This window comes from Oncorhynchus tshawytscha, linkage group LG25, assembly GCF_018296145.1.
Source record: "Oncorhynchus tshawytscha isolate Ot180627B linkage group LG25, Otsh_v2.0, whole genome shotgun sequence".
NCBI lineage: Eukaryota > Metazoa > Chordata > Actinopteri > Salmoniformes > Salmonidae > Oncorhynchus > Oncorhynchus tshawytscha.
In genome coordinates this window covers 39,550,073-39,691,300 of record NC_056453.1, presented here as the reverse complement: position 1 = coordinate 39,691,300, position 141,228 = coordinate 39,550,073, and the positions used below count along the sequence as shown (strand labels likewise).

The following is a 141,228-nucleotide window of genomic DNA, read 5'->3' as shown; positions in this document are numbered from 1 at the left end:
CACCTTCACTATGGTGAATCACTAAAACAATACAGAAACCCAGAAAACCTGAGTCTCCACCTTCACTATGGTGAATCACTAAAACAATACAGAAACCCAGAAAACCTGAGTCTACACCTTCACTATGGTGAATCACTAAAACAATACAGAAACCCAGAAAACCTGAGTCTACACCTTCACTATGGTGAATCACTAAAACAATACAGAAACCCAGAAAACCTGAGTCTCCACCTTCACTATGGTGAATCACTAAAACAATACAGAAACCCAGAAAACCTGAGTCTCCACCTTCACTATGGTGAATCACTAAAACAATACAGAAACCCAGAAAACCTGAGTCTCCACCTTCACTATGGTGAATCACTAAAACAATACAGAAACCCAGAAAACCTGAGTCTCCACCTTCACTATGGTGAATCACTAAAACAATACAGAAATACACCACAGAAGAAGAAGGAACAGCAGGTCAGAAATCAGATCAATGTAACTGAAGAATCCATAGACTCTAATCACTTCTGGGAAAATTGGAAAACACTAAACAAACACGAAGAATTAGAGATGGAGATGTATGGGTAAATCACTTCTCCAATCTGTTTGGCTCTTTAACAATGAACAAACAGCAAAAACATACACATGATCAAATACAAACCTTAGTCTTTAATAGTTGATTCTACCAGAACCCACTGGATTCTCCAATTACATTGAATGAACTACAGAACAACATACAAACCCTCCAACCCTAAAAGGCCCGTGGGGTTGATGGTATCCTAAATTAAATGATCAAATATACAGACCACAAATTACAATTGGCTGTACTTAAACTCTTTAACATCATCCTCAGCTCTGGCATATTCCCAATATTTGGAACCAAGGACTGATCACCCCAATCCACAAAAGTGGAGACAAATTTGACCCCAACAACTACCGTGGGATATGTGTCAACAGCAACCTTGGGGAAATCCCCTGTATTATCATTAACAGCAGACTCGTACATTTCCTCAACGAAAACAATGTACTGAGCAAATGTCAAATTGGCTTTTTATCAAATTACCTTACGAAAGACAACTATTCAACCTGCACACCCTAATTGACAAACAAACAAACCAAAACAAAGGCAAAGTCCTCCCATGCTTTGTTGATTTAAAAAAAAAGCCTTCATTGACTCATTTTGGCATGAGGGTCTGCTATACAAAATGATGTGGGGAAAAACATAGAACATTAAGATATCCATGTACACAACAAGTGTACGGTTAAAATTGGCAAACAAAAAGACTTCCTTCCACAGGTCCGTGGGTTGAGACAGGGATGCAGCTAAAGCCCCACGCTCTTCAACATATAAAGGAATTGGCGAGGGCACTAGAACAGTCTGCAGCACCCGGCCTCACCCTACTAGAATCTGAAGTCAAATGTCTGTTTGCTAATGCTTCTGTCCCCAACCAAGGAGGGTCTACCACAGCACCTATATCTTCTGCACAGATTCTGTCAGACCTGGGCCCTGACAGTAAATTTCAGTAAGACCAAAATAATGGTGTTCCAAAAAAGGTCCAGTCTCCAGGACTACAAATACAAATTCCATCTAGACACCGTTGCCCTAGAGCACACAAAAAACGACATACCTTGGCCTAAACATCAGCGCCACAGTTAACTTCCACAAAGCTGTGAACGATCTGAGAGACAAGGCAAGAAGGGCATTCTATGTCATCAAAAGGAACATCAAATTTGACATACCAATTAGGATCTGGTTAATACTTGAATCAGATATAGAACCCATTGCCCTTCATGAGGTCTGGGGTCCGCTCACCAACCAAGAATTCACAAAAATGGGATAAACACCAAATTGAGACTCTGCATGCAGAATTCTGCAAAATATATCCTCTGTGTACAATGTAAAACACAAAATAATGAATGCAGAGCAGAATTAGGCCAATACCCACTAATTATCAACATCCTGAAAAGAGATGTTAAATTCTACAACCACCTAAAAGGAAGTGATTCCCCAACCTTCCATAACAAAACCATCACCTACAGAGAGATGAACCTGGAGAAGAGTTCCCTACGCAAGCTGGTCCTGGGGCTCTGTTCACAAACACACCCCAAAGAACCCCTGGACAGCAACACAATTAGACTCAACCAAACAATGAGAAAACAAAAAGATAATTACACACATTAAAAATAAACTCCCATATCTACTGGGTGAAATACCACAGTATGCCACCACAGCAGCAAGATTTGTGACCTGTTGCCACAAGAAAAAGGTCAACCAGTGAAGAACAAACACCATTGTAAATACAACCCATATTTATGTTTATTTATCTTCCCTTTTGTACTTTAACTATTTGCACATCATTACAACACTGTATATATACATTATGACATTTGAAATGTCTTTATTCTTTTGGAACTTTTGTGAGTGTAATGTTTACTGTTAATCTTTATTGTTTATTTCACTTTTGTTTATTATCTACTTCCCTTGCTTTGGCAATGTTAACACATGTTTTCCATGCCAATAAAGTCCTTAAATTGAAATTGACTAGAGTGTGAGAGAGAACAGGACAGAGAGAGAGAGAGCGAGAGCCTAGGGGGAGAGAAAGAGAGAACAGGACAGAGAGCGAGAGCCTAGGGGGAGAGAAAGAGAGAACAGGACAGAGAGAGCGAGAGCCTAGGGGGAGAGAAAGAGAGAACAGGACAGAGAGCGAGAGCCTAGGGGGAGAGAAAGAGAGAACAGGACAGAGAGCGAGAGCCTAGGGGAGAGAAAGAGAGAACAGGACAGAGAGCGAGAGCCTAGGGGAGAGAAAGAGAGAGAGAGAACAGGACAGGGAGAGAGAGAGAGAGCCTAGGGGAGAGAAAGAGAGAACAGAGAGGACAGAGACTAGGGAGAGAAAGAGAGAGCGGACAGAGAGAGCCTAGGGGAGAGAAAGAGAGAACAGGACAGAGAGAGAGAGAGCGAGAGACTAGGGGGAGAAAGAGAGAACAGAGAGAACAGGACAGAGACTAGAGAAAGAGAGCGGAGAGACTAGGGGGGGAGAGAAAGAGAGAACAGGACAGAGAGAGAGAGAGCGAGAGACTAGGGGAGAGAAAGAGAGAACAGGACAGAGAGAGAGAGAGCGAGAGACTAGGGGGAGAGAAAGAGAGAACAGGACAGAGAGAGAGAGCGAGAGACTAGGGGGAGAGAAAGAGAGAACAGGACAGAGAGAGAGAGCGAGAGACTAGATGGAGAGAAAGAGAGAACAGGACAGAGAGAGAGAGCGAGAGACTAGATGGAGAGAAAGAGTACACAAGACGAGGTTCAGACATCGTTGTAAATGTCTAAATTGGATAAGACTGTTAGACTGGTAAACGGTAAATAAGGTAATAAAGTTTGTGGGCTGAGAGTTAAGGAGAAGGCAGATATCTTTCATCTACATACTTGATGAAAGCTGGAGGCATGTCTCTCTTCATTATGTGGTCTTCTGTGGTCTGGACAGTGTCTTTCCCCACCTAGAAACAGGAAAACAGGAAGAGCACATTAACTGACATAAACACCCTGTAGGGCCAGGTTCCTGGACACAAACGTGTCCTACTCAGACTAAGTCATCACTTTTAAATTAGCTAATGGAGATTCTCCATTGAGCATTTGGGTCTGAGAAACCGGCACATTGAAATATTCATTTTAAATTATTTTATTTAACCTTTAAAGGATGATAAACTATTGCCTCGGCACGCAGGTCCCTGGAGGGGGGAACCTCGGCACGCAGGTCCCTGGAGGAGGGAACCTCGGCACGCAGGTCCCTGGTGGAGGGAACCTCGGCACGCAGGTCCCTGGAGGAGGGAACCTCGGCACGCAGGTCCCTGGAGGAGGGAACCTCGACACGCAGGTCCCTGGAGGAGGGAACCTCGACACGCAGGTCCCTGGAGGATAGGAACCTCGACACGCAGGTCCCTGGAGGAGGGAACCTCGACACACAGGTCACTGGAGGAGGGAACCTCGACACACAAACACGTGTAAAAGAGCTGGTCTCTTACACACTCACATTTACCATGACTCATATCCCCCAGTGTGACCTCAGCGATCAGAAACATCCTTCACCACATGAAGCTGTGAGAAAACTAAAACGATACAGACTTCTCATTCATATCAACAGAAATGTCAATGACACAGCAACAGCTGTAGTGTAGATCACTGAAGCACACCGCTTCTAGACTTTCCTAACGGCAATGTTCATCATGTGGAACCCAGGGAGGGAACACGTCCAGGTCTGTCTCTGTGTCAGTCTCTCCCCGGGCCAACAGACATTTGAGCTCCGAGACTGACTGGGAGGGAGGCTAGTTAATGTCTGATTCATATGGAGCTTGTTGGCTGACTGATCACTGACCCAACCCCTGTTATACACCTCTTCACTCTTATACACACAGTTTTTTCACAGCTCTTCACCCACATGATTATATTCAACTAGTGTGAACATGCCCACAACTACACAAGCACACGACTCCGACTTGATCAGCTTCTTCTGCCGTGTATAAAATAAAAGGATGTACAAATTATATTTAAGGCATTTTTGTATTTTTTTAATAAGAGTAAAAAATATATATTTTTAAGATAGTCAAACTTTCAAAAATGTATAATTACAGTTGAGTTCTCTCATAAGGCCACCTCACCACTAATGCCAGCCAGCCTATTGGAGGGCTATGACTAAGAACTTTTGAAGCTAGTTGTTAGGAATATGCCATTAGTGGGGGAGGTTAAAGTTCAAGGATAACCAACTGTTCCACCAGCTCATTACAGTCCTCCATTCCAGAGAGCTGACGTCATGTAGTCAGAGTGGGGCTGAACCAGATCCCCCTGACCTCATTACTGTCTTCTCATTGGTCCAGTGTGAAAGTAGGAGTAGAGCGTCCACCTACACCGTTCGTAAATTCAACACAAAGAGGTGGAAGTAGAACTAAAAGTGGAGTGAGGCTGAAAGACTGGGCCACAGCCAGGACATGAAGTTGAAAGAGAAAACAAACTTCCTAACCCTATGAGTTATTGGGAATGTAGAGAGTACTGTCGAGGTGTCAGCTCAAGGATGACTCTAAACTGCAATGGCACAGGCAATCCAGAAAGCTGTCGTACTACAGAAAAACAGGTCCTCCCACATTTCATTGGTCCAGTGGGAGTCAGTGAGCGTTTGTAAATTAAACAAAAAAGGTTGATGCCAGGCTAAAAGTGGAGCAACTGCCAGCTCTCTCGGAGTGAGGTGGGAGTGAACATGTGCCAACCTGGCATTCCTGCCTTGAGCTAACATGTGCCAACCTGGCATTCCTGCCTTGAGAGGCTCTGAACAAAAGCCATAATTAACTGTCCAGCATTCCAGGGTAGTTAGAGAGCCGTTCAACTAAAGGGGAGCAGGAGAGAGTTCTTTCAGATGTAGGACACACACTGAGTGGACTTCAACTAAAGGGGCAGAAAGACAGGAAACTGGAAATCTACCCCCCCACACACACACACACACACACACACACTTTTGAAAATCACCAACTAGAGAATTATTTTTGGGGGTGACAATTGAGACATGGATTGTGTATGTGTGCCATTCAGAGGGTGAACGGGCAAGACTAAATATTGAAGTGCCATTTGAACGGGGTATGGTAGTAGGTGCCATTTGAACGGGGTATGGTAGTAGGTGCCATTTGAACGGGGTATGGTAGTAGGTGCCATTTGAACGGGGTATGGTAGTAGGTGCCATTTGAACGGGGTATGGTAGTAGGTGCCATTTGAACGGGGTATGGTAGTAGGTGCCATTTGAACGGGGTATGGTAGTAGGTGCCTTTGAACGGGGTATGGTAGCAGGTGCCAGGTGCACCTGGTTTGTGTCAAGAACTGCCAAGCTGCTGGGTTTTTCATGCTCAACAGTTTCCTGTGTATCAAGAATGCTAAACAGTTTCCCACATAAATCAAGAATAGTCCACCAGCCAAAGGACATCCAGCCAACTAGACAGAACTGTTGGAAGCATTGGAGTCAACATGGGCCAGCATCCCTGTGGAACACTTGACACCTTGTAGAGTCCATGCACCGATATTAGGAAGGTGTTCTTAATATTGGGTATACTCAGTGTATATAGTTCATCTCTGAATCTCAAATGATTTAGACCAGTGGTTCCCAAAATTTTTATTGTCCCATACCCCTTCAAACATTCAACCTCCAGCTGCTACCCCCTCTAGCACCAGGGTCTGCACACTCTCAAATGTTGTTTTTTGCCATTATTGTAAGCCTGTCACACACACAATACATTTATTAAACCTAAGAATGAGTGTGAGTTGTCATAACCCGGCTCGTGGGAAGTGACAAAGAGCTCTTATAGCAGCAGGGCACAAATAATAATCAATCATGTTGCTCTTTATTTTACTTATGGCTGCAGTATTGAGTAGCTTGGATGAAAGGTGCCCATATCAAACGGCCTGCTCCTCAGTCATAGTTGATCATATTTGCATATTATTATTAGTATTGGATAGAAAACACTGACGTTTCTAAAACTGTTTGAATGATGTCTGAGTATAACAGAACTCATATTGGCAGGCGAAAACCTGATTTGAAATCAAAACAGGAAGTCAGAAATCTGAGCTTGTCCAGAGATTCACCAGAGTCCCCAATGAAATCCCCTTGAGATATGAATGATGTTGCACTGCCTAGGGGTTCCACTAGATGTCAACCATCAATAGAAATTATAATGAGGCTTCTATGTTGTTGTGGGAGTGAATGAGAGCAGAATATAGCAGATGTCCATCAAGCAGCCATTTTGTGAAGGCGCTTTTTCCTCATAGTTGTCACTTGCGTTCCATAAAGTTTCCGTAAAGCGGTTGCATTAAGGTATATCTATAATTCCATGTGTATAACTTGTATTATCATCTACATTTATGATGAGTATTTATGTTGAAACGATGTGGCTATGCAAAAATCACTTGGATGTTTTTGGAACTAGTGAATCTAAATAGCCAATGTAAACTCAGGTTTTTTGATAATAATATGAACTTTATCAAACAAAACATGCATGTATTGTGTAACATGGAGTCCTATGAGTGTCATCTGATGAAGATAAAATTAGTCACTAACCTTGAATTATCTTTATTTCTGTTTTTTCTGAATGCTATATTTTGATGGAAAATGGCTGTGCTTATTGTGGTTTGGTGGAGACCTAAAATAAATCGTTTGTAGTGCTTTCGCTGAAAAACCTATTTGAAATCGGACACTTTGGTGGGATTAACAACGAGAATAGCTTTAAAATGATATGAAACACATGTATGTTTTAGGAATTGTAATTATGAGATTTCTGTTTGAATTTGGCGCCCTCTATTTTCACTGGTAGTTGTCATATCGATCCCGGTATCGGGATTGCAGCCATAACAGGTTATTAACCATCTTACACATAAAATGTTATTTGTTCATCGAAAATTGTGAATAAATGACCACAGGTTAATGAGAAGGGTGTGCTTGAAAGAATGCACATAACTCTGCAATGTTGTGTTGTATTGGAGAGAGTCTCAGTCTTAAATCATTTTCCACACACAGTCTGTGCCTGTATTTTGTTTTCATGCTAGTGAGGGCCGAGAATCCACTCTCACAAAGGTACGTGGTTGCAAAGGGCATCAGTGTCTTAACAGCACGATTTGCCAAGGCAGGATACTCTGAGCGCAGCCCAATCCAGAAATCTGACAGTGGCTTCTGATTAAATTCAATTTTCACAGAATGGGTCAATATTTTGCCACTTGATAATCAGCGCACTTCTGTATGTTGTAAAAGCATTACATGGCCATTGCCCATATTATTGCATAGTGCAGAAAATACGAGAGTTCAGGGGCCTTGCTTTAACAAAGTTAACCATTTTCCCTGTAGTATCCAAACATCTATCAAGGTGTCAGGCATTCCCTTGGCAGCAAGAGCCTCTCGGTACCCAAGTGGCGTCGAGAGGAATTGCTTGCACGCGCGTTACCACCCCACTGTCTCCCTGTCATGGCTTTTGCACCATCAGTACAGATACTTCGACTCAAGTATGACAAATCGGATACTTTATCCACCACTGAATATTTGCTATAAAAAATTCCCATATCATGCAGCCCTACCTGTCCCTGTACGGTTGTTGTAATGACGGACCTGTTGAGGAAATGAGCTCAGTGTATTTTGCTAATCTCTCGTATCCAATCACTGTTTTCTTAAGACATTTCCTTACAGTGATATCCTGTTCAGGGTGAGGGCAAGTTCAGACAAGATGGCTTCTATGGACACAGTATAGACTTCTGAAAGAATAGGAAGGGGATCGTTGCCTGAATACACCAGACTTAGGAAATACACAGTAGCTGAAAAGAAGTCTTTGAAAAGACCGAAACAAAAAGTATGTTGTTTTCTCTGAGAATAGTGTTCACTTTCAGGCACAGTAGTAGGGGGGGGGGTTTCACAAAGCAAAAATGAGGGTAAAAGTGAATCTTATTATTCCTAATTTCCCACCTCCCTCTCTTCATGTAGACCAACAACAGCCCTGATTCCAACAACTCTGTACAAATAGAATGCATCATTCCAGCTGAAGGGCGTGGCGGCTGTATTCTGACCTCCAACCCCAAACTGACTGATTAGGCAACACACAGGCATGCAAGGCCGAAGCACGTCTATTGTGTTAATAGAACTTTACTAAAAGGACAAGAAGAGCACAGGTGGATAGGTAATGGATGGGTAATGGATGGGTAATGGATGGGTAATTCTTCATTTCAAAAATAGATGATTCTGTCTGCACACTGAAAAAAATGTATATTCAGACTAGGTAATTGTTAATGTCAACTTGTTTATCCATTCGCTGGCTCAGACGGTCATTGTGTCAGTATGCTGTCACATACCACACAGCCTGATGTCAAGCTGGCCCTCCAGCCAGACAGGGTCTGGGGTGGAAACGTTGACACTCCTATTTCCAGCTGCCAACAGAACAGCACAGACTAGTGCAGCGTTGTGAAGAAGGATAAAGTGGCCCGGACCAACAGAACAGATAAGGCATTGTTGACATGCACCCAGGGACTCTCAAAGCCTGAGGACTGGGACACAGAGAGAGACAGCCTGGCTTTCAAATGTGGAGCTAGTTCTTTCTATGGTTACATTGTATTAGACCTAAGTGTCCTCAACGCCATCCAACAACCGTCTGCTCTGAACGTGTTATGGAACGGAAGTATGTGCCCATAACTCTGTAATAGAAAAGTAGTATCCAAATGTGTTCCTGTTCACAGGCAGCATAGCATGCGTGAAGCTAAGAGATATTTAGCATTGCAATGACTTTTGATGAAATTGTCGAGCAAATTTTACACATGGGACACTTGAAGTCAATCTTAAATGAATCATTGATGCACCATAGTGAACGTCTGTCAGGAGCTCTACAGGGACAGTCCCGTTAATTCTCTTAAATATTGCAGACAAGTTACAGTGCCTTGCGAAAGTATTCGGCCCCCTTGAACTTTGCGACCTTTTGCCACATTTCAGGCTTCAAACATAAAGATATAAAACTATTTTTTTGTGAAGAATCAACAACAAGTGGGACACAATCATGAAGTGGAACGACATTTATTGGATATTTCAAACTTTAACAAATCAAAAATTTGTTAAAAAATTATTCAGCCCCCTTAAGTTAATACTTTGTAGCGCCACCTTTTGCTGCAATTACAGCTGTAAGTCGCTTGGGGTATGTCTATCAGTTTTGCACATTGAGAGACTGAAATTTGTTCCCATTCCTCCTTGCAAAACAGCTCGAGCTCAGTGAGGTTGGATGGAGAGCATTTGTGAACAGCAGTTTTCAGTTCTTTCCACAGATTCTCGATTGGATTCAGGTCTGGACTTTGACTTGGCCATTCTAACACCTGGATATGTTTATTTTTGAACCATTCCATTGTAGATTTTGCTTTATGTTTTGGATCATTGTCTTGTTGGAAGACAAATCTCCGTCCCAGTCTCAGGTCTTTTGCAGAATCCATCAGGTTTTCTTCCAGAATGGTCCTGTATTTGGCTCCATCCATCTTCCCATCAATTTTAACCATCTTCCCTGTCCCTGCTGAAGAAAAGCAGGCCCAAACCATGATGCTGCCACCACCATGTTTGACAGTGGGGATGATGTGTTCAGGGTGATGAGCTGTGTTGCTTTTACGCCAAACATAACGTTTTGCATTGTTGCCAAAAAGTTCAATTTTGGTTTCATCTGACCAGAGCACCTTCTTCCACATGTTTGGTGTGTTTCCCAGGTGGCTTGTGGCAAAGTTTAAACGACACTTTTTATGGATATCTTTAAGAAATGGCTTTCTTCTTGCCACTCTTACATAAAGTCCAGATTTGTGCAATATACGACTGATTGTTGTCCTATGGACAGTCTCTCCCACCTCAGCTGTAGATCTCTGCAGTTCATCCAGAGTGATCATGGGCCTCTTGGCTGCATCTCTGATCAGTCTTCTCCTTGTATGAGCTGAAAGTTTAGAGGGACGGCCAGGTCTTGGTAGATTTGCAGTGGTCTGATACTCCTTCCATTTCAATATTATCGCTTGCACAGTGCTCCTTGGGATGTTTAAAGCTTGGGAAATCTTTTTGTATCAAAATCCGGCTTTAAACTTCTTCACAACAGTATCTCGGACCTGCCTGGTGTGTTCCTTGTTCTTCATGATGCTCTCTGCGCTTTTAACGGACCTCGGAGACTATCACAGTGCAGGTGCATTTATACGGAGACTTGATTACACACAGGTGGATTGTATTTATCATCATTAGTCATTTAGGTCAACATTGGATCATTCAGAGATCCTCACTGAACTTCTAGAGAGAGTTTGCTGCACTGAAAGTAAAGGGGCTGAATAATTTTGCACGCCCAATTTTTCAGTATTTGATTTGTAATTTTTTTTTGAAATATCCAATAAATGTCGTTCCACTTCATGATTGTGTCCCACTTGTTGATTTTTCACAAAAAAATACAGTTTTATATCTTTATGTTTGAAGCCTGAAATGTGGCAAAAGGTCGCAAAGTTCAAGGGGGCCGAATACTTTCGCAAGGCACTGTATATTCACATGATTTAGCTTACTCATCATTCATAATTAATTAATCATTAACATTTGCTTCATTCATTCATACCAATCCTGATTTATGCATGTGACAGACCAATACCTCACACGGCTTCTTCTCTCTAAGCTGAGACACTGAAACAGATATATTTCGTTCTCAAAACAAGGGTCTGGGCGTACTGCCAAATTGCAGATACTGACAGTGAAGATTATTTCAGTCACATGCATGAAATTGTTTTTTAGAAAAGCACAAACATAACATTTTCCATCACAAAGTCTTGTCAGATCTTACCAAATCTGCAGACCTCTCCAGAGTACACAGAAGACAGTTATGGCTAAACCCTCAAACACAGCCTCACCGTGTAGTTGTGTTACGAGGTGGTAAACAGGACTAGATCAGGTGGTATCAAATGGCATCAGAGGAGTAATAATAAGTGATGGTCAGCTAGCTAGCTGAGTATACATAGATTAGGGGTGTGAAAGCTAAGAAAAATCCCATGCGTGTTCTTTTTACCCCACTAAAATGTATTTGTGGGCTATAGCCTAACTAGACGACAGGCTATAAAGGCCTGGAGAAATCTCTAATGTAAATAAAACCAGAGAGGAAGAGGTGAATTAGCGAGGCATGCAGGACTGATTACCACGACATATGTGCACCACATTTTTTTCTGCCTTCTCTCTCCCTCCCTCCCTCGTGCTGGCTCGCCTGGGGGCGTATGCATTACGTCGATTCTATTGCAAAACGTCTCTTAAAACGGAAGGAAATGGGGAGGGATCTATCTGAGTCTTGAGAGTAATCTTTTGACACAGCTTTAGAGCTTCACCATACACCACAACTAAATGTGCCAAATGGCACCCTATTCCCTACATAGTACACTACTTTTGGCCAGCGTCTTATGGGCCCTGATCAAAAGTAGTGCACTATATAGGGAATAGGGTGCCATTTGAGACATGCGTACACCACATAACTGAGGTGACTCGATGGAACACAAATATTCGGGTGGTTTCTTGACATCTGACTACACACCAGTCTCCTGGCTGTTGTGGTCTAGGGCCATCAGATGTATCGCTGCTGAGGACCGAGGGAGAGAGGGAGTGCTCATCACCACCCAGCAGAGTTTTAGTTAAGTTAGTATCTCTTTCCCTCCCTCGGTCCCTCCGTCCAGTGTACTAACGGCTGCTGGAGCATTGGACTGCTGCTGCTGGCTGTGGTGGATTCAGATCCATAGCCATTATCCTCCCATTATCCTTCCTGACTTGGCTAACTGCACTTTATCACTCACTGCACCCCCCCCCTCCTTTCCTCTCCCTGCCTCCCCCTCTCCCTGTCTCCTTTCCTCTCCCTGCCTACCCCTCCCCCTTGCCTCCCCCTCTCCCTGCCTCCCCCTCCTTGCCTCCCCCTCTCCCTGCCTCCCCCTCTCCTTCCTTTCCTCCCCCTCCCCTCTCCTTTCCTCTCCCTGCCTACCCCTTCTCCCTCCTTTCCTCTCCCTGCCTCCCCCCCCTCTTCTCCCTCCTTTCCTCTCCCTGCCTCCCCCTTCTCCCTCCTTTCTCTCCCTGCCCCCCCTCTCCCTCTTCCCCCTCTCCCCTCCTCCCCTCTCCCTGCCTCCCCCCTCTTCTCCCTCCTTTCCTCTCCCTGCCTCCCCCCCTCCCTCTCTCCCCCTGTCTCCTTTCCTCTCCCTGCCTCCCCCTGCCTCCCCCCTCTCCCCCCGTCTCCTTTCCTCTCCCTGCCTCCCCCTGCCTCCCCCTCTCTCCTTTCCTCTCCCTGCCTCCCCCCCCTCTGCCTCCCCCCCCTTCTCTCCTTTCCTCCCCCTGCCTCCCCCTTCTCCCTCCTTTCCTCTCCCCTGCCTCCCCCTCTCCCCCTCCCCCTGTCTCCTTTCCTCTCCCTGCCCCCCCTGCCTCCCCCCCTCCCTCTCCCCCCGTCTCCCCCTCCCTGCCTCCCCCTTTTCCTCTCCCTGCCTACCCCCTCCCCCTCCCCCCTCCCTGCCTCCCCCTCCTTTCCTCTCCCTGCCTACCCCCTCCTTTCCTCTCCCTGCCTACCCCCTCCTTGGACAAATGACAGGAAACTGGAGAAGCAGATAACAGGACACAGTTTATTTTGGAAGGCCTTAAACCACTTGACTTGGACATATTTATCCCCCCATAATCACACATTACTGAAGTAGATTGGAATTAATTGATGTAGTAAGAAAATAAAACAATTTATTGAGACCAGTTAGACTTGATATTGATGCAATTGTCTTTTTTCTCTCCAAAAATAGTGAAGGGAGGAGGAACTTTTTTCTGACTACATACATGTGTTAAACTGAGGTTTCTTGTGAAATTACAATATTGTCAAATGTCGTTAACAAAACAAGTTGACTATGAACTTCCCCTTGTGTGGTTGTTTTTTCCTCATTTATTTAACTAGGCAGTTAAGAACACTTTCTTATTTTACAATGACGGCCTGCCCCTCGGCCAAACCCTCCCCTAACCCAGATGACGCTGGCCAAAATGTGCGGCACCCCTACGGTTGTGATACAGACTGGGATCGAACCATGGTCTGTAGTGACACCTCTAGCACTGAGATGCAGTGCCTTAGACCACTGTGCCACTCGAGAGCCAATGTGTTTCATGTCTTTCATTATCACTTGACTTGAGTATTGGTACCTAAAAACATGATCTGCTAGCCGCTTACGTGTCGGCCTGAAATAAAGATGGAGGGGAAAGAGAGAAGCTGATCTGAGTAATAATATAGTCTTCGTGTCTTTCCTAAAAAAAGAGCCAAGTAGGAGCTTGCATCCTTCCATTTACACAGGACTCAATGAGATTAACTTCCCAGTCTATGCCAAGGCCCTACGTCTGCAGTTGACCTGCTTTCACCCCATTTTAAAGACCAGAAAAAGTGCAGAAATGATAATGTACAGTAGGCCTCATTTGATAAGCTCTCTTTTAGTCATTTCAGAACTATGCCTGTTGAATAGTATGCCTGACTGAATAACGCTTGTTATAGTGGAAGCCAAGGGCTAAGGGATGGATTCCAGCCATCAAGGCTGATTTCTTCTAGATAAACATCAAGGCTGGTCCCTTTTCAATCTAATTAGACTGGCATTGAATAGATGAAACCAACCAGAGACATCAAACTGACACCATAGAGATTATATATAGTCCGATTTACAGTCCGTCAGCGGAATAAACCATAGACACTAATGGCTGATAACGTCTGTTCTCTGGCTGAGTTAATGCTGAGGGGACAATCTTGGCCCATGACGAAGACCAACCTTTCAATCTCCATGTATCTGGGCATAATGGGATTTCCATCCTTTCTTTTTTAAACAATCATTAAAAGACGCAAGGCCCCAGCAGCACTCAGACAGATCCAGGAAGCCAAAACGGCTGAAAACACGTTCCCTGGCTATCCCAGAAAAATCGACAACAACCTACAGCAGATAATTGTAAACACAATTCAACAATCAAGGAGAAATTCAAGTAGCCTAATCCAATAATTGCCTGTTTTTTGCAGTTTAGTAAGGATTGCATGGTGGGATGTGAATGGTAGATTTAATTGTAAACTCTGAGATGTAGCCTAGCCATTAGCCAGGGGTCTACAAGTCTGTGCAATGTGTGGTTTTGTGGGTAGCCGAGACAATAAAGAGAATGGCTTTCTTTAGTATAGCCTCTCCCTGGGAATGTCTGAGGTAGAGTCATTGGTTTCATTGAGTGGCCTAGGCCACATGAGTTATAGCACCCTGTCTGAAAGAGGCTGAGACCCAGCCCTTGGTTTGGTTGCAGACCTGGGTTCAACTACTATTTAAAATATTTTACTGTGCTTGATCGAGCTTGCCTGACTTAAATGTCCCAACAGAGTAGTCCAAAAACTATAAACCCTTGCCCATCTGGCACTCCAACCAGGCTAGAGCAAACGCTGAAAGTATTTGAAAGATATCAAATAGTATTTGAACCCAGGTCTGCTTCATTGGATGGCTCTAGAAGAGCACTAATTCAGTAGACAGAACAGGCTTTACGATCTATACGCCTCCAACTCCGATACAACAAGAGGCCTTTTTTTAATCTTTTTTTCTACCACAAAGTGCACTGCAAACACACACACACACACACTCACACAACACGATGCCGGAGCATTTCAATAACATAACAGTAACAGTGTTGATACCGTTTCCAGGGAAACAGGAAATTATTACAGTGTGAGTTCCGCCTTCATCGTCGTGCCACAGTTGGAAATATGTGATCACTGTTCAGATGGCACAGCTGGGGAATTGATTTTCTCTGATTTCACCCCCCCCCCCCCACCAAGGAGAAGGCTAACGTGAATATGATCACTCGCCTAGTCCGCCTGCTCGTACTAACCACAGAGAAGTCCGATGATGATCTCTAGATGACATCAATTCGACAAAAACTAGCTTTACTACTTACATTACAACCATGAAAGGACTGACCAAAAACGGAAGTGTTGGTCAGAACTACTGAAACCAATTCAATAATAGTAATAATAATAATAATAATAATAGCTTTTTACATAGCATTTCTCAGCACCTGCTAGAACATCTGCTAAACTTGTGTACACAACCAATAAACTTGAATAAAACTGTGTAAACATGCATTCCAGTGTCCGTTCAGAGTTTATAGAGCATCAGACGAGGACATATTGCCGTGTAAGAAAGAGCCACTTCCTGTTTGATTGCTTAGTCACTTTTAAAAACTGTAAAAACGTCTGGTCCCTTCACAGCGCTTCTTAATAACAATGACTTTATCAGGAAGCCTTTCTACAAGCAAACAGACCTGTTATCACAACTCACCGAGGACAGGTGAACAGTGTACCACAGGGTAAAGGCCAATCAGAACCACACATGTTTTCAGCAATTATTAAAAATCGAGATTCTGACGGGGACCAACAAAGTCACGAGAAAACGGATGAAGAGCAGTTAGACTATACTGCTGTTTGTTGTACTGATATTTTCTCCCTATTGTAAATCTTCCACCAAATATATAACAATAAATGACTCCCAGTAAAAGAAAGGAATGGTTACAGAAGTAACTCTGGCTTGTTTAGCCCATGGGCCTACACCAGATGGACACACAGCCCGGCCAGCCAACCAGGCCAGACAGCCCGGCCATCCGGGCCAACCCGGCCAGGCGGGCCAACCCAGCTAGCCAGGCCAGGCAGCCCAGCCAGCCAGGCCAGACAGCCCAGCTAGCCAGGCCAGACAGCCCAGCCCGCCAGGCCAGACAGCCCAGCTAGCCAGGCCAGACAGCCCAGCTAGCCCAGGCCAGACAGCCCAGCTAGCCAGGCCAGACAGCCCAGCTAGCCAGGCCAGACAGCCCAGCCAGCCAGGCCAGACAGCCCAGCTAGCCGGGCCAGACAGCCCAGCTAGCCGGGCCAGACAGCCCAGCTAGCCGGGCCAGACAGCCCAGCTAGCCAGGCCAGACAGCCCAGCTAGCCAGGCCAGACAGCCCAGCTAGCCAGGCCAGACAGCCCAGCTAGCCAGGCCAGACAGCCCAGCTAGCCAGGCCAGACAGCCCAGCTAGCCAGGCCAGACAGCCCAGCTAGCCAGGCCAGACAGCCCAGCTAGCCAGGCCAGGGCCAACCAGTACAGAACAATGCTGCTACAATGAGTATACATTAACTGTGAGGAGAGGATCAGAAAAGCCCGTTCAATTGTCCTAATCTATCCTCCAGACAGCTGCCAGGGACTCCTAGCTTTTTCTGGTTGTGAAGCACTCTACTATAACACATTGTATTGAATAGTGAAGTGGCAGTGTCCCTGCATGGCCTGGAACATCAACATCTTGTATTGAATAGTGAAGTGGCAGTGTCCCTGCATGGCCTGGAACATCAACACCTTGTATTGAATAGTGAAGTGGCAGTGTCCCTGCATGGCCTGGAACATCAACACCTTGTATTGAATAGTGAAGTGGCAGTGTCCCTGCATGGCCTGGAACATCAACACCTTGTATTGAATAGTGAAGTGGCAGTGTCCCTGCATGGCCTGGAACATCATTCTTATCTGAGCTGTTAGGAAGATGTTTTTATTTTAGTCATTTCCCTTTTTTGTAAACCACAAGTTCTGCAAAGGCACCGATAAAGACACATTTTTTTTGCTTATTCACTTAGGAAATAATCATCTCAGCTATGATCTTAGTAAATAAGAAAGGAAATGACATTGGTAGTTTGTTCATTGGTAGTGTAGTGTGGTCACGTCATGTTTAGACTACAGACGAAAACACTAATACTTCAGAAAATTGATATTAGGGAAGAAATTGCTTTTGGATTCTGTAGAAAATGGCAGATTAGTACAAGTACATGCCTAGACTGTAGACCTATGTGGCTGGTTGCCATGGGGTTCAGTCAGTCATCTCCTTTATGAAGAGGTTTTGCGGAGCACCACTGTGGTTTTCACTACCTTTGATTTACACTCTACTCTAACCAGGCCACCTTTCAGATGGCTCCAGAAGGGGTTTACTTCATTCAAGTCAAAAACGGTCATAATGAAGACTTCATTTATACTAAATGATAAAGAGTATGCCGTTTCTGTATCCGACCGCAGGCCTACTATCCGACCGCAGGCCTACTATCCGACCGCAGGCCTACTATCCGACCGCAGGCCTACTATCCGACCGCAGGCCTACTATCCGACCGCAGGCCTACTATCCGACCGCAGGCCTACTATCCGACCGCAGGCCTACTATCCGACCGCAGGCCTACTATCCGACCGCAGGCCTACTATCCGACTGTAGGCTAGGTTGCCATGGAGTTGTCAGTCATCCCCTTTATGTAGAGGAGCACAACACACACAGATTTTTTTTAACTAGGCAAGTCAAATTCTTATTTACAATGACGGCCTAGGAACAGTGGGTTAACTGCCTTGTTCAGGGGCAGAACGACAGATTTTTACCTTGTCAGCTCGGTTACTGGCCCAAAGCTCTAACCACTAGGCTACCTGCCGCCCCTTACTGCAGGCTATACAACAAAGATTGTATTGAACTGCATAGGCTACATGGACTATATTCAGAAAATATAAATGATCTGTCTGTCATTAGCCGACAGATCAGGATTTCATGGTCAGGTCGACACCTGTTGTATTCGGCATTTCATGGTCAGGTCGACACCTGTTGTATTCGGCATTTCATGGTCAGGTCGACACCTGTTGTATTCGGCATTTCATGGTCAGGTCGACACCTGTTGTATTCGGCATTTCATGGTCAGGTCGACACCTGTTGTATTCGGCATTTCATGGTCAGGTCGACACCTGTTGTATTCGGCATTTCATGGTCAGGTCGACACCTGTTGTATTCGGCATTTCATGGTCAGGTCGACACCTGTTGTATTCGGCATTTCATGGTCAGGTCGACACCTGTTGTATTCAGCGCATGAGACAAATAACATCTGATTTGATGTCATGCTTAATACAACGTCATACAATGGAGTTGTCCTTATCAGTCCTGATCAACTCACGTCTTCCATAAATTCTCAATAAAAAGCTTGTGGAGGAAACATGTGGATCCACACAATTGTATGTTGGCATTTTTTACTTCACCTTTATTTAACCAGGTAGGCCAGTTGAGAACACCTTTATTTAACCAGGTAGGCCAGTTGAGAACACCTTTATTTAACCAGGTAGGCTAGTTGAGAACACCTTTATTTAACCAGGTAGGCCAGTTGAGAACACCTTTATTTAACCAGGTACACCTTTATTTAACCAGGTAGGCCAGTTGAGAACACCTTTATTTATCCAGGTAGGCCAGTTGAGAACACCTTTATTTATCCAGGTAGGCTAGTTGAAAACACCTTTATTTATCCAGGTAGGCTAGTTGAAAACACCTTTATTTAACCAGGTAGGCTAGTTGAAAACACCTTTATTTATCCAGGTAGGCTAGTTGAGAACACCTTTATTTAACCAGGTAGGCTAGTTGAGAACACCTTTATTTAACCAGGTAGGCTAGTTGAGAACACCTTTATTTAACCAGGTAGGCTAGTTGAGAACACCTTTATTTAACCAGGTAGGCTAGTTGAGAACACCTTTATTTAACCAGGTAGGCTAGTTGAGAACACCTTTATTTAACCAGGTAGGCTAGTTGAGAACACCTTTTTTTAACCAGGTAGGCCAGTTGAGAACAGCTTTATTTAACCAGGTAGGCTAGTTGAGAACAGCTTTATTTAACCAGGTAGGCCAGTTGAGAACAAGTTCTCATTTACAACTGTGACCTGGCCAAGATAAAGCAAAGCAGTGCGACACAAACACAGAGTTACACCTGGAGTAAAACAAACATACAGTCAATAACACAAAAGAAAAAAGTCAGTACACAGTGTGTGCAAATGAGGTAAGATTAGGGAGGTAAGGCAATAAATAGGCCGTAGTGGCAAAATAATTACAATTTAGCAATTAAACACTGTAGTGATAGATGTGCAGATGAGGAATGTGCAAGTAGAGATACTGGGGTCCAAAGGAACAAAAAATAACACTATGGGGATGAGATAGTTGGGTAGGCTATTTACAGATGGGCTGTGTACAGGTGCAATGATCTGTAAGCTGCTCTGACAGCTGATGCTTAAAGTTAGTGAGGGAGATACAAGTCTCCAACTTCAGTGATTTTTGCAGTTCGTTCCAGTCATTGGCAGCAGAGAACTAGAAGGAAAGGCAGCCAAAGCAAGTGTTGGCTTTGGGGATGACCAGTGCAATAAACCTGCTGGAGCGCGTGCTACAGGTGGGTGCTGCTATAGTGACCAGTGAGCTGAGATAAGGCGGGGCTTTAACTAGCAGAGACTTACAGATGACCTGGAGCCAGTGGGTTTGGTGACGAATATGAAGCGAGGGCCAGCCAGCGAGAGCATACAGGTTGTAGTGGTGGGTAGTATATGGGGCTTTGGTGACAAAACAGATGGCACTGTGATAGACTGCATCCAATTTGCTGAGTAGAGTATTGGAGGCTATTTTATAAATGACATCAAGGATCGGTAGTCAGTTTTACGAGGGTGTTTGGCAGCATGAGTGAAGGATGTTTTGTTGAGAAATAGGAAGCCAATTCTAGATTTAAGAGTTTAGTATAACCAGACACCTAGGTATTTGTAATTGTCCATATTCTAAGTCAGAACCGTCCAGAACCGGCATTAACGAAAACGGCTATAGTGATCATGAATTGCTAAAGGACACTTGATGGTGAATATATAAGTCTCGTTTCAATTGTTAGTTAGATACAAAGTATATTTGTTTGAAATACTCCGGCATGAGAATATTGTAGGCCTATACGTCGAGATATGGCAGTCAACCCTCGGCTCCAGGGGGTAGGGCATATTTTCAAGGGGAAAAGGGCGTCACTGCCCTGGCCCGAGTGGAAAACTTCAACAAAACTTGATACATTGTAGTTACATCGCTCGCGTTCTAAAAGCAGAATGTTTCCAGCCGATAGAGCAGGGAAAATGACAGTAACCGCAGCGGTAACTTCTGAGATAAAATGACAAGGACTCGTGGCGGGCTGGCACAATGTAGCCACTACACAGACGGCGTGCGACAGGTAACCTACCCGAAGTCAGGGATATTCGGTTGGGACGTTTCACTTACCCGAACCAGGTTGCTGACAGCTGCCTGCACCGCAGCCACGGGAGCCGTGAGATCCGGGATAGCTTTCCCGTCCACCTCACCTTCTTCGTGCATTATCACCAGATGGGATATCTGCTGAGCCACCGGCTCTAGGATACTTTCTATCGTCTTTGTGTGAAAAACCGGCATGATGAAAACTTGAGTCCGCTCTCCTATCCAAGAGGAAAAAAAGTCTGGTCCCGTTTGGCTGTGTCAAAAGTTCCCTCTCTTGTTTGTGCCCCTGTAAAGTCTAAGGTTAATCCAACACTTTCCTAGCCCAGCACAGTTTCGCTCTCTGGGAACACTAACTACTCCCCTTGCAACCATCAATGTGAGAATCCCCAACCGCAGCTCTCGAAGAGTGAGCAACCTACCCGACAAATGCTATGTCCGCCACCTGACCAATAAGAGAAATGGCACATATGTTACCGCAAATGCGATTGGCACAAGCGGATGTCACTCTTTCCCGATAGGCTCCGCCTGTTCCACATAGTCGAGTTTGCTAGAGATGTGAGTTCTCCCCAAATTACGTAAACATTCTCATGCCCTAAAAAGGGAAATACGACTCTGTTGAGAGGAGCGAATTCCAACCAGCAAGGACAGACGGTGTAAATTGTAGTGACGCATCACGTTTGACAAGATGTTGGCAGAATGGACTGAAATATAGCCGAGTTGCTTTTGGATATAGGCTATACCTCTGTCCATCTTATTTATTACGGTAGGATAAACAATGATAGAATAGAATAGAATGGGGAAATGTTTTTGGCTTGGAAGAAATCATTTCAAAATGGATAGAATCCACAGATATTGATTTAATAAATATTCCATTTGTACTACAGTTATGATACAACATATTACAGACTACAGCGCTCAAGTAATTATTCAAAGTATACCGGACCAGAAGCCTTCAACTAAATTTAATATTTATGGGTAACATGTTTGTTTGAAGACTGAAACTGGTGTGATTTTACGAGCCTAAGTTCAAGAGTTCAAGACTTATGGAGTCTACCCACTGCCAGCCCAGTGGCAATTGACCTCACTATACATCCACCTATTCACAGTCGATCCTGTGAGTATTTATAGGGTCTGTATCCAGTGACCTCACTATACATCCACCTATTCACAGTCGATCCTGTGAGTATTTATAGGGTCTGTATCTAGTGGCAACACTATACATCCACCTATTCACAGTCGATCCTGTGAGTATTTAAAGCTCTGTATTTCGTGGCATCGAGATCAGCCTCAGACATATTTATCATGTCGTTTTCACTTTCATACTTTAGTAGGGCAACACATTCCTAGACTGGAGAAAAATGATTTGATTAAAACACAGTGTAACATAAATAAAGCATGGGCACATTTGTGTTACTAACTCTGGTCAAAACTATTTACTCTAGTTCTGGTCTACTTGTGTGTAGCATAACACATTTCTCAAATTCCATCTCCTCCCTTTACAACCTGAAATAACAATACTGCAGTATAAAAAAAAAAAAACATACAACCAAACCCGTGAAGGAATTCCCTCAGATTCCCAGGGGGCTGCAAGGCAGCATCCTACTTCCTAAAAAGGAAGTGTCTTAAAAAGAAAGAATCAAGGAAGTTGTTCTGTTTCAGACCTCATGTAAACATTCTATCTTGCAGTGTTTTATCGTCTATAAGCAAAGATAATTAAATCAAAGATCCTGAAATATACAAGATTTAAATCTCGAATTTAAACCTTATTTCAGAAGTTTTAATATAATCATCTTTGATATTTAATGAATCTCTCATTTAGGCTAGGATGTCTGACATGTCTGTGAAATGCAGAGTCAGAATTCAGTAGTTAGTTCCATGTAGGGTAAAATACATGGAGTTGAAGAGTACACTGCGTCCCTCGAACACTGCACTAACATCATATAATCACTACTCACTACAGGATTACTGCCATATAGCTGAATGCAGCCATTTCAGTTCCTCTCCAGGATTACTGCCATATAGCTGAATGCAGCCATTTCAGTTCCTCTCCAGGATTACTGACATATAGCTGAATGCAGCCATTTCAGTTCCTCTCCAGGATTACTGACATATAGCTGAATGCAGCCATTTCAGTTCCTCTCCAGGATTACTGCCATTTAGCTGAATGCAGCCATTTCAGTTCCTCTCCAGGATTACTGCCATGTAGCTGAATGCAGCCATTTCAGTTCCTCTCCAGGATTACTGCCATGTAGCTGAATGCAGCCATTTCAGTTCCTCTCCAGGATTACTGCCATTTAGCTGAATGCAGCCATTTCAGTTCCTCTCCAGGATTACTGCCATGTAGCTGAATGCAGCCATTTCAGTTCCTCTCCAGGATTACTGCCATGTAGCTGAATGCAGCCATTTCAGTTCCTCTCCAGGATCACTGCTATATAGCTGAATGCAGCCATTTCAGTTATTCTCCGGGATTACTGCTATGTAGCTGAATGCAGCCATTTCAGTTCTTCTCCGGGATTACTGCCATATAGCTGAATGCAGCCATTTCAGTTCCTCTCCAGGATCACTGCTATATAGCTGAATGCAGCCATTTCAGTTCCTCTCCAGGATTACTGCTATGTAGCTGAATGCAGCCATTTCAGTTCTTCTCCGGGATTACTGCTATGTAGCTGAATGTAGCCATTTCAGTTCCTCTCCAGGATTACTGCTATGTAGCTGAATGCAGCCATTTCAGTTCTTCTCCGGGATTACTGCCATATAGCTGAATGCAGCCATTTCAGTTCCTCTCCAGGATCACTGCTATATAGCATCATGTAGCGTGCAAGCAACTGCAAATCACCATTATTTTGCAGTATCTTTCCATGATACCACTCTTACTTAGATGGATCCATAATAATGTGATCATCCAAAAGGCCCATAGAGAATGGATACGCTATAGAATAGGCCTAGATGACAGTACACCAGGAGGCCCATCTCTCTCTAGGAAGGCATGCCTGCAGGTAAGATAACCAACAGAGAAGAAGAGTCCGTTCTAGATATAGAAATCAAAGGAAAGCAGCAGGCCACCCCAAGGTCCTGTGGGACTATAGGGAATAGGTTACAATTTGAGACATAACCTTCCTTCTTACTCTCTCTCTCTCTATACCTCTCTCTCTCTCTATACCTCTCTCTCTCTATACCTCTCTCTCTCTATACCTCTCTCTCTCTATACCTCTCTCTCTCTCTCTATACCCCTCTCTCTCTCTATATTCCCCCTCTCTCTCTCTATACCCCTCTCTCTCTCTCTCTCTATACCCCTCTCTCTCTCTCTCTATACTATCTCTCTCTCTCTATACCCCTCTATCTCTCTCTATACCTCTCTCTCTCTCTATACCCTCTCTCTCTCTCTCTCTATACCTCTCTCTCTCCTCTATACCTCTCTCTATACCTCTCTCTCTATACCTCCTCTCTCTCTCTCTATACCTCTCTCTCTCTCTATACCCCTCTCTCTCTCTATACCTCTCTCTATACTCTCTCTCTCTCTATACCTCTCTCTCTCTATACCTCTCTCTCTCTATACCTCTCTCTCTCTCTCTATCCTCTCTCTCGCTCTATACCTCTCTCTATACCTCTCTCTCTCTCTATACCTCTCTCTATACCTCTCTCTCGCTCTATACCTCTCTATACCTCTCTCTCTCTATACCTCTCTCTCTCTCTATACCTCTCTCTCTCTATATATCTCTCTCTATACCTCTCTCTCTCTATATCTCTCTCTATACCTCTCTCTCTCTCTCTATACCTCTCTCTCTCTCTATACCTCTCTCTCGCTCTTTACCTCTCTCTCTCTATACCTCTCTCTCTCTATACCTCTCTCGCTCTATACCTCTCTCTCGCTCTATACCTCTCTCTCTCTATATCTCTCTCTCTATACCTCTCTCTCGCTCTATACCTCTCTCTCTCTCTATATCTCTCTCTATACCTCTCTCGCTCTATACCTCTCTCTCTCTATACCTCTCTCTCTCTCTATACCTCTCTCTCGCTCTATACCTCTCTCTCTCTCTATACCTCTCTCTCGCTCTATACCTCTCTCTCTATACCTCTCTCTCTCTATACCTCTCTCTCGCTCTATACCTCTCTCTCTCTCTATACCTCTCTCTCTCTATACCTCTCTCTCTCTATACCTCTCTCTCGCTCTATACCTCTCTCTCTCTATACCTCTCTCTCTCTATACCTCTCTCTCCTCTATACCTCTCTCTCTCTCTATACCTCTCTCTCTCTCTATACCTCTCTCTCTCTATACCTCTCTCTCTATACCTCTCTCTCTCTCTATACCTCTCTCTCTCTCTATACCTCTCTCTCGCTCTATACCTCTCTCTCTCTCTATACCTCTCTCTCTCTCTATACCTCTCTCTCTCTCTCTCTCTCTATACCTCTCTCTCTCTATACCTCTCTCTCTCTATACCTCTCTCTCTATACCTCTCTCTCTATACCTCTCTCTCTATACCTCTCTCTCTCTATACCTCTCTCTCTCTATACCTCTCTCTCGCTCTATACCTCTCTCTCGCTCTATACCTCTCTCTCTCTCTATACCTCTCTCTCTCTCTATACCTCTCTCTCGCTCTATACCTCTCTCTCTCTATACCTCTCTCTCTCTCTATACCTCTCTCTCTCTCTATACCTCTCTCTATACCTCTCTCTCGCTCTCTACCTCTCTCTCGCTCTCTACCTCTCTCTCGCTCTCTTACTCACTACAGCTGATAGAAGAACGGAAAGACACTGTCTGTCCACACAGACCTGATACAGCACTGTTGATAGGGTTGTATTTAGTTCCTACTCAAACATGTCTGGTGGCATGAGTAAGTGTTAAGTGTTTGCACATTTCATTGTTATATCTATGGTGAAGTAAACAGATGCATACTGTGCTCCCATGATGCCGTGCTGTCGTTTGCTGTATCAGGAATTGTCCTGATATTGCTGAAAGCATTCTTTAGAATGCAGTGTTTAATTGCTATATTGTAATTACTTCGCCACTATGGCCTATTTATTACCTTACCTCCCTTATCTTACCTCATTTGCAAACACTGTATACAGACTTTTTCTATTGTGTTATTGACTGTATGTTTGTTTATTCCAGGTGTAACTCTGTTGTTGTTGTTGGTCACACTGATTTTGCTTTATCTTGGCCAGGTCACAGTTGTAAATGAGAACTTGTTCTCAACTGGTCAACCTGGATAAATAAAAGGTGAAATAAAAATAAATAAATAAAAGATGCTTTGAGAAAAGGCTCTTTTGAAGCCTCAACACTACTCTGTCTGTACAAAGGCCTTGCAATGCCATGGATAGCTAACACCTGACACCACCTGGTGGTGAAATGTACTAAATACAATAGGTTGAAATAATTGAGGAAATTCGACACTCACTATCATGCACCAATTAGAACCTGTACTACATTATTATACCGGGAAATTATTACGGGAGGACTTTCAAAATGTTGTTTTGTATCAAATGTAAATCTTACAAGCTTCTTAAGTTAAACCGTTGTGTCGTTTTAACTCAGCTAGCCACCCCATCTTCACTAAACTCTATCACCTTTGTATACTTGGTACTGTACAGAGGTAGCATGATATATATCTCTGTAGGTATCACTGCATGTCTTGGATTTGGTCAATGTTTGTTACTCATTCCGTCTCAAGTTCTCTGGTGAAACCCGGAACCGGATGATGTAACCGTGGGGACCTCAGCTCTGAGTATGTAATTCCTGCCATGGCTGATGCGTTTTCCACACCCCTCCTTTCCCACACTTTCCCCTCGATAACATATTCCCAAAGCTAGCTGTTAAAACAAAAATAACACGATGGGTCAGGGACAGCTGCCGTGGTGCTGCTAGCTTCCTGTGAGGAGGGCTTCCACTGATCCCTACACTGCTCGTCAAGTTCTCCAGCACACACACACACACACACACACAGAGCAGTGAGTGTCAAGTCCCACAACAGTTGTCATGACTTCCCTACCAGGCTGAAGAAAAGGTAAGCCCCCTCTTCTCCCCACTCTAACTCACCACTCAGACCTTTAAATGATCTGGAGAGACAAAGTGGGAGAGACAGAGATCATTGTGCATAGTAAGTATTAGAATATAGTCATGGACTAGGTATGAAATAAATATGTAAAAGAGTTTTCGCTAAATAACCCAAAATAATAGTAAAGCTAATGTAATTCATTGTGTGAAAAACCGTGACAAATTAAAATAAAGATTCTGTGTTACAAGCAGATAATATTTCTTGCCAATAGAGATGGGATTAGTCTTTCAACAGCTGCAATGCAACACTAACATGTCTCCTTTTATGGGTTGAATGGAATGAGTTGGAAAACTCAGGTTCACTACTATAGGCCTCTCATCAGGCACTAATAACACTGAAGAATTCCAAAAACATAGGCTAAATGTTTTGCCATTAACTGACTAACCTCGCCACAGGCTAATAGCTACCACATACAGTAGAAGCATTGGTTCACCAGAAAGAGAGCCGGCTGGTGGACAAGACTGTCAACTGACTGACACCTACAAAACCACACGAATCGTCTGTTATTAACAAGACCTGTAATTGGAGATATGAAGCATTCCTTTCATCCAGGTGACAAATTTAAGGCAAAACTCTAGCCTTAATTACGTTTAAATGGCCATCGGGTAAAAGATCTCAAACCTTGTGGTTCAAGGTTAACCACCGGTCCATTCAGATTCCAGATTCATGACTAGGTCGAGGCTCCTGCGTGGTGAGGATCGTGTGTGGGTGTTGTGGGTGGATTAAGGTGGTGTATGTTATTAGGTAGTATGGTAACCACAGTACAAGCAGTCACTGGTGAGTCACTGGAAGGAGATCTTCCCCACATTTGCTACAGTAGACGTTCAAGGTTAGAAGTTGGAACTGTTTTGTAATAACATTAGATTTGTGAGTAATATAAAAGTTATTTATTGTTGCCCCTTTTTGAAAAAGACAGAAGTACAAAAATATGTTAACATTTCAGTAGTTAAAATACTTATATTCCTATATGTACAATTATACAACATGATATAGTGTCTATAACAGACCCTGAGGAGGTCATTTCTGTGGGTACATAGACCCTGAGGAGGTCATTTCTGTGGGTACATAGACCCTGAGGAGGTCATTTCTGTGGGTACATAGACCCTGAGGAGGTCATTTCTGTGGGTACATAGACCCCGAGGAGGTCATTTCTGTGGGTACATAGACCCCGAGGAGGTCATTTCTGTGGGTACATAGACCCTGAGGAGGTCATTTCTGGAGGTACATAGACCTGTCATTTCTGTGGGTACATAGACCCTGAGGAGGTCATTTCTGTGGGTACATAGACCCTGAGGAGGTCATTTCTGTGAACACCCCTAGACCCTGAGGAGGTCATTTCTGTGGGTACATAGACCCTGAGGAGGTCATTTCTGTGGGTACATAGACCCTGAGGAGGTCATTTCTGTGGGTACATAGACCCTGAGGAGGTCATTTCTGTGGGTACATAGACCCTGAGGAGGTCATTTCTGTGGGTACATAGACCCTGAGGAGGTCATTTCTGTGGGTACATAGACCCTGAGGAGGTCATTTCTGTGGGTACATAGACCCTGAGGAGGTCATTTCTGTGGGTACATAGACCCTGAGGAGGTCATTTCTGTGGGTACATAGACCCTGAGGAGGTCATTTCTGTGGGTACATAGACCCCGAGGAGGTAATTTCTGTTTCGGGTACATAGACCCTGAGGAGGTAATTTCTGTGGGTACATAGACCCTGAGGAGGTCATTTCTGTGGGTACATAGACCCTGAGGAGGTCATTTCTGTGGGTACATAGACCCTGAGGAGGTCATTTCTGTGGGTACATAGACCCTGAGGAGGTCATTTCTGTGGGTACATAGACCCTGAGGAGGTCATTTCTGTGGGTACATAGACCCTGAGGAGGTCATTTCTGTGGGTACATAGACCCTGAGGAGGTCATTTCTGTGGGTACATAGACCCTGAGGCGATGGAGGATAAGCCTGTTTTTTCTTCTATCCACTTGTTGTAGTTGGTCACTGCTGTGTACACGCCTGGTCGTAAGGTTCTAGAACACCCCTCGCCCCAACTGACGATTCCAAAAAGGAACATTCGATTATCCACCTCGCACACCATGGGTCCTCCGGAATCACCCTGGGAAAGAAAGACAAATACTGTATAATATATGGAGAGACATATTTTTTTTTTTATTGTTTTTGCTCTGTAGCCAAGGATTTGAAGTGGTACAATGACTATGAGTGTCAGCTTTAATTTGAGTTTATTTTCATTTTTCGAAATTACAGCACTTTTTGTACATAGTTCCCCCACTTTAGGTAACCAAAGGTATTAGGACTAATTTACTTATATGTGTAGTAAAGTAGTCAAAAGTTAAGGATTTTGTCTCATATTCCTAGTATCAATGGCTGCAAGTGTGTGACTCTACAAATGTGTTGGATGCATTTGCAGTTTGTTTTGGTTGTGTTTCAGATTATTTTGTGCCCAATAGAAATTAAATGGTAAATAATGTATTGTGTCATTTTGGAGTCACTTTTTAGAATATGCTTCTAAAGACTTCTACGTTAATGTGAATGCTATGCTACAATGGTTACGGATAATCATTAATCCATCGTGAAGGATAATGAGTGAGAAAGTTACAAAGGCACAAATATCATACCCCCAAGACATGCTAACCTCTCACCATTACAATAACAGGGGAGGTTAGCATTTTATATCATACCCCCAAGACATGCTAACCTCTCACCATTACAATAACAGGGGAGGTTAGCATTTTATATCATACCCCCAAGACATGCTAACCTCTCACCATTACCAATAACAAGGGAGGTTAGCATATTATATCATACCCCAAAGACATGCTAACCTCAGCATTACAATAACAGTGGAGGTTAGCATTTTATATCATACCCCCAGGACATGCTAACCTCTCACCATTACCAATAACAGGGGAGGTTAGCATTTTATATCATACCCCCAGGACATGCTAACCTCTCACCATTACCAATAACAGGGGAGGTTAGCATATTATATCATACCCCCAGGACATGCTAACCTCTCACCATTACAATAACAGGGGAGGTTAGCATATTATATCATACCCCCAGGACATGCTAACCTCTCACCATTACAATAACAGGGGAGGTTAGCATATTATATCATACCCCCAGGACATGCTAACCTCTCACCATTACAATAACAGGGGAGGTTAGCATATTATATCATACCCCCAGGACATGCTAACCTCTCACCATTACAATAACAGGGGAGGGTTTGCATTTTAGGGGGTTATGATATCTATGATAACTTTCTCACTCATCATTATTCACAAGTAATTCATCATATTTTTTTTAGGTACAGTAATACCGTACTCTAAATACAGAATATTTCTCATGGAGAAAGAATATCCTTATTATATTGTTCTTAAATGTCGTTCTGTTTTTACTTTGAATGAAAAATTTTTTCCCCCAAATATATATGAACTGCTGAGGAGAAATTGTAATGTCATGTCACTTCTGCATATCATACCTTGCACGCATCTTGACTCCAGTCCGGTCTCCCAGCACAGAACATGTTTTCTGTGACCAGGTTTCCGTAGTACGCCTTATCTGAGCAGACGTCATGGGCCAAAATGTTTACCGTTGCCTCCCTCAGGTACTGTGAATTGTACCATAAACCTTAATGAAGAAAGGGACATAACGTAAGAAAGGTACTCAACAGGTAAATAACAATCTGTTAGGTAGGGCATGAAAACAAGTCCATTTATCATGGGAAATGGAAATGGATCATATCAAGTGATTGATACATTTAAAATAAGAGGTCTAGGATAGTATTGAAAAAGTGTCTCAGACTCAGAGCTCTGTATTTCATTATAATGAATATTATATGGACCTGATCCTAGCTCAGCACTCCTACTCAGGGGTGGCAGGTAGCTGAGCGCTCAGAGAAGACAGGCCAACAACCGGAGAAACCAGGTTTGCTGGTTAAAATCCCAGCTCAGAAAAATCTGGTGCGTAGTATCATCTTATATATGCTTATGCTTCTACACCTGCATTGCTTGCCGTTTGGGGTTTTAGGCTGGGTTTCTGTACAGCACTTTGAGATATCAGCTGATGTACGAAGGGCTATATAAATACATTTGATTTGATTTAAATGTGATATACCATTGCCTTCTATTGTGCCCTTGAGCAAGGCACTTAACCACCTATAATTACTCCAGGGGGGCGGTGCAATGTGCCCGACCCATTGCTTCCAGCACTTCAGGGGGTGTATGTGTGTCTCAGAGGGTTGTGAGCACATTTCTATTCTCTGTAAGTTAATGGACAAATAAGGCACATCTCGTCTTCTCACATGCGCGTGTCTTCTCACATGCGCGTGTCTTCTCACATGCGCGTGTCTTCTCACATGCGCGTGTCTTCTCACATGCGCGTGTCTTCTCACATGCGCGTGTCTTCTCACATGCGCGTGTCTTCTCACATGCGCGTGTCTTCTCACATGCGCGTGTCTTCTCACATGCGCGTGTCTTCTCACATGCGCGTGTCTTCTCACATGCGCGTGTCTTCTCACATGCGCGTGTCTTCTCCTGCTCTGAGATGCTTTATGAACACGGGCCCTGGTATGTTGTAGATGATCCTCCTTACCCTCCTTCTGTCTTCCGTAGCCAGCTATCTCACAGGAGGATCCCGCGCCGAGGGCCTGGCGTGCCGGGGGCAGGCAGACCGTCCTCACAGAGCTGCTCTCCACTGCACACTGACCATCTACAGCCTTTAACTTCAGTAGAGCTGTATGAGGAAAACACATCAACCACTCTGCGTTGTTATCATGACACTCTCAAATACTATGACACGTATACTGAAGTTTCAAACTTCACATTCACAGAATGTAGAATACAGACTCAACAAATCAATACCACAGTGAGATTGGAATTCATTCGCCTATTACCAGATCTGTTTGTGCCGTCTGTACCAACTCTTCTGGTCATTGTCTGTACCAACTCTTCTGGTCATTGGCGTGAGAGGATTTGGCACAGACAGCGCAAACAGATGGGACATAAAAGCAGTGTTTCATTCGTACCGATGTCATTGTTGAAGTTGCCTTCGCTGTTTTCGAACTCTGCGTGCACGATGACCTCTTCCACCTGAAAGGTCTGTTCTTTGGTGTCGTCAGTCTCATTGATGGCACTCTTCCCCAGGGTGACGAAGAGGCTGCAGGCTTTAGTTTGAGAGCTGTGTGTGGAAACCCAAACATTTGTTTTTACACTGCTGCTTCTCGCTGTTTTTTATCTACGCATAGTCACTTTACCCCTTCCTACATATAGTGATTTACCTCGACGAACCTGTACCCCCGCACTTTGGTGTTGAATGTATTGGCTGGTGCAATCACATATCCCCTTTAATGGATTAACTATTTACTGCACTGGGATAAATCAGGGTTTCTCGGTAGTCTTAAACAAATCTACTTTGAAACAAAATGGCAGACAGTCCTCACCGAGCTGCTCTCCACTGCACACTGACCATCTACACCTCACACACATGGTTATGGGCTTAAAAAAGAAGACATCTTTACCACAAAGATTTTTTATTCTTTTTTACCTTTATTTAACTAGGCAAGCCAGTTAAGAACAAATTCTTATTTTCAATGACGGCCTAGGAACAGTGGGTTAACTGCCTGTTCAGGGGCAGAACGACAGATTTGTCGGCAGACCTTGTCAGCTCGGGGATTTGAACTTGCAACCTTCCGGTTACTAGTCCAACGCTCTAACCACTAGGCTACCCTGCCGCCCCGATGTAGAGATGTAGAGATATAGAGTTGAAATGTATTAATGTTGAGTTTGTATCCTAATATTAAACTTTATATACACACATCCCAGAAGACTGAAATATAACAAAACAGTTGGACATAGAAACACCCGATTTTCGGCGTAAAATATAAATGGGCCACCCGAGTATTCATAGGCGCTGCACCACCATGGTCTGAGGCGCTGCACTGCAGTGTCACAAGAGATCCTGGTTCGAGTCCAGGCTCTGTCACAGCACACCGCCACCGGGAGACCCATGGGGCAGGACACAATTGGCCCTAGTGTCGTCCGGGTTAGGGGAGGGTTTGGCCGGCAGGGATGTTCTTGTCCCATCGCACTCTAGTGACTTCTGTGGTGGGCTGGGAGCAGTGCGCGCTGACACGGCCCCCAGTATGGTGTTTCCTCCGACACATTGGTGCGGCTGGCTTCCGGGTTAAGCGGGCATTGTGTCAAGAAGCAGTGCTGCTTGGTTGGGTCGTGTTCGACCTTTGCCTCTCCCGAGTCCGAACGACAGTTGCGTCAATGAGACAAGACAAACTACCAATTGGATACCACGAAAAAGGGGTAAAAAGTCAAACATTTACAAGTAATTATGTTAATTAATTATGTTAATTAGTTATGAAACATATGCATAACATTCCACCCATAAGGCCACCAGGTCATTTAACTCCAGGAAACTGGCGCTAAAGTACGATCTTATATTATTTTATCAGCCAGAAACAACATCTGACGAGGGGCCCGGGTCCTATCATAAAGGACACTGGTACTGTTACCATTCACTGGCTTGTTACCATTGAGAAATGTCAGCGCTGCCTCTTACAGTACCTGTCAGGGAAGCAATGGGCAGCAGACAGAACCCAGCAGGGAGAGATCAGACTTCCCCCACAGCGGAACACGTTCTCTTTAGACTGACGGCTCCTCCAGAATATGGCAGCCATCCACGGGTGGGATTCCACAGCGGCAACTGTCCCTCCTACGATCTTCATCTGCTTCCTGGTACGCTGGCCACACGTGGACTCTGTCAGACTGGACGCTGTGACAGGGGAACCAAACCAATTGCAATGAAAACAAGACTGAAAGAGCATTGGGAAAATGTTAAGTTGCTTTAATGTATATTCTTTCATGTATATTTCATGTATATTCATATTGCTATATGAATTGAACAGAATGAGCATGGAAGAAGGATAGTTACATATTATATTTAGAATTATATTAATTTTGTACGGTAGCAAGACCAAGCAAATTGATCTCACCTGTGTCTGGTACAGTGGGCTCAGTGGGCTCAGTGGGCTCAGTGGGCTCAGTGGGCTCAGTGGGCAGATCATCAAGTGGACCTGCAAGATGTTGTGAAGTTGATACCACTATACATTACAGCCCAAAATAACGTTGTAATACCATGGTGATAGTATGGATACATGTCAATCAAAACCTTCAAGTGATGAAACAATCAAAACAACCGTTAATGGGAGAGAGAGAGAATGAAAAGAAGGTAAATGTACCTGTCTCCACAGGTACGCCACAGCGAGGGATATCACAGTATTCCTGTACCTGCTCCACACCCTTCATTACATAACACCACGGACGACGTCTGTACTCCAGATTCCTGAAGTTAAAAAAACATGGATTTCCTCATAACGCGCTGCACATTTGCATTTACGACTAACTGTTGAGGGAAACATCTGAACAGTCCAATCTCAAATGGCACCCTATTCCCTATATTGTGACCTGGTCAAAAGTAGTGCCCTACAGTATATAGGGGGCCCTGGTCAAAAGTAGTGCCCTACAGTATATAGGAGGCCCTGGTCAAAAGTAGTGCCCTACAGTATATAGGGGGCCCTGGTCAAAAGTAGTGCCCTACAGTATATAGGGGGCCCTGGTCAAAAATAGTGCCCTACAGTATATAGGGGGCCCTGGTCAAAAGTAGTGCCCTACAGTATATAGGAGGCCCTGGTCAAAAGTAGTGCCCTACAGTATATAGGGGGCCCTGGTCAAAAGTAGTGCCCTACAGTATATAGGGGGCCCTGGTCAAAAGTAGTGCCCTACAGTATATAGGGGCCCTGGTCAAAAGTAGTGCCCTACAGTATATAGGGGCCCTGGTCAAAAGTAGTGCCCTACAGTATATAGGGGGCCCTGGTCAAAAGTAGTGCCCTACAGTATATAGGGGGCCCTGGTCAAAAGTAGTGCCCTACAGTATATAGGGGCCCTGGTCAAAAGTAGTGCACTACAGTATATAGGGGGCCCTGGTCAAAAGTAGCGCACTATAGAGGGGGCCCTGGTCAAAAGTAGTGCACTATAGAGGGGGCCCTGGTCAAAAGTAGTGCACTATATAGGGATTAGGGTGCCATTTGAGAGTGGGATAAAGGCCTCTACCTGCAGTAGTTGTGCCTCCCGGAGTAGACGTCAGACACCATCAGGCGTTTTCTGGTGTCCAGGTCCCACCCCACACACCTGCGCCCACTCTCTGACTGAGACACTTTGCCTCTGTAGTACATCCCAGTTCCCGTGTAGCAGGCGGCTGCTGTATCTGAGGGAAAATACAAAATAATGAATCATATTGATCGATTGACTGATTGATTATGTTGTCCTTCGTTGTCCTTCATGAGGAAATTATTTCCACAGCTCAACAAGTTAGATATGCACACACACACACACACACACACACACACACACACACACACACACACAAAATAATGAATCACACATTGATTATGTTGTCACACACACACACACACACACACACACACACACACACACACACACACACACACACACACACACACACACACACACACACACACACACACACACACACACACACACACACACACTCTGTGTGTGTGTGTGTGTGTGTTAGAGCGTCCAGTCGTTTGTATGTGGAGAGCACAGCTGTACTCCCACCAGCAGATAGATGGATCCAGTGAATGGTCCAATACACACACACACACGTCACATAGAATCTTAACAAGAAAAGGTTTCTTCCCCCCCATCAATTCAAAGTGTCAGAGGTACAGTAATTGTTAAGTGTCTAAATGTAAAAGAGTGTTTCTTACCTAACTCACAGTGTTTACCACCGTAACCAACTGTGCATAAGCAGAACATGTGTTCTCCGGACAGGGCAGGGACAGAGGTGCCACCATGACGACAGAGGCCACCTAGAAACAGTAACAGGTGAATACATTTAAATAAATAAAAACTATTAAAAGAGTGAGAAGCTCTGTGTACACGTGGTAAAGATATATTTGATTGTTGTATATTTGGTTGACGTAGAGCTGGATTGAGCTCGATGTACCTGATCTTTTTCGGTAGGGGAAATTAGAAATCTGTCTTTTCTGTCTCAGCAAGCCCTGTGAAGAACAGAAATCCGTTATGAAAAAGCATTGTGGTACGATACAGCATTGTCTCTACACGGATGCAGTATTGTTATGGACATCAGACAAATACATGGTTATGTTCAGTGGTGTAAAGTACTTTAGTAAAATACTTGAAAGTACTACTTAAGTCTGTTTTTTGTTTCTTCCGTACTTTACTATTTATATTTTTTTGACAACTTTTACTTTACTAAATTCCTAAAGTGAAATAATGTATTTTTTACTCCATGCATTTCCCCTGACACCCAAAAGTACTTGTTACATTTTGAATGCTTAGCAGGACAGGAAAATGGTCCAATTCACACACGTATCAAGGTAATATCCCTGGTCATCCCTACTGCCTCTGATCTGACAGACTCACTAAACACACATGCTTCCTTTGTAAATTATGTCTGAGTGTTGGCGTGTGCCCCTGGCTATCGCTACATTTAAAAAAAAAGAAAATGGTGCCGTCTCGTTTCCAGACGGATTATATAAGGATTTTTAAATTATTTATTTATACTTTTACTTTTGATACTTAAGTATATTTAAAACCAAATACTTTTAGACTTTTACTCAAGTAGTATTTTACTGGGTGACTTTCAGTTTTACTTTAGTCATTTTCTATTAAAATATCTTTACTTTTACTCCAGTATGACGATTGGATACCTTTTCCACCACTGACCATGTTTTACATTCCTCTGACAAATACAGGAATCATTCCTGTAACTTTGATTAATGAATCTTAAAATACTAATAGACATGGCAAAACAAATGTGCTGCAATGTAAAACACAACTACAGTTTTTTAACTCCTTACCGTCTCACTCTGTGACACCCCTGCCAGGGTGGCTGTCAAAAACAGCAGCAAAATAATCCTTCCCATCTCTCTCTCTCTGTTGGGTAAAGTATCTGTTGTACTTCTTGCACAAAGAGTTTGGAGAAATCGTGTGGTTCAGGACTTGCAGTGTTTCTCAGTAGTACTCCTCGGATCTCATGGAAGGGCAAAATGTTTCTCTGCTGCTTATATAGAGTGAGGAACAGATGTGATTGGTTAGAAAGAAGCTCGTTGACAGGTTGGGCATGTCTAAACCGTGTGAAGAAACACCGTGGGATTATCACAGGAAGACACAATCCTTATTGATGATTCATGTTTGATTCTACAGAATGAGCAGCACTCGACAACTGTCAGGAAACATGCCAAAACACATGTTGATGATTACGAACAGATGTAAATCAGTTCACTGAATACTGTTATGCACTATGGACTGAATATCTGAAGACCATATTAAGTAGAATAAAAACAGATGTAAATCAGTTCACTGAATACTGTTATGCACTATGGACTGAATATCTGCAGACCATATTAAGTAGAATAAAAACAGATGTAAATCAGTTCACTGAATACTGTTATGCACTATGGACTGAATATCTAAGACCATATTAAGTAGAATAATGACATATCCCTTTATCAGTCTGTTTTTCTTCAGGTTCCTTTCGAAAAAAAACCAAACCTCTGTTTGGTTTTCCCAACCGGTGACTGTAGAACTAGTCACACCAGTGAAACCATGACAACCACCTAACCGATACCAGTTTGGCAACTGGCAGTTTGGCAATGGCCACAGCCGAAATGATGTTGAGCATTTCTTTTATTCCACTCCACGACATCAAAGAAAATTCTGTTTGGATCCAGGCTGGCTAACCTCAAACAAAATAAGTTTTTTAGAATATGTAAACTGGTGGAACGAAGGCATTCAAACACAGGAAATTAAACTCTTTAGTGTTGTTTATGAGGTTGCTGCATGATTGTAAACATATTTCCATAGGCCACAAAATGTCAAAACAATCCACTCCAACATCTAAAAGGAGTAATTTTTTTAAAATGTATCATATTGAAAGAGTTATTCAGCCCAACTTTATCATTTGTTGCAGATGTGATCTGCAAGATCACTGCATATCTTGCATACTGTCACAGTTTTCCTCCTCTTCGTCTGAAGAAGAGAGGCGAGAAGGATCAGAGGACCAATATGCGTCGTGGTAAGTGTCCATGGTTTTAATAGGAAACATCAAACAGCCCTGTCTGGTGCTAGAAACAATCACCCACAAAATACCCAAAGAATATGGCTGCCTAAATATGGTTCCCAATCAGAGACAACGATGAACACCTGCCTCTGACTGAGAACCAATCCAGGCAACCATAGACTTACCTAGACACCTAAAAGAACACAACCCCATAAATCTACAAAAAACCCTAGACAAGACAAAACACATAAATCACCCATGTCACACCCTGGCCTAACCAAAATAAAGAAAACAAAGATAACTAAGGCCAGGGCGTGGCACGTACCTATTCAAATTTTCTGGAATGATGGGTAACATACACTGAGTGTACAAAACATTGGACCTGACACCTGATATTTCTATGACATAGACTGACCAGGTGAATCCAGGTGAAAACTATGATCCTTTGTTGATGTTACCTGTTAAATCACCTACAATCGGTGTAAATAGAAGGGTGGAGACAGGTTAAAGGAGGATTTTTAAGCCTTGAGATAATTGAGACATGGAATGTGTATTTGTGCCATTCAGAGGGTGATTTAAGTGCCTTTGATCGTGGTACGGTAGTAGGTGCCAGGTGCAACGGTTTGAGTGTGTCAAGAACTGCAACGCTGCTGGGTTTTTAATGCTCAAACATGTCCCTTGTGTATCAAGAATTATCCACCACCCAAAGGACATCCAGCCAACTTGAGAAATTAAAGCCAGCAGTCTGCACTTTAACCTGGTAGTAAGTTAAAGCCAGCAGTCTGCACTTTAACCTGGTAGTAAGTTAAAGCCGGCAGTCTGCACTTTAACCTGGTAGTAAGTTAAAGCTGGCAGTCTGCACTTTAACCTGGTAGTAAGTTAAAGCCAGCAGTCTGCACATTAACCTGGTAGTAAGTTAAAGCCAGCAGTCTGCACTTTAACCTGGTAGTAAGTTAAAGCCGGCAGTCTGCACTTTAACCTGGTAGTAAGTTAAAGCCAGCAGTCTGCACATTAACCTGGTAGTAAGTTAAAGCCAGCAGTCTGCACTTTAACCTGGTAGTAAGTTAAAGCCGGCAGTCTGCACTTTAACCTGGTAGTAAGTTAAAGCCAGCAGTCTGCACTTTAACCTGGTAGTTAAAGTTAAAAAGCCAGCAGTCTGCACTTTAACCTGGTAGTAAGTTAAAGCCAGCAGTCTGCACTTTAACCTGGTAGTAAGTTAAAGCCAGCAGTCTGCACTTTAACCTGGTAGTAAGTTAAAGCCGGCAGTCTGCACTTTAACCTGGTAGTAAGTTAAAGCCAGCAGTCTGCACTTTAACCTGGTAGTAAGTTAAAGCCAGCAGTCTGCACTTTAACCTGGTAGTAAGTTAAAGCCAGCAGTCTGCACTTTAACCTGGTAGTAAGTTAAAGCTGGCAGTCTGCATATTAACCTGGTAGTAAGTTAAAGCCGGCAGTCTGCACTTTAACCTGGTAGTAAGTTAAAGCTGGCAGTCTGCACATTAACCTGGTAGTAAGTTAAAGCCAGCAATCTGCACTTTAACCTGGTAGTAAGTTAAAGCCAGCAGTCTGCACTTTAACCTGGTAGTAAGTTAAAGCCAGCAGTCTGCACTTTAACCTGGTAGTAAGTTAAAGATGGCAGTCTGCACATTAACCTGGTAGTAAGTTAAAGCCAGCAGTCTGCACTTTAATCTCCTAGTATAATTTCAAATCCAAAGTGATGGAGTATAGAGCCAAAACAACAAAACACAAAGTGGGTAAAACAGTATGTTAACATTATTAAAGTGACCAGGGTTCAATGACTCGATGTCCATAGGGCAGCAGTCTCCAAGGTGCAGGGTAGAATACCAGCAGGTAGCCAGCTAGAACAGTGACTAAGTTCAGGGCTGGGTACTGGGTGGAGGCCGACTAGTGATGATTGTTTAACAGTCTGATAGCCTGGAGATAGAAGCTGTTTATCAATCTCTCTGTCCCATGATGCACCTGTACTGTCTCCACCTTCTAGGTGGAAGCAGTGAACAGGCAGCTGCTCGGATGGCTGAGGTCCTTCATGATTTTCTGGGCCTTCCTGTGACACCAGGTGCTGTAGATGTCCTGGAGAGCAGGCAGTGTGCCCCCGGTGATGCGTTGGGTTGACCGCACCACCCATGGTAGAGACCTGCTAATGCAGGCGGTGCATTTCTTGTACCACCCTTATGGGAAAAACCACATGAATTTCAAATGTGAACAATAGATCTCGTGTGATCTAATTTGATCAAATGTGAAATGACTGTGACAACATGGGGATGCAAAGTTTCAACTACACATGAAACTACACGTGACAAGATTTGAGCATGTCACGTTCTGACCTTAGTTCTTTTATTTATGTCTTTGTTTTAGTATGGTCAGGGCCTGAGTTGGGTGGGTAGTCTATGTTCCGTTTTCTATGTTGTGTTTGCGTTTGGCCTGGTATGGTTCTCAATCAAAGGCAGGTGTTGTTAGTTGTCTCTGATTGAGAATCATACTTAGGTAGTCTTTTCCTACTTGTGTCTCGTGGGTGTTTATTTTCTGTGTTTTATTTCACCGTTCAGGACTGTTCGTTTGTCATTTATTTGTTTTTGTTTCAGTGTTCACTATTCATATTACAAATCAAGATGAACACTTACCACGCTGCGCTTTGGTCCTCTCCTTCATACGACGACCGTTACAGAAACACCCACCACAACCGGACCAAGCAGCGTGGTACCCAGGAGCAGCGGGTTCAAGACTCCTGGACTTGGGAGGAGATCTTGGATGGCGAGAGACCAGAGGGTACAGCCGGGAGAATATCGCCGCCCCAAGTCAGAGCTGGAGGCAGCGAAAGCCGAGAGGCGGCGTTATGAGGAGGCAGCACGGCAGCGCGGCTTGAAGCCCGAGAGACAGCCCCAAAAATGTATTGGGGGGGCACACGGGGAGTGTGGCTAAGTCAGGTAGGAGACCTGAGCCAACTCCCCAAGCTTACCGTGGAGAGAGAGGGACCGGGCAGGCACCGTGTTATGCCATGAGGCGCACGGTGTCCCCGGTGCGCAGGCATAGCCCGGTGCGATACATAGCAGCGCCTCGTATCGGCCGGGCTACAGTGGGCATCGAGCCAGGTGCCATGAAGACGGGTCAGCGCATCTGGTCTCCAGTGCATCTCCTCGGGCCGGGGTATATGGCACCAGCCTTACGCATGGTGTCCCCGGTTCGCCAGCACAGCCCAGTGCGGGCTATTCCACCTCGCCGCACTGGACTGGCTACGGGGAGCATTCAACCAGGTAAGGTTGGGCAGGCTCGGTGCTCGAAAGCTCCAGTGCGCCTTCACGGTCCAGTCTATCCGGTGCCACCTCCACGCACCAGCCCTCCGGTGGCAGCCCCCCGCACCAGGCTGTCTCTCCGTCTCCTTCCTACAGGTGCTCCCGCCTGCTCAGCGGTGCCAGAGTCTCCCGTCTGTCCTGAGCTGCCAGAGTCTCCCGTCTGTCCTGAGCTGCCAGAGTCTCCCGTCTGTCCTGAGCTGCCAGAGTCTCCCGTCTGTCCTGAGCTGCCAGAGTCTCCCGTCTGTCCTGAGCTGCCAGAGTCTCCCGTCTGTCCTGAGCTGCCAGAGTCTCCCGTCTGTCCTGAGCAGCCAGAGTCTCCCGTCTGTCCTGAGCTGCCAGAGTCTCCCGTCTGTCCTGAGCTGCCAGAGTCTCCCGTCTGTCCTGAGCTGCCAGAGTCTCCCGTCTGTCCTGAGCTGCCAGAGTCTCCCGTCTGTCCTGAGCTGCCAGAGTCTCCCGTCTGTCCTGAGCTGCCAGAGTCTCCCGTCTGTCCTGAGCTGCCAGAGTCTCCCGTCTGTCCTGAGCTGCCAGAGTCTCCCGTCTGTCCTGAGCTGCCAGAGTCTCCCGTCTGTCCTGAGCTGCCAGAGTCTCCCGTCTGTCCTGAGCTGCCAGAGTCTCCCGTCTGTCCTGAGCTGCCAGAGTCTCCCGTCTGTCCTGAGCTGCCAGAGTCTCCCGTCTGTCCTGAGCTGCCAGAGTCTCCCGTCTGTCCTGAGCTGCCAGAGTCTCCCATCTGTCCTGAGCTGCCAGAGTCGCCCGTCTGTCCTGAGCTGCCAGAGTCGCCCGTCTGTCCTGAGCTGCCAGAGTCGCCCGTCTGTCCTGAGCTGCCAGAGCAGTCAGCCAGCCAGGAGCTGCCAGAGCCGTCAGCCAGCCAGGAGCTGCCAGAGCCGTCAGCCAGCCAGGAGCTGCCAGAGCCGTCAGTCAGCCAGGAGCTGCCAGAGCCGTCAGTCAGCCAGGAGCTGCCAGAGCCGTCAGTCAGCCAGGAGCTGCCAGAGCCGTCAGTCAGCCAGGAGCTGCCAGAGCCATCCATCAGCCAGGAACTGCCAGAGGTGTCCATCACTCCAGAGCTGCCAGAGTCTCCTGCCTGTCTGGTGCTGCCACAATCTCCGGTCCATTCGTGACCCGTGGCTTGGGTCCCCTGTCTGAGGTCAGCGGCGAGGGTCGCCGCGTTAAAGAGGCTACGGAGGCGGGTAAAGAGGTGGAGAAGGACTATGGTGGAATGGGGTCCACGTCCCGCGCCAGAGCCGCCACCGCGGACAGACACCCACCCAGACCCGCCCCTATAGGTTTAGGTTTTGCGGCCGGAGTCCGCACCTTTGAGGGGGGTACTGTCACATTCTGACCTTAGTTCTTTTATTTATGTCTTTGTTTTAGTATGGTCAGGGCGTGAGTTGGGTGGGTAGTCTATGTTCCGCTTTCTATGTTGTTTGCCTTTGGCCTGGTATGGTTCTCAATCAAAGGCAGGTGTTGTTAGTTGTCTCTGATTGAGAATCATACTTAGGTAGTCTTTTCCTACTTGTGTTTCGTGGGTGTTTATTTTCTGTTCTGTGTTTTATTTCACCGTTCAGGACTGTTCGTTTGTCGTTTTATTGTTTTTTGTTTCAGTGTTCACTATTCGTATTACAAATCAAGATGAACATTTACCACGCTGCGCTTTGGTCCTTTCCTTCATACGACGACCGTTACAGAGCACATGAAAACACAGGTCTTAAATGTAATTTAGAATATTTTACTTTGAACATTACTTCAATTTAAACAGTCATGGTCCCCTGTAGGCTTCGTATAGTTCCCGGTTTGGTCCAGGGACATTATTAGAATGATGTGTCTTGGTCCCCTGGAGATTTTTCTCTTGTTGTGGTAAGAATAAGGTACATCTACAAATAGTTACTGTATTTTTACAGCTCAACTTAGATGTTAAAGGATGATATACAGCAGTAAATTGATTATTTGGGATTCAACCTCCCTTGTGTTTACGGACATATTCAATCAATCCCTATACCAGTCTGCTGTTCCCACATGCTTCAAGAGGGCCACCATTGTTCCTGTTCCCAAGAAAGCTAAGGTAACTGAGCTAAACGACTACCGCCCCGTAGCACTCACATCCGTCATCATGAAGTGCTTTGAGAGACTAGTCAAGGACCATATCACCTCCACCCTACCTGACACCCTAGACCCACTCCAATTTGCTTACCGCCCAAATAGGTCCACATACGATGCAATCTCAACCACACTGCACACTGCCCTAACCCATCTGGACAAGAGGAATACCTATGTGAGAATGCTGTTCATCGACTACAGCTCGGCATTCAACACCATAGTACCCTCCAAGCTCGTCATCAAGCTCGAAACCCTGGGTCTCGACCCCGCCCTGTGCAACTGGGTACTGGACTTCCTGACGGGCCGCCCCCAGGTGGTGAGGGTAGGCAACAACATCTCCTCCCCGCTGATCCTCAACACTGGGGCCCCACAAGGGTGCGTTCTGAGCCCTCTCCTGTACTCCCTGTTCACCCACGACTGCGTGGCCACGCACGCCTCCAACTCAATCATCAAGTTTGCGGACGACACAACAGTGGTAGGCTTGATTACCAACAACGACGAGACGGCCTACAGGGAGGAGGTGAGGGCCCTCAGAGTGTGGTGTCAGGAAAATAACCTCACACTCAACGTCAACAAAACTAAGGAGATGATTGTGGACTTCAGAAAACAGCAGAGGGAACACCCCCCTATCCACATCGATGGAACAGTAGTGGAGAGGGTAGCAAGTTTTAAGTTCCTCGGCATACACATCACAGACAAACTAAATTGGTCCACTCACACAGACAGCATCGTGAAGAAGGCGCAGCAGCGCCTCTTCAACCTCAGGAGGCTGAAGAAATTCGGCTTGTCACCAAAAGCACACACAAACTTCTACAGATGCACAATCGAGAGCATCCTGGCGGGCTGTATCACCGCCTGGTACGGCAACTGCTCCGCCCTCAACCGTAAGGCTCTCCAGAGGGTAGTGAGGTCTGCACAACGCATCACCGGGGGCAAACTACCTGGCCTCCAGGACACCTACACCACCCGATGTTACAGGAAGGCCATAAAGATCATCAAGGACATCAACCACCCGAGCCACTGCCTGTTCACCCCGCTATCATCCAGAAGGCGAGGTCAGTACAGGTGCATCAAAGCTGGGACCGAGAGACTGAAAAACAGCTTCTATCTCAAGGCCATCAGACTGTTAAACAGCCACCACTAACATTGAGTGGCTGCTGCCAACACACTGACACTGACACTGACTCAACTCCAGCCACTTTAATAATGGGAATTGATGGGAAATGATGTAAATATATCACTAGCCACTTTAAACAATGCTACCTTATATAATGTTTACATACCCTACATTATTCATCTCATATGCATACGTATATACTGTACTCTATATCATCGACTGCATCCTTATGTAATACATGTATCACTAGCCACTTTAACTATGCCACTTTGTTTACATACTCATCTCATATGTATATACTGTACTCGATATCAGCTACTGTATCTTGCCTATGCTGCTCTGTACCATCACTCATTCATATATCCTTATGTACATATTCTTTATCCCCTTACACTGTGTATAAGACAGTAGTTTTGGAATTGTTAGTTAGATTACTTGTTGGTTATTACTGCATTGTCGGAACTAGAAGCACAAGCATTTCACTACACTCGCATTAACATCTGCTAACCATGTGTATGTGACAAATAAAATTTGATTTGATTTTGATTTGAGATTTGAACTCACTGTCACGATCGTCATAATGAATAGACCAAGGCGCAGCGTGTATAGAGTTCCACATATTTTAATAAATCAAAACTCACCAAACAAAACAAACCAGCACAACCGAAACGTGCCGTTCTGTGCTACTCACAGGAAGCTACACAAACACAAGATCCCACAAACACAATGGGGAAATGGCTGCCTAAATATGATCCCCCAATTAGAGACAACGATAAACAGCTGCCTCTGATTGGGAACCATACCAGGCCAACATAGAAAAATTAAACACCTAGATAACCCACCCTAGTCATTGTCATGCCCCAACCACCATAGAGAATAAGCAGCTCTCTATGGTCAGGGCGTGACACTCACAACCTCTTGGTTGCTAAGCTACCTGAAGTTTTCTCTGCACCACCAGGTCTGTGGCCATACGTGAAATTGGCAAGAATATATTTCTGCACTTTTCCTAAAGATGCAGTAAAGATAAAGTAAATATATTTAATAACTTGAAGGTGTTATCTCTATAAAATGACAGTATGCTGCTCTATTCTGATTTCAACTACTGTAAAATCTTGTACTGTGACCACAAATGGGACTCAGCCTTAAACGGGAGCTAGACCACCAGATCTGTGAGCATAAAAGAGATATGGCCACAGATTTATTGTCAAGAATATATTTCTGCACTTTGTTAAAAGCTGCCCAGAATCAAGTAAATAATTGTCCAATTATCACCACCAATATAAACTACCATTGCTCAAGGACACTTGACATAGAGTATAACATACATTCTTTGAACCTCTTGGTGGGGGAGGGGGTGAATCCATTTTCATGCAGTGCCACCAGGTTCATACTAATTGCTTGGACCATATTAACACACTCTCATATAATAAGGGTTTGGTTAGAGTACATGCCAGTGTTGTTCCCTGCGGTACACAAAGGTCAAAGGGTACACTTCAAGGGTACACATATGAACTCACGCGGTACAATTTGGTACCTTGTAGCTATAATGGGAACTTTTTCTACCAAATATTTTGAATATAAGGTGCGATCATCACTGCACTTTGATAGGTGGGGGCAATGTACTGGTGAGGCTCATTTGCATATTATGGGGCGTTGTCAAATCCTTGCTTCAGGGCCTGAGCTACAGGCAGTTAGATTTGTGCATGTCATTTTAGGCAAAACATTTTAAAAAGGGAGCCGATCCCTTAAATGACATTTTCCTAGTTGTCTTGAGTACTTTCTTATGTCATTCTCACTAGCACGAAAAGTTTTGATAGGGGACAGAATGTGGTTGGACCATCAAATAATTGGCATGTACAATACTCTTACAGAATTTCTATGTGGGTGAAGATATTGGAAATGTAATCAAAGCCTATTAGATGAAAACTTGTTTTTAATCAGGACAGAAGACTTTACAACAGACTTTTCCCAACATAGCATAGGTACAGCAGATCCCCCTTATTGTATGGGACACTTTTAAATATGCCTTTAGAGGCCATGTGTAACGGATGTGAAACGGCTAGCTTAGTTAGCGGTGGTGCGCGCTAAATAGCGTTTCAATCAGTGACGTCACTTGCTCTGAGACCTGGAAGTAGTAGTTCAGTACTCATCTTTAAAACAAAAGTAATTTAGGTCATACTAAGAAAGGAAATAGAGGGACTGACAGTACAGAAAGAAATAATCTTCATTATAGAAATACTACCAAAAAGAACGACTGAAACTTGTTACAGATGATGGAGTTACCCATGATTCACCAAACAATACTTTGAAAGAGGAAGCAAAGTACTTTAAGCATATAGTTTTCGTTTTAGTTTCTTCCATCTCCACTAACCAGAATGTATTGTAAGGACTTTTTGTTCTATTAACAATGTAAAGAAAGACTCATGTGAAGACCAAATTACAGAAGAAGAAGTGCTTGATGCAATTAAAGCCTTTAAGTCCAGGAAAACTCCAACTAGAAGGTCTGATTTCACTATTACTGAAATAGGACCCAGGTGGTAATTATAAAGATCCAGTCCACTTAAAACTTTGAAGGCTCCTTACACTTCAGTGTTCTGACTCTACCAAAATGCATAGCGCATAGAATTAAAAAGGTATTGTCGGATATTATTCATCCTAATCAGACAGATAAAGGTCACAATAACTTTCTGGCAAAATGTTTCCAGTAACCTACAGGACACTTGCTACCACTAGCAATCTTGCCCGTGAACTACTATGCTTTCACTGACTCTTCTGTTGACAACATGCATATCACTTGCTGATTGGCAGCATACTGTAACAGAGGCGGCCTATCAGAAGATTGCAGGCGTGGCTTATTCGAGGCATGGCTTTCAGCTGGGTCTTTTTGGTCTCTCGAAAAGGGAATGTCATCCCAGTTAATGTGGTCTGTTCATAAATCTTCTACTTCTTTACTGTCAGTTATGCAGCCTTGATTAAGTCTGACGAAAGTACATGTGATATCAAAGGACAATATTTCAATGAAAGGTAGTCACCATGTCATTGTAATACTCAATTCCCGCCCCCCAAAAAAATCTAAATCAAATTTATTTATATAGCCCTTCGTACATCAGCTGATATCTCAAAGTGCTGTACAGAAACCCAGCCTAAAACCCCAAACAGCATGCAATGCAGGTGTAGAAGCACGGTGGCTTCTACACCTACCACACTATCAGGGCAGTGAGTGCGATGGATCAGCTACAGTAAGTTACTGTCAATTTAATAACAACCCACTTCTAACTAGGTGACAGTAAGTTAATGAGCAAACCAGCTGTCATTAAGCTACTGGAAAACATACAGTAACCTCGAAACACTGCAGCTCTTGATTGTCACAAAAGATTGCAGAACTGACAATGTCAAAAACAGGTGCTCAACCTTCATCAACATAACAATAAAACCTACTTAAACTGGTATAACATTTCCACTGAGGGTTGAAACAAATATAACATATTTTAGACCATGCCCCCAAATATACTAATAAACCCCTACCACATTACCACCACATACATTTCAAAGTACAGTAACGATTGCACCTAATGCTGCATTCGTAACCAAGTGGGAATTGGGAATTGATCACATACGTCTGGAAAAAAACGATGCGAACAGCCCTCCAACTGGTAATTACTAGTGGGAAACGTGTCTATCATCCATGAGCTCCGATTTCTCCCACATGCTGACCTCTGACCTCTGACTATTCTCTCATCGTTGATTTATGTGAATTATTTCATCAATTTTAGTTTTTTTCTGTATAGGTCTCTAATGTTGTTGGGGCATATTATTCCGTTTTAATGGTACTCCTCAATCACTATGATAAATATAAGTGTTTCATGAGTGTATTTTTAACAAAGCTGAGATTTACTTTGAAGTCCAAATTGTAGGAATGCAGGTGATGCCAGTAACTGACACAGATATGGCATAGCAGGAAGATCATAGTGCTGTGAACCAAGAGGTTGTGAGTTCAAATTGCAGTTAATTAATAATCAAATATTTAAGTTGAAATCTGTATATTAAAAGAGTTGTGTGTGTGTACCAACTCATTTTTGTTTGCAAGGAATCACCTGTGGAATGAAATGTGAACATTTGAATCCACATGTGAAAGGTTATGTAATCACATGAAAATCCACATGTGACGTGTTACAAAAACACATGATTTGTGGAAATATCATGTGAAATCATGTTTTTTTCTATAAAGGCAGAAGGGGATACAGCCCGACAGCTCTCGATGGTGCAGTTCGTGAGGGTCCTTGATCGAGCCACTTATATCACTTCATGATGACAGAAGTAAGTGTTACTACACATTTCCCTGTCGCTTGATCAAAATGAGAAAAAAAAAATCAGGAATCTTGACACATAGACTCCAATCGATCGTGCCAATGTTGCAGAGTCCTTACCACGGGTGCTTCCTGTTTACGTTTCTGTCTATAGGTGGGGAGGAGCAGAACGGAGGAGTCGTCTGATTTTCCAAAGGGAGGGTGGGGGAAGGCCTTGTAGCCATCCTGGAAGGGATATTAACAATGATCAAGAGTGTTCGATGTGTGTGTAGCACATGAGATGTGTAGACATAATTTTGGTAGCGTCTTCTTATTAAGATTTCCTTTATTATAGTATCTTTATTAAGGTCCAGTGTAGTTCCTTGAGGGCCGTTACAGCGTCGGCTTAGGGGTGAATATACTCAGCAGTGACAATGACGCAAGAATATTCTCCCGGGAAGGAAATGCGGTCGCCATTTGATGATGAGGTATTCCAGATCGGGAGAACAAAAGGAACTTTAGTTCCTGTACTTCATCACAATCACACCATGAGTTGTTATCTTCGCCTATCTTTTTCCTGGAGAGTAGTTTTTTTCCCGATGGACGGAGAACCATGCTGGCTAAATGGACGGGGACAGTATATCCGGAGAGAGCCATGATTCCTTGAAACAGAGTATGTAACAGTTCCTGATGTCTCTCTAGAAGGAGATCCTCGCCCTGAGCTTGTCTACTTTATGCCCAGGGACTGAGCATTAGTGAATAGTGTACTCGGAAGTGGTGGACGGTATGCACACCGTCTGAGTCTGACCACTTCTTCTTCCTCTTCTCCTGCGTCTGCGTTTATGGTACTGCAAAGTTGGCTAAGAGCTAGAAAAAGGGTGACCGTGTCTGTCGGCGCCATAACCCGATGCACTACGGTTCTACTTAATCAAACTCCCTGGTTGGCTTTTCAAATCAAATCCAATCAAATTGCATTTGTCACATGCGCCGAATACAACAGGTGTAGGTAGACCTTTCAGAGAAATGCTTTCTTACAAGCCCTTAACCAACAGTGCAGTTTTAAGAAAAATAAGTGTTCAGAAATAGATTAGTAAAACATTTTTCATAAAAGTTACAAATAATTAAACAGCAGCAGTTAAATAACAATAGCGGGGCTATATACAGGGGGACTGGTACAAAGTCAATGTGGAGGCTATATACAGGGGGTACCGGTACAGAGTCAATGTGGAGGCTATATACAGGGGGACTGGTACAAAGTCAATGTGGAGGCTATATACAGGGGGACTGGTACAAAGTCAATGTGGAGGCTATATACAGGGGGACTGGTACAAAGTCAATGTGGAGGCTATATACAGGGGGACTGGTACAAAGTCAATGTGGAGGCTATATACAGGGGACTGGTACAGAGTCAATGTGGAGGCTATATACAGGGGGTATCGGTACAGAGTCAATGTGGAGGCTATATACAGGGGGACTGGTACTAAGTCAATGTGGAGGCTATATACAGGGGTACCGGTACAAAGTCAATGTGGAGGCTATATACAGGGGACTGGTACAAAGTCAATGTGGAGGCTATATACAGGGGGACTGGTACAAAGTCAATGTGGAGGCTATATACAGGGGGACTGGTACTAAGTCAATGTGGAGGCTATATACAGGGGGACTGGTACAAAGTCAATGTGGAGGCTATATACAGGGGGACTGGTACTAAGTCAATGTGGAGGCTATATACAGGGGGACTGGTACAGAGTCAATGTGGAGGCTATATACAGGGGGTACCGGTACAAAGTCAATGTGGAGGCTATATACAGGGGGACTGGTACAAAGTCAATGTGGAGGCTATATACAGGGGGTACCGGTACAGAGTCAATGTGGAGGCTATATACAGGGGGTACGGTACAGAGTCAATGTGGAGGCTATATACAGGGGGACTGGTACTAAGTCAATGTGGAGGCTATATACAGGGGGACTGGTACAAAGTCAATGTGGAGGCTATATACAGGGGGACTGGTACTAAGTCAATGTGGAGGCTATATACAGGGGGACTGGTACAAAGTCAATGTGGAGGCTATATACAGGGGGACTGGTACTAAGTCAATGTGGAGGCTATATACAGGGGGTACCGGTACAGAGTCAATGTGGAGGCTATATACAGGGGGACTGGTACAAAGTCAATGTGGAGGCTATATACAGGGGGACTGGTACAAAGTCAATGTGGAGGCTATATACAGGGGGTACAGGTACAGAGTCAATGTGGAGGCTATATACAGGGGGACTGGTACAAAGTCAATGTGGAGGCTATATACAGGGGGTACCGGTACAGAGTCAATGTGGAGGATATATACAGGGGGACTGGTACAAAGTCAATGTGGAGGCTATATACAGGGGGACTGGTACAAAGTCAATGTGGAGGCTATATACAGGGGGACTGGTACAAAGTCAATGTGGAGGCTATATACAGGGGGACTGGTACAAAGTCAATGTGGAGGCTATATACAGGGGACTGGTACAGAGTCAATGTGGAGGCTATATACAGGGTATTACGGTACAGAGTCAATGTGGAGGCTATATACAGGGGGACTGGTACAAAGTCAATGTGGAGGCTATATACAGGGGGTACAGGTACAGAGTCAATGTGGAGGCTATATACAGGGGGTACCGGTACAGAGTCAATGTGGAGGCTATATACAGGGGGACTGGTACTAAGTCAATGTGGAGGCTATATACAGGGGGTACCGGTACAGAGTCAATGTACAGGGACACCGGTTAGTCAAGGTAATTGGGGTAATATATACATGTAGGTAGAGTTAAAGTGACTATGCATAGATAACAGAATTTGTGGAGAATTTGTGGTTCTCCGTCCATCGGGCGAACAGGAAAAAAACTACTCTCCAGGAAATTTAACATAATTTGTGTTCAAATACCCATACTAACATACTTTATACTACATACTATATACTATTAGTTCATTTTAGTATACTGCATTTTAGTCCTTTAAGAGCCAGAGTGTGCTGTAAATTCAGAGGTTGTCAGATTGTCCGTTTCGGCTCCTAACAACTGCAGTCAAGCACCCAAACTAAAGTTGGCTAGCTTGCTAGCTACTTCCAGACACACATGAGACCATTCTGACCATTTTACTCGCCCTAGCAAAGCCGATTAGGCAATGTTCATGTTATCCAGATCGTTGATGACTGTAACTGTGCTGCTGGCAACAATTTAATTACGTTTTTTTGCCGATTACTGACACCGGCCATATTCAACCGGGTTGAGCGCTCGTAAATACATTATTCTCCGTTCTGGTACTTAGACGAGAGTGCTCTGAAACCGGAGATAATTTATGAAAACAACCGAATGTCCATTGAGAACGCACGCGGACTATACCAGTTATCTAAGATAAGAATGACAGGAATAATCAAGTCAATAAACATTGGGTAGTTAGGAATGGGGATGGCAACGCAAATAGTCTAGCTAGCTTTTGGAGAAGGAGGCGAGGATAGCGTGCACAGGTACTAGGATAGGACAGGGTTGATTTAGGCTGTTGTGCCTCTGCTTCATAATAACATGGTTACCATAATTCACTGAATAGAGGGGCACCAGCACCGTGTTACAACTGTACCAGTGTAACACTGAGAGGCACTGTTGTAATTCTAATGACCAACGGATAATGACGAGGCATCAAAAAACGGAGGCTACTGCATCATATTAAATATGATTGTATTTTGAAGTATCAGTCCATCAAAATGTATTGCTAAATATTTATTCTACATTGTGCACTTTTATAGGGAAAGGTAAATACATTTGAAAAATAAAATAAATAAAAAATAAACTAGATATTTCATAAATTATAATATTCATGGCTGGACATTGATGGACATTTCTAACTATTGTCTTGTTTTATAATTAAGATGGTGATGATAAGTATTATTATTAGGCCTAGTACATGTTGTTACAGTCACAGGTTGCAAATAGCAAGTTTTAGTTGAACTGATTCATCAGGTGTTCAGGTAAATAGTCAAGGAATTGCATCAGTGAAATCCCATTAAGACGTAAATTAAACAAATATGTACATTTGGATCCCGGAAGTCGCCTTGCCTGAATCCTGTTCAGCTCAAATCCTTCTGACTGTGCGTCGCAAGTGTAGCTGGAGAAGGAAGTGGCAGATGAGTGAGATTATCCACGACTACGCAAGAGCAACCTACCGGTGGTTACCGTACACTGGCGATTCAGACGGAGCGAACAGGTTGGTGGCTAGTAGAAAATGGGCAACGTTGACTCCAAACTCAACTTCAGAAAAGCTGTGATACAACTGACAACCAAAACACAGGTTTGTTGAAATAATAACTCTCTTTTGGGTAGGCTAATGCAGAGTTTAAATATTTATGAACACTTCTGTTTTTCAAGATACAAATAGCAATTCCAATGCGCCAGATGGTAGCCTTGTATTTGACACATGGATGAGAGGGTGGATAAATATGGAAAGGGCTACCATCTGTCTAAAAACACGGTTTACTGGTTTGTCTAAATGTAAACTTTTAATTCAAATATAGGCATAAGATATATATATATATAATTGGCTATGTGAACTGACAATTAGATTAATTGTAGGGTACTGTTATAAATACTGCAAATTTGTGTTCTAGAATTGTAGACTCATAACTTGGCAACAATGTTTCTATTTTGTAATCGAATGTTGCATTGCAATCGTACTTCTGTAGTTCCAATATAAACCCCACCAAGAGGCTGAGGTGGATCTGATGCAGAGCTACAATGAGATGCAGGTCTGAATACAGTTCATTCAGTGCCTGCTGTTGTGGCTGGCACTTGAATTGATCAGTTGCACAGTTTACCCGACAATTCAGCTGTTGGAAAATACACACAAAAAACAGGGTAGTCGAGATAACATTACAAGCTACATTTCTGATGTTGTGGTTGTTGAATGAATCATAACATTCAGACAATGTGGCTGATTTTAATGTGGGCTGAAATACATTAAAGTTAGGCAAATAAGCATCAGTCTAAACTGCAGTGTATAGGTTATATTTACTCTGTCATCAAGGACGTTCTGGAAAGATCTTAGAACAACTGGTATTATAATAGAATATGCAAATCAAGAGCAAATCAAGAACATGTGAAGTAGCTGAATATATTGTCTGACAAACATGTGTTCCATCATATGTCTACTTCTTTGGCTGGTTTCCCGGACACCCACTCACTCACCCACCCACTCACGCATCCACCCATCCACCCATCCACCCACCCACCCACCCATCCACCCATCCACCCACCCATCCACCCATCCACCCATCCATCCATCCATCCTGGACTAAAAGGCAATAAAGAATTTCCATCAAAAGTTATTAAGTATTATGTATACGGGGAACCGGCCCCTGACATTTCTTTCTGTCTATATTTAACTGTTTTCCTCCTGTAGGCTACAGCCAAGCAGGTCTCTCTCTCCTCCTGTAGGCTACAGCCAAGCAGCTCTCTCCTCCTGTAGGCTACAGCCAAGCAGGTCTCTGTCCTTCTGTAGGCTACAGCCAAGCAGGTCTCTGTCCTTCTGTAGGCTACAGCCAAGCAGGTCTCTGTCCTTCTGTAGGCTACAGCCAAGCAGGTCTCTGTCCTTCTGTAGGCTACAGCCAAGCAGGTCTCTGTCCTCCTGTAGGCTACAGCCAAGCAGGTCTCTGTCCTTCTGTAGGCTACAGCCAAGCAGGTCCTGTCCTTCTGTAGGCTACAGCCAAGCAGGTCTCTGTCCTTCTGTAGGCTACAGCCAAGCAGGTCTCTGTCCTTCTGTAGGCTACAGCCAAGCAGGTCTCTGTCCTCCTGTAGGCTACAGCCAAGCCAGGGTCTCTGTCCTTCTGTAGGCTACAGCCAAGCAGGTCTCTGTCCTTCTGTAGGCTACAGCCAAGCAGGTCTCTGTCCTTCTGTAGGCTACAGCCAAGCAGGTCTCTGTCCTTCTGTAGGCTACAGCCAAGCAGGTCTCTGTCCTTCTGTAGGCTACAGCCAAGCAGGTCTCTGTCCTTCTGTAGGCTACAGCCAAGCAGGTCTCTGTCCTTCTGTAGGCTACAGCCAAGCAGGTCTCTGTCCTTCTGTAGGCTACAGCCAAGCCAGGTCTCTGTCCTTCTGTAGGCTACAGCCAACAGCAGGTCTCTCCTCCTGTAGGCTCCCAAGCAGGTTCTCTGTCCTGTAGGCTACAGCCAAGCAGCTCTGTCCTTCTGTAGGCTACAGCCAAGCAGGTCTCTGTCCTTCTGTAGGCTACAGCCAAGCAGGTCTCTGTCCTTCTGTAGGCTACAGCCAAGCAGGTCTCTGTCCTTCTGTAGGCTACAGCCAAGCAGGTCTCTGTCCTTCTGTAGGCTACAGCCAAGCAGGTCTCTGTCCTTCTGTAGGCTACAGCCAAGCAGGTCTCTGTCCTTCTGTAGGCTACAGCCAAGCAGGTCTCTGTCCTTCTGTAGGCTACAGCCAAGCAGGTCTCTGTCCTTCTGTAGGCTACAGCCAAGCAGGTCTCTGTCCTTCTGTAGGCTACAGCCAAGCAGGTCTCTGTCCTTCTGTAGGCTACAGCCAAGCAGGTCTCTGTCCTTCTGTAGGCTACAGCCAAGCAGGTCTCTGTCCTTCTGTAGGCTACAGCCAAGCAGGTCTCTGTCCTTCTGTAGGCTACAGCTCTCTGTCCTTCTGTAGGCTACAGCCAAGCAGGTCTCTGTCCTTCTGTAGGCTACAGCCAAGCAGGTCTCTGTCCTCCTGTAGGCTACAGCCAAGCAGGTCTCTGTCCTTCTGTAGGCTACAGCCAAGCAGGTCTCTGTCCTCCTGTAGGCTACAGCCAAGCAGGTCTCTGTCCTCCTGCCAGGCTCTGTCCTTCTGTAGGCAGCCAAGCAGGTCTCTGTCCTCCTGTAGGCTACAGCCAAGCAGGTCTCTGTCCTCCTGTAGGCTACAGCCAAGCAGGTCTCTGTCCTCCTGTAGGCTACAGCCAAGCAGGTCTCTGTCCTCCTGTAGGCTACAGCCAAGCAGGTCTCTGTCCTCCTGTAGGCTACAGCCAAGCAGGTCTCTGTCCTCCTGTAGGCTACAGCCAAGCAGGTCTCTGTCCTCCTGTAGGCTACAGCTCAAGCCAAGCAGGTCTCTGTCCTCCTGTAGGCTACAGCCAAGCAGGTCTCTGTCCTCCTGTAGGCTACAGCCAAGCAGGTCTCTGTCCTCCTGTAGGCTACAGCCAAGCAGGTCTCTGTCCTCCTGTAGGCTACAGCCAAGCAGGTCTCTGTCCTCCTGTAGGCTACAGCCAAGCAGCTCTCTGTCCTCCTGTAGGCTACAGCCAAGCTGGTCTCTGTCCTCCTGTAGGCTACAGCCAAGCTGGTCTCTGTCCTCCTGTAGGCTACAGCCAAGCTGGTCTCTTTCCTCCTGTAGGCTACAGCCAAGCAGGTCTCTGTCCTCCTGTAGGCTACAGCCAAGCAGGTCTCTGTCCTCCTGTAGGCTACAGCCAAGCAGCTCTCTGTCCTCCTGTAGGCTACAGCCAAGCAGCTCTCTGTCCTCCTGTAGGCTACAGCCAAGCAGCTCTCTCCTCCTGTAGGCTACAGCCAAGCAGCTCTCTCCTCATGTAGGCTACAGCCAAGCAGCTCTCTCCTCATGTAGGCTACAGCCAAGCAGCTCTCTCCTCATGTAGGCTACAGCCAAGCAGGTCTCTGTTCTTCTGTAGGCTACAGCCAAGCAGCTCTCTCTCCTGTAGGCTACAGCCAAGCAGCTCTCTCTCCTGTAGGCGGATGTACCTGATCCCTGTCTGTCTGTTCATCTCCCCCAGCCTGTGGAGGCTACGGACCATGCCTTCTGGGACCAGTTCTGGGCGGATACTGCCACTACCGTCCAGGATGTGTTTGCTCTGGTGCCGGCAGCGGAGATACGAGCTGTCAGAGAAGAATCTCCCTCCAATCTGGCAACCCTCTGTTACAAGGTAATCTAGGCTGTGTGTGTGTGTGTGTGTGTGGATGTGTTTAACTATACTTGTGGGGACCAGAAGATCGCACAAGAATACTAAACAAACACAAATTTGACCAACTGGGGACATTGTTTTAGTCCCCACAAGGTCAAATGCTGTTTCTAGGGGGTTTAGGGTTAAGGTTAGACTTAGTGTGAGAATTAGGAGCCAGGGTTAGGAGCCAGGGTTAGTTTTATTGTTAGGGTTATTGTTAAGGGTAGAATTAGTGTTAGGGCTAGAATTAGGTTTAGGGTTAGGAGCCAGGGTTAGTTTTAGGGTTAGGAGCCTAGGGTGAGGTTTAGGGTTAAGGTTAGAATTAGTGTTTGGGTTAGAATTTTGTTTTGGATTAGGAGCTAGTATAGATTTATGGGTTAGGGAAAATAGGATTTTGAATTTTGTGTGTGTGTGTCCCTTAACACTCACACCCATATACGGGTTGAAAATGGCAGATTTTGGACATTGACAAGCGCCTAAATATAAACGCAGTGTCTGTACAGTAACATGCTATACATGACGTCAGAGCTCAGTGTCTGTTCAGTAACATGCTATACATGACGTCAGAGCTCAGTGTCTGTTCAGTAACATGACGTCAGAGCTCAGTGTCTGTTCAGTAACATGCTATACATGACGTCAGAGCTCAGTGTCTGTTCAGTAACATGCTATACATGACGTCAGAGCTCAGTGTCTGTTCAGTAACATGCTATACATGACGTCAGAGCTCAGTGTCTGTTCAGTAACATGCTATACATGACGTCAGAGCTCAGGGTCTGTACAGTAACATGCTATACATGACGTCAGAGCTCAGTGTCTGTTCAGTAACATGCTATACATGACGTCAGAGCTCAGTGTCTGTTCAGTAACATGCTATACATGACGTCAGAGCTCAGTGTCTGTTCAGTAACATGCTATACATGACGTCAGAGCTCAGTGTCTGTTCAGTAACATGCTATACATGACGCTCAGAGCTCAGGGTCTGTACAGTAACATGCTATACATGACGTCAGAGCTCAGTGTCTGTTCAGTAACATGCTATACATGACGTCAGAGCTCAGTGTCTGTTCAGTAACATGCTATACATGACGTCAGAGCTCAGTGTCTGTTCAGTAACATGCTATACATGACGTCAGAGCTCAGTGTCTGTTCAGTAACATGCTATACATGACGTCAGAGCTCAGTGTCTGTTCAGTAACATGCTATACATGACGTCAGAGCTCAGTGTCTGTTCAGTAACATGCTATACATGACGTCAGAGCTCAGTGTCTGTACAGTAACATGCTATACATGACGTCAGAGCTCAGTGTCTGTTCAGTAACATGCTATACATGACGTCAGAGCTCAGTGTCTGTACAGTAACATGACGTCAGAGCTCAGTGTCTGTTCAGTAACATGCTATACATGACGTCAGAGCTCAGTGTCTGTTCAGTAACATGCTATACATGACGTCAGAGCTCAGTGTCTGTTCAGTAACATGCTATACATGACGTCAGAGCTCAGTGTCTGTTCAGTAACATGCTATAAATGACGTCAGAGCTCAGTGTCTGTTCAGTAACATGCTATACATGACGTCAGAGCTCAGGGTCAGTACAGTAACATGTATACATGACGTCAGAGCTCAGTGTCTGTTCAGTAACATGCTATACATGACGTCAGAGCTCAGTGTCTGTTCAGTAACATGCTAAATGACGTCAGAGCTCAGTGTCTGTTCAGTAACATGCTATACATGACGTCAGAGCTCAGTGTCTGTTCAGTAACATGCTATACATGACGTCAGAGCTCAGTGTCTGTTCAGTAACATGCTATACATGACGTCAGAGCTCAGTGTCTGTTCAGTAACATGCTATACATGATGTCAGAGCTCAGTGTCTGTTCAGTAACATGCTATACATGACGTCAGAGCTCAGTGTCTGTTCAGTAACATGCTATACATGACGTCAGAGCTCAGTGTCTGTTCAGTAACATGCTATACATGACGTCAGAGCTCAGTGTCTGTACAGTAACATGCTATACATGACGTCAGAGCTCAGTGTCTGTTCAGTAACATGCTATACATGACGTCAGAGCTCAGTGTCTGTACAGTAACATGACGTCAAGCTCAGTGTCTGTTCAGTAACATGCTATACATGACGTCAGAGCTCAGTGTCTGTTCAGTAACATGCTATACATGACGTCAGAGCTCAGTGTCTGTTCAGTAACATGCTATACATGACGTGAGCTCAGTGTCTGTTCAGTAACATGCTATACATGACGTCAGAGCTCAGTGTCTGTACAGTAACATGCTATACATGACGTCAGAGCTCAGTGTCTGTTCAGTAACATGCTAACATGACGTCAGAGCTTAGTGGCTGTTCAGTAACATGCTATACATGACGCAGAGCTCAGTGTCTGTACAGTAACATGCTATACATGACGTCAGAGCTCAGTGTCTGTTCAGTAACATGCTATACATGACGTCAGAGCTCAGTGTCTGTACAGTAACATGCTATACATGACCAGCTCAGTGTCTGTACAGTAACATGAAGAGCTCAGTGTCTGTTCAGTAACATGCTAGAAATGACTTAGTAACAGAGCTCAGTGTCTGTACAGTAACATGCTATACATGACGTCAGAGCTCAGTGTCTGTTCAGTAACATGCTATACATGACGTCAGAGCTCAGTGTCTGTTCAGTAACATGCTATACATGACGTCAGAGCTCAGTGGCTGTTCAGTAACATGACGTCAGAGCTCAGTGTCTGTACAGTAACATGCTATACATGACGTCAGAGCTCAGTGTCTGTTCAGTAACATGCTATACATGACGTCAGAGCTCAGTGGCTGTTCAGTAACATGCTATACATGACGTCAGAGCTCAGGCTCTCCGCTTCACAGCTCTGAATGGGTTTTGACTGACAGACATTCTGAACTTCAGCACCTTGTGCGACAAGTTGACCCATCCCTCCCTCTAATTGGACAACTCTTGCACCTTTTTGGTTGTCTGAGTGAGGGAAATATGGTAAATTTAAGAGGATTTGATTAGATCTTAATGTATTTTGAAAGATGAGACGTTAAAGATTCTAAGAAATATCGCTTTGATGTCATACAAGCAAGCAAAAACGCCAAACGTGCACTTCACATTTCTATGTCATAAAACTCATGTGATGTACAGAGTCAACATTTATGATGTCTGTGTTTTGATGTACAGTTACATGATGACATGGTGTTATACCCTGGGTTGTCCTGAACAGAATGAGCCAATGTTTGTCCACAGACCATGCATCTGAATGCACAAATGACTCCATTCTTTGCGGACCTAAAGTACGATCTGCTTCTCTGAATTCTCTACTGAAAGCCTAACACTGTAAGATCGTATTTTATCATTTAACAAGCCATGTTGTAATGGAACAAGCTTTCAGATGATGCCCACCTGACCCAGATTGTGATTTATAAAGGACCGTTTTTGGATTGTGTAAACAACAGCGGGGATGCAGGGTTGTGTTCCTAACTTAACAGCTACAAGTGTGTTCGCTCTAGTTCCTCAACAGCACAGCTCGGCGAGCTCAAAAAAAGCACCTTATAGTTGAAGACTCTTTTTATGAGTCATAAAAGTGCATTGAAATGACTTAGGAACTGTGGACACTTTGGAGAAGTGTGTGTGTGGCCACTTGGAAACACCAGTTAGTCCTCACCTTTAGTCTAATACTTATCCCCATAATCTTTCCCTTTTGATTGTTACCATGGTTATACATATGTGGTCCATATTTCTTCTGTAAGAAACCTTTCAGAGTGGGGCAGTGGTCTGAGGCATTGCATCGCAGTGCTAGCTGTGCCACTAGAGATCCTGGTTCAAGTCCAGATTCTGTCGCAGCCGGCCGCGACCGGGATACCCATTGGCCAGCGCACAATTGGCCCAGCGTCGTCCGGGTTAGAGGTGGGGTTTGGCCGGCAGGGATGTTCTTGTCCCATCGTGCACTAGCAACTCCTGTGGGGGACCGGGCGCAATGCATGCTGACACCATTGCCAGGTGTACGGTGCTTCCTCCGACACATTGGTGCGGTTGGCTTCCAGGGGGAAGTGAGTGTTGTATCACAAAGCAGTGTGGCTTGGCTGGGTTGTGTTTCGGAGGACGCACGGCTCTCGACCTTTGTCTCTCCCGAGTCTGTATGGGAGTTACAGCGATGGGACAAGACTGAAACTACCAATTCAATACCACACAATTGGGGAGAAAATTAATTTACTTTAAGTAAAAAAAAAAAAACATTCAATGTAGCCTTAACCCTATAGGCTACTTCCCAGGAGAAGTAAGGGGTTAACCTTTTTTTTGTCTACCTTGGATACAGTTGAGAAAGTAGCACAATGCAAGTAGTACAGTAACATTACAGTGGACATATTCTGAGTGTGTTTGTGGTGCTGTAACAGGGGTATTCTGAGTGTGTTTTGTGGTGCTGTAACAGGCGTATTCTGAGTGTGTTTTGTGGTGCTGTAACAGGCGTATTCTGAGTGTGTTTTGTGGTGCTGTAACAGGCGTATTCTGAGTGTGTTTAGTGGTGCTGTAACAGGTGTATTCTGAGTGTGTTTAGTGGTGCTGTAACAGGCGTGTGTTTAGTGGTGCTGTAACAGGCGTGTGTTTAGGGGTGCTGTAACAGGCGTATTCTGAGTGTGTTTAGTGGTGCTGTAACAGGTCAGGTGTTCCATCTGGGTTTGCTTCTAATATGTATCTTGTAGGTTTTCAATAGAAAGAGGGACTGGTGTGTGTGTGTGTGTGTGTGTGTGTGTGTTTGAGCCTTTTCTGTATTTAAACAGAGTCCATTGGTTACCTTGGATACAGTTGGTGTGAAAGGAATGCTAGTGTTTGTTATTCACAGTTCAGTTGAATGTAAAGGCTTTATTACTGCAGCAGATGGACTGAACTATTGTTGAATGTTCTGCCTGTGTCGCGCCTCAAGGGTCCACTGTATAAGACCTCAAATGGAAACACTTGTATAAAAGCAGGAAATGAAGCGGTTTGTGTGTTGTGTTGTGCTAACTATACATGTTAATGTGTCCATTCCAGGCAGTGGAGAAGCTTGTCCAGGGGGCTGACTCTGGTTGTCCCTCGGAGAAGGAGAGACAGATCGTCCTCAACTGCATCCGTCTGCTCACACGTATCCTACCGTATATCTTTGAGGACGCAGACTGGAGAGGCTTCTTCTGGTCCACCGTGCCTGGTGCCGGGAGAGCTGGGGTAAGTGTACTGTTCTCCTCATCTTGGCTGAGGTTAAACTGAACAGAACGGTGCCCTTCCAATAGAGAGAAGAAACGCTGTGCAGACGTGTTGTGTGCTACCCGAGCCCATTGGACTTTTGAGCCCTGTGCAGACGTGTTCTGTGCTACCCGAGCCCATTGGACATTTGAGCCCTGTGAAGACGTGTTCTGTGCTACCCGAGCCCATTGGACATTTGAGCCCTGTGAAGACGTGTTCTGTGCTACCCGAGCCCATTGGACATTTGAGCCCTGTGCAGACGTGTTCTGTGCTACCCGAGCCCATTGGACATTTGAGCCCTGTGCAGACGTGTTCTGTGCTACCCGAGCCCATTGAACATTTGAGCCCTGTGCAGACGTGTTCTGTGCTACCCGAGCCCATTGGACATTTGAGCCCTGTGCAGACGTGTTCTGTGCTACCCGAGCCCATTGGACATTTGAGCCCTGTGCAGACGTGTTCTGTGTTACCCGAGCCCATTGGACATTTGAGCCCTGTGAAGACGTGTTCTGTGCTACCCGAGCCCATTGGACATTTGAGCCCTGTGCAGACGTGTTCTGTGCTACCCGAGCCCATTGGACATTTGAGCCCTGTGCAGATGTGATTTCATCTTGTATGCAATTTGTGTATCGGTTTATCAGAGGTCATATTAATTATTATTAGTTTGTTTGAGACTCACTTTTCGGTTCCCTTCATTTTCGTCTCCCCTTGTCAAATTAAGGGGGATGCACACTGCCAAGGATGCTAGTCTCTGTCTCCACTTGCTAGCCTCTTTCTCGAGCTCTCTGTCAGCTTGAGTTGAAAAGATTGCCTGTTATGCAATCCATTAAATTAACTCAGTCTCTCAGAATCAGTGTGTGTTGTCTTCTCCCTATGAACTTACATCAGCATGCCTGCTATGTCTCTACAGAGAGAGCGAGAGAGAGAGAGACGTGATTGGTTCAGACTAGTGAGTTCATGACTGCTTCACCATAGTCCTTACCCAGCACTGTCACTGACTGAACAAATCATTTAAATTCTGGTTGAATTACTTTATGTACAGATATATGTACTTGTTTACAGATCATTGGATAGAGGATTGTTTTTCTCATGGTGAAAAGCATGCTGGGAAATTAGCACCCAAGATTCACTGTGTCGTGGGTTGGAGAGCAGACAAACACAGAAATACTGTTCTTTCCCAACTCCGAGTTTGTTCTTTCACCCTTTTCAGTTTTGTACAGATCAGATCTTCTACTTGGATCTGAGTTCTCCACTCTGGTACTGTCTGGACCCCACTACTGCAGCTACTACTGTGTTGTCTGGTGGGAACTGTGTCTATTCAGGTTTCCAAAGCTCTGACCTGCCAGCGTTATGTTCATTAGGACACACCTTACACACAGTTTTTCAAACATCTTGATAACACACACACACACACACATGTTTGTTGATTTTTGGACAAGATTATGTTGTGCCTCCCCGTTTCAGTCTGTTTTCATGCCTAATGAACACTATCCTGAGGTTGAGAGAGCTCTTTGAGTGGGGGATTTCCTTCTTCCTTAATGTCTGCTAATTGTTGAGCCAGCTGGGTCTCCTGTTACCTGGCCTGACGAGCACCTCAGCCTGCCTGAACAGTGCTCATATTGTGCCACCCCTCCATCTTGCCTCCCATGCATCCCTCCTGGACAATGGTTGAATTGAGGAGGTATTGGATAACCTTTTAATTAAAGTGAGAGGCTGGATGGGTGAATGGTGAACTATTATGGGAATGGGAGGGAATGCAGAATGGCTGTAGCAATCAATGAGGAGGCATTCTGTACTATACTTTGATTTGGACTGGTTGATATATTTCTGTCACATTCTTTATGCAGTTCTACTGAGCCCATCATATACTACAGTAATAATATATACATGTACTATTAGTATCTCAAGGACATGTTTCCTGTGACCGAGCTCTTTCTCTGTCTCCTAGCAGGATTGATTGATTGGCCAGTTAAAGAAAACACATGTTTTTTAATGTGACGGGGATAACACACAGTCAGACTTACAGTATTTCCGTTTCCTAAAGTCCGTGAAGTAAAACAAAGACACACATTGTTAAAGGGATACTTTGGGATTTTGGCCCTTTATCTACTTTCCCCAGAGGCAGATAAACTCGTGGATACCGCTGTTATGTCTCTGAAGAAGTAAGTTAAAGGTATTTTCATGAGCCAATGCTAACTTCTGTTAGCACAATGAATGGAATTATATTTATTTATTTAACTTTGATTTAACTCGGCATGTCAGTTAAGAACAAAATCGTATTTTACAATGACGACCTACCCCGGCCAAAACCGGACATCGCTGGGCCAATTGTGCGCCGCCCTACGGGACTCCCAATTACAGCCCGGATGTGATGAAGCCTAGATTCAAACCAGGTACTGTAGTGACACCTCTTGCACTGAGATGCAGTGCCTTAGACCGCTGCGCCACTCGGGAGCCCCAATTTTTTATATGGGTATCTGTTAGCATGCTAGCAACTTACTTCAAACTGCACGCAGAGACAAAAAAAATTGTCCCCGAGTTCGTCTGAAAAAGGTCAAGCCATACCCCCCCACACATCTAGAGGATATTTAGCAAGCTCTCTGCCTAGGTGAACTCACAGTGCCATGGGAACCACGGACCGCGGATGAAGGTGTGGGTGCAGAGGAGGAGGAGGAGGAGGAGAAGAATTGGATTGTGTCTTAGGAGGAGAAGGATGATGATGATGATGTCTTATCTCCCAGCAGGATGAAGGTGATGATGATGATGATGGAGCGAGGCCCCTGGCTGAGTCTCTCCTCCTGGCTGTATCTGACCTGCTTTTCTGTCCAGACTTCACCGTCCAGAGCCACAAGAGGACAGGTTCGGTGAGTAACCCCCTCCACTTCGGACAAACACTATTGAGAGAAAAACGGATAATACAAACTGGACAAGTAGTTTATCGTTCTGTTTTTTTTTTTTTTTGAGGGGCCAAATTGTAATTCAAGATCTGGGCACATAAAGGACGGTTATGTGGACACATTAGCACGGAACCCAAGCTAGGATTGTTCCGTAAGTGAACACAATGTCCCAGAATGTCTCCTCTGTACAGGCAGTGGTTCAGGGTTAATGAGTGACTCCAGTGCACAGCGGGAGCCGTGTGAGGTGAGGTGTGGCCCTCAGCCATGTTTGTTAACTGGGCTGAGAAAGGAGGAGGGTGTTAGACACTCCTTATCCACTGAGCAAATACCTCTATGGTGTTGTTGGCTGGACAGGGCCCAATGGTGTTAGGCAGGCTGTGAAATAAAGTGGAGACCTTCCTAATCTCCCCCAGTTGATCACTCACTCACAGATATACACACACACACACAGAATGTCTCTTACTTCCATGGTTAGAGTCAACTATTGAGAGTGAATACTATCCTGCAAGACTGACCGCACAACATTGTGAACTGAACTCTCTCTTAATATAGTAATCTATGAAGATTAACAATGAGGCTGCTGCTGACAGCTAGGGTCTAGTACAATGCATTCAAATGTCTGCCTGGCTGACAGTTCTCTCTCTCTGGTGTTGTAGATTGGTAAAGTCAGGTGAGTGTTCCACTCAGGTGGAAGGAAGTGTGAACAAAAGTTACATCCCAAATTGCACCCTATTCTCTATAAAAGTGCTCTACTTTTAACCAAAGCCCTGATCAAAATGGGCCCTGATCAATATTAGTGCACTATATACAGATGTAGGATCTTAATTTGACCTGTTTTGTCACAGGAGGGAGATAATCCTGCAGCAGGAGGGTTTTAATGTCTGAATAAATATTTAGAACCAGAGCCAAAGGGGGGCAGCTGGAAGCAGTGTTTGTATACAATGCAGTACCATACCTACATTTTACCTATGGAAACTACGTACAGGCTACAGCGCGTCTCTTGGGAATTATTATGTGGATTATAATATATGGATATATTTGTAGGAGGTAGGTGCATTTTTTTGTTCGGGGAAATGTCATTGTTTTATTACATGTTCAAGGCAACCAATAGGACAAATACATTATTGGTGACCTCCGTGTCTGTCGCTTACAACCGCTGACCCCCGGCACACGCGCCAGAGTTGGCATGGGTTAGAATCCACCCTCTTCCTATCTTCTCCGTCTTTTCAACACTGTTCTCTCTTTTCAAAAAAAGCTTTATGAAAAATGAACCACAATAGGAGTGGGACTGAGCCACTAGGAGTGGGACTGAGCCACTAGGAGTGGGACTGAGCCACTAGGAGTGGGACTGAACCACAATAGGAGTGGGACTGAGCCACAATAGGAGTGGGACTGAGCCACTAGGAGTGGGACTGAGCCACTAGGAGTGGGACTGAACCACAATAGGAGTGGGACTGAGCCACAATAGGAGTGGGACTGAGCCACAATAGGAGTGGGACTGAGCCACAATAGGAGTGGGACTGAGCCACAATAGGAGTGGGACTGAGCCACAATAGGAGTGGGACTGAGCCACAATAGGAGTGGGACTGAGCCACAATAGGAGTGGGACTGAGCCACAATAGGAGTGGGACTGAGCCACAATAGGAGTGGGACTGAACCACAATAGGAGTGGGACTGAGCCACAATAGGAGTGGGACTGAACCACAATAGGAGTGGGACTGAGCCACAATAGGAGTGGGACTGAGCCACAATAGGAGTGGGACTGAACCACAATAGGAGTGGGACTGAACCACAATAGGAGTGGGACTGAGCCACAATAGGAGTGGGACTGAGCCACAATAGGAGTGGGACTGAGCCACAATAGGAGTGGGACTGAGCCACAATAGGAGTGGGACTGAACCACAATAGGAGTGGGACTGAACCACAATAGGAGTGGGACTGAACCACAATAGGAGTGGGACTGAGCCACAATAGGAGTGGGACTGAACCACAATAGGAGTGGGACTGAACCACAATAGGAGTGGGACTGAACCACAATAGGAGTGGGACTGAACCACAATAGGAGTGGGACTGAGCCACAATAGGAGTGGGTCTGAACCACAATAGGAGTGGGACTGAACCACAATAGGAGTGGGACTGAACCACAATAGGAGTGGGACTGAGCCACTCCTTTAAAAAAATAACTGAAAGAAATAATTAATCATTGGACAAATAACAATTAGATTGTGAGTGCACTTCCAACATAAAACATGATTTAAAAAAATACAAGGTAGGCTAAATTGATGAATAGAACATGCACCTTAGCAAGCAACAGTAGATGCTATTGCTAACTGATTTCACAATTCAAACAATTTAATTGTTTTATTTTTTTAAACAATGAACTCTATGCTGAGATTCAGCTTTTAAGCCTCCAATACATTGCAAGTTTCTCTGTCACAGCTCTCTCTGTCCAAGCTCTCTCTGTCCAAGCCCTCTCTGTCCAAGCTCTCTCTGTCCAAGCTCTCTCTGTCCAAGCTCTCTCTGTCCAAGCTCTCTCTGTCCAAGCTCTCTCTGTCCAAGCTCTCTCTGTCCCAGCTCTCTCTGTCACAGCTCTCTCTGTCCAAGCTCTCTCTGTCACAGCTCTCTCTGTCACAGCTCTCTCTGTCACAGCTCTCTCTGTCACAGCTCTCTCTGTCACAGCTCTCTGTCACAGCTCTCTCTGTCACAGCTCTCTGTCACAGCTCTCTCTGTCACAGCTCTCTCTGTCAAGCTCTCTCTGTCACAGCTCTCTCTGTCACAGCTCTCTCTGTCACAGCTCTCTCTGTCACAGCTCTCTCTGTCCAAGCTCTCTCTGTCACAGCTCTCTCTGTCACAGCACTCTCTGTCCAAGCTCTCTCTGTCACAGCACTCTCTGTCCAAGCTCTCTCTGTCCAAGCTCTCTCTGTCACAGCTCTCTGTCACAGCACTCTCTGTCCAAGCTCTCTCTGTCACAGCTCTCTCTGTCACAGCTCTCTCTGTCACAGCTCTCTCTGTCCAAGCTCTCTCTGTCCAAGCACCCTCTGTCCAAGCTCTCTCTGTCACAGCTCTCTCTGTCCAAGCTCTCTCTGTCCAAGCACCCTCTGTCCAAGCTCTCTCTGTCACAGCTCTCTCTGTCCAAGCACCCTCTGTCCAAGCACCCTCTGTCACAGCACTCTCTGTCCAAGCTCTCTCTGTCACAGCTCTCTCTGTCACAGCTCTCTCTGTCCAAGCTCTCTCTGTCCAAGCACCCTCTGTCCAAGCTCTCTCTGTCACAGCTCTCTCTGTCCAAGCTCTCTCTGTCCAAGCTCTCTCTGTCCAAGCTCTCTCTGTCCAAGCACCCTCTGTCCAAGCTCTCTCTGTCACAGCTCTCTCTGTCCAAGCACCCTCTGTCCAAGCTCTCTCTGTCCAAGCTCTCTCTGTCCAAGCTCTCTCTGTCCAAGCTCTCTCTGTCCAAGCTCTCTCTGTCACAGCTCTCTCTGTCACAGCTCTCTCTGTCCAAGCTCTCTCTGTCCAAGCTCTCTCTGTCCAAGCTCTCTCTGTCCAAGCTCTCTCTGTCACAGCTCTCTCTGTCCAAGCTCTCTCTGTCCAAGCTCTCTCTGTCACAGCTCTCTCTGTCACAGCTCTCTCTGTCACAGCTCTCTCTGTCACAGCTCTCTCTGTCACAGCTCTCTCTGTCACAGCTCTCTCTGTCACAGCTCTCTCTGTCACAGCTCTCTGTCACAGCTCTCTCTGTCACAGCTCTCTCTGTCACAGCTCTCTCTGTCACAGCTCTCTCTGTCACAGCTCTCTCTGTCACAGCTCTCTCTGTCACAGCTCTCTCTGTCCAGGCTCTCTCTGTCCAGGCTCTCTCTGTCACGGCTCTCTCTGTCACGGCTCTCTCTGTCACGGCTCTCTGTCACGGCTCTCTCTGTCACGGCTCTCTCTGTCCAGGCTCTCTCTGTCCAAGCTCTCTCTGTCACAGCTCTCTCTGTCCAAGCTCTCTCTGTCACAGCTCTCTCTGTCCAAGCTCTCTGTGTCACAGCTCTCTCTGTCCAAGCTCTCTCTGTCCAAGCTCTCTCTGTCACAGCTCTCTCTGTCACAGCTCTCTCTGTCACAGCTCTCTCTGTCCAAGCTCTCTCTGTCACAGCTCTCTCTGTCCAAGCTCTCTCTGTCACAGCTCTCTCTGTCACAGCTCTCTCTGTCACAGCTCTCTCTGTCCAGGCTCTCTCTCACAGCTCTCTCTGTCACAGCTCTCTCTGTCCAGGCTCTCTCTGTCCAAGCTCTCTCTGTCCAAGCTCTCTCTGTCCAAGCTCTCTCTGTCCAAGCTCTCTCTGTCCAAGCTCTCTCTGTCACAGCTCTCTCTGTCACAGCTCTCTCTGTCACAGCTCTCTCTGTCCAGGCACTCTCTGTCCAGGCACTCTCTGTCCAGGCACTCTCTGTCCAGGCACTCTCTGTCCAGGCACTCTCTGTCCAGGCACTCTCTGTCCAGGCACTCTCTGTCCAGGCTCTCTCTGTCCAGGCACTCTCTGTCCAGGCACTCTCTGTCCAGGCACTCTCTGTCCAGGCACTCTCTGTCCAGGCACTCTCTGTCCAGGCACTCTCTGTCCAGGCTCTCTCTGTCCAGGCTCTCTCTGTCCAGGCACTCTCTGTCCAGGCACTCTCTGTCCAGGCACTCTCTGTCCAGGCACTCTCTGTCCAGGCACTCTCTGTCCAGGCACTCTCTGTCCAGGCTCTCTCTGTCCAGGCTCTCTCTGTCCAGGCTCTCTCTGTCCAGGCTCTCTCTGTCCAGGCACTCTCTGTCCAGGCACTCTCTGTCCAGGCACTCTCTGTCCAGGCACTCTCTGTCCAGGCACTCTCTGTCCAGGCACTCTCTGTCCAGGCACTCTCTGTCCAGGCACTCTCTGTCCAGGCACTCTCTGTCCAGGCACTCTCTGTCCAGGCACTCTCTGTCCAGGCACTCTCTGTCCAGGCACTCTCTGTCCAGGCACTCTCTGTCCAGGCACTCTCTGTCCAGGCACTCTCTGTCCAGGCTCTCTCTGTCCAGGCTCTCTCTGTCCAGGCACTCTCTGTCCAGGCACTCTCTGTCACGGCTCTCTCTGTCACGGCTCTCTACCCTCTGCTGATATGAATAAAACATGGCCCACTGTCTCCTTTGTGACCTCAGCACTGTCCCATTTTGACAATCTTGAATTCTTCACATGACCCGTTGTGCAGTGAACTATGGTTTGTACCATGTTTAGTTAACCAAACAATCATTGTTCTACGTTTTATGGAGTGTAACAATAACAGTAAAATGGAATTGCTGCTAGACTATGCTTGAAGGTCACCTCGGTGTTCTTCTCTTCCCCAGGACACAGCGGAGGACATACAGTCCATAGACAGCTGTGAGTACATCTGGGAGGCAGGAGTGGGGTTCGCTCAGTCCCCCCCACTCAACTACACCCACGACCTCAACAGGTGAGACCCCAGGGAAGATGGAGAAGGGGGAGGCATCCCTGAATTACTAGATCTACTTGTGTAGGATAGGTATAATCAATATGGCGACAATTCCACTTGGTTCATCGGGGGCAAGATGAAACTCTCACCATGTTACCCAGACCTATCCAGCCCTCTGAGATCTACACAAGTGCCTGGAGGGGGCTCGGAGTTGATTTTAGAGATTATATTTCATATTTTTCTCTCCACTGTCTTGGTCAGGACGGAGCTGCTGAAGCTGCTGTTGACCTGTTTCTCTGAGGCCATGTACCTGCCCCCCTCTGCTGACAACATCCTCAACCCCTGGGTTACCTTCTTCTGCGCTACAGACAACCGGTAACACACACACACACACACAGACACACTTTATGACTGAAGATTTGGTCTGAAGAGTGTGTTACACTAATCCTAACCTCTTTCTCCTCCTCCCAGACATGCCCTGCCTCTCTTCACGTCTCTCCTCAACGTGGTGTGTGCCTATGACGCAGTGGGTTACGGTATCCCTTACAATCACCTGATGTTCTCTGACTACCGAGAGGTGTTGGTGGAGCATGCTGTCCAGGTCCTCATAGTGACTCTGGAGCACGAGGCCGGGCCAGCCGCAGCACAACACAGCCTGGACCATTCCGCCTCCGCCATGGAGGACATGGAGGTAAAAAAGAGAGAGAGAGCCTGCTTCTCAAATCCCCTTCTTGTGGAGATCTGAGAGAACTGGATAGGAATAAGCAACATGGTGGTAGTTCCATCTTGCCTCTGGCCATGTGGAATTGTTGGTTGTTGTATCTGTTATCATAATGTTTCTCTTCCTTGTGTTCTCAGCCTGTGGGACCAGACAACCTGTTTGTAAACTACCTGTCCAGGATCCATAGGGAGGAGGTAAGACACTAACGTACACTGTTCAAACGGTCAATCCAGAACCACATGACTCTGGGTCCATCAGATATCCTTTTTGAAAACCATTTAAGTCGCAGTACATTTGAAGGGAGAGTTTGTTGTTGTTGTCTTTCTCCAGGACTTCAGCTTCATCCTGAAGGGGCTGGCCAGACTGATGACCAACCCTCTGATCCAGACCTACCTGCCCAACTCAGCCAAGAAGATCCGGTTCCACCAGGAGCTACTGGTGCTCTTCTGGAAGCTCTGTGACTTCAACAAGGTTCGGACTGGAGCCCTAGTACCTGCATCCCATCATTCCTACATTATAGGATACAACAGTGCTGTATTACCCTTTACTAGGACCGTATTATCTCCTCACCGGGAGTCATGGTGACCATATTACCTCCTCACTGGGAGTCATGGTGACCGTATTACCTCCTCACCGGGAGTCATGGTGACCGTATTACCTCCTCACCGGGAGTCATGGTGACCGTATTACCTCCTCACCGGGAGTCATGGTGACCGTATTACCTCCTCACCGGGAGTCATGGTGACCGTATTACCTCCTCACCGGGAGTCATGGTGACCGTATTACCTCCTCACCGGGAGTCATGGTGACCGTATTACCTCCTCACCGGGAGTCATGGTGACCGTATTACCTCCTCACCGGGAGTCATGGTGACCGTATTACCTCCTCACCGGGCGTCATGGTGACCGTATACCTCCTCACCGGGCGTCATGGTGACCGTCCTCACACCGGGCGTCATGGTGACCGTATTACCTCCTCACCGGGAGTCATGGTGACCGTATTACCTCCTCACCGGGAGTCATGGTGACCGTATTACCTCCTCACCGGGAGTCATGGTGACCGTATTACCTCCTCACCGGGAGTCATGGTGACCGTATTACCTCCTCACCGGGAGTCATGGTGACCGTATGGTGACCGTATTACCTCCTTACCTCCTCACATGCATATACACTGCTCAAAAAATAAAGGGAACACTAAAATAACACATCCTAGATCTGAATGAATGAAATATTCTTATTAAATACTTTTTTCTTTACATAGTTGAATGTGCTGACAACAAAATCACACAAAAATGATCAATGGAAATCAAATTGATCAACCCATGGAGGTCTGGATTTGGAGTCACACTCAAAATTAAAGTGGAAAACCACACTACAGGCTGGTCCAACTTTGATGTAATGCCCTTAAAACAAGTCCAAATGAGGCTCAGTAATGTGTGTGGCCTCCATGTGCCTGTATGACCTCCCTACAACGCCTGGGCATGCTCCTGATGAGGTGGTGGATGGTCTCCTGAGGGATCTCCTCCCAGACCTGGACTAAAGCATCCGCCAACTCCTGGACAGTCTGTGGTGCAACGTGGCATTGGTGGATGGAGCGAGACATGATGTCCCAGATGTGCTCAATTGGATTCATGTCTGGGGAACGAGGAACTGCTGACACACTCCAGCCACATGAGGTCTAGCATTGTCTTGCATTAGGAGGAACCCAGGGCCAACCGGACCAGCATATGGTCTCACAAGGAGTCTGAGGATCTCATCTCGGTACCTAATGGCAGTCAGGCTACCTCTGGCGAGCACATGGAGGGCTGTGCGGCCCCCCAAAGAAATGCCACCCCACACCATGACTGACCCACCGCCAAACCGGTCATGCTGGAGGATGTTGCAGGCAGCAGAACGTTCTCCACGGCGTCTCCAGACTGTCACGTCTGTCACATGTGCTCAGTGTGAACCTGCTTTCATCTGTGAAGAGCACACGGCGCCAGTGGCGAATTTGCCGATCTTGGTGTTCTCTGGCAAATGCCAAACGTCCTGCACGGTGTTGGGCTGTAAGCACAACCCTCACCTGTGGACGTCGGGCCCTCATACCAACCTCATGGAGTCTGTTTCTGACCGTTTGAGCAGACACATGCACATTTGTGACCTGCTGGAGGTCATTTTGCAGGGCTCTGGCAGTGCTCCTCCTTGCACAAAGGCGGAGGTAACGGTCCTGCTGCTGGGTTGTTGCCCTCCTACGGATGTACTGGCCTGTCTCCTGGTAGCGCCTGGACACTACGCTGACAGACACAGCAAACCTTCTTGCCACAGCTCGCATTGATGTGCCATCCTGGATGAGCTGCACTACCTGAGCCACTTGTGTGGGTTGTAGACTACGTCTCATGCTACCACTAGAGTGAAAGCACCGCCAGCATTCAAGTGACCAAAACATCAGCCAGGAAGCATAGGAACTGAGAAGTGGTCTGTGGTTACCACCTGCAGAATCACTCCTTTATTGGGGGTGTCTTGCTAATTGCCTATAATTTCCACCTGTTGACTATTCCATTTGCACAACAGCAGGTGACATTTATTGTCAATCAGTGATGCTTCCTAAGTGGACAGTTTGATTTCACAGAAGTGCGATTGACTTGGAGTTACATTGTACATTATATTTATATATATATTATATTTATATATATATATTATATATATATATATATATATTTATATATATATATATATATATTTATATATATATATATATATATATATTTATATTTATATATATATATATATTTATATTTATATATATATTTATATTTATATATATATATATATTTATATTTATATATATATATATATTTATATTTATATATATATATATATATTTATATTTATATTTATATATATATATATATATATATATATATATATATATATATATATATATTATATATTTATATTATATATACATACATACATACATACATACATACATACATATATACATGAGCCCAAGCCTGGGGAGAAAAAAAATACTGAATTAAAATAAGGATTGTGCCTTTCTACAATACATAGCCTACCACATATTACGTATGGCAAAACATTTTTTAAGATGTCTGATTTTTACCTCTAGCGACGAGCAGTCCCGTATCCGGGAGCGTAATTATAGCCTCAAGCTCATTACCATAACGCAACGTTAACTATTCATGAAAATCGCAAATGAAATGAAATAAATATATTGGCTCACAAGCTTAGCCTTTTGTTAACAACACTGTCATTTCAGATTTTCAAAATATGCTTTTCAACCATAGCTACACAAGCATTTGTGTAAGAGTATTGATAGCTAGCATAGCATTAAGCCTAGCATTCAGCAGCCAACATTTTCACAAGAAAAGCATTCAAATAAAATCATTTACCTTTGAAGAACTTCGGATGTTTTCAATGAGGAGACTCTCAGTTAGATAGTAAATGTTCAGTTTTTCCAAAAAGATTATTTGTGTAGGAGAAATCGCTCCGTTTTGTTCATCACGTTTGGCCAAGAAAAAAAACAGAAAATTCAGTCATTACAACGTCAAACTTTTTTCCAAATGAACTCCATAATATCGACAGAAACATGGCAAACTTTGTTTAGAATCAATCCTCAAGGTGTTTTTCACATATCTATTCGATGATAAGTCATTCCTGGCAGTTGGGTTTCTCCTCTGAAGGAAATGGAAAAATACACGCAGGTGGAGATTACGCAATAATTGCAACGGAGGACACCAAGCGAGCACCTGGTAAATGTAGTCTCTTATGGTCAATCTTCCAATGATATGCCTACAAATACGTCACAATGGTGTAGACACCTTGGGGAAACGACAGAAAGTGGAAGCTCATTCCTTGCGCATTCACAGCCATATAAGGAGACATTGGAACACAGTGCTTTCAAAATCTGGGGCATTTCCTGTTTGAAATTTCATCTTAGTTTCGCCTGTAGCATCAGTTCTGTGGCACTTACAGATAATATCTTTGCAGATTTGGAAACGTCAGTGTTTTCTTTCCAAAGCTGTCAATTATATGCATAGTCAAGCATCTTTTCGTGACAAAATATCTTGTTTAAAACGGGAATGTTTTTTTATCCAATAATTAAGAGCGCCCCCTATGTCGAAGAAGTTAAGATTTCTTTGGTATGTGATTCGTCGAGTCTATTCTCCAAAATTAAACTAATTCTAGTAATCACCCTTGAGTGTAGACTGTATTATTTATTATACTGGATGGACTGGTTACGTTATGCTCCAAAATGTATATACATGAGTCTGGGAGAGAACATATAGCCCTAAGCCATGCTTTTTGTTCATTGATTGTGCATTGCAGCTTACAGAGTCCGCCTACAATTATAATTAATTTGTATTTGATTTTGAATAGCCTTGAATAGCTTCTATTTTCATATAGGCTGGCACATTACCTTTAGCTACAGAATATGTCACCACAGTGAGTTTCCATCTCCTCCTCTCTCCCCGTCATTCCTTTCTTGAGCACACAGAGTGACGGGCTGTCACCGGTTTTAATTAAATATATTTTGTTGTGAAAACTATCAATGTTCCCAAACAGATTTCACTTAATTAACCACTGGATAGCTGCAGGAACAAGGTTGGAGGGGATACCGAATTTGGGTGGAATAAATAAACTAAATACTAACTAACTAACAAAAAAATAAAATAAACCTGTCGAGTAGGAAGAGTCTGCATGCTCCTCAAACAGTGGTTGGTTGATGCTTGGAGTGAAATAAGCGGAGTAGCCTACCTGGCATGATTTGAAAAAACGAACCAACAGGAAAGCGGTGTCGTGTCTTTGCTATGGATTCAATTATATGACATGCTATTTTATAAAATCTATTCTCTGTAATTAATATTACCTGATTAAACTAGTCATGTAAATGTAATTAACTAGGAAGTCGGGGCACCACGGAAGAATGTTTATAGAGCTGTTGTCTTCTGAATGAATGAACTCTTAAAGACCTGGTAACCTTTTATATCAATAGCAGTCAATTATTAATCGTCACCTTATTCAGTCTCATCTGGACATCGTAAAATTCACGGACCCTGGCTAACAAGTTGACTCAGCAGTACAACATTTGGTTTAATTATTTATTTACTAAATAATCACACAGAATTACATATACACAGGATGGATCATACATTAACTACTATTTATGTCATAAGAAAATGTCCCTAGTGGACGAAACCGATATGATGGCTGGTTACACAAAGAAAGGGTGTTGGGTTTGAAAGAAAGAGCGGGAAGACTGAGGAACAAAAGGATTGTGTCTCTATCGGACCTTATGAAGCTACGCTATCGTAAATACAGAATCTTATGCATTCTAAATAACCGCCCTTTCGGAAAAGGAAAATACAAGAAATATATTTACTCTGAGCTGCGCTTCAATAGATTGGTCGAAGATGGAAGGCTGGGTTGTCCTTTGAAGAATATTTCTGGGCGGATACGTTGTAGTACTCTGTCGTCGTGTGGTAGAACGGGTACATTGTAGTACTCTGTCGTCGTGTGGTAGAACGGGTACGTTGTAGTACTCTGTCGTCGTGTGGTAGAACGGGTACGTTGTAGTACTCTGTCGTCGTGTGGTAGAACGGGTACGTTGTAGTACTCTGTCGTCGTGTGGTAGCACGGGTACGTTGTAGTACTCTGTCGTCGTGTGGTAGAACGGGTACGTTGTAGTACTCTGTCGTCGTGTGGTAGAACGGGTACGTTGTAGTACTCTGTCGTCGTGTGGTAGAACGGGTACGTTGTAGTACTCTGTCGTCGTGTGGTAGAACGGGTACGTTGTAGTACTCTGTCGTACGTGTGGTAGAACGGGTACGTTGTAGTACTCTGTCGTCGTGTGGTAGAACGGGTACGTTGTAGTACTCTGTCGTCGTGTGGTAGAACGGGTACGTTGTAGTACTCTGTCGTCGTGTGGTAGAACGGGTACGTTGTAGTACTCTGTCGTCGTGTGGTAGAACGGGTACGTTGTAGTACTCTGTCGTCGTGTGGTAGAACGGGTACGTTGTAGTACTCTGTCGTCGTGTGGTAGAACGGGTACGTTGCAGTACCCTGTCGCTCTGAAGAGATTATCCGTCCTTTCCTAGGCCACGCACATTTACAGCTGTTGCTGATAAGGATGTAGGGATCTAGGATGTATCACTTCTTTAGTGAATAAGATTTCAGAGTTCATAACAAGTTGCCATACTATAAGTTCCATGCTATATTCTGGCTGGTATAGTTGAAATTCATCCTTCCAGCGCCAGTGGCGATCGTCACCTCCACGTTGAAATTCACCCTCTTAAACGTATGGACATCAGTCCTCACGTCATAGGGAACACAATGTTAGGTTGTAGTCGTTCAACCATTTGCAACCAGAGCTCACGCTGCGATTGGCTTAGCCCGCCGTGAATTGGTTCACGTGGGCGTGGCCACTGAGTGAGCATATTTTACTTATGAAAACAATTCTCTGATATTAAAAGTACTTTTAGTTTTAATCTTTTCACAAATAGTTTCATATTTAAGCATTCAGATTGCACTACAATTCCATATGAATCTGATGACTAGAATGTTTAGACTTTCCAAGATACAATTTATGTCGTCCTATCATCAGATATAATGTCCCAGACAACAACTGATCTGACATCATATTCTTTTTAAGTACCAACGGACACTTTCAACTGGTTCGATTACCGAAATATTGTTCCGTTCCCCACCTTTTGACGTTACCAGACTCTCTATGTTAACACAAAGGGGTTTCCTGTAGAGCGAGAAAAGGGGTAAAGGTATTTATGGGGGTCATAAACCTCACCAACAGGGCAACGTCATGACAGCGACCTCCATTCGCCACTCGAGTCAAACCCCGATCCCTCTTCTTGCCCATTTGATAATGGGCCATTCAAAATCGAAACAAATTTTACATACAAAAACCTTCAAATTAGTGGATTCAGCTATTTCAGGCACACCCATTGCTGACAGGTGTATACAATCGAGCCCACATAGAACACTGAGAGGATCGTCTGTAGAACGCTGAGAGGGTCGTCTGCAGGCCGCTGAGAGGGTCGTCTGCAGGCCGCTGAGAGGGTCGTCTGTAGGCCGCTGAGAGGGTCGTCTGTAGGCCGCTGAGAGGGTCGTCTGTAGGCCGCTGAGAGGGTCGTCTGTAGGCCGCTGAGAGGGTCGTCTGTAGGCCGCTGAGAGGGTCGTCTGTAGGCCGCTGAGAGGGTCGTCTGTAGGCCGCTGAGAGGGTCGTCTGTAGAACGCTGAGAGGGTCGTCTGTAGAACGCTGAGAGGGTCGTCTGTAGAACGCTGAGAGGGTCGTCTGTAGAATAATGTGGCCTATCACACCTATCCACCTCAATACTTCCTGCATCACATTGCTCTACCCTTCTGCCCTCAGACTGCCATCTGTTCATCTGTGTGCTTCGTACACGCCTCATTGCGTCGCACATTGATTATATCCTCCTCTCTCTCTGATGGGGAATGCACTGAGGAAATGCCTATAAGTGTTTACCTCCCAAATACAGATTTTATGTTTTAATGTGTTTCATCACCTGAGTGACATTTGCAGCTTCTTTAGAGAACACGTTGTAAAAAGATTGTGACAATGGTCTTGTTTTAACTTTGACAGCTATTGTCTGTGTTTGACCTCTGGGGGTCTGACATTTTTAAATACAGTATTGTTGTTCCTAACTGTTTCCACTAAGTACAAGTGAGAATATTCATATAATATTGAAGCTCACAATCTTGTTGCATTTGTTGATCTCGTTTAGCCTCCAAACTTGCTATTTTTTGTGTTTCAGAAGTTCCTGTTCTTCGTGTTGAAGAGCAGTGATGTTCTGGATGTCCTGGTGCCTATCCTGTTTTACCTGAATGATGCACGGGCTGACCAGTGTGAGTCACATGGAGGTGTGTGTGTGTGTGTGTGTGTGTGTGTGTGTGTGTTTCATCTTCTTATGTGTACTCTGTGTGTATGTGTGTGCAGCTCGTGTGGGCCTGCTACACATCGGTGTGTTTATCCTGCTGCTGCTGAGTGGAGAGAGGAACTTTGGTGTGCGTTTGAATAAACCCTACTCTGTACGAGTCCCCATGGACATCCCTGTGTTCACTGGAACTCATGCTGACCTGCTCATAGTGGTGAGGAGAGCTGTCTGAGTGACGTCTCAATGCTTCCCTGGATGCCGAGGGTGGATGGGAGGGGGAGAGGATGGATGGGAGGGGGGGGAGAGGATGGATGGGAGGGGAGGGTGGATGGATGGGAGGTGAGGGAGGGAGAGGATGGAGGGGAGGGAGGGAGAGGATGGAGGGGAGGGAGGGAGAGGATGGAGGGGAGGGAGGGAGGGATGGAGGGAGGAGGGAGGGAGGATGAGAGGATGGAGGGAGGGAGGGAGGGAGAGGATGGATGGGAGGAGGGAGGGAGAGAGGATGGATGGATGGGAGGGAGGGAGGAGGGGGGGAGAGAGAGGATGGATGGATGGGAGGGATGAATGGGAGAGGGGAGGGATGGAGAGAGGATGGATGGGAGGAGGGGATGGATGGATGGGAGGGAGAGGGAGGGAGGGAGGGAGGATGGATGGATGGATGGATGGATGGATGGATGGGAGGGAGAGAGTGGATGGATGGGAGGGAGAGAGGTGGATGGATGGGAGGGGAGAGGGATGGATGGGAGGGGGAGAGGGTGGATGGAGGGAGAGAGGGTGGATGTGGATGGATGGATGGGAGGGAGGGAGAGAGGATGGTGGATGGATGGATGGGAGGGAGAGAGGGTGGATGGATGGATGGGAGGGAGAGAGGGTGATGATGGATGGATGGGAGGGAGAGAGGGTGGATGGATGGATGGGAGGGAGAGAGGGTGGATGGATGGATGGGAGGGAGAGGAGGGTGGATGGATGGATGGGGAGGGAGAGAGGGATGGATGGATGGATGGAGGGAGGGGAGGAGTGGATGGATGGATGGAGGGAGAGGGGATGGAGGGATGGATGGATGGATGGATGGATGGGAGGGAGAGAGGGTGGATGGATGGGAGGGAGAGAGGATGGATGGATGGGAGGGAGAGAGGGTGGATGGATGGGAGGGAGAGAGGGTGGATGGATGGGAGGGAGAGAGGGTGGATGGATGGGAGGGAGAGAGGGTGGATGGATGGGAGGGAGAGAGGATGGATGGATGGGAGGGGGAGGGGTGGATGGAGGGAGGGGATGGATGGATGGGAGGGAGGGAGAGAGGGTGGATGGATGGATGGGAGGGAGGGAGAGAGGGTGGATGGATGGATGGGAGGGAGGGAGAGGGGGATGGATGGATGGGAGGGAGGGAGAGAGGGTGGATGGATGGATGGGAGGAGGGGGAGGAGGGAGAGAGGGGATGGATGGATGGGAGGGAGAGAGGGTGGATGGATGGATGGGAGGGAGAGAGGGTGGATGGATGGATGGGAGGGAGAGAGGGTGGATGGATGGATGGGAGGGAGAGAGGGTGGATGGATGGATGGGAGGGAGAGAGGGTGGATGGATGGATGGGAGGGAGAGAGGGTGGATGGATGGATGGATGGGAGGGGGAGAGTGGATGGATGGGAGGGAGAGGGGTGGATGGATGGATGGATGGATGGGAGGGAGGAGAGAGGGTGGATGGATGGGAGGGAGAGAGGGTGGATGGATGGGAGGGAGAGAGGGTGGATGGATGGGAGGGAGAGAGGATGGATGGAGGGAGGGAGAGAGGGTGGATGGATGGGAGGGAGAGAGGATGGATGGATGGGAGGGAGAGAGGGTGGATGGATGGATGGGAGGGAGGGAGAGAGGGTGGATGGATGGATGGGAGGGAGGGAGAGAGGGTGGATGGATGGATGGGAGGGAGGGAGAGAGGGTGGATGGATGGATGGGAGGGAGGGAGAGAGGGTGGATGGATGGATGGGAGGGAGGGAGAGAGGGTGGATGGATGGATGGGAGGGAGGGAGAGAGGGTGGATGGATGGATGGATGGGGGTGGAGGGAGGGAGAGAGGGTGGATGGATGGATGGGAGGGAGGGAGAGAGGGTGGATGGATGGATGGGAGGGAGGGAGAGAGGGTGGATGGATGGATGGGAGGGAGGGAGAGAGGGTGGATGGATGGATGGGAGGGAGGGAGAGAGGGTGGATGGATGGATGGGAGGGAGGGAGAGAGGGTGGATGGATGGATGGGAGGGAGAGAGGGTGGATGTATGGATGGGAGGGAGAGAGGGTGGATGGATGGATGGGAGGGAGAGAGGGTGGATGGATGGGAGGGAGAGAGGATGGATGGATGGGATGGATGGATGGATGGATGGATGGATGGGAGGGAGAGAGGGTGGATGGATGGGAGGGGAGGGATGGAGAGAGGATGGATGGATGGGAGGGAGAGAGATGGATGGATGGATGGGAGGGAGGGAGGGAGAGGGATGGAGGGAGGGAGGGAGGGAGGGAGAGAGAGAGGTTGGATGGATGGATGGATGGGATGGAGAGAGGATGGATGGGATGGATGGATGGATGGATGGATGGATGGATGGATGGGAGGGGAGAGTGGATGGGAGGGAGAGGGGTGGATGGGAGAGAGAGAGGGTGGATGGATGGGAGGGAGAGAGAGAGGGTGGATGGATGGGAGGGAGAGAGGGCATGGATGGGAGGGAGAGAGGATGGATGGATGGGAGGGAGAGAGGATGGATGGATGGATGGATGGATGGATGGATGGGATGGATGGATGGATGGGAGGGAGAGGGGATGGATGGATGGATGGGAGGGAGAGGGGGTGGATGGGAGGGAGAGAGGGTGGATGGATGGGAGGGAGAGAGAGGGTGGATGGGAGGGAGAGAGGATGGATGGGAGGGGGAGAGTGGATGGGAGGGAGAGGGGTGGATGGGAGGGAGAGAGGGTGGATGGGAGGGAGAGAGGGTGGATGGATGGGAGGGAGAGAGGGTGCATGGATGGGAGGGAGGGAGGATGGATGGATGGATGGAAGGGAGAGAGGGGATGGATGGGAGGGAGGGAGGATGGATGGATGGATGGGAGGGAGGATGGATGGATGGATGGAAGGAGAGAGGGTGGATGGGAGGGGGAGAGTGGATGGGAGGGAGAGGGGGTGGATGGATGGGAGGGAGGAGGATGGATGGATGGGAGGGAGAGAGGGTGGATGGATGGGAGGGAGAGAGGATGGATGGATGGATGGATGGGAGGGTGAGGGGTGGATGGATGGGAGGGAGAGGGTGGATGGATGGGAGGGAGAGGGTGGATGGATGGGAGGGAGAGGGGTGGATGGATGGGAGGGAGAGAGGGTGGATGGATGGATGGGGAGGGGAGGGGTGGATGGATGGGAGGGAGAGGGGGTGGATGGATGGGAGGGAGAGGGGTGGATGGATGGGAGGGAGATGGGAGGATGGATGGATGGGAGGGAGAGAGGGGAGGATGGATGGGAGGGAGGGAGGACTGGAGGGAGGGAGGATGGGAGGAGGGAGGGAGGGAGGGAGGATGGGTGGATGGATGGATGGGAGGGGGGAGAGTGGATGGATGGGAGGGGGAGAGTGAGGATGGATGGGAGGGGGAGAGTGAGGGTGGATGGGAGGGAGGGAGGGAGAGAGGGTGGATGGATGGATGGGAGGGAGAGAGGGTGGATGGATGGATGGATGGATGGATGGGAGAGGGGTGGATGGATGGATGGGAGGGTGGATGGGAGGGAGAGGGTGGATGGATGGGAGGGAGAGGGTGGATGGATGAGATGGTGGATGGATGGATGGATGGATGGATGGATGGATGGGAGGGAGAGAGGGTGGATGGATGGATGGGAGGGAGAGAGGGTGGATGGGAGGGGAGGGAGAGAGAATGGATGGATGGATGGGAGGGGAGAGTGGATGGGAGGGGGAGAGTGGATGGGGGGAGGGATGGGAGGGGGATAGAGTGGATGGATGGGAGGGGAGGGAGGGAGAGAGGATGGATGGATGGGAGGGGAGAGAGGATGGATGGATGGGAGGGGAGGGAGGGAGGATGGATGGGAGGGAGAGAGGGTGGATGGAGGGAGGGAGAGAGGATGGATGGATGGGAGGGGGAGAGTGGATGGGAGGGGGATAGAGTGGATGGATGGAGGGAGGGAGGGAGAGAGGATGGGAGGGAGGATGGATGGATGGGATGGGAGGGAGGGTGGATGGGATGGGAGGGAGGGAGGGAGGGAGGAGGATGGATGGGATGGGATGGGAGGGAGAGAGGATGGGTGGATGGATGGGAGGGAGGGATGGAGGGAGAGAGATGGATGGGATGGGATGGGAGGGAGAGAGGATGGATGGGATGGATGGATGGATGGGAGGGAGAGGGGATGGATGGGAGGGAGAGAGGGTGGATGGAGGGGAGGGATGGGAGGGAGAGAGGATGGATGGATGGGAGGGAGGGAGAGAGGATGGATGGGAGGGAGGGATGAGAGGATGGATGGGAGGGGAGAGGATGGGAGGGGAGATGGGATGGGAGGGGGAGGGATGGGAGGGGAGAGTGGATGGATGGGAGGGAGAGATGGTGAGATGGATGGATGGGAGGGAGGAGAGGATGGATGGATGGATGGATGGATGGATGGGGGAGAGAGGGTGGATGGATGGATGGATGGATGGGAGGGAGAGAGGGTGGATGGATGGATGGATGGATTGGAGGGAGAGAGGATGGATGGATGGATGGATGGGAGGGAGAGGGTGGATGGGTGGGAGGGGAGGGAGGGAGGATGGGAGGGATGGATGGATGGATGGATGGATGGATGGATGGATGGATGGATGGATGGATGGGAGGGAGAGAGAGGATGGATGGATGGGAGGGAGGGAGAGAGGATGGATGGGATGGATGGATGGATGGGAGGATGAGAGGATGGATGGATGGGAGGGGGTGGATGGAGGGAGAGAGGATGGATGGGATGGGAGGGGATGGATGGGATGGGAGGAGGGAGGGAGGATGGATGGGAGGGGAGGGATGGAGAGAGGATGGATGGGAGGGGAGGAGTGGATGGGAGGGGGAGTGGATGGGAGGGGGAGAGGGTGGATGGATGGGAGGATGGATGGATGGATGGATGGGAGGGAGAGAGGGTGGATGGATGGATGGATGGATGGATGGATGGATGGATGGGAGGGAGAGAGGGGAATGGATGGATGGATGGATGGATGGATGGGAGGGAGAGAGGGTGGATGGATGGATGGAGGGAGGAGAGAGTGGATGGATGGATGGATGGGAGGGAGGATGGATGGGATGGAGGGAGAGGAAAATGGATGGATGGGAGGGAGGAGGGAGAGAGGATGGATGGATGGGAGGGAGGGAGGAGATGGATGGATGGATGGGAGGGAGAGAGATGGATGGATGGATGGGAGGGAGAGAGGATGGATGGATGGATGGATGGGATGGATGGGATGGAGAGAGATGGATGGATGGATGGGAGGGAGGAGGGAGGATGGATGGATGGGATGGATGGGGAGAGAGGATGGATGGATGGGAGGGAGAGGGAGAGAGGATGGATGGATGGGAGGGAGGGTGGATGGATGGATGGGAGGGAGGGAGGGAGGATGGATGGATGGATGGATGGATGGAGGGGATGGATGGATGGGAGGGGTGGATGGGAGGGAGGATGGATGGATGGGAGGGAGGGAGGGATGGATGGATGGGAGGGAGAGAGGATGGATGGATGGATGGAGAGAGGATGGATGGAGGGAGGGAGGGAGAGGGATGGATGGATGGGAGGATGGGAGGGAGGGATGGATGGATGGGATGGGAGGAGGGTGGATGGATGGAGGGAGAGAGGGTGGATGGATGGGATGGGAGAGAGAGGGTGGATGGATGGGATGGGAGGAGGGAGGGAGAGGGAGGATGGATGGATGGGATGGAGAGGATGGATGGATGGATGGGAGGATGGATGGATGGATGGGATGGGAGGGAGAGGGTGGATGGATGGGATGGGAGGGAGAGAGGGAGGATGGATGGATGGATGGATGGGAGGGAGAGAGGGATGGATGGAGGGAGAGGATGGATGGATGGGAGGGAGGATGGATGGATGGATGGATGGGAGGGAGAGAGGGTGGATGGATGGATGGGAGGGAGAGAGGGTGGATGGATGGATGGATGGATGGGAGGGGAGGGAGGATGGAGGGTGGATGGGATGGGAGGGAGAGAGGGTGGATGGATGGGATGGGATGGGAGAGGGTGGATGATGGATGGGGATGGAGAGGGTGGATGGATGGAAGGGAGAGAGGGGTGGATGGATGGGAGGGAGAGAGGTGGATGGATGGATGGGAGGGTGAGAGGGTGGATGGATGGGAGGGAGAGAGGGATGGATGGATGGGAGGGAGAGAGAGGTGGATGGATGGGAGGGAGAGAGGATGGATGGATGGATGGATGGATGGATGGGAGAGAGGGGGATGGATGGGGAAGGGAGAGGGTGGATGGATGGATGGAGGAGAGGAGGATGGATGGGAGGGAGAGAGGGTGGATGGATGGGGAGGGAGAGAGGGTGGATGGATGGATGGATGGATGGGAGGGAGAGAGGGTGGATGGATGGATGGGAGGGAGAGAGGGTGGATGGATGGAGGGAGAGAGGTGGATGGATGGATGGGAGGGAGAGAGGGTGGATGGATGGATGGGAGAGGAGAGAGGGTGGATGGATGGGAGGGAGAGGAGGGATGGATGGATGGATGGGGATGGATGGATGGATGGATGGAAGGGAGAGAGGGATGGATGGGGAGGGAGGAGGGAGGATGGATGGATGGATGGATGGGAGGGAGAGAGGGTGGATGGATGGGAGGGAGAGAGGGTGGATGGATGGGAGGGAGAGAGGGATGGATGGGAGGGAGGGAGGGTGGATGGATGGGAGGGAGAGGGTGGATGGATGGAGGGAGAGAGTGGATGGATGGATGGATGGGAGGGATGGAGGATGGATGGATGGGAGGGAGAGAGGTGGATGGATGGATGGGAGGGAGAGGGGTGGTGGATGGGAGGGAGAGAGGATGGATGGATGGGAGGGAGAGGGGTGGATGGATGGGAGGGTGAATGGATGGGAGGGAGGGAGGGTGGAGGGAGGGAGGATGGGAGGGAGGATGGATGGGAGGGAGGAGGACTGGAGGGAGGGAGGATGGGAGGGAGGATGGGAGGGAGGGAGGGAGGGAGGAGGATGGAGGGAGGATGGGTGGATGGATGGATGGGAGGGGAGAGTGGATGGATGGGAGGGAGAGAGTGGATGGATGGATGGGAGGAGAGAGTGAGGGTGGATGGGATGGGAGGGAGAGAGGGTGGATGGATGGGAGGGAGAGAGGGTGGATGGATGGGAGGGAGAGAGGGTGGATGGATGGATGGGAGGAGAGAGGGTGGATGGATGGGAGGGAGAGAGGGTGGATGGATGGATGGGAGGGAGAGAGGGTGGATGGATGGATGGGAGAGAGGGTGGATGGATGGATGGGAGGGAGAGAGGGTGGATGGATGGGAGGGAGAGAGGGTGGATGGATGGATGGGAGGATGGATGGATGGATGGATGGGAGGGAGAGAGGGTGGATGGATGGAGGGAGAGAGGGTGGATGGATGGATGGGAGGGAGAGAGGGTGGATGGGAGGGAGGGAGAGAGGAATGGATGGATGGATGGGAGGGGGAGAGGGATGGATGGATGGAGAGGGAGGGAGGATGGATGGGAGGGGGATAGAGGGATGGATGGATGGAGGGAGGGAGAGAGGATGGATGGATGGGAGGGGAGAGAGGATGGATGGATGGATGGATGGATGGGAGGGAGGGGAGGATGGATGGGAGGATGGAGGGAGGGAGAGAGGGTGGATGGATGGATGGATGGATGGGAGGGAGAGGGGTGGATGGATGGATGGGAGAGAGGGTGGATGGATGGGAGGGAGAGAGGATGGATGGATGGGAGGGAGAGAGGATGGATGGATGGATGGGAGGGGAGAGGAGTGGATGGATGGATGGGAGGGAGAGATGGATGGATGGATGGAGGGAGAGAGGGTGGATGGAGGGAGGGAGGGAGGGTGGATGGATGGATGGGAGGGAGAGAGGGTGGATGGATGGATGGATGGGAGGGAGAGAGGGTGGATGGATGGGAGGGAGAGAGGGATGGATGGGATGGGAGGGAGAGAGGATGGATGGATGGATGGGAGGGAGAGAGGATGGATGGATGGGATGGAGAGAGGGGATGGATGGATGGATGGGATGGATGGATGGGAGGGTGGATGGATGGGAGGGAGAGGGTGGATGGATGGGAGGAGGGAGAGGGTGGATGGATGGATGGGAGGGAGAGAGGATGGATGGATGGGATGGGATGGGAGAGAGGATGGATGGATGGATGGGAGGGAGAGAGGGTGGATGGATGGGAGGGAGAGGGATGGATGGATGGATGGATGGGAGAGAGGGGTGGATGGATGGGAGGGAGGATGGATGGATGGATGGGAGGGAGAGAGGGTGGATGGATGGGAGGGAGGGAGGGAGGGAGGATGGATGGATGGGAGGGAGAGAGGATGGATGGATGGATGGGATGGGAGGGAGGAGGATGGATGGGATGGATGGATGGATGGGAGGGAGAGGGGGTGGATGGATGGGAGGGAGAGGGTGGATGGATGGGATGGAGGGTGGATGGGGAGGGAGAGAGGATGGATGGATGGGAGGGGAGGGAGAGAGGATGGATGGGAGGGGAGGGATGGGAGAGAGGATGGATGGGAGGAGAGGGATGGGATGGGGGATGGATGGGAGGGAGAGAGGGTGGATGGATGGGAGGGAGAGAGGATGGATGGATGGGATGGAGAGGGTGGATGGATGGATGGATGGATGGATGGGAGGGAGAGAGGGTGGATGGATGGATGGATGGATGGGAGGGAGAGAGGGTGGATGGATGGATGGATGGATGGGATGGATGGATGGATGGATGGGAGGGAGAGAGGATGGATGGATGGATTGGAGGGAGAGAGGGTGGATGGATGGATGGATGGATGGGAGGGGGAGAGGGATGGGAGGGGGATGGGATGGGAGGGAGAGATGGTGGATGGATGGATGGGAGGGAGAGAGGGTGGATGGATGGATGGATGGATGGATGGAGGGAGAGAGGGTGAATGGATGGATGGATGGATGGGAGGGAGAGAGGGTGGATGGATGGATGGATGGATGGATGGATGGATGGATGGGAGGGAGAGAGGGATGGATGGATGGATTGGAGGGAGAGAGGGTGGATGGATGGATGGATGGATGGGAGGGAGAGGGGTGGATGGATGGGAGGGAGAGAGGATGGATGGATGGATGGATGGATGGATGGATGGATGGGAGGGAGGGAGAGGAGAAAATGGATGGATGGGAGGGAGGGAGAGAGGATGGATGGATGGAAGGGGAGGGAGAGAGGATGGATGGATGGGAGGGGGGGAGGGATGGATGGGAGGGAGAGAGGATGGATGGGATGGGAGGGGAGGGATGGAGGAGGATGGATGGGAGGGGGAGAGGATGGGAGGGGGAGAGTGGATGGGAGGGGGAGAGTGGATGGGAGGGAGAGGGTGGATGGATGGGAGGGAGAGGGTGGATGGATGGATGGGAGGGAGGATGGATGGGAGGGGAGGGAGGGAGAGGGATGGATGGGAGGGGAGGGAGGGAGAGAGGATGGATGGATGGGAGGGATGGAGGGAGGATGGATGGATGGGATGGGAGGGACGAGAGAGGATGGATGGATGGGAGGGAGAGAGGATGGATGGATGGATGGGAGGGAGAGAGGATGGATGGATGGGATGAGGGATGGGAGGGAGAGGGATGGATGGATGGGAGGGAGGGAGGAGGATGGATGGGATGGGGAAAGAGGATGGATGGATGGGAGGATGGATGGATGGATGGGAGGGAGAGAGGATGGATGGATGGATGGGAGGGGAGAGAGGATGGATGGATGGATGGATGGGAGGGGAGAGAGGATGGGAGGGAGGGAGGGGGTGGATGGGAGGGAGAGGGGGTGGATGGATGGGAGGGAGAGGGTGGATGGGAGGGAGAGAGAGATGGATGGATGGGATGGGGAGGGAGGGAGAGAGGATGGATGGATGGGAGGGGAGGGATGGAGAGAGGATGGGATGGGAGGGATGGAGAGAGGATGGGTGGGAGGGGAGAGTGGATGGGAGGGGGAGAGTGGATGGATGGGAGGGAGAGGGTGTATGGATGGATGGGAGGGAGAGAGGATGGATGGATGGATGGATGGATGGGAGGGAGAGAGGGTGGATGGATGGGAGGGAGAGAGGGTGGATGGATGGATGGATGGATGGATGGGAGGGAGAGAGAGAGGGTGGATGGATGGATGGGAGGGAGAGAGGGTGGATGGATGGATGGGAGGGAGGGAGAGAGGGTGGATGGATGGATGGATGGGAGGGAGAGAGGATGGATGGATGGGAGGGAGAGAGGGTGGATGGATTGGAGGGAGAGAGGGTGGATGGATGGATGGATGGGAGGGAGAGAGGGTGGATGGATGGGAGGGGAGGGAGGGAGAGAGGATGGATGGGAGGGGAGGGAGGGAGAGAGGATGGATGGGAGGGGAGGGAGGGAGAGAGGATGGATGGGAGGGGAGGGAGGGGGAGAGGATGGATGGATGGATGGGAGGGAGAGATGGATGGATGGGAGGGGAGGGAGGGAGAGAGGATGGATGGATGGGAGGAGGATGGATGGGAGGGGAGGGCGGGATGGATGGATGGGAGGAGGGAGGGAGGAGGATGGATGGGAGGGGAGGGAGGGAGAGAGGATGGATGAATGGGAGGGAGAGAGGATGGATGGATGATGGATGGGATGGGAGGGAGAGGATGGATGGATGGATGGGAGGGAGAGAGGATGGATGGATGGGATGGGATGGAGGAGGGATGGATGGGAGGGAGATGGATGGATGGATGGGAGGGAGGGAGGGTGGATGGATGGGGAGGGAGGGAGGGAGGATGGATGGATGGATGGGAGGGGAGAGTGGATGGGAGGGAGAGGGGGTGGATGGGAGGGAGAGGGGGTGGATGGGAGGGGTAGAGAGGGAGGACGGGAGAGAGGGAGGGAGGGAGGATGGGTGGATGGATGGGAGGGAGGGAAGATGGGAGCATGTTCTGATGAAGGTCGTTGTTTGCCGGCAGAGGCACAATTCTATATTTTTTTTAAATTCAAGTGCAGAAAAAAATCTGATCATAGTATGATATACAGTATTAACATAACTGTCTGGACGCTGGTGGATCATCTGCCTCATGGCAGTCTTCATATGTGATTGTCTAGATCTTCCACAAGATCATCACTAGTGGACATCAACGCCTGCAGCCCCTCTTTGACTGCCTGCTCACTATCGTAGTGAACGGTAAGTGCTCAGAGATACAATATAATACTTATATTCTATTTCAATCTTTGGGTGAGTGTCTGACTGTCATTGAAAGGGTCGCCACCTGTTGGCTGCATCTGGATATTGCAGGTTATTGACACCAGTACACCACCATCCTACACAGTGTCTCCTTACCTGAAGAGTCTGTCCATGGTGGCAGCTAACCCACTTCTGTTTCTCTTCCACAGTGTCTCCTTACCTGAAGAGTCTGTCCATGGTGGCAGCTAACAAGCTGCTCCACCTCCTGGAAGCCTTCTCCACCAACTGGTTCCTCTTCTCTGCCTCCCAGAACCACCATCTTGTCTTCTTCCTGCTGGAGGTCTTCAACAACCTCATCCAGTATCAGTTTGATGGTAAAACCTGGCTCTCGTTAGCTCAGGTCCCAGATCTGATTGTGCTTTCTTGTCAGACATGGCAATTAAGTGACAAGGAGTTGTCAAGACGGCACAAAGTGATCTGGGACCCAGGCTATAGTCTCATGTTGTCAGACATCACACAGTAGTAAAGAAAATCTAGAATGGTTGTGGTCGAGAGGCTGGCTCAGAGAAGACATCACCTAGCATTGACTGGGCAGATTGGGAACGGTGCCATCTCTTGGTGGACAATGGGATTGCATCAACATGATTGCCGTGAAATGACCAGAACACAACCTGCCAGACTGACACTATTTAAAAGCTCCTTTTCCCTACTTCTTTCTGGAGTGTCTCTTTTAAACGTTGACATGATAAACCTGCCCGGTACATGATAACCTGCCCGGTACATGATAAACCTGCCCGGTACGTGATAAACCTGCCCGGTAACTGTTCTTCTCCTTCGCAGGTAACTGTAACCTGGTGTACGCCATCATCCGTAAGCGCAACATCTTCCACCAGCTGGCCAATCTGTCCTCTGACCCAGCCACCATCCACAAGGTAGAGCGAGACAACGTGCTTTCTAAATCCAGTCACATTGTATTGGTCACATACACGTGTTTTAGCAGATGTTATTGCGAGCGTAGAGAAATGCTTGTGCTTCTAGCTCCAACAGTGCAGTAGTATCTAACAAGTAATATCGAACAATTTCACAACATATACACACAAATCTAGAGTAAAGGAATGGAATTAAGAATATATAAATATATGGATGAGCAATGTCAGAGCAGCATAGACTAAGATACAGTAGAATAGTGTAAAATACAGTATATACATATGATATGGGTAATGCAAGATGTGTCAACATTATTAAAGTGACTAGTGTTCCATTTGTATTAAAGTGGCCAATGATTTCAAGTCTGTATGTAGGCAGCAGCCTCTCTGTGCTAGTGACGGCTGTTTACCAGTCTGATGGCCTTGAGATAGAAGCTGTTTTTCAGTCTCTCGGTCCCAGCTTTGAGGCACCTGTACTGACCTCGCCTTCTGGATGATAGCGGAGTGAACAGGCAGTGGCTCTGGTGGCTGTAGTGCTTGATAATCTTTTTGGCCTTCCTGTGACATCGGGTGCTGTAGGTCTCCTGGATGGCAGGTAGTGTGCCCCGGGTGATGCGTTGTGCAGACCGCCCTCTGGAGAGCCCTGCGGTTGTGGGCAGTGCAGTTGCCGTAGTAACGTAGAACTCTATCCTCTTGCATAAAACATTACAAGGAGGCTTTAAGCCAACGGTCAATATTTTCCCCCATAGTTAAAAAAAAAAAAAGAGTTGATGTTGTGAGTGATCCATGTGAAATGTACTTTAAATAAATCTGACTTGACAAAACAGTTGATCACATAAAATATGTAAAGTGGGTCAGTAATTACTTGGTTCAGTTGCTTTGCTGAATCATTTTTATTTTCCATTCTTCTAACAAGGCCCTGCAGATGAAGAAAAGGAAGAAGACTACCACGACCATTATCTCCCGGATCAACTCCCAGGAGACCATCTCCATGGAGGGGTCCCGACCGGCCGTCCCAGCTGAGCCAGGGACACTCAAAGCCAGTCTCGTGGCCATACCAGGTACCCCCCCTCTTCTGGAGCTCTCCATGCATGCCTGTATTTTGCAAAGCATTTTTCCCTATGGTATGTTAAGGTTTTTTATTTCATTATAATCAATTCTATTAACTGGGCTTGTCGGGTTTCCACTCAGCTATCACTAACTTATATCCTACTACCCTGTTTCATCACATAACTTCTGCAATTCTCTCACCCCTTTTATAAAAACAACAGCAATTGGTTTATTTTAAGTCGTACCAAAATAATTTGTTTTGTCACAATGTTAGAAACCATTGAACCGTTCCCTAAGGGTCTTTCTTGTTGTTTGGTCCCTGTAGCTATTGACAAGCTGACAGAGAAGGCTCAGGTCTCTGAGGATGGCACCATGGTCTGTCTCCAGCACATGACCATTGACCAAAACGTCCACTCTCCCCAACACACTCCCTCTCCCCAACACACTCCCTCTCCGCAGTCCCTTGCCGCTGACACCAGTGGTATAGCTGGAGCCAGCGACACAGAGTCCAACTCGGGGAGAGATAATGAGGTAAGAGCTCTGCGTGTAGAGATTTATGGACGCAGCTCACTGGAAAGCAAGTCTTGTGGGAATCATTTAGTGTGAAGTTATATACAGGATTAAATAACTTGTCAGAGATAAACAGTATGTTACTGCTCACTGACAATAAGATTGAGCCTAGTGACTATAATGGTTCCTCTTCTTCCTATCAAGGAGGCCTTTCAACCAGAGTCAGAGCTGGTCAGAAGTCGTTTGTCCAGTGTATCATCATCAGCTGTGTACTGGAACCCCACTCCAGACTGGGTAAGAGCCCTCCCTCCCTCCCTCATCTAGCCATGTCTCCCTCCCTCCCTCATCCAGCCATGTCTCCCTCCCTCCCTCATCCAGCCATGTCTCCCTCCCTCCCTCATCCAGCCCTCCCTCCCTCCCCTCCCTCCCTCCCTCCCTCCCTCCCTCCCATGTCCCTCCCTCCCTCCCTCCCTCCCTCATCTAGCCATGTCTCCCTCCCTCCCTCCCCCTCCCTCCCTCCCTCCCTCCCTCATCTAGCCATGTCTCCCTCCCCCTCCCTCATCTAGCCACGTCTCCCTCCCTCCCTCCCTCCCTCCCTCATCTAGCCACGTCTCCCTCCCTCCCTCCCTCATCTAGCCACGTCTCCCTCCCTCCCTCCCTCCCTCCCCCTCCCTCCCTCCCTCCCTCCCTCCCTCCCTCCCTCCCTCCCTCCCTCCCTCCCTCCCTCCCTCATCTAGCCACGTCTCCCTCCCTCCCTCATCTAGCCACGTCTCCCTCCCTCCCTCCCTCATCTAGCCACGTCTCCCTCCCTCCCTCATCTAGCCACGTCTCCCTCCCTCCCTCATCTAGCCACGTCCCCTCCCTCCCTCATCTAGCCACGTCTCCCTCCCTCCCTCATCTAGCCACGTCCCCTCCCTCCCTCCCTCATCTAGCCACGTCTCCCTCCCTCCCTCCCTCATCTAGCCACGTCTCCCTCCCTCCCTCCCTCATCTAGCCACGTCTCCCTCCCTCCCTCCCTCATCTAGCCACGTCTCCCTCCCTCCCCCTCCCTCATCTAGCCACGTCTCCCTCCCTCCCCTCCCTCATCTAGCCACGTCTCCCTCCCTCCTCCCTCCCTCATCTAGCCACGTCTCCCTCCCTCCCTCATCTAGCCATGTCTCCCTCCCTCCCTCATCTAGCCATGTCTTCCCTCCCTCATCTAGCCATGTCTCCCTCCCTCCCTCATCTAGCCATGTCTCCCTCCCTCCCTCATCTAGCCATGTCTCCCTCCCTCCCTCATCTAGCCATGTCTCCCTCCCTCCCTCATCTAGCCATGTCTCTCTCCCCTCCCTCCGTCATCTAGCCATGTCTCTCTCCCTCCTCCCCCCTCATCTAGCCATGTCTCTCTCCCTCCCTCCCTCCCTCATCTAGCCATGTCTCCTCCCTCCCTCATCTAGCCATGTCTCCCTCCCTCCCTCATCTAGCCATGTCTCTCTCCCTCCCTCCCTCCGTCATCTAGCCATGTCTCCCTCCCTCCCTCCCTCCCTCCCTCCCTCCCTCCCTCCCTCCCTCCCTCATCTAGCCACGTCTCCCTCCCTCCCTCCCTCATCTAGCCACGTCTCCCTCCCTCCCTCCCTCATCTAGCCACGTCTCCCTCCCTCCCTCCCTCATCTAGCCACGTCTCCCTCCCTCCCTCCCTCATCTAGCCACGTCTCCCTCCCTCCCTCCCTCCCTCATCTAGCCACGTCTCCTCCCTCCCTCCCTCATCTAGCCACGTCTCCCTCCCTCCCTCATCTAGCCACGTCTCCCTCCCTCCCCCCTCATCTAGCCACGTCTCCCTCCCTCCCTCCCTCATCTAGCCACGTCTCCCTCCCTCCCTCATCTAGCCACGTCTCCCTCCCTCCCTCATCTAGCCATGTCTCCCTCCCTCCCTCCCTCATCTAGCCATGTCTCCCTCCCTCCCTCCCTCATCTAGCCATGTCTCTCCCCTCCCTCCCTCCCTCATCTAGCCATGTCTCTCTCCCTCCCTCCCTCCCTCATCTAGCCATGTCTCTCTCCCTCCCTCCCTCCCTCATCTAGCCATGTCTCTCTCCCTCCCTCCCTCCCTCATCTAGCCATGTCTCTCTCCCTCCCTCCCTCCCTCATCTAGCCATGTCTCTCTCCCTCCCTCCCTCCCTCATCTAGCCATGTCTCTCTCCCTCCCTCCCTCCCTCCCTCCCTCCCTCCCTCCCTCCCTCCCTCCCTCCCTCCCTCCCTCCCTCCCTCCCTCCCTCCCTCCCTCCCTCCCTCCCTCCCTCCCTCCCTCCCTCATCTAGCCATGTCTCTCCCCTCATCTAGCCATGTCTCTCTCCCTCCCTCCCTCATCTAGCCATGTCTCCCTCCCTCCCTCCCTCATCTAGCCATGTCTCCCTCCCTCCCTCCCTCCCTCCCTCCCTCCCTCATCTAGCCATGTCTCTCTCCCTCCCTCCCCTCAATCATACAGTACATTCACAGCTGTGGTGTTATGTACAACATTGGTAAGATCCCTCCCTCCTGATAGGTTGTGACCTCTTCTCCCTTCTCTGTACTGTTCTCTACTAGGTCCTCTCCTGGAAGAGTAAGCTTCCTCTCCAGACGATCATGAGGCTGCTACAAGTTCTGGTTCCTCAGGTGGAGAAGATCTGCATAGACAAGTAAGAGACGAGGATCCTAAGGGAAATGGAGAGGTTATATTTTCGTGGTTTTGGTTGTGGAACCCTAAGTGTTACCGAAAACTGAGAGCTTCGAAATAGATGTGTCTATGACTGACATTATCAATAGGATTGTGATCTTTCTTGATTGTGGAACCCAGAAGTGATCAGAACACAGTGATCAATAGAATTCACTAGAACTGGATTAGCATGGATGAGAGAGACTACATGCATGTATATTACCTGCCCAGGGACTGCGGTTGAGTATTAGCCGGCTGGCTAAAACTGGCACCTTTACAGTAATGTTGATGTTAATGTCCCTGTAAAACTAAATGTATTAAAGTAAGTCAAGTGATATGTTTATCTCCTCCAGGGGTCTGACCGACGAGTCAGAGATCCTGAAGTTCCTGCAGCATGGGACCCTGGTGGGCCTGCTGCCTGTACCTCACCCCATCTTAATCAGGAAGTACCAGGCCAACGCGGGCACCGCCATGTGGTTCCGCACATACATGTGGGGAGTAATCTACCTACGGTAAGCAACATGGGCCAAATGGAAAAGGGAAACATTAAGATATTTACAATGGTTAATGATGGTGATAATGTCAATAGTAGTAAAATACCCAGTGGTGGACAAAGGGCCCAAAATGGCATACTTGAGTAAAAGTAGAGATACTTGAGTAAAAGTGGAGATACTTGAGTAAAAGTAGAGATACTTGAGTAAAAGTAGAGATACTTGAGTAAAAGTAGAGATACTTGAGTAAAAGTAGAGATACTTGAGTAAAAGTGGAGATACTTGAGTAAAAGTAGAGATACTTGAGTAAAAGTAGAGATACTTGAGTAAAAGTAGAGATACTTGAGTAAAAGTAGAGATACTTGAGTAAAAGTAGAGATACTTGAGTAAAAGTAGAGAGACTTGAGTAAAAGTAGAGAGACTTGAGTAAAAGTTGAGAGACTTTTACTTGAGTAACTTTCTATTAAGGTAAGTTACCCAGTAAAATACTACTTGAGTAAAAGTCTAAAAGTATTTGGGTTTTAAATATACTTAAGTATCAAAAGTACATGTCATTTCTCAAATATACTTAACTATCGAAAGTAAAAATCCCTTCTATTAAGCAAAGCAGGTGGCACCATTTTCTTGTTTTAAAAATGTATGGATAGCCAGGGGCACACGGCCAAACACTCAGACAGAATTTACAAACAATGCATTTGTGTTTAGTGAGTCTTCCAGATCAGAGGCAGAAGGGATGACCATGTGTTCTCTTGATAAGTGCGTGAATTGGACCATTTTCCTGCTAAGCATTGAAAATGTAAGGAGTAATTTTGTCTGTCAGGGAAAATGTTTGGAGTAGAAAGTACATTTATTTTCTTTAGGAATGTAGTGAAGTAAAAGTAGTCCAAAATATAAATAGTTAAGTACAGATACCCCCCCAAAAAAAAAAAAAACTACTACAGTAGTACTTTCAAGTATTTTAACTTTACACCACTGAAAAGACCTAATCCGTACACAGAATGAATAAGACAAGCCACTATAGAGTTCAGACTGAGTTAACACATATTTAGGAGTATTTAATTAGAGGAGTGGGGTATTCTTGAAAGCAGGATTATTAAATTGGTCAGCTGATTTTGATAAATATAACTTGATATTCTGGTTAATTTAAGAAAGCTACTGTTGTATTGATTGTTATCATTATATTTCTTAACATGAAGTTATTTCAAGCAATTTTAGTCACCTGACTAACTTATTGATCCAGCTTTCTAGAACAGGCCCCCAGCCAGGTCTAGGAACCAGGCCCCCAGCCAGGTCTAGGAACCAGGCCCCCAGCCAGGTCTAGGAACCAGGCCCCCAGCTTGTGGTCAGCCACACCAACTAGCCGAGTTGCTTAGTCCATGAAATACAGGTGGTCGTTGTCATGGTCACTCAAATCCAATCTGATCTTTATTAACAATGACTCTTGTTGTTACCGTAGTAACGTGGATCCCCCGATCTGGTATGACACTGACGTCAGACTGTTTGAGATTCAGAGGATCTAAGTGGAGCTGGTGAACAGGTCTCTACGACTGCGGCCCAAATGGCACCCTATCCTGTTCATAGTGCACCACTTTTGACGAGCCCTATGGGCCCCTGTAAAAAGTAGTGTACTACATAGGGGGTAGAGTGCCATTTGGGAAGCAGACAACGTCTCTCGGGAATGGCTGGTTCGCCCTCGGGAACCACCAACCGCTCTCTCACCAGCTGCCATCTTCAAACCTGAACAGAAGTGTAGAAGAGGAGGATAACGATTTTCACCAGACACACCTGTTCTAGAAAACAGGAATTTCCAGTGTTTGTTTTCTCTGTTTTGTTTCTTGCGAAGTGCCAACCCATAGAACATCATGTAACAAACCACTGTCACGAAACCACTTTTCCTACAAGCTGTCTGCTACTACAACTGCCAGAAGGTCTGCCATGTTAACCCTCTTCTAGTCATGATTTGGCAGCTTTCCATGGGTATATTCCTTTATTAATTTGATGTGTATTTTTTTTTTGCCAAACAAACATGTATACACTACTGTATGTACACTTCCGTTCAAAAGTTTGGGGTCACTTAGAAATGTCCTTGTTTCTGAAAAAAAAAAAAAAACTTTTTGTCCATTTAAAATAACATCAGATTGATCAGAAATACAAGTGTAGACATTGTTAATGTCTTAAATGACTATTGTAGCTGGAAAAGGCAGATTTATTTATGCAATATCTACATAGGTGTACAGAGACCCATTATCAGCAACCATCACTCCTGTGTTCCAATGGCACGTTGTGTTCGCTAATCCAAGTTTATCATTTTAAAAGGCTAATTGATCATTAGAAAACCATTTTGCAATTGTTAGCACAGCTGAAAACTGTTGTCCTGATTAAAGAAGCAATAAAACTGTCCTTCATTAGACTAGTTGAGTATCTGGAGCATCAGCATTTGTGGGTTCGATTACAGGCTCAAAATGGCCAGAAACAAATACATTTCTTCTGAAATTCGTCAGTCTTCTTGTTCTGAGAAATGAAGGCTATTCCATGCGAGAAATTGCCAGATGGCGCTGTTCTATGAAGGGAGTAGTACACAGCGTTGTACGAGATCTTTAGTTTCTTGGCAATTTCTCTCATGGAATGGCTTTCATTTCTCAGAACAAGAAGACTGACGAATTTCAGAAGAAAGTTATTTGTTTCTGGCCATTTTGAGCCTGTAATCAAACTCACAAATGTTGATGCTCCAGATACTCAACTAGTCTAAAGAAGGCCAGTTTTATTGCTTCTTTAATCAGGACAACAGTTTTCAGCTGTGCTAACATAATTTAAAAATAGTTTTCTAATGATCAATTAGCCTTTTAAAATGATAAACGTGGATTAGGTAACACAACGTGCTATTGCAACACAGGAGTGTTGGTTGCTGATAATTGGCCTATGTAGATATTTCATTAAGTCAGCCGTTTCCAGCTACAATAGTCATTTACAACATTAACAATGTCTACACTGTATTTCTGATCAATCTGATGTTATTTTAATGGACAGAAAAATGTGATTTTCTTTCAAAAACAAGGACATTTCTAAGTGACCCCAAACTTTTATACAATAGTGTATATGTTACTAAGATTGTTTAAATGTTTTAGATGAAGATTTATTGTACTTATTATTTTCAGTTTCTATTCTTGAACTGCTTTTATGGAAAGTTAAATTTTTTGGTATCCCTTTTATCACAGTAAGGCTCCTTTTCATTTTGGAAGAGTGTGAAATAGAGACTGACTGAGACAGACTAGAGAGAGACTTGGGGACTGACCGGGACCTCCGTGAACTGGGGACTGAGACCTGGGGACTGACCGGGACCTCCGTGAACTGATTGACTGAGACAGACTAGAGAGAGACTTGGGGACTGATCAGGACCTCCGTGACCTGGGGACTGAGACCTGGGGACTGACCGGGACCTCCGTGAACTGATTGACTGGGAGACAGACTAGAGAGAGACTTGGGGACTGATCAGGAGCTCTGTGAACTGGGGACTGACTGGGACAGACTGGGGACCTGGGGACTGACCGGGACCTCTGTGAAACGACTGACTGAGACCTGGGGACTGACAGGGACCTCTGTGAACTGACTGACTGAGACCTGGGGACTGACCGGGACCTCTGTGAACTGACTGACTGAGACCTGGGGACTGACTGGGACAGACTAGAGAGAGACCTGGGGACTGACCGGGACCTCTGTGAGCTGAATGACTGAGACCTGGGGACTGACCCGGGACCTCTGTGAACCGACTGACTGAGACCTGGGGACTGACAGGGACCTCTGTGAACTGACTGACTGGGACCTGGGGACTGACTGACTGAGACCTGGGGACTAACTGAAACAGACTAGAGAGAGACCTGGGGACTGACCGGGACCTCTGTGAGCTGAATGACTGAGACCTGGGGACTGACCGGAACCTCTGTGAGCTGACTGACTGAGACAAGAAGTGATATCTCTGGAATGTATGTATTGGCTTTTGAACTGCAGGCAAATGCTATTGTATTCTGTGTCTGATTTCATAATGTCAATATTTTCAAAGTACTGGAAACATATCACATGTAATAAATAATGTATTATGAATCAAAGTACACATGTTTTTAATGTCAACAGAGAAATGTTTACATGTCTCATCTTTACAGAAATGTGATATTTAGCTGGTCGGCACAATATTTCACCCAAGGATATGAAAGGTGGAGGGAGCTCATTGTGGCCTTATGTCCCAGAGGGGAGCAGTTCGTCACTGTTGTGGTTCCTATCCCTCAGGCAGTGATGAGGGGCTCCATCAGGGCCCCCCTGTAGAAGACTCCCAGAGGCTGAACCAGGTTAACCAGGATAAACCAGGCAGAGAAGAGAACAGGGGAGGAGAGGATAGGAGCTCAGCCAGTGATGAGGAGCTCCATCAGGGCCCCCACAGAGTGCATCCTGTAGAAGACTCCCAGAGGCTGAACCAGGTTGACCAGGACAAACCAGGCAGAGAAGCCAAAGAATTGCTTCCCCAGGCCGTTCTCAAACTGGGGGTGGGCTCCAAACGCTGGGATCATCCAGAGCTGAGGAGACGGGAGAGAGAATATCAGGGGACGAATTTAAATGACATTATATTGGAAAAGGGACAGGGTGTGAATAATAGCCTGATCCTAGATCTGTATGTTCTCCATGTACAAAGCATAGGAGTAGGCAAACAAGCACCAACAGATCTGCCTCCATGCTAGGTAAATATTGTGTAACATGATTATTACAAGATCACAGATGTAATATCCTTGGCGTTACTCACCATGATATTGGAGAGTATGAGGAAGGCACAGATCTCCTGTGTGACTTTTTTGTACCAGGTCTGTTGTCCTTCCTTGACTTGGCAAACAGGTGGTGCTGTCACTGCCTTTCCCCTCTTCAATAGAGACATCGCTCCTCCTACTTTATTCCTGTCATTTGTATTCTCCATGGTCTTCCTCTTCTGATTTGGGACATGAGAGGGGTCACATTGTCAATGTATTACTATAGATAAAAGTGTAACTATACTTCTGATTTGTAACGATACAGTATGGTGCTATCTAAGCGCACAAAAACTTATGAAGCAAAGATGGCTAGATGAATACATATGTTCTCTTATATTTTAAATAAAGCAATTTAGTAGGAAAATCAGCTTTGGCCAGAGGGAATTGGAGTTGTCAACATTACTTGAACCATGAAATTGAAGAAGGAGAAGGAGAGTGACTTGCCATGAATATGTTGATTCGCTCTTTTCCTTTACCCTTGGTGAGGGCCAGGTTGGGGTTTCGGTGGAGGCCATCAATGATGAAGACATTCTGCAGCAGGAGCTCCAACAGGCTGAGGAGGGAGTAGGAAAGATCCAGGCTTCCCAGTGGTCCGCTAGGCCCCACAGCCAGAGCAGCCACCAGAGAGAAATAGGACAGGGCAAGCTGTCCCAGGGCTGCCCCAACCAGGAGGGCCACATCCAGGCTACGCGTGGGGTTATGTCCCCTCTCATCCGCCCTCCTCTCCAGCTTATGGACCAACAGGCCAGCCAGGGAGCAGAGGGACATGATGGGCATCACAGCTAGATGGTAGCAGTAGAATATCAGAAAGGCAGTGTGCCGGTGCTTGCCTCGGTTCACCCAAACTTGATACAGGATGAACACAACCACCCCAGCTATAAGGACCAGACCCCCGAACAACGGCCCGAATAGGATCCCACCTTCGTGGACGATGCGTAGGGTAATCCTCTGGGCATGGTGGGGTATTGACCCAGGGCTCATACGCCTGCCCACGTTCTTCCACATCACATAAAGCATGCAGCCTGCCATCAGGTAGTACTCCATGTTGAAGGGATACAGGACTTCATAACCCTTCCTGAAGAACAGGCACACTGTGTCTGCACTGCACTGGCATAACGTTGCATTTCTCAGCCCTGCTGAAAGGAAATCAGGCCGGTTGGTGAATAATTTCTTCATAGTATACAATAGTAATATTAGATATTGTTAGCATCTTTATAATTCAGTTGAAGGTCCTCCAACTTGTCTGACTAGTGGGCAAGCACAGTTTACCTACTTTCATTGTGATAAAATGTAAATAAATGTGCTTTAGTTGTGTAAGGATTGTCATGACGTTGCCCTCTTTGGGTACAGCAAGCCCATCCCCCTCTGTCTCCTACACTCAGGCTGCTGCGACCTCAGGTTGTAAATTCCTGGAGGAGATTATCTCCTCATGGCCACAGTATAGAGAGAGAGAGGGAGTTTTCATAGAGAGAACAAAGGAATTTCTCCCACCTCACAGAACTTGAGGTCCGAACAACATTTATGTTCTGGAGAAGGTATAAAAGATCGGTGAAGATTCCAGCTACGAACTGGTCCGTTTGGTACAATTTTGTGAAACTCATGGGAGACAATACGGCCACATTACCATAAACGCTGTTTATACAATAGCCTCAGATATGAGGCTTACATCTAATTGTTGTACAGGATGAATGAGGAAAGATTAAACTATTTGTGAAATTATGGGATGCTATGTAACGATGTAATGTGAGAGAATTGTATTTCTGTGTAAAGTTTCACGTAATAAGTCACTGGCACGCCCCCATGAACACAGTTAGGACCTGGCGTCATGAGACAGCCTTTTTCTGCTCTTCCGAATAAAACCCCCACCTTGAGAATTTCTCAATAGACCATGTTTCTCTCAATTACGAGAGGACAAAGGTTGCAGACCAGCTTACCTCGATAACGAGAGGGCCAAGGTTTGAGACGATTGCTGAATCTTTTAACCATCCCGTGGTTAAACTCTTAGACCATCGATACCGACAGAATAAGGACAAGTCTTTGATATTAATTACTAGTCTGCAGCTAGGAATTCAGTATCATTGAACGTGAAGACCGACAACCACCGAAACATCTATTCTATAACGACATGAATTAATGTCACTCTGAACTATCCACTCTAACCATGACAGATAGGACAGACAGACTCTCCAACAGAAACAAACTTTTCAACAGAGATCCAGACGACACACTGAGCGTAAATATATATATATTGATTGCAATTATTCCCAAATGAGTGAGCGTTCATGTGCAAAGGATTAGCATTTCAATTGTTATAATTATTATTGTGTTGTCTTATCTCAGTCGACCCTCACTTCCCTTTTGTACACCAAGCCGCGATGCCGGTTTATCCCACTAGGGAAACTCCGCTATCATTTCCTTGTAACTATCTACTGTTTGTTATGCATTTCTGTGAATTACTGAGTAAATGAATTATTTTAAGACAATTGATGTATGGATGACTCATAGTGAAGACTGGGTTCGTGCAGATAGCCAACAATTTACGACGTTTGGAATGAGACTAACGTGAGGTAAAGAAGAATTCATTAGTCAGAAGACTAATTGATCAGATATTAAAATATCTGAAAAGTTGTATTAGGACGATTTTAACTTTAATCTGAATATGTTCCATGGTGCCCCAACTTCCTAGTTAATTAAAGTTACATGATTAATCAGTTTAATCGCGGAACAATAATTTAGAGAGTGATTTGATAAATAAGTCTTCAGTTTAATGATGCCAAAGACACGACAGGATGTACTACGGTATATACCGGAGTCAGAGCTATCTGCGCTGCCATATGTGGCGCGGCCATCCTCCTTCTCCATCTCTATCTCCAGATGAACTGTGTCTTCTGTCACCGCGTTCAGCCACAGCAACAGATCTGCGCTCAGAGTAACCATCAGCCCAGACCTGGTGTGGGAGCATAAACACACACACATATCACAGTTCAAATGTATTACATAACAATATGAAATGATATGTATGGATGATTCACTCTGAAATAAACACAAATTGCATAACAATAAGCTACAAAAAAACATAAAATCACACAATAAGCAACAAAATGGTTCAACCGTTCACAAACACCAGCAATCCCATTATTACCTGTTTGCTTTGTAATGTACAGGTCCCTATTGGTTCCTTTAGTCAATGCAAATACCATAGATCTCTCCAATAACAAGATGGTAAATGTTTTTGTAAATGAAATTGAGAGGCATGCACCTGGTAATGATCTTGTGCTTGTGAATACAGTCTTTGGAGTGAGCCCAGAGCAAATAGGTCTACAAAAATACATTAATTCAAATGTTAAGGAAATGACATTGTCCAAGTCAATACCAGTTTAGAATATAGGTTCAATACAGGTCTCTATTACCAAAGAGATATGACTAGCCTAAATAAATTAAATAACAGTTCAATCAAATGAAAATGCATTGAAAATATTTTAAACATTTTGGAAAATGAAATTGAGTCCAAACAAAAGCCAATGATTGATGACTACCTGTAGGCCAAGAAAGGGAGCCTCGATGAAGGGGGCAAGGACTTTAGCAACTGGCTTACACTCCTTCATCATGACATAGTAACCCATCTTGAAGAGATGCATCAGGAGACTGAAGGCGGCAAACAGCATCAGGACCACTGACATGGCAGGGAGTCAGGGGTCAACCAGAAACAGAAGTGTTAGTTTAGGTTGTGTCCCACATGCTATCCTATTCCCTATGTATGTGTCCCACATGCTATCCTATTCCCTATGTAAGGCACTCCTTTGGATGAGATTTGGGAACAGCGTGCCATTTGAGATGTCTTTCAATAATGCATTAAAATAATGCATAGATATCTGATAGAATGAATAACTACAAACTGTCACAATATAGAAGCCACCCTCATTGAAATGATTGTCCCTATTGAATTACAATGACCCAACCTGTATTAAATCACTATAAAGCATTTAGGGACGGATGATGTAAATTAGTGCAAGTACAACATTCTGGTTCTGACTCCTAACCAAGGCAACCAATCATCAGGGATGGATATGATGCTACTGGAGCTCATGCAAGTCTTTTATTCTGGGATGACAGACAGTATATATAACATTAGATGTTTTTTTAAATATATATTTTATAAACAATACAAAGCATACACATTCAAACAACTACATCACACCTGCCCAGGCCCACTAGCACACCCCCCCCCCCATCACTCTCCGCCACATTGTCACGTTGGTATAAATGGGTCGGGAGACAGGTGCAGGAATGTGTAATAGTTTTTTTTTAATGACCCAAATTACAGCGTGCTGAGTAAAGGCACGGGGACGCAGACCAAACAAACACGATACAAAAACACAGGGTTGAAACCCAACTAAAAGAGCGAGGAGTACCTCGAATAAATAACACGCAGGACGAGACCCGTAATCATCTGCTCAATCCACAATGGCACGAAAGCCAAAACACACAGCACAGGTACTCACACTCACCAACGGACATTGTAACAATAATCCACAGGACAATGGTAAACCAAGGGCACACACACAAATTACTAATCACTGGGAATCGGGACCAGGTGTGTGTAATGAAAGTTCCGCAGGGATCCGTAACACACATGGCCTGAAACTGCACCATTTTGTTTCAATTTGTAGCCCAATCATTTTCATTATTCAAATACGAAATCATTTGATTTTTCCAATGTTTTAATGATGGCGGATTGATTGATTTCCATGTTTTCAGTACACGTTTTTTTCAAGATGAGAGATGAGAAGAGAATCATGCAACCCATCGGGTATCTCACTATACCCCCATACACCATGTCTTGCAATATGCAGACAGATGGATCAAAAGTGAGTTCACAGTAATATACTTCTCACAGCCAATTTTCTAGCTCCGCCCAGAACTTCCAGACTTTATAGCATTCCCAGGAAGCAAGGATTATTGAGTCATTATTCTTTTTGACTCTGTACATTAGTTTGTACTGAATTAAGCATACTTTTTTGTTATCTGTAATTTCGTTAGTTACGTTCCAACTTTACCTCCATCTTGTGCCCACATCAGTTCTTTTTAAGTCTTGGTTCCAATAGTTTATATTATTTTTCTAAGAGATTGTCAGTTGGATAGATCTGCAACGTTCTGTATATATTACCTATCATGTGAACATCATTTTCTACATCATTCCCTCAAAGTTGCTTTGATGTCCAAAAGATTTCAAATCAACATTTCGTAATATGTAACTATTTGAAACTATCTACACTTGTTAATTATGTCATGGAAATACATTTATTTCCTGTTACCAAGTCATTTATAGTTTATATGCATTTAGTTTTCCATGTGGATATATTTATAAGGGATTTCTGAAAAGTTAACCTAGGATTGTTCCATAAGGTTGTGTTTTAAGGAAGTGATATTGGTTCTTGTAGAATACATTTCGTTTTCTTCCATTTTGTTTTTTAACCTTCTCCCCAGTCTGAGGTCCTGAGGACTCTGGGTAGATTTCATCAAGGATCTCTCTGTACTTTGCTCCGTTAATCTTTCCTTCGATCCAAACTAATTTCCCGGTCCCTGACGCTGAAAAACATCCCCACAGGCCTTCATGCGCGTTTTACTGAGGAGTGGCTTTCGTCTGGCCACTCTTCAATAAAGGTCTGATTGGTGGAGTGCTGCACAGATGGTTGTCCTTCTGGAAGGTTCTCCCATCTCCACAGAGGAACTCTGGAGCTCTTTCAGAGTGAACATCGGGTTCTTGGTTACCTCCCTGACCAAGACCCTTCTCCCTCGATTGCTCAGTTTGGGCGGGCGGCCAGCTCCAGGAAGAGTCTTGGTGGTTCCAAACTTCTTCCATTTAAGAATGATGGAGGCCACTGTGTTCTTGGGGACCTTTAATGCTTCAGAAATGTTTTGGTACTCTTCCCCAGATCTGTGCCTCGACACAATTCTGTCTTGGAGCTCTATGGATAATTTCTTCGACCTCATTGCTTGGTTTTTGCATTGACATGCACTGTCAACCGTGGGACCTTATATAGACAGGTGTGGGCCTTTCTAAATCATGTCCAATCAATTGAATTTAACACAGGTGGACTCAAATCAAGTTGTAGAAAAATCTCAAGGATGATCAATGAAAACAGGATGTACCTGAGCACAATGTCTCTTATTAAAGGGTCTGAATACTTATGTAAATAAAGTATTTATGTTTTTAATTTTGAATATATTTGCAAAAATGTCTAAAAACCTGTTTTCACTTTGTCATTATGGGGTATTGTGTGTAGATTGGTGAGGGGGGGAAATGTATTTGATCAATTTTAGAATAAAGCTGTAACGTAACAAAATGTGGAAAAAGTCAAGGGATCTGAATAATTTCCCGAAAGCACTGTGTGTTCTGGGGAAGAGCAGGCACATCTTCACTATGTACCCATTGTTCCTCTTTACTGGCTACTGCCAACACACTGACACTGACACTGACTCTACTCCAGCCACTTTAATAATGGGAATTGATGGGAAATGATGTAAATATATCACTAGCCACTTTAAACAATGCTACCTTATATAATGTTACTTTCTGGGGAAGAGCAGGCCATCTTCACATTATTCATCTCTGATATGCATACGTAGATACTGTACTCTATATCATCGACTGCATCCTTATGTAATACATGTATCACTAGCCACTTTAACTATACCACTTGGTTTACATACTCATCTCATATGTATATACTGTACTCGATATCATCTACTGTATCTTGCCTATGCTGCTCTGTACCATCACTCATTCATATATCCTTATGTACATATTCTTTATCCCCTTACACTGTGTATAAGACAGTAGTTTTTTTGGAATTGTTAGTTAGATTACTTGTTCGTTATTACTGCATTGTCGGAACTAGAAGCACAAGCATTTCGCTACACTCGCATTAACATCTGCTAACCATGTGTATGTGACAAATAAAATTTGATTTGATTTTTTGATTTGATTTACTGATTCTGGGGATGAGCAGGCACATCTAAACTATGTACCCATTGTTCCTCTTTACTGATTCTGGGGATGAGCAGGCACATCTAAACTATGTACCCATTGTTCCTCTTTACTGTATATAACTACATCTGGCAAGTAAAAGTCCTGGGTGGCAAGTTGATACAATTCCAAGTCCGGAAGGTTAAAACCAACCTCAGACTTACAGTAGGTTGATGTAATTCCAAGTCTGGAAGGTTAAAACCAACCTCAGACTTACAGTAGGTTGATGTAATTCCAAGTCCGGAAGGTTAAAACCAACCTCAGACTTACAGTAGGTTGATGTAATTCCAAGTCTGGAAGGTTAAAACCAACCTCAGACTTACAGTAGGTTGATGTAATTCCAAGTCCGGAAGGTTAAAACCAACCTCAGACTTACAGTAGGTTGATGTAATTCCAAGTCTGGAAGGTTAAAACCAACCTCAGACTTACAGTAGGTTGATGTAATTCCAAGTCTGGAAGGTTAAAACCAACCTCAGACTTACAGTAGGTTGATGTAATTCCAAGTCCGGAAGGTTAAAACCAACCTCAGACTTACAGTAGGTTGATGTAATTCCAAGTCCGGAAGGTTAAAACCAACCTCAGACTTACAGTAGGTTGATGTAATTCCAAGTCCGGAAGGTTAAAACCAACCTCAGACTTACAGTAGGTTGATGTAATTCCAAGTCCGGAAGGTTAAAACCAACCTCAGACTTACAGTAGGTTGATGTAATTCCAAGTCCGGAAGGTTAAAACCAACCTCAGACTTACAGTAGGTTGATGTAATTCCAAGTCCGGAAGGTTAAAACCAACCTCAGACTTACAGTAGGTTGATGTAATTCCAAGTCCGGAAGGTTAAAACCAACCTCAGACTTACAGTAGGTTGATGTAATTCCAAGTCCGGAAGGTTAAAACCAACCTCAGACTTACAGTAGGTTGATGTAATTCCAAGTCCGGAAGGTTAAAACCAACCTCAGACTTACAGTAGGTTGATGTAATTCCAAGTCCGGAAGGTTAAAACCAACCTCAGACTTACAGTAGGTTGATGTAATTCCAAGTCCGGAAGGTTAAAACCAACCTCAGACTTACAGTAGGTTGATGTAATTCCAAGTCCGGAAGGTTAAAACCAACCTCAGACTTACAGTAGGTTGATGTAATTCCAAGTCCGGAAGGTTAAAACCAACCTCAGACTTACAGTAGGTTGATGTAATTCCAAGTCCGGAAGGTTAAAACCAACCTCAGACTTACAGTAGGTTGATGTAATTCCAAGTCCGGAAGGTTAAAACCAACCTCAGACTTACAGTAGGTTGATGTAATTCCAAGTCCGGAAGGTTAAAACCAACCTCAGACTTACAGTAGGTTGATGTAATTCCAAGTCCGGAAGGTTAAAACCAACCTCAGACTTACAGTAGGTTGATGTAATTCCAAGTCTGGAAGGTTAAAACCAACCTCAGACTTACAGTAGGTTGAAGGTTAAAACCAACCTCAGACTAAGGTTGATGTAATTCCAAGTCTGGAAGGTTAAAACCAACCTCAGACTTACAGTAGGTTGATGTTATTCCAAGTCCGGAAGGTTAAAACCAACCTCAGACTTACAGTAGGTTGATGTAATTCCAAGTCTGGAAGGTTAAAACCAACCTCAGACTTACAGTAGGTTGATGTAATTCCAAGTCCGGAAGGTTAAAACCAACCTCAGACTTACAGTAGGTTGATGTAATTCCAAGTCTGGAAGGTTAAAACCAACCTCAGACTTACAGTAGGTTGATGTAATTCCAAGTCTGGAAGGTTAAAACCAACCTCAGACTTACAGTAGGTTGATGTAATTCCAAGTCTGGAAGGTTAAAACCAACCTCAGACTTACAGTAGGTTGATGTAATTCCAAGTCTGGAAGGTTAAAACCAACCTCAGACTTACAGTAGGTTGATGTAATTCCAAGTCTGGAAGGTTAAAACCAACCTCAGACTTACAGTAGGTTGATGTAATTCCAAGTCCGGAAGGTTAAAACCAACCTCAGACTTACAGTAGGTTGATGTAATTCCAAGTCTGGAAGGTTAAAACCAACCTCAGACTTACAGTAGGTTGATGTAATTCCAAGTCTGGAAGGTTAAAACCAACCTCAGACTTACAGTAGGTTGATGTAATTCCAAGTCTGGAAGGTTAAAACCAACCTCAGACTTACAGTAGGTTGATGTTATTCCAAGTCTGGAAGGTTAAAACCAACCTCAGACTTACAGTAGGTTGATGTTAAACTTTCCTTCTTATTATATGCGGTTTAGTTGGCCCCCATAAAGTTTGCTATGACTGAATATATTCTTCAGTGGGGTAATTGGTATTTCTGAAAATAAATACAATAACTTTGGCAGCCAGTTGTATTCTACCTGTAAGATGTATGAGGTAGATTATACAATGTAATTAGATCTGCTTTCATATTGTTGAGTAATGGAATAAAGTTATCTTTATATATTTGTTGTTTGTTGTCACTTATTAAGCATCCTAAGTATTTCATATTTTCTGTGGTCGACTTAAAGGTAGTTAACTAGTAAAACACATGTTTTTCCCCTATTGCCATTATTATTTCCACGTAAATTTTATATCCTGAGATTTGTTTTTATTTTCTGAAAATATTTTTAGCAAAGGGGAATTGAGTTTTCAATATTGGTCAGGAAAATCAGGATATCATCTGCAAATATGTGTAGTTTAAATTCATGTTTATCAATACTGATAGCTGTTATGTTTGGGTCCTGTCTAATTCTTTCTGCAAGCGGTTCAATTGCCAGTGCAAACAGGAGGGGAGAGGGGACATTCCTTTCTTGTGCACCTTTCTCAAGCAATTTCATCAAATAATGTATTATTTGTGTATATTTTTGCTTTAGGACATTCATACAACATGTTTATATAATGTATTATTTCAGCTGGAAAGTTGAAAGCTTCCAAAGTTTTGAATAGAAAATGCCATTCAAGAAAGTCAAAAGCCTTTTTCGGCATCAACAGCCATTATTGATAAATCTACATTATATCTTCTTTTTTTGCGTATTGTATTAAACTGAAACATATTCTTCTATTTGTTTGTAAGTGTCTATTTGTAATACATCCTGTTTGATTGATATGTATCAAGTCTGGTAAGACTTACCATTCTATTGCTTATGAGCTTTGCTATTATTTAATGGCACAATTTACTAAACTTATCGGTCTATGTTCAGCAGGGGACCTTCCAGAGTTTCCTGGTTATAATATAACTGAAATAACTGCTTGATACTTGGAACTAGGAAGTACTGAATTGAGTGAGGTGTGTGTTCTATGGGAAAGCCATCCATTCCTGGTGATTTTCTCCATGTAAATGTTTGAACAGGATCTAATATTTATTCTTGGGTGATCTTTTGTTTTTAGTAATTATTTTTAGTCTGCTGACAGTTGCTTCAGAGTTGTTGAGTCTAAGAAGGCTATAGGATCCGTCCAATTGTCGTTTTAATTCTGATTGATACACATTTTCACGGAAGCTTTTTAAAATGGTAATTAATCGCGTTGTTGTTTCTAATTACCACTTTTCTATCTTTATCTTTGAAAATTATAACTGGTTTAGTGTGTATTCGTTTTGTGACAGCTGTGACATATTTACCACGTTTATTTACCATTAAGTAGCATGCTGTAGTTGTTTGCTCTTTTCAAAAGAAAGACATCAATTTTATTTTCTTATTTACCTTGTAAAGATTTCTTTTGATGGTCTTTATCTAAGATAGGCATTTCCTTGTCTTCTTCTTTCATTTTAATTTCTAAATCAGATTAAACTTTTGCCAAGTATGAAATTATCACCCCCCCTAACGTTTATGCCTTAAAAGCCCAAGTCGGCTTTTCTCTGTCCTCTACATCTAAATTTGTAACGGTAAAGGTTTTTATTTTTTCATTTATGCATTTAATACATTTCGGATCCAGAAGATGAGTTCTTTTCATTCTCCAAATTTTGTCACTTAAGTGTATTTTCTATTGGTGGAATTAAACATAATACCGGAGAATGAAATGATATCACTATATCATTCATTTTTTTAATACAGTACATTTTTGAGTGCATTTTGAGAAATAAAAATGTAGTCAATTCTTGAATAGCTTTTCTTACTTTGAGAAAAAAATGGAATAGTCTTTTTCAGTTAGGAATAATATCCTCCAAGTGTCGTGTAAATCATTTGTGGAGGTTTTTTTCTCTTTATAGGCTTCCTAAAATGGGCTTTTTTATATACTACATCTGTCAACCTTATTGAATGTATAGTTTAAATGTATAGTTTATAAATGTATAATTTATATGTATAATTTTTAAATGCAAATGTATAATTTATAAATGTATAATTTATATGCATAATTTATAAAAGCATCATTTAAATGAATAATTTAAGAAGAATTGATAAATGTATAATATATATGTATAAATGTAGAATGTATAAATGTATGTTTTAAAAATGTACAATTTAAATGTATAATTTATAAATGCATAATTTATAACTGTATAATGTATATGTATAATTTATAAATGTATCATTTAAAAATGTAGAATTTAAAAATGTAGAATTTATAAATGTAGAATTTATAAATGTAGAATTTATAAATGTAGAATTTATAAATGTATAATTTAAATGTATAATTTATAAATGTATAATTTATAAATGTATAATGTATATGTATAAATGTATAATTTATAAATGTATGTTTTAAAAATGTACAATTTAAATGTAGAATTTATAAATGCATAATTTATAAATGTATAATTTAAATGTATAATTTAAAAATGTATAATTTAAAAATGTAGAATTTATAAATGTAGAATTTATAAATGTAGAATTTATAAATGTATAATTTAAATGTATAATTTAAACGTATAATTTATAAATGTATAATTTATAAATGTATAATGTATATGTATAAATGTATAATTTATAAATGTATGTTTTAAAAATGTACAATTTAAATGTAGAATTTATAAATGCATAATTTATAAATGTATAATGTATATGTATAATTTATAAATGTATCATTTAAAAATGTATAATTTAAAAATGTATAATTTATAAATGTATAATTTATAAATGTATAATTTATAAATGTATAATTTAAATGTAGAATTTATAAATGTAGAATTTAAATGTAGAATTTTAAAATGTAGAATTTATAAATGTAGAATTTATAAATGTAGAATTTATAAATGTAGAATTTAAACGTATAATTCATAAATGTATAATTTTAGTCACCTGCTAAAATAATAGTTTTGGTCTGGATTTGATCTCATATAACTTGAATTGTATCTATATCTTTTTTTATGCGGTCGGATAAACATTCCAAACCTCCTACCCTTACAGCTTTGAGGCGTCCGCATGGTCCTAAAGCACACCCACCGTCCCCAGGTAAAGTTTCACCCCTGCAGTATATAGCTACAATTTTCCCCAGTTTCTGATTCAAATAAATACCACATAAGTAGCCTATAAGGCATAATCCATGACATGTGTTTCTATCTGTCTATTCAAACCCTAAAGTAACAATAAGTACCATAAATATAACTCCAAGTTTCGAGTTTTAAGTTTTATGAGTTGTATGTACAGGATACAGTTGGTATACGCCGTCCAATGAAATACTTTCTTGCAGGTTCCTTCGCGACAATGAAGCAACAAATAGAAATGATAAAAGACAAGAATACGAACATAAAGTAAAATGGCTCAATAGAACATAGTAAACATTTTGTCATAAGTATAATACAAATAGGTACAATTTATAGTCCAAATAATAATCCAAGAGTGCCTACCTGTGACTGTGATTCCCCCAGCGTGGTGGTCTTTATGTGGGCATATCCCAGGTTTCCTCCTGGCCCAGAGTAGGTACCACAGCATCCAGGCCAGGCTGAGGCACATCAGCAGCAACATGAAGATCTGGGGCTCCTGGTGCCTGAGGCCCTGAGGGATGAAGTCTCAGTTAAGGGACCACACATGCGAAGAGGAATGCTCAAGCTGAAACGTACAGTATGCCCGTGCACAGACTATTAGGACATGTTGCTATGAGTTCATTAGAGAGAATTAAAACAAAGCTTAATTGCGCATTTTATCCCAAGTGAGTGCTGGCCTTGTTTCAGATTTTTTGAACCTGAGGGTTGAAGGCCTGGCCAGCTAACAGAGCTGCCCCAAGGAGGACAATGTTGAGGCCCAGGAGCCCGGAGAGCAGCCGTCTCCCACTGGGGGCCCACACCAGGACTGGGTCTGGGTGCGTATGGTTTCCGGATCCCTCCTCTTCCTCCTCCTCCTCCTCCTCAGCCTGGCACTGACTTTCAGGGACCATGGTGTCAGCTGTCGCTGTGGTACCAGACTCCTGGCATTGACTTCCGGGGACCATGGTGTCGGCTGTTGCTGTGGTACCAGACTCCTGGCATTGACTTCCGGGGACCATGGTGTCGGCTGTTGCTGTGGTACCAGACTCCTGGCATTGACTTCCGGGGACCATGGTGTCAGCTGTCGCTGTGGTACCAGACTCTGAATCCATACTTACTGACTTTAATTAGTCTGACTCCTTTTACTTTCACTAAATCCACTCTGCAGCTCCTTTTGCAACCTCTCTGTCTCTCTCTCTCTCTCTCTCTCTCTCTCTCTCTCTCTCTGTCTCTCTCTCTCTCTGTATCTCTCTCTGTCTCTCTCTCTGTCTCTCTCTCTCTCTCTCTCTCTCTCTCTCTCTCTCTCTCTCTCTCTGTCTCTCTCTCTCTCTCTCTCTCTCTCTCTCTCTCTCTCCTCTCTCTCTCTCTCCTCTCTCTCTCTCTCTCTCTCTCTCTCTCTCTCTGTCTCTCTCTCTCTCTCTCTCTCTCTCTCTCTCTCTCTCTCTCTCTCTGCTCGGTCTCTATCCCTCTCTTGCTCTCCTTGTATCTCTCTTTAATCCATTCCGTATCCAGCAGTCTCTCTTGTTCTTTCCCTCTCCCTCATAATTCAAATCTAATGAGCGTTAGGAAGCTGGACCTACCCAGTAAGAGCGTGTATTTAAATGCAGGTGAAAAACCTAACCTGCACTCCCATTGGTAGTCCCACAGTTGTGTAGATGTGGCGGAATCCTATATGTGGGACTAATCATGCCACGCCTTTAATAAAATAAATAGTCTTCTGTTAGTCTGTGTACCAAATGGCAGCATATTCCCTTTATAGTGCACTACTTTTACCATGGCCCTATAGGGCTCTGGTCAAAAGTAGTGCACTATATAGGGAATATGGTGCCATTTGGGACACACAAAATAAATCTCAGTTGACTTATGTTGCACGTTGACCTTTGTGTTTTCATTGTTCAAATAAACCATGAATGACTGCTTAAAGCCAGCTGTGCAGTGAGTGGATGTCACCATTAATCACTCTTGTAGTGTTCATTTTTTTTGTTTATTTCACTTTTGTTTATCTATTTCACTTGCTTTGGCAATGTAAACATGTGTTTCCTGTGCCAATAAAGTCCCTTATATTGAAATGAGAGAGAGAGAGAGAGAGAGAGAGAGAGAGAGAGAGAGAGAGAGAGAGAGAGAGAGAGAGAGAGAGAGAGAGAGAGAGAGAGAGAGAGAGAGAGAGAGAGAGAGAGAGAGAGAGAGAGAGAGAGAGAGAGAGAGAGAGAGAGAGAGAGAGAGAGTGTTTCTCAGCACAACTGGGCAGGAACCATTGAAGAAGCAAGAAGAGACGGAACAAAAGTCAATCGTTCCTTTTATAATCGTTTGTATTTCAAATCAGTTGTTGACCAATCACAGACCAAATCTGAGCAACACGGCCAATTAAATCATACCAACCAACATCTGCTAGGAGCGGGTCACACCTTGATCTGATGACCGGAGTGGTCTGATTCACTCTGAACAGACAAATGATCACAGAGATATATTACACATCACACAGTACATCCATTTAGAAGGCATCAAAGTTCCCATCAGAGAACAAGTTCCAGATAGATACCAAACATGGGTTCACAAGTGTTATATTCTAACACACATTTTTTAAAAGACAGTTCTTTGGACTCTTTGTTGTTTGCAATTCAATTATTCAAAGAATGTTTGTCAACTCTGTCATGTGTGAGCTTGTCTCCAAAGGATACATAGAGTCTGTGTGGGTTTGGTGAAATGTTTGTCCAACGTGTGGTTATGTATACCAAAGGAAAAATGTCAGTGCCTGTTACTGCTTGTTTGAACACAGCCGGCACCATTCACTGACTTCATATAGTCTTCTGTGTTACCTAGATATTACCCAGATGTAGCAGGAGATAAGAACTCAAATAATCTGATACTAAAGTCATAAAAGCATACTCGTCAGGCTACTGTTGAATCGTTTCTGTGTTCTGAGCTAGTAATCTACTGTACAGTGGCACATGTTATTAAAATGCAATAATGAATAATGAATAATGACATTACTAATTGATTCAGTAAAATTAGCCGGACCTAATTGAAATTGTTAGGCTACTATTCAGAATTGAATACTGTTAATGGAAAAAAAAATTGCATTCACAATTAATTAGCTAACTAAGGTTAAAACTAAAACAAATGATTACAGTGAGATCTCCATGATCTGCACAGGTTTAAGGCTGTCAACTTCTCTGAACCCCTCCCTGTTTGACAACCGTCTGATGTGTCTCCCTGGCAACCGCTCTGGCTTCTCTCTGTAGTCCCTGCCTCCTTCCTGAGGGAAGCATCAACCTACGACCCAACAGAACACTGAGCGTCTTGTACAAACTTGCCCCTTCGGAGGGAAAGCTCTTAGCACACCTAGATGCCAAATAACTGACCATGAGCCAGGCTATCAGAGCCGTAGGCACTATGAACGACAAGTACCACCGGGCAGCCCGGGATGGCTACCTGGACCTACTCAGAGAGGCCACTCGGAAGCAGCTCAACGCGCCCGATGAAGACGGAATGACACCGACGTTATGGGCTGCGTACCACGGCAACCTTGATGCGCTCCGACTCGTTGTGGGAAGAGGGTAAGCTTCGTTACGTTTCCTAAGCAGCCGATAAAGCCTATAGCTTCTCTTGCGAGGAAGTAACAAGGCAACTAATTTTTAAAATAGCTCAGGTGTCCCGATTGCAAATTGGCCTACCAGTTGAAGTATCAACAAACAGGTGTGTAGGAGCATTGTCGCATGTCAGTGCAGCGTGCGCAAAGGCAAGTTTGCAATTTATGCACAGTATCTTCTCACTTCCTTCCATCTGAAAGGGCAGAGTCAGCAATAGACCAGAGACATGCAATTATGTATATGTTTATATACAGTGCAATCGGAAAGTAGTCAGACCGCTTGACCTTTTCCACATTTAGTTATGTTACAGCTTTATTCTAAAATTGAGTCATTAGTTTTTCCCCCTCATCAATCTACACACAATACCCCATAACGACAAAGCAAAAGCAGGTTTTTATAAATGTTTGCAAATGTATTACAAATTTAAAAAACTGAAATATCACATTTACATAAATATTCAGACCCTTTACTCAATACTTTGTTGAAGCACCTTTGGCAACGAATGCAGACTTGAGTCTTCTTGGGTATGATGCTACAAGCTTGGCACACCTGTATCTGGGGAGTTTCTTCCATTCTTCTCTGCAGATCCTCTCAAGCTAAGTCAGGTTCTCTCCAGAGATCGGGTTTAAGTCCGGGCTTTGGCTGGACCACTCAAGGACATTCAGAGACTTGTCCCGAAGCCACTCCTGTGTTGTCTTGGCTGTGTGCTTAGGGTTGTTGTCCTGTCCATTTTTTTGCGTAACAAAATGTGGAAAAAATCAAGGTGTCTGAATACTTGCTCTGTATATTTACTTATGGCTGGTCCAGGAATCCAACACGCTATCCTGGCATTGAACTGCAGAAGATCACTAAAACCTTCGGTCAACTGGTTCAGATTACTGTCTAGGAACAACATTTACATTCAAACGGCCACTTTAGTGCCAGCTCGGGATTTATGTCTGCTAGTTTGACCCTCCTCACCCCATCCAACAGGGCTGTTAATGTGATGGACACCTCTGTGTTTCCATTTTAACAAGCCTAATCAAAGGCAAATGTCACTGACAGAAGGATGGCCTGCTAACCAATACTCTCTCAGACACCAATGCACAACCGTGCTGCGTGAATACTTATGCACGCGTGCAAGCGTGCACACACACACACACGCACACACACACACACACACACACACACACACACACACACACACACACACACACAGAAACACACACAGAAACACACACACACACACACACACACACACACACACACACACACACACACACACACACACACACACACACCTCTATGGAAGTAGCAGTGGAAAGGGAAAGGGTGATATCTAGTCAGTTGTACAACTGAATGCCTTCAACTGAAATGTGTCTTCCGCATTTAACCCAACCCCTCTGAATCAGAGGTAATAAACATCAGCTCAATTACATGAGATGCTTGTTTTCATTCAGACTGACTTTTGAAAGGGCCCACTCCTCCACCACATTGTTAGCCTGCGGGTTAGTTCGGACTCCTGTCCTTGTGAGCTACAGTAGTAGGCAGCTACCACCAGATGACGGCTATAATCTTTGTTCCCCACACAAACCACTGGGCTACCGAGTGGCGCAGCGGTCTAAGGCACTGCAAATCAAATCAAATCAAATGGTATTAGTCACATGCGCCGAATATAACAGGTGAAACAGTGAAATGCTTACTTACGAATCCCTAACCAACAATGCAGATTAAAAATAATATGAGTAAGAATAAGAAATAAAAGTAACAAGTAATTAAAGAGCAGCAGTAAAATAACAATAGCGAGACTATACACAGGGGGGTTCCCGTTTCAGAGTCAATGTTCGGAGGCACCGGTTAGTTGAGGTGGTATGTACATGTAGGTACAGTGCCTTGCAAAAGTATTCATCCTCCTTGGCGTTTTTCCTATTTTGTTGCATTACAACCTGTAATTTAAATTGATTTTTATTTGGATTTCATGTAATGGACATACACAAAATAGTCCAAATTGGTGAAGTGAAATTAAAATAATGACTTGTTTAAAAAATTCATAAAAACTGAACGTGGTGAATGCATATGTACTTACCCCCTTTGCTATGAAGCCACTAAATAAGATCTGGTGCAACCAATTACCTTTAGAAGTCACATAATTAGTTAACTAAAGTCCACCTGTGTGGAATCTAAGTGTCACATGATCAGTCACATGATCCCAGTATATATGCACTTGTTCTGAAAGGCCCCAGTGTCACGTTCTGACCTTAGTTCTTTTGTTATGTCTTTGTTTTAGTATGGTCAGGGCGTGAGTTGGGTGGGTAGTCTATGTTCCTTTTTCTATGTTGTGTTTGCGTTTGGCCTGGTATGGTTCTCAATCAAAGGCAGGTGTCGTTAGTTGTCTCTGATTGAGGATCATACTTAGGTAGTCTTTTCCTACTTGTGTTTCGTGGATGTTTATTTTCTGTTCTGTGTTTTATTTCACCGTTCAGGACTGTTCGTTTGTCGTTTATTTGTTTTTGTTTCAGTGTTCACTATTCATATTAAAAATCAAGATGAACACTTACCACGCTGCGCTTTGGTCCTTTCCTTCATACGACGACCGTTACACCCAGAGTCTGCAACACCGCCAAGCAAGCGACACCATGAAGAGCAAGGAGCTCTCCAAACAGGTCAGGGACAAAGTTGTGGAGAACTACAGATCAGGGTTGGGTTATAAAAAAATATCCCAAACTTTGAACATCCCACGGAGCACCATTAAATCCATTATTAAAAAATTGCAAGAATATGGCACCACAACAAATCTGCCAAGAGAGAGCCGCCCACCAAAACTCACGGACCAGGCAAGGAGGGCATTAATCAGAGAGGTAACAAAGAGACCAAAGATAACCCTGCAGGGGCTGCAAAGCTCCACAGCGGATATTGGAGTCTCTGTTCATGGGATCACTAAGTCGTACACTCCACAGAGCTGGGCTTTACGGAAGATTGGCCAGAAAAAAGCAATTGTTTAAAGACAAAAATAAGCAAACACGTTTGGTGTTCACCAAAAGGCATGTGGGAGACTCCTCAAATGTATAGAAGAAGGTACTCTGTTCAGATGAGCCTAAAATGGAGCTTTTTGGCCATCAAGGAAAACGCTATGTCTGGTTGAAACCGAACACATCTCATCACCCAGAGAACATCATCTCATGGTGGTGGCAGCATCATGCTGTGGGGATGTTTTTCATCGGCAGGGACTGGGAAACTTGTCAGAATTGAAGGAATGATGGATGGCGCTAAATACAGGGAAATTCTTGAGGGAAACCTGTTTCAGACTTCCAGAGATTTGAGACTGGGACGGAGGTTCACCTTCCAGCAGGACAATGACCCTTAGCATACTTCCAAAGCAACACTCAAGCAGTTTAAGGGAATACATTTAAATGTCTTGGAATGGCCGAGTCAAAGCCCAGACCTCAATCCAATTGAGAAACTGTTCTATGACTTAAAGACAGCTCTACACCAGCGGAACCCATCCAACTTGAAGGAGCTGGAGCAGTTTTGCCTTGAAGAATGGAAAAATTCCCAGGGGTCAGATGTGCCAAGCTTATAGAGACATACCTTAAGAGACTTTCAACTGTAATTGCTGCAAAAGGTGGCTCTACAAAGTATTGACTTTGGGGGGGAGGGGTGAATAGTTATGCACGCTCAAGTTTTCAGTTTTTTTTTCTTATTTCTTGTTTGTTTCACAAGAAAAAATATTTTGCATCTTCAAAGTGGTCGGCATGTTGTGATACAAACTAGAGGTCGACCGATTAATCAGAATGGCCGATTAATTAGCGCCGATTTCAAGTTTTCATAACAATCGGAAATCGGTATTTTTGGACACCGATTTGGCCGATTTAAAAAATAAATACATATATATAGTCTGACTGAGCGATGGTAGGCAGCAGCAGGCTCCTAAGCATTTATTCAAACAGTACTTTCGTGCGTTTGCCAGCAGCTCTTCGCAATGCTTCAAGCATTGAGCTGTTTATGACTTCAAGCCAATCAACTCCCAATATTAGGCTGGTGTAACCAATGTGAAATGGCTAGCTAGTTAGCGGGGTGCGCGCTAATAGCGTTTCAATCGGTGACGTCACTCGCTCTGAGACTTGGAGTAGTTGTTCCCCTTGTCCTGCAAGGGCCGCGGCTTTTGTGCCGCGATGGGTAACGGTGCTTCATGGGTGGCTGTTGTTGATGTGTTCCTGGTTCGAGCCCAGGTAGGGGCGAGGAGAGGTACGGGAGCTATACTGTTACACTGGCAATACTGAAGTGCCTATAAGAACATCCAATAGTCAAAGGTATATGAAATACAAATGGTATAGAGAGAAATAGTCCTATAAATACTATATTAACTACAACCTAAAACCTCTTACGTTGGAATATTGAAGTCTCATGTTAAAAGGAACTGAGTAAGGAACTTAAACGTTAGCTATTTTAATGGCACATATTGCACTTTTACTTTCTTCTCCAACACTTTGTTTTTGCATTATTTAAACCAAATTGAACATGTTTAATTATTTATTTTAGGCTAAATTGATTTTTATTGATGTATTATGTTAAGTTAAAATAAGTGTTCGTTCAGTATTGTTGTAATTGTCATTACTACAAATACATTTTTTTTTAAATCGTCCAATTAATCGGCATCAGCTTTTTTTTGGGGTCCTCCAATAATCGGTATCGGCGTTGAAAAATCATAATCGGTCGACCTCTAATACAAACCCTCCCAAAAATCTATTTTAACGCCAGGTTGTAAGGCAACAAAATAGGAAAAATGCCGAGGGGGTGAATACTTTCAGAAGCCTCTGTGGAGTTATTAAAGTGACTATGCATAGATGATAAGAACAGAGAGTAGCAGTGGTGTAAAAGAGTGGGGGGCAGGGCAATGCAGATAGTCTGGGTATCCATTTGATTAGATGTTCAGGAGTCTTATGGCTTGGGGGTAGAAGCTGTTTAGAAGCCTGTTGGACCTAGATTTGGCACTCCGGTACCACTTCCCATGCAGTAGCAGAGAGAACAGTCTATGACTAGGGTGATTGGAGTCTTTAACAAGTTTTAGGGCCTTCCTCTGAGACCGCCTGGTGTAGAGGTCCTGGTTGGAAGGAAGCTTGGCCCCAGTGATGTACTGGGCCGTATGCACTAACCTCTGTAGTGCCTTGTGGTCGGAGGCTGAGCAGTTGCCATACCAGGCAGTGGTGCAACTGTAGAGCCTTTAGAGTATCTGAGGACCCATGACAAATCTTTTCAGTCTCCTGAGGGGAATAGGTTTGTCTTCACAACTGTCTTGGTGTGCTTGGACCGTGTTAGTTTTTTATTTATTTATCCATTATTTTACCAGGTAAGTCGACTGAGAACACATTCTCATTTGCAGCAATGACCTGGGGAATAGTTACAGGGGAGAGGAGGGGGATGAATGAGCCAATTGTAAACTGGGGATTATTAGGTGACCGTAATGGTTTGATGGCCAGATTGGGAATTTAGCCAGGACACTGGGGTTAACACCCCTACTCTTACAATAAGTGTCATGGGATTTTTAATGACCACAGAGAGTCAGGACACCCGTTTAACGTCCCATCCGAAAGACAGCACCCTGCACAGGGCAGTGTCCCCAATCACTGGCCTGGGGCATTGGGATATTTTTTAGACCAGAGGAAAGAGTGCCTCCTACTGGCCCTCCAACACCACTTCCAGCAGCATCTCCCATCCAGGGACTGACCAGGACCAACCCTGCTTAGCTTCAGAAGCAAGCCAGCTGTGGTATGCAGGGTGGTATGCTTCTTGTTGGTGATGTAGACACCAAGGAACTTGAAGTGCTCAACCTGCTCCACTGCAGCCCCATCAATGAGAATGGCGGCGTGCTCGGTCCTCTTTTTCCTGTAGTACACAATCATCTCCTTTGTCTTGATCACGCTGAGGGAGAGGTTGTTGTCCTGGCACCACACAACCAGGGCTCTACCCTCATCCCTATAGGCTGTCTCGTCGTTGTCGGTGATCAGGCTGTTCTGTCATTGGTGAACGGGGAGTACAGGACAGGATTGAGCATGCACCTCTGAGGGGTTCTTGTGTTGAGGATCAGTGTGGCGGTTGTGTTGTTACCTACCTTTACCACCTGGGGGCGGCCCGTCAGGAAGTCCAGGATCCAGTTGCAGAGGGAGGTGTTTAGTCCCTGGGTCCTTAGTTTATTGGTGAGCTTTGAGGGCACTATGGTGTTGAACGCTGAACTATAGTCAATTAATAGCATTCTCACATAGGTGTTCCTTTTGTCCAGGTGGGAAAGGGTAGTGTAGAGTGCAATAGAGATTTCATCATCTGTGGATCTGTTAGGGTGGTATGCAAATTGGAGTGGGTCTAGGGTATCCGGGAGGATGCTGTTGATGTGAGCCATGACCAGCCTTTCAAAGCACTTCATGGCTACAGAGTGTTACGGGTTGGTAGTCATTTAGGCAGGTTACCTTAATGTTCTTTGGCACAGATACTATGGTTGTCTGCTTAAAACATGTTGGTGTTACAGACTTGGACAGGGAGAGGTTGAAAATGTCAGTGAAGACACTTGCCAGTTGGTCAGCGCATGCTCGCAGTACACATTCCTGGTAATCTGTCTGGCTCTGCTGCCTTGTGAATGTTGACCTGTCTAAAGGTCTTACTCACATCGGCTGTGGAGAGCGCGATCACACAGTCTTCCAGAACAGCTGGTGCGCTCATGCATTTCAGTGTTATTTACCTCCAAGCAAGCGTAGAAGTAGTTTAGCTCGCCTGGTAGGCTCGTGTCACTGGGCAGCTTTCGGCTGTGCTTTTCTTTGTATTCTGTAATGGTTTGCAAGCCCTGCCACATCCGATGAGCGTCAGAGCCGGTGTAGTACTGTTCGATCTTAGTCCTGTATTGATGCTTTGCCTGTTTGATGGTTCGTCAGAGGGCATAGCGGGATTTCTTATAAGCTTCCGGGTTCCTTGAAAGTGGCAGCTCTAGCCTTTAGCCCAGTGCGGATGTTGCCTGTAATCCATGGCTTCTGGTTGGGGTATGTTCGTACAGTCACTGTGGGGACGAACTCATCGATGCGCTAATTGATGAAGCCAGTGACTGATGTGGTGTACTCCTCAATGCTATTGGAGGAATCCCGGAACATATTCCAGTCTGTGCTAGCTAAACAGTCCTGTAGCTTAGCATCTGCTTCATCTGACCACTTTTTCATTGTTCGAGTCACTGGTGCTTCCTGCTTTCATTTTTGCTTGTAAGCAGGAATCCGAAGGATAGAATTATGGTCACATTTGCCAAATGGAGGGGGAGGGTAGAGTTTTGTATGCGTCTCTGTGAGTGGAGTAAAGGTGGTCCAGAGTTTTTTTCCCTCTGGTTGCACATTTAACATGCTGATAGAAGTTTGGTAAGACAGATTTAAGTTTCCCTGCCTTAATGTCCCCGGCTACTAGGAGTGCCGCCTCTGGGTCAACAGTTTCCTGTTTGCTTCTGGCGGAATACAGCTCATTGAGTGCGCTCTTATTGCCAGCATCAGTCTGTGGTGGAATGTGGACAGCTACGAAAAATACAGATGAAAACTCTCTAGGTAGATAGTGTGGTCTAAAAGATAGTGGGTAGTGTGGTTATTTACAAAAATACATCGTCCACCGCCCCTTGTCTAACCAGATGCTGCTGTTCTGTCCTACTTATACAGCGTATAACCAGCTGTATATTGATAATGTCATTGTTCAGCCACGACTCCGTGAAGTTTAAGATATCACAATTTTGAATGTCCCATTAAACTACCAATCTTCCGCGTAGGACATCAATTTATTTTCCAAAGATTGCACGTTAGCTAGCCGAATGGAAGAAATGGGGATTTATTAGATTGCCTTTGAATTCTCAGAAGGCAGCCCGCCCTCCGCCCCCTTTTACTCCGTCTTCTCTTCACGCAAATGACGGTAGTCTGGGCCTGTTCCCGGGAGAGCAGTATGTCATTCACGTCAGGCTCGTCGGACTCGTTAAAGGAAAAATAGGATTCTGCCAGTCCGTGGTGAGCAATCACAGTTCTAATGCCCAGAAGTTTTTTTTTTTTGGTCATAAGAGATGGTAGCAGCAACATTATATACACAATAAGTAAAACATTTTTTTTTACAAACAACGCAAAGAAACAAACAAAAAAACACAACTGGTTAGAAATACGTAAAATGTCAGCCTTGTTCTCTGGCGCCATCTTGCATCTCTGTGCTAGAGGTGTCACTACAGACCCTGGTTCAATTCCAGGCTGTATCACAACCGGCCGTGATTGGGTTTGTCCGGGATAGGCCGTCATTGTAAATAATAATTTGTTTTTAACTGACTTGCCTAGTTAAACAAAGGTAAAAAAAAAATGGTTTTAATATACATCTCCCATTCAGAAGGTCTGGTACTGTCAGAATACACCCTCAGCAGTCTAGCAATGGTGCTTTCTGACTTCCAATGGGAAACAAGAGAGATGCGGGATTTAGGAGTAAGGCTATATTATCGTTTGATAAGTAGGCTACTCTTTCAGCTACCGAAGCTCCTTTGTGCATGTGTACAGACAGTATAGGTAAAAATACAGTGCCTTGCGAAAGTATTCGCCCCCCTTGAACTTTGTGACCTTTTGCCACATTTCAGGCTTCAAACATAAAGATATAAAACTGCATTTTTTTTTGAAGAATCAACAACAAGTGGGACACAATCATGAAGTGGAATGACATTTATTGGATATTTCAAACTTTTTTAACAAATCAAAAACTGAAAAATTGGGCGTGCAAAATTATTCAGCCCCTTTACTTTCAGTGCAGCAAACTCTCTCCAGAAGTTCAGTGAGGATCTCTGAATGATCCAATGTTGACCTAAATGACTAATGATGATAAATACAATCCACCTGTGTGTAATCAATTCTCCGTATAAATGCACCTGCACTGTGATAGTCTCAGAGGTCCGTTAAAAGCGCAGAGAGCATCATGAAGAACAAGGAACACACCAGGCAGGTCCGAGATACTGTTGTGAAGAAGTTTAAAGCCGGATTTTGATACAAAAAGATTTCCCAAGCTTTAAACATCCCAAGGAGCACTGTGCAAGCGATAATATTGAAATGGAAGGAGTATCAGACCACTGTAAATCTACCAAGACCTGGCCGTCCCTCTAAACTTTCAGCTCATACAAGGAGAAGACTGATCAGAGATGCAGCCAAGAGGCCCATGATCACTCTGGATGAACTGCAGAGATCTACAGCTGAGGTGGGAGACTCTGTCCATAAGACAACAATCAGTCGTATATTGCACAAATCTGGCCTTTATGGAAGAGTGGCAAGAAGAAAGCCATTTCTTAAAGATATCCATAAAAAGTGTCGTTTAAAGTTTGCCACAAGCCACCTGGGAGACACACCAAACATGTGGAAGAAGGTGCTCTGGTCAGATGAAACCAAAATTGAACTTTTTGGCAACAATGCAAAACGTTATGTTTGGCGTAAAAGCAACACAGCTCATCACAATGAACACACCATCCCCACTGTCAAACATGGTGGTGGCAGCATCATGGTTTGGGCCTGCTTTTCTTCAGCAGGGACAGTGAAGATGGTTAAAATTGATGGGAAGATGGATGGAGCCAAATACAGGACCATTCTGGAAGAAAACCTGATGGATTCTGCAAAAGACCTGAGACTGGGACGGAGATTTGTCTTCCAACAAGACAATGATCCAAAACATAAAGCAAAATCTACAATGGAATGGTTCAAAAATAAACATATCCAGGTGTTAGAATGGCCAAGTCAAAGTCCAGACCTGAATCCAATCGAGAATCTGTGGAAAGAACTGAAAACTGCTGTTCACAAATGCTCTCCATCCAACCTCACTGAGCTCGAGCTGTTTTGCAAGGAGGAATGGGAAAAAATGTCAGTCTCTCGATGTGCAAAACTGATAGAGACATACCCCAAGCGACTTACAGCTGTAATCGCAGCAAAAGGTAGCGCTACAAAGTATTAACTTAAGGGGGCTGAATAATTTTGCACGCCCAATTTGTCAGTTTTTGATTTGTTAAAAAAGTTTGAAATATCCAATAAATGTCGTTCCACTTCATGATTGTGTCCCACTTGTTGTTGATTCTTCACAAAAAAATACAGTTTTATATCTTTATGTTTGAAGCCTGAAATGTGGCAAAAGGTCGCAAAGTTCAAGGGGGCCGAATACTTTCGCAAGGCACTGTACCTCTCTTTTGTGGAAGGTTTAAGTGCTGGACAAGCAGGTGTGGATGGAAATGCTATAACGCCTATTTAGAGAGCCTTTTGACAACCCACTATGGTGGAGACAGCACCCAGGAGAACCAGAGTAGAAGAGAGGAGGAGGGTAGGGGGAGATGGGACAAGAGGAGGGTAGGGAGAGAGGACAGGGGGGAGAGGACAGGAGGAGGCGGGTAGGGGGAGAGGACAGGAGGAGGAGGGTAGGGAGAGAGGGCAGAAGAGGAGAGTAGAGAGGGAGGGTACAGAGAGCGAGATAGGGCAGAAGAGGAGGGTAGAGAGAGAGAGAGAGAGAGAGAGGACAAGAGGAGGGTAGGGGGAGAGGACAAGAGGAGGGTAGGCAGAGATCAGAGGAGGGTAGGGGGAAGAAGAGAGTAGGAGGGTAGGGTCAATACTCCAGGGATATGTCAAGACCTTAGTGACAGGTTTATAAGGCATGATGGTAATTAAGTGTGGAGAGAGCAGTAGATTTTGATGCCTGAAAGAAGCAGCAGTGTCAGATGTGTAAATTAGATATTAACAGCGTAGATTTTGTCTGTAGAGGAAAGGTCAGTGTGAGGGATAGGACTAATAGGACAGACAGATCCTCTAACAACAGTCCCGGGGCATTGATGCTGCAGCAAAGGCCCAGGCTGATGGTGGCTGAGATAAGGATGGACAGGTCCAGGCTGGTGGTGGCTGAGATAAGGATGGACAGGCCCAGGCTGGTGGTGGCTGAGATAGGGATGGACAGGCCCAGGCTGGTGGTGGCTGAGATAAGGATGGACAGGCCCAGGCTGGTGGTGGCTGAGATAAGGATGGACAGGCCCAGGCTGGTGGTGGCTGAGATAGGGATGGACAGGCCCAGGCTGGTGGTGGCTGAGATAGGGATGGACAGGCCCAGGCTGGTGGTGGCTGAGATAAGGGATGGACAGGCCCAGGCTGGAGGTGGCTGAGATAGGGATGGACAGGCCCAGGCTGGTGGTGGCTGAGATAAGGGATGGACAGGCCCAGGCTGGCGGTGGCTGAGATAGGGATGGACAGGCCCAGGCTGGTGGTGGCTGAGATAGGGATGGACAGGCCCAGGCTGGTGGTGGCTGAGATAAGGATGGACAGGCCCAGGCTGGTGGTGGCTGAGATAAGGATGGACAGGCCCAGGCTGGTGGTGGCTGAGATAAGGATGGACAGGTCCAGGCTGGTGGTGGCTGAGATAGGGATGGAGGCTGGTGGTGGCTGAGGCCCAGGATGGTGGTGGCTGAGATAGGGATGGACAGGCCCAGGCTGGGGGTGGCTGAGATAAGGATGGACAGGCCCAGGCTGGGGGTGGCTGAGATAAGGATGGACAGGCCCAGAGCTGTGGTGGATATCAGAAGGCCTGCTAGAAGATTAGGAGTAGCTTGCATACTACCGGAACTTAGCAATGCTGATCTGCTCCTACTTCTTCTCTGCATTATACAGGCCTCTTTCTATGTCATATCTAAAAGGTACAAGGAAAAGAATGGGGCTGAACATATAGGGTGGTTTCCCAGAACTATTAGACATGATCTTGGACTAAATGGCACTGAATATAGATGGTCTAACTGGGGAACATGTTTCATACACTGAATGGAGATGCTCTAACTGTGGGACATATTTCATACACTGAATATAGATGCTCTGACTGGGGGACATAATAGTGTCCTATTACTATTTCCTGTTAGAGATTGAGTGAGCAGATTTGGAAATCAGAAGCTGTAGCCTATTTTCAAATAAATGATACATGAAAACAAGAAGGTTATGAGGCTCTGTTTACGTGTCAACCCCAGTTGTTTTGGTCTTTAACTGGGCCACATTGTCGGGTAGTAGGGTTGGCTTACTGTTGAGTCAGATCTCTTGGTTGTCCCGTTGATAGATCTCTTGGTTGTCCCGTTGATAGTCAGATCTCTTGGTTGTCCCGTTGATAGATCTCTTGGTTGTCCCGTTGATAGTCAGATCTTTTGGTTGTCCCGTTGATAGTCAGATCTCTTGGTTGTCCCGTTGATAGTCAGATCTCTTGGTTGTCCCGTTGATAGTCAGATCTCTTGGTTGTCCCGTTGATAGTCAGATCTCTTGGTTGTCCCATTGATAGTCAGATCTCTTGGTTGTCCCGTTGATAGTCAGATCTCTTGGTTGTCCTGTTGATAGTCAGATCTCTGGGCTGTCCCGTTGATAGTCAGATCTCTTGGTTGTCCTGTTGATAGTCAGATCTCTTGGTTGTCCCGTTGATAGTCAGATCTCTTGGTTGTCCTGTTGATAGTCAGATCTCTGGGCTGTCCCGTTGATAGTCAGATCTCTTGGCTGTCCTGTTGATACTCAGATCTCTTGGCTGTCCCGTTGATAGTCAGATCTCTTGGTTGTCCCGTTGATAGTCAGATCTCTTGGTTGTCCCGTTGATAGTCAGATCTCTTGGCTGTCCCGTTGATAGTCAGATCTCTTGGTTGTCCTGTTGATAGTCAGATCTCTTTGATGCACATTGATTGTGATGATGACGATGCACATTGATGACGATGCATATTGATGACGATGCACATTGATGACGATGCACATTGATGACGATGCACATTGATGACGATGCACATTGATGACGATGCACATTGATGACGATGCACATTGATGACGATGCATATTGATGATGATGATGACGATGTACATTGAACCTGTAAATGCATGAATGTTCAATTTGTACAGATATGCAGGAAGTAGAAATCAGTGTCAAGTGTATGAAGAACAGCCAGCGTTCATCAGGACGCAACATTTTGGAATGTTCAGATAGAAATATGTTATGTAGAACAAACATGCCTCTCTCTGACTTGTAGAACAATGAATCGCAACTGCTCTTTTCGTGGCATTTCTATCTGCAATATTCGACAACATTTGGCAAATGAACATGGCCCAGGTGTTGACCTTGTGGCTCTCTGGGGTCACAGTTTCTCTGGGTGTCTGTGAGAGAAAAGATTCTCAGTCCATATGTTGAATAATACATGTTAACATCGCTGTAATGTTTCACCTGCACCGCCTCAATTATTAATCACACCACAGCCACGCTGGGCCGGATGGGTGAGGGCAACACAGGAAAGGGGAGGGGCTCTGACACGCCAAGCAGGACGTGATATATAACTGTCATGTCATGACATCCTTGTGTTGTGTAATGTTTGCACCTTTTCATCAAAAGATCCCTCACTGTTTGAGGGTATATGTATGTCACTTTGTGTTTGTTTAAAGGTATAATTATAAGTTGCAGAGTCATGGTCTGTAGTCAACACAGTAGAAATGGTAGTCAGCGGTACGACATGCGGTACGATGACCCCAATTGGGTCATCTTACTTCCTGAATTTATTGTGAAAGAGGATATAGGCATAGCTAAGCAGAGGTGGGTTCATTTTTCTCTGTTCTGTAAACCCGTTGATTTACAGAATCATTATTGGTCATTATCGGGTCATTATCGGGTCATTATCATGTTAATGACACGATCGTTACCAGGTCATTATCGTGTCATTATCGTGTCATTATCAGGTCGTTGGCATTATCGGGTCGCTATCAGGTCATGATCAGGACATTATTGGGTCAAAGTCAGGTCATTATTGGGTCAAAGTCAGGTCATTATCATTATCGGGTGTCACACACATCATTATCGGGTGTCACACACATACATACAGTACCTACACACACCATGGCTCAGTTTCCCCGAACCAGATTATTCCTGGATGGAAATCGAGTGTGATTTTGTTGTTGTTGTCCAGAAGTAAATCTGGATGTAGGAAAGTATATGTTAACATCTGTAATTGATGGCCTATGCTGAAGCAGTGGTAAAAGGCCTGAGTTTTATTATGTACTGTGTCTTTTTAAGACTTGTGTTCCTTCTCTTCCTCTCCCTCCTCCCAGAGGTGACCCTGACAAGTGTGATATTTGGGGCAACACTCCGCTCCATCTGGCCGCCGCCAACGGCCACCACAGCTGCCTGTCCTTCCTGGTATCGTTCGGTGCCAATGTGTGGTGCCTGGACAACGACTACCACACGCCCCTCGACATGGCCGCCACCAAGAGCCACATGGACTGTGTCCGATACCTGGACTCCATCTCCGCCAAGCAGTCTGTCCTCAACCCCAAGGTGAGGTATCAGGAGCAATTTTTTAAACCTTTATTTAACCAGGCAAAGTTAAGAACAAATTCTTATTTTCAATGACGGCCTAGGAACAGTGGGTTAACTGCCTGTTCAGGAGCAGAATGACAGATTTGTACCTTGTCAGCTCGGGGGTTTGAACTTCCAACCTTCCAGTTACTAGTCCAACGCTCTAACCACTAGGCCACCCTGCCGCCCCAATGACAAGGAACAGTCATCTGATGAATTCTGACCTGATCACAGGAAGAAACTTTACTGAGACTACTAAATGACCATTGTCACGTATAGCCTACGTATCATTTTTAAATGGATGTAGTTCTGTCCTTGAGCTGTTCTTGTCTATTAATGTTCTGTATTATGTCATGGTTCATATTCAATGTGGACCCCAGGAAAGGTAGTTGCTGCTTTTGCAACAGCTAATGGGGATCCAAATAAAATACAAATACCAATTTTATACCAGTAGGTTGTAAAAAAATATATATTTTACCATCATAATTGTATCCATTTGAACAAAATATTTGTATTTGAAATATATTTCAGTTATTGTTTAAATTATATTTGTTATACACCTGTTCTGCCAGTCACATTCTGTCGAAAGTCCCCAAAGTACACACATCCATGGGTCACTCGTCTTTTCAGTTCGCTGCAGCTAGCGGCTGGAACGAGCTGCAACAAACACTTAAACGGGACAGTTTTATCTCAATCTCTTCATTCAAAGACTCAATCATGGACACTCTTACTGACAGCTGTGGCTGCTCTGTGTGATGTATTGTTGTCTCTACCTTCTTGGCCTTTGTGTTGTTGTCTGTGCCAAATAATATTTGTACCATATTTTGTGCTGCTGACATGTTGTGTTGCTACCATGCTATGTTGTTGTCTTAGGTCTCTCTTTATGTAGTGTTGTGGTGTCTCTCTTTATGTAGTGTTGTAGTGTCTCTCTTTATGTAGTGTTGTAGTGTCTCTCTTTATGTAGTGTTGTGGTGTCTCTCTTTATGTAGTGTTGTCTTTATGTAGTGTTGTGGTGTCTCTCTTTATGTAGTGTTGTAGTGTCTCTTTATGTAGTGTTGTAGTGTTGTAGTGTTGTCTCTCTTTATGTAGTGTTGTAGTGTCTCTTTATGTAGTGGTGTCTTTTTATGTAGTGTTGTAGTGTCTCTCTTTATGTAGTGTTGTAGTGTCTCTCTTTATGTAGTGTTCTCTCTTTATGTAGTGTTGTCTCTCTTTATGTAGTGTTGTAGTGGTGTCTCTCTTTATGTAGTGTTGTAGTGTCTCTCTTTATGTAGTGTGTCTCTCTTTAGTGTTGTAGTGTCTCTCTTGTAGTGTAGTGTTGTAGTGTTGTGGTGTCTCTCTTTATGTAGTGTTGTAGTGTCTCTCTTTATGTAGTGTTGTAGTGTCTCTTTATGTAGTGTTGTGGTGTCTCTCTTTATGTAGTGTTGTAGTGTCTCTTTATGTAGTGTTGTGTCTCTCTTTATGTAGTGTTGTTTATGTAGTGTTGTCTCTCTTTATGTAGTGTTGTAGTGTCTCTTTATGTAGTGTTGTAGTGTCTCTTTATGTAGTGTTGTAGTGTCTCTCTTTATGTAGTGTTGTAGTGTCTCTCTTTATGTAGTGTTGTAGTGTCTCTTTGTAGTGTTGTAGTGTTGTGTTGTGTCTCTCTTTATGTAGTGTTGTAGTGTCTCTCTTTATGTAGTGTTGTGTGTCTCTCTTTGTAGTGTAGTGTCTCTCTGTCTCTCTTTATGTAGTGTTGTAGTGTCTCTCTTTATGTAGTGTTGTGGTGTCTCTCTTTATGTAGTGTTGTCTCTCTTTATGTAGTGTTGTGGTGTCTCTCTTTATGTAGTGTTGTAGTGTCTCTCTTTATGTAGTGTTGTAGTGTCTCTCTTTATGTAGTGGTGTCTCTCTTTATGTAGTGTTGTAGTGTCTCTCTTTATGTAGTGTTGTAGTGTCTCTCTTTATGTAGTGTTGTGGTGTCTCTCTTTATGTAGTGGTGTCTCTCTTTATGTAGTGTTGCGGTGTCTCTCTTTATGTAGTGTTGTCTCTCTTGTCGTGATGTGTGTTTTGTCCTGTATTTTATTTATTTATTTATTTTTAATCCCAAGGGAAGCCTTTTGCTTTTTAGTAGGCCGTCATTGTACATAAGAATGTTTTATTAACTAGGCAAGTCAGTTAAATAAAAGTTTTTAAAAAATAATACTGATTAGGAACAACTTCCTAATATTGAGTTGCAAACTCAAACTGGCGCTGCTGGCGCCTACCCCGTTCAAAAGCACTTCAGTGTTTTGCCTTGCCTATTCAACCTCTGAATGGCACATATACCAAATCCATGTCTCAACTGTCTCAAGGTTTAAACATCCTTATTTAACCCGTCTCCTTCCCTTCATCTACACTGATTGAAGTGGATTTAACAAGTGACATCAATAAGGGATCATAGCTTTAACCTGGATTCACCTGGTCAGTCTATGTCATGGAGAGATTGTTCTTAATGTTTTGTACACTCAGTTTGAATTGTGTGGCCTAAACTGCAATGGTGTATATGTGATATTTAAATAGTGAATAAATAGATCTACCTCTTCTACAAGCTGGTGGAGAAGCTGAAAGACAGAGCATCCCGCGCGGCAGAAAGGAGGATAAAGGACTGTGTGAAGATGCAGCAGAAACACCACCAGCGGCTGGAGAGAAAGTTCCTGAAGGAGAGCGTCAGGTCGGATAACTCAGACGCCATGAGTTTCTCTAGTTATAACAGCAGCAGCACGCTAAGCCGCAATCTTCCTCAGTTCAACACTGCCACTTCCAACATGCCATACTCACAGGTCAGAGGTCAAAAGCATTTCTTCCCTGCTACTTCGCTGTCAATTTCTCATGAATGCATTTGATATTATTTTGATAGTCAACTGCAGTTTGAATAAATCATTTGATATTGTTTTTACGTTCCCTGATAAATAAGTTAAGGAGTAAGCTCAAGAAATTTCAGCTATTGTTCATTGTCCTTTTTCATGTGTCAAACTCTGCCTTGCTTTACATTTAGTAAATTATCTATTTAATGTCCTCTCCTGAGTCCACATTTCGATCTTTTCAATCTATACAGGCCACTGTACACTCCACAGCCAAGGGGAGGACCAAGATTCACAAGAAGCTAGAGAAGAAGAAACAGGTGGACGGCACCTTTAAGATCTACGAGGATGGGAGGAAGAGTGTTCGCTCGCTGTCTGGCCTTCAGCTTGGCCAGGACGTCATGTTCCTAAAGCAGGTAGAACAAGTAGCTCCTGTATGTAAAGACACAACATCCTAAACAGTTGGCTCTAACTAACGGAAAGTTAGCTTTAGAAAATAAACGCACTCTATTCTTCTAAACCCATTACATTTCACAAAGGCTTAGTGCTGAATCCTCCTTGGTTATTTCTATTACATTTCCCACAGGCTTAGTGCTGAATCCTCCGTGGTTATTTCTATTACATTTCCCACAGGCTTAGTGCTGAATCCTCCTTGGTTATTTCCATTACATTTCCCACAGGCTTAGTGCTGAAACCTGGGTTATTTCCATTACATTTCCCATAGGCTTAGTGCTGAAACCTGGGTTATTTCCATTACATTTCCCACAGGCTTAGTGCTGAAACCTGGGTTATTTCCATTAAAATGGTTTCTCTTCATTAATGTTCCTTCAACAGGGCACTTACGCCAACTCTAAGGACCACTCGCGCCTCAACATCCGGGACATGTTCCCTCACCACGGCAACAACCACGATCACCATGACAATGACCACTACGATGACGATGAACGTGCCGACACCATCTTCCACCTCTCCCGTGCCATCAGCGACCCGGTTCTCCACGAGGCCGCCTACTCCGAGATCAGCACTGACTCGGGCCGTGACTCCCTTTTCACCCGGCCCGGTCTTGGAACCATGGTGTTCCGACGGAACTACGTCTCCGATGGCCTCTTCGCCATTGGAGCCCAGGACGAGGGTTCCGTGGCTGGCTCCGAGCCGGTGGGCCGTGCCCCTAACGTCCGCCTCCGTGGCCGTCTACCCCGGCGCCAGCCCAGCCTGGATGATGCAACAAAGATAGACAGCATCATGAGCGCCCTGAGCCTCCAGGAGAGGAATCTGCAGGAGCTGCCCTGGGAGGAGTCTGACGTGGGCCTGGACGAGGAGCTGCCCTGGGAGGAGGCTGACGTGGGCCTGGACGAGGAGCTGGAGCCTGAGAGTGGACACCTGGAGACGTTTCTTGCCTCCCAGAGCCTGGGGGAGTTCATGCCCATTTTCAGGAGGGAGAAGATTGACCTCCAAGCTCTGTTGCTCTGCTCAGACCAGGACCTGACCTCCATACACATCCCACTGGGACCCAGGAAGAAGCTGCTAAAGGCTTGTAAGAGACGGCTGGACACCCTGGAGGAACCAGAGGGCATCGAGGACACTGAGCTCTGACGGTCAGTATTACTGTACAAATTACTACATGAAGTCTATGACAGGCAAAGCACGTTACTTTGTTAATCATGGCTCAAACAGCAGAAGGAATCAAGGACACTGAGCAAGGACACTGAGCAAGGACACTGAGCAAGGACACTGAGAGGGTCAGTACAACAGACTTCCTTCCTATGTGTTTGTAGCTAATAGATAAATAGGGCCAGTTTGTAGCTGATAGATAAATCTTGCCAGTTTGTAGCTAATAGATAAATAGGGCCAGTTTGTAGCTGACAGATAAATAGGGCCAGTTTGTAGCTAATAGATAAATAGGGCCAGTTTGTAGCTGACAGATAAATCTTTGCCAGATAAATTTTGTAGCTAATAGATAAATAGGGCCAGTTTGTAGCTGACAGATAAATAGGGCCAGTTTGTAGCTAATAGATAAATAGGGCCAGTTTGTAGCTAATAGATAAATAGGGCCAGTTTGTAGCTGAGAGATAAATAGGGCCAGTTTGTAGCTAATAGATAAATGGGCCAGTTTGTAGCTGACAGATAAATAGGGCCAGTTTGTAGCTAATAGATAAATAGGGCCAGTTTGTAGCTAATAGATAAATAGGGCCAGTTTGTAGCTGACAGATAAATAGTGCCAGTTTGTAGCTGACAGATAAATAGGGCCAGTTTGTAGCTGATAGATAAATAGGGCCAGTTTGTAGCCAATAGATAAATAGGGCCAGTTTGTAGCTGACAGATAAATAGTGCCAGTTTGTAGCTGACAGATAAATAGGGCCAGTTTGTAGCTGATAGATAAATAGGGCCAGTTTGTAGCCAATAGATAAATAGGGCCAGTTTGTAGCTGACAGATAAATAGGGCCAGTTTGTAGATAATAGATAAATAGGGCCAGTTTGTAGCTGATAGATAAATAGGGCCAGTTTGTAGCTAATAGATAAATAGGGCCATCTAGTGGAGTGCTATAGTAAAACACCTGTGATTGAAATACATGTAGACGATTAGTTTAATGTATTCCCTCTATATAAAAAGTCAATTTCTAGAACAGAGATCACATTGTATGTATTTTGTTTTGTTCATCCACAGAGAGATGACATGGTGACATCTTTACTGTCATTCAAGGTGACACACAGAGTCCTGTCTGCCTATCAGCTCTAGTCCATGGAGAGCTGTGGTCCTGCCTATCAGCTTTAGTCCATGGAGAGCTGTGGTCCTGCCTAGCAGCTCTAGTCCATGGAGAGCTGTGGTCCTGCCTATCAGCTCTAGTCCATGGAGAGCTGTGGTCCTGCCTATCAGCTCTAGTCCATGGAGAGCTGTGGTCCTGCCTATCAGCTCTAGTCCATGGAGAGCTGTGGTCCTGTCTGCCTAGCAGCTCTAGTCAATGGAGAGCTGTGGTCCTGACTATCAGCTCTAGTCCATGGAGTCCTGAGATGGTGTTAGGATTATCCACACAGAGCTGTGGTCCTGCCTGACTAACGCCACTCCCCAGGGACAGCACTCCCTGGCTGGGGACACAGAGAACATTACACTGGGGTCTGGTAGAGTCCCTAGGGTCCTGGTGCCGTGCATGAGAGGGCGTCTTTAATTACACACCCAGATGGTCTTGCAGGGCCGGGTGTGCTGTAGGACAGTGCCTACTCACTTACTGTCATTGGCACGGAAACAAACACACTCACACGTTTCCCATATGGAATACATTTGCAACTGAGCATTTGATCATGTTTTTTGTCTATATATTTGTGCAAACGTGTAATGTTATTTCCGTATTTATTATTTATTAATAGAAAATGTTTTGTTTATTGTTTATTACAGACATTACTGTCCAGTTGTGTTACTTTAGTATGTATAATAGTTGTACAGTTCTCCAGTTAGCTCAGATGAAAAGCTGACCATGTCTGTTATATTTATTTGTAATGTTTATTTCACCTTTATTTAACTAGACAAGTCAGTTAAGAACACATTCTTATTTTACAATGACACATATGGGTCCCAAATGGCACCCTATTCTCAACATAGTGCACTACTTTTGACAAGGGCCCAAAGGGATCTGGTAAAAAAAATAAAAATGAAGTAGTGCACTACGTAGGGAATAGGGTACCATTTGGGAAGTTGGCACGTTTCTGTTTTTAAGGACAGTTTGCGTGTTAATGAAGATACTGGAACATGAGGTTATCAGTCAGTCAGTCTGTCTGTGGCTACCTCCCAAATAGCACTCTATCCCCTATGTATAGTGCACTACTTTTGCACAGGGCCCATAGGTATCTATATAGGGAACAGGGTACCATTTGGAATGCATCCTGTCTGTGCCAAGGTAAGTGTTATCTCATGTTGCTCCGGGAATCCAGTTCGGGGTATAGTGTTTCACAAGAGTTCTGCCTTTGGACTGGTGGACTCTGTTGCATGAACAACCTCTCCCTCAGTGTTTTTTTTACCTTTATTTATCTAGGCAAGTCAGTTAAGAAAAACACCTTATTTTACAATGACGGCCTAATGTCAGCAAGACCAAGGAGTTGATCGTGGACTATAGAAAAAGGAGGACCAAACGGGCTGAAGTGGAGCTGGTTGAGAGTTTCAGTTTCCTTGGTGTCCACATAACCAACAAACCATCATGGTCCAAACACAGCAAGACAGTTGTAAAGAGGGCACGACATAACCTTTTTCCCCTCAGGAGACTGAAAAGATTTGGCATGGGTCCCCAGATCCTCAGAAAGTTCTACAGCTGCACCATCGAGAGCATCCTGACCGGTTGCATCACCGCCTGGTATGGCAACTGCTCAGCATCTGACCGTAAGGCACTACAGAGGGTAGTGTGTATGGCCCAGTACATCACTGGGGCCAAGCTTCCTGCCATCCAGGACCTAGGCGGTGTCAGAGGAAGGCCCAACATTCTATCAGGCACATAATAACGACACAATTCCCAGAAAATAGCCTTAATTAAAGGTCCAAGCGTTTCTCCAGCGAGATTCTCACATGCCAAAGGAATAGATTAGCAAAGAGTTAAATCAACACTCATTGACTGGAAAACATCTTGCGCTTTTTTAATAAAAGTTCAATTTCAATTACTTTACTACATCACATTAATTACGCAATGATAATTCGTTTGATGGATACCCTGGGCTTTGTACAACGTTATGAATTACGTCGAGATTCCATCTTAATTCTCTCTAACTTTATGAAAAAAGATTCATTCAATAAATCCAGCAACTCCTCTCATACTGGGAAGAAAAAAATAAAACACATTTTCTGTCCTCAAGGGCAGGTTTATTTCAAATGTAGTAGTACCCAGACGAAGAAAATCCAATAAGCGTTTTATAGTTACATCGTTAGTGTACGTTAACCAAAAGTGGACACACTCCAATCAGTTTCTGAGACAATCGCCCAGACTTGTGTAGACAGTTTAATAATGCTTAAACCTCATCTTTATCAAATGATCCATTAAAGGACGAACTCAAAACCTACGTTCGTCTACGTGTGGGTGGTTTTAAATGTATCTAATTATATTCCCAGTATTACTTTATCAAATCTCTAGTCATCGATTATACATACATAGAATTCATAATATTTTCATATATTATATAAAAATATATCACGGAATCCATATAGAACATTATAAATTCTTTGGTAGTCACATCAACCATTCCATTTGCGTTTTCAAGGACTCTCCACAGCCCTTTTCAGAAGGAGGTCCTTCTTCCAATAGGGTTTCACCAGGTACCGTGCTTCACACAGAACCCACAGCCACCCTGGCCCCTCACCCCTACAGACCGCACCATTCCCCACGTGATCAATTCAGTGTCAGGACGGCTCTAGGTCGCCCGCAATTGACCAATGATAGGTGTCTGAGTCGACTAACTCTCAGATCATCCTCCACTGACTCGACCCTGCTTACGCCTCCAAGGTGCCCCCCTCACACAGGAATACACACTCAAAGCCTACGTATCAGAGGCTTTTCTAAAAACTCAACTTTGAGTGTTTCGCTCACCTCTTTATTTTAAAAAAACTAAGTTTGAGATGTGGTATCCACTCGGCTCGCTGCCTCTCAGATCAAAGGTGGGTCCATCTGCTTTGTTCCCGAAGTGTAATCTCCCTGAGTTCCCAAGTTTGAGGGATCCCTCATGCACGATTTACCAAGGTCGTCAGGAGCGGTCACCAAGTGAAGATTCACATCCCATCCTCGTCGCCAAATGTGGTGGTTAATTTCTTTACTATCAAATGAGGAGAGACAAACTTACCACACCAGTCAGGGTCATACTTAAACTAAATCTTGAATCACTTATTAACAAGGGAGCAGGTCAATACAACACACACATATAAAGTGAATCGATTGATGGCTGGTCATGGCTAGTCGACGATTCATGGTCAAATGATTCGCTGAGAGCCCCGAGACAAATTACAAAGGTATTTTATAGCCAAGATACACCCCTTTCAACCTACATGACGAACAACCGATATATAGAATGGGTCACAAGGTTAAGATCTGTATGAAAGATACCTATAATACATAGCAGACAGTATCTGCTGTGTCAACAGTTTTCATTGTATAGACTAGAGTCTGGCCCTCCTACTCCAAACTGGAACCATCTCTCACAGCAAATAAAATATAAACACCTTGTTTACTCTTTAGGGATAGGGGGCAGCATTTTCACTTTGGATGAATAGCGTGCCGAGAGGAACTGCCTCCTACTCTGTCCCAGATGCAATATATGCATATCATTAGGGTAGCCTAGTGGTTAGAGAGTTGGACTAGTAACCGGAAGGTTGCAAGTTCAAACCCCCGAGCTGACAAGGTACAAATCTGTTGTTCTGCCCCTGAACAGGCAGTTAACCCACTGTTCCTAGGCCATCATTGAAAATAGGAATTTGTTCTTAACTGACTTGCCTAGTTAAATAAAGGTAAAATAAATTACTATTGGATAGAAAACACTCTGAAGTTTCTAAAACTGTTTGAATGATGTCTGTGAGTATAACAGAACTCATATGGCAGGTGGAAACCTGAGAAAAATCCAACCAGGAAGTGGGAAATCTGAGGTTGGTTGATTTTCAACTCATTGCCTATTGAAATCCCAGTGGAATATGGATCTGTTTGCACTTCCTACGGCTTCCACTAGATGTCAACAGTCTGTAGAACCTTGAATGAAGCTTCTACTCTGATGTGCCTCCTCCCCCTTTGTTGTTACATCTGCTGCTTGCTGTTTAGTATCCATTTATAGTCACTTTATAAATTACCTGGACTAACCTGTACCCCCCGCACATTGACTCGGTACCGGTACCCCCTGTATATAACAGATATTGTTATGTAATTTTCTGGTGTCACTTTTTGATATATTTTTTTTACTTTAGTTTATTTAGTAAATATTTTCTTAACTCTATTTCTTGAACTGCATTGTTGGTTAAGGGCTTGTAAAGTAAGCATTTCACTGTAAGGTGAACTACACCTGTTGTATTCGGCGCTTGTGCCAAATACAATTTGGTTTGAATGTGTTTTGTATGTAACTTCAATAATTATGTATGCACTCACTACTGCAAGTCGAAGATGTGTGGATACAATCTTTGGAATACAACATAAGTCATGTTTGGATGTACTCTCACCCACAACAGTTATTAAAAATGTTTATTACAATTAATGAATGAACCTTTTTGACGCTGATTCTTAATATGTCATTACAACTGTAATTACAAAGATGATTGAGCTGAGTAGGTCTTCCTACTGTTTCTGTCACCAGTGTTACAGTGTGATAACATGACTGACAGCTCCTGTTCTGATTAGAACAAGACAGAGTTGATGTAGAAGGAAGGTCTGATTAGCCTAGTGCTCTGATGTCCCCTGGGTCGTGTTCAATTAGAGAGAAAATATGTTTTAAATGGTGAGAACTATTATTTTTGTTTTCTATTGTGAAACATTTTGCCCAGTGAGCTCAACTTAACACAAACCTGCACTCTGCTAAAGCAGTTTCAATGGTAGTCCAGTTCACTCAGGATCCCACCAGAGCTCCTATTCCCTTAAATCATTAAGAGCACTGCAGCCAACACTGTACCTGGCCAGCAAAGAACACTGGCCAACAGCCCATTAAAAC

The 141,228-nt window shown here is 45.4% G+C and overlaps 5 protein-coding genes and 1 long non-coding RNA gene across 11 annotated transcripts in view; 3 read left to right on the top strand and 3 right to left on the bottom strand.

Moving 5' to 3' along the window:
- The window catches only part of LOC112239349 (vinculin-like), a 59,987-nt gene extending 39,016 nt beyond the window's left edge, over window positions 1-20,971 (bottom strand). The window contains exons 1-2 of the mRNA XM_042305748.1: window positions 20,582-20,971; window positions 3,407-3,477 (exon numbers count right to left, since the gene is read on the bottom strand). Coding sequence (XP_042161682.1) covers window positions 3,407-3,477; window positions 20,582-20,749 — 239 coding nt within the window. The 5' untranslated portion in view covers window positions 20,750-20,971. The remainder of the gene's footprint in view (window positions 1-3,406; window positions 3,478-20,581) is intronic.
- A 6,646-nt stretch (window positions 20,972-27,617) lies between these two features.
- Window positions 27,618-27,965, top strand: LOC121840740. The gene is made up of 3 exons (XR_006079869.1): window positions 27,618-27,815; window positions 27,873-27,904; window positions 27,939-27,965. It is a non-coding gene; the product is annotated as an uncharacterized LOC121840740 (long non-coding RNA).
- Window positions 27,966-28,142: 177 nt separating this feature from the next.
- plaub (plasminogen activator, urokinase b) lies at window positions 28,143-36,734 on the bottom strand. Its single transcript, XM_042305747.1, has 11 exons — window positions 36,538-36,734; window positions 35,661-35,715; window positions 35,422-35,523; window positions 34,742-34,895; window positions 33,871-33,974; window positions 33,625-33,705; window positions 33,197-33,404; window positions 31,648-31,799; window positions 31,215-31,355; window positions 30,103-30,251; window positions 28,143-28,713 (listed from the first exon to the last, which is right to left on the bottom strand). Exons 1-11 carry the CDS (start codon window positions 36,601-36,603, stop codon window positions 28,519-28,521), a joined length of 1,407 nt encoding a protein of 468 aa, XP_042161681.1. The 5' UTR covers window positions 36,604-36,734; the 3' UTR covers window positions 28,143-28,518.
- A 15,886-nt stretch (window positions 36,735-52,620) lies between these two features.
- On the top strand, window positions 52,621-97,746 carry LOC112236267 (protein HID1). 4 transcript variants are annotated; one of them, XM_042305744.1, is made up of 20 exons: window positions 52,621-52,865; window positions 56,319-56,468; window positions 61,520-61,690; window positions 64,450-64,569; window positions 69,929-70,035; window positions 70,276-70,389; window positions 70,486-70,705; window positions 70,873-70,929; window positions 71,066-71,206; window positions 78,525-78,630; window positions 78,707-78,858; window positions 89,927-90,005; window positions 90,215-90,379; window positions 90,846-90,937; window positions 91,848-91,992; window positions 92,307-92,512; window positions 92,696-92,785; window positions 95,051-95,142; window positions 95,513-95,671; window positions 97,107-97,746. In XM_042305744.1, the coding sequence occupies exons 1-20, from the start codon at window positions 52,800-52,802 to the stop codon at window positions 97,168-97,170; spliced, it is 2,496 nt and encodes an 831-aa protein (XP_042161678.1). In that variant the 5' UTR covers window positions 52,621-52,799; the 3' UTR covers window positions 97,171-97,746. The 4 variants fall into 4 exon arrangements, with proteins under 4 accessions (XP_042161678.1, XP_042161677.1, XP_042161679.1 ...); XM_042305743.1 differs by having other exon boundaries at window positions 64,447-64,569; XM_042305745.1 differs by having other exon boundaries at window positions 52,622-52,865; window positions 64,447-64,569; window positions 78,525-78,615.
- A 1,430-nt stretch (window positions 97,747-99,176) lies between these two features.
- LOC112224687 (proton channel OTOP3) lies at window positions 99,177-114,098 on the bottom strand. Of its 3 annotated transcripts, XM_042305742.1 has the most exons (9): window positions 113,915-114,098; window positions 113,564-113,860; window positions 113,229-113,376; window positions 103,977-104,113; window positions 103,700-103,758; window positions 103,248-103,387; window positions 100,885-101,576; window positions 100,440-100,619; window positions 99,177-100,215 (listed from the first exon to the last, which is right to left on the bottom strand). In XM_042305742.1, the coding sequence occupies exons 1-9, from the start codon at window positions 113,954-113,956 to the stop codon at window positions 100,045-100,047; spliced, it is 1,866 nt and encodes a 621-aa protein (XP_042161676.1). In that variant the 5' UTR covers window positions 113,957-114,098; the 3' UTR covers window positions 99,177-100,044. The 3 variants fall into 3 exon arrangements, with proteins under 3 accessions (XP_042161676.1, XP_024244152.2, XP_024244153.2); XM_024388384.2 differs by having other exon boundaries at window positions 113,564-114,098; XM_024388385.2 differs by having other exon boundaries at window positions 100,885-101,573; window positions 113,564-114,098.
- A 1,997-nt stretch (window positions 114,099-116,095) lies between these two features.
- Window positions 116,096-137,138, top strand: LOC112224686 (Usher syndrome type-1G protein homolog). Its single transcript, XM_024388383.2, has 6 exons — window positions 116,096-116,401; window positions 130,516-130,741; window positions 133,324-133,554; window positions 133,830-133,991; window positions 134,410-135,170; window positions 136,241-137,138. The coding sequence occupies exons 1-5, from the start codon at window positions 116,208-116,210 to the stop codon at window positions 135,166-135,168; spliced, it is 1,572 nt and encodes a 523-aa protein (XP_024244151.1). The 5' UTR covers window positions 116,096-116,207; the 3' UTR covers window positions 135,169-135,170; window positions 136,241-137,138.
- Window positions 137,139-141,228: the final 4,090 nt, after the last annotated feature.

Coding starts and splice junctions, on each gene's coding strand:
- plaub (XM_042305747.1), bottom strand. CDS start 36,603: ATGGGAAGGATTATTTTGCTGCTGTTTTTGACAGCCACCCTGGCAGGG. Junction 34,896..35,421: donor TGGTAAACACTGTGAGTTAG/GTAAGAAACACT, acceptor ATTTTCCCTCAG/ATACAGCAGCCGCCTGCTAC. Junction 30,252..31,214: donor CTACGGAAGACAGAAGGAGG/GTAAGGAGGATC, acceptor TTCTTCATTAAG/GTTTATGGTACAATTCACAG.
- LOC112236267 (XM_042305743.1), top strand. CDS start 52,800: ATGGGCAACGTTGACTCCAAACTCAACTTCAGAAAAGCTGTGATACAA. Junction 78,859..89,926: donor ATGCTGACCTGCTCATAGTG/GTGAGGAGAGCT, acceptor GTGATTGTCTAG/ATCTTCCACAAGATCATCAC. Junction 91,993..92,306: donor CAGTCTCGTGGCCATACCAG/GTACCCCCCCTC, acceptor TGGTCCCTGTAG/CTATTGACAAGCTGACAGAG.
- LOC112224687 (XM_024388384.2), bottom strand. CDS start 113,956: ATGGATTCAGAGTCTGGTACCACAGCGACAGCTGACACCATGGTCCCC. Junction 113,377..113,563: donor GCCAGGCCTTCAACCCTCAG/GTTCAAAAAATC, acceptor TTCATCCCTCAG/GGCCTCAGGCACCAGGAGCC. Junction 103,388..103,699: donor AAGCACAAGATCATTACCAG/GTGCATGCCTCT, acceptor CTCCCACACCAG/GTCTGGGCTGATGGTTACTC.
- LOC112224686 (XM_024388383.2), top strand. CDS start 116,208: ATGAGCCAGGCTATCAGAGCCGTAGGCACTATGAACGACAAGTACCAC. Junction 116,402..130,515: donor CGACTCGTTGTGGGAAGAGG/GTAAGCTTCGTT, acceptor CCCTCCTCCCAG/AGGTGACCCTGACAAGTGTG. Junction 133,992..134,409: donor ACGTCATGTTCCTAAAGCAG/GTAGAACAAGTA, acceptor TTCCTTCAACAG/GGCACTTACGCCAACTCTAA.